Source organism: Trachurus japonicus, chromosome 3 (assembly GCF_045865225.1).
Source record: "Trachurus japonicus isolate A0001 chromosome 3, Traja_1.0".
In the NCBI taxonomy this organism is placed as follows: domain Eukaryota; kingdom Metazoa; phylum Chordata; class Actinopteri; order Carangiformes; family Carangidae; genus Trachurus; species Trachurus japonicus.
In genome coordinates, this window is record NC_140909.1 from 13423586 (window position 1) to 13567764 (window position 144179).

General features: G+C 41.9%; 1 protein-coding gene across 1 annotated transcript; it reads right to left on the bottom strand.

The window, feature by feature from the left end:
* Nucleotides 1-26986: 26986 nt before the first annotated feature.
* On the bottom strand, nucleotides 26987-106751 carry mafa (MAF bZIP transcription factor a). Its single transcript, XM_085762807.1, has 3 exons — nucleotides 105375-106751; nucleotides 96912-96977; nucleotides 26987-36147 (listed from the first exon to the last, which is right to left on the bottom strand). The coding sequence occupies exons 1-2, from the start codon at nucleotides 106340-106342 to the stop codon at nucleotides 96950-96952; spliced, it is 996 nt and encodes a 331-aa protein (XP_085618933.1). The 5' UTR covers nucleotides 106343-106751; the 3' UTR covers nucleotides 26987-36147; nucleotides 96912-96949.
* Between the last annotated feature and the right edge of the window lie 37428 nt (nucleotides 106752-144179).

Here is a 144179-nt window from a genome sequence, read left to right on the forward strand (position 1 = left end):
TTTATGTCTGTAAGGGACTTCTACTGTCGCAGAGGTCCATAGCTGGATTTTCAGACATTGATAGACTCTTGGTGACAGCAACCCAAAGAGCTATCCATTATGAATGAAGCAGCCAGAAAGAGGACTGAATTGAGTGAAACTGAAGAAGACCAGGCAGAGTGCCTCACATCATTGCACACTTGACTGAGACCAGAGACAGGATTGCTTTAGTAATGTTGTACAAAGAACAATGAATGTCTACACTTTCCCCTTATGCGGTGGATGGTGATGGGGTCAGACAGCACTGGTTCCTGTTGCACCACTGCCTTCCAGGTTTCCTTGTCATGTTTAAATGCTAAAAGATCTGAACATGTAGGACGACCAAATTGCTGTTTTAGTCATTCTAGTTTTATTGGATTGTTTGGGAATGATTGTGGAAAGGAAGTGAAAAGCGTGGGCAGAATGACCTGCAACAAAGACCCTAGTCTGAACTTGAAAGAGCGTCAACAATATGCAGTTTATAATGGAGACAGTGTCTCAGGAACTAGACAAACCTTTTATTTAGGTATTTTCATAGTTATCATAATCAGTAAGTCACTGTGTGTGTGTGTGTGTACTGCAGCAAACTTTACACAGTGCGAAAAGACATAGTAAGTGGCATGGGGAGAGAGAGAGACCAAGAAGTGCATTGTTGCAGCTAAGTACCCTCACTAACCATATTATCAGTGTGTGTGCAGGACCCGAGTGGTTCCTGGCTTTCTCCTCTTCAAATGTGATAACCTGTCCCAACCCCCTGTGATAACTCCAAGGTCCAAGGGGTTCTGCCAGTACTGCATCCTCAAAAAAAAAATAGGAGGGGGGGGGACTGCACCACAGGCATCCTGAAGACTGTCTTTATGGAGGGGAAACACAAGCGAACAAACAAAGGGGTCTGCAGCCAGGAAGCCTTAATCACTGCCACTACCATTAGAGTAATGAGGCCTGATGGACGCACAGTCTAGTGAGAGATGAGGGAAGGGGGGGGGGGGGAGCTTTCCTCACAGATGAGGGCTGATAACCCCCCTCTCATTCTTCTGCTACTGCCACCGTACTCTCAGGGGCATATTAATGAAACAACAGTGCCCTCCTCTCTTTCTTGTGAGGGTTTCTTTTTCTTCCTGAGATTAGCAGTGTATTGTTTGAAAGAGGGCCTGTGTTGTTTTAAATGAGACCCTGCTGAGACATGTCAATGCAGAGTTTGAGTAAAAAGGTTTCAACTGTAATAAAAAGAAAAATCAAGATAACTATCAAAACCACTGCGGTGATCTTAACAGTGAATATCAGAAATGATGCTTAACTGTAATAAAATTTGACCACAGAGCTTTGCGAAATGTGTTGTGACCATCGCTATCCTGGGATTGTCTCTGGCATACTCTCCTGTTTATGGATCTCATAGCTCTTTACAAGGCATCACCCCAGAGTCCCATACAAGTCTCTGGCATGTATCTGCTGACCTGCTCTGGCCAAGCTCACAGTCACACTATGATGCAGCCACCAGTCAGAAATCTGCTGCAACACATAAACAGAAAAAAATACAGAAACAATACAAAAAACAACAACAAAAAAAGAAATTATATGAACTACATAGCAATTAAATCACTCCTGAGGAGAATTAATAACACGCTCACACACTGGTGTAATGTCACACAGCAGAGCCGACACTGATGGCTTGTCACAACACTTTTTTTTTGCTAATGCCGCTTGCTGCTGGACCTCCTGTCTGCCCGTGTTGCCTAATATTTCCAGCAGGTTTCAGTTTTAAAGCTCTCAGGTGGGCCCTTAAACGGTTGCTCAGACGACGGTGAAGGCCTCCCTCTGATTTTCCATCTCTCTCCCCTCCTGTCCACTGTCCTTTTCAATGGCTGATTTATGGCCCACATAAGTGTGCAAGAGATGCCGAGATTTCAGAGGAAGTCATAAATAGAACAAAACCAAGGAAGAGGAGAGGAAAGAGGAAACAGACTGAAGAGGTGACAGGGACATGCAGAGTGAAAGCGAGAGCATGAGAGAGAGAAAGTCAGAGAGAGAGAGAGAGAGAGGGAGAATCTTTGAATGATGATTTCAGTCGGTTTTACTGTAGAGAGAAGGCTTTTCTCTGCCGCTGTGTCTACTGTATTTGCTGTCTGTCTGTCTGGCTGCCTTTTTTCTTTCCTTCCTGTCAGCTGACCTTTGAACTCATGATGGTGGGTATGCCTCCCTGTGGTTTGTTCTCCTAATTGGAGTCAGGATGCAGATGCTCTGGCAGCTTGAGAGCGGCATATACATACACCTTCTTTTTGAGACTGAACCAACACAGAGGAGGGAGGACGAACTGAGGGAAGTCAGTGTAGGAGGGAAAGTAAAAGAAGATGTGAAGATTGAAGGGTGGGATATGTCAGTTTGTTTACATTAGCAGGGATTTCCCTATGCAGATAACACTGCTTTTTTTTGAGTGCCACTGGCTTTCTAAGAAATTGAACCAAAGATTTTATCATGAAAAATATAACCGTCTGTGGCACAAATAGCTCTACTGCAAATCAGTTAAGTAAATTTGAGTTCATAGTTTTTGTGTGTGCCAGAGGAAACCAGTTCACCTTGAACAACCCTTCAAAATGGGCTAAGCCTGGTAATGATCCCCTTTTTCTGGGCTCATAGAAACAGTTGGCTCCCTATCACCACAGTGAAAAAGGGTTTCACCATCAGATAACCTCTTTATCATAATGATGAGGAGGCTACTGCTCCTATGTGTCCAATAAAGCCATAACTAGCCTACCTATCATCTGTCCCACTTAGGCCCTAATCTAGGGTGGTGTTTAACAGAGTAGCTGGTAATCAGACACACAAGCTCTGTGTTTGTCCCTGTAAAATAGGCTTGTGCATTAAAGTGTATTTGTTTTCCTTAACAGATTTAATGTTTTGTCAGTGTAAACACATGCTTACAACTTATCTTATAAAAACACTTTGTACTGCATTTCAAACAAAGTTAAATTATTAATAATTTTCTGTATAAATAGAATTCAGGGCATTTTTCGATTTAAATCTTGCAGTATATTCAGGGTTAGGGTTTTGTACAGTTGAACATTTCTCTTACTGTAATAGTGTAACGTCTGACTAATTACAAATTGGAAAATGTGTAATCTGCGATTTTCAGAACAACACTGCAGCAAAATTCTGTCCCTTTAATACTGATTTATTTGTGCCTTGAAAGCAAAACCACCTGTGCAAATCAAGATAGAGAGCGACACCAACACCTTGCTTATGAATGTGGGAGCTGGTAGGTCACAGTGACCTTTTAATGACCTTTTTATGATAAAAAGCTTTATTCTGCTCGAGTGGAAACTGTTCTTCCTTTTCTTGTCTGGTTCGTTTGTAGCTGTAGCTTGGTCAAAACTGGTGCAGAGATCTCTCGGTCTCTCTCATGTAGAGATATTGTCATAACCATGCCTACCAGTGCGTGCATGTGTTGTGTTGTGAACTCTGTGCTGAATGCATGTATGGATTTATGCTTGCATTGTGTGAATGTCTCTAGCATCTTGATTTATGGCTTTACACTCAAATCAACAGCATCCCCCGCAGACAACTTTTTTGAAAACTATAAATACGAGTGCTCTGAGCAACAACGTTGTCAAAGTGATTATTGTAAGATCAAGCAAAATTCTAATCTCCCTCACAGTATCAAACATCAGGCAGTGTATTTCATTTATATTTGGTAATTAAAGGAGGCAAAGAGAAAAAAGCAGACAGTTTCTGTAGGTTGATCTGTGAGGTATACAAGGTACTGTTTTTTGTTGTTTGTGCTTTACTGTTTTTGTGTCTTTGTGTGTATGTCTGTGTGTGTGTGTGGTGCGCAGACGGCCCATACATCATGTCCTCTTTACAGTGTTTCCCTGTGAGTCATTTGCATGTCATTACAGCTTTGTTTTATAAGTGAGTGGCTATTAAGGAAGCTGCTCCATAAAACGCCTGTTAAAATGGAGGAAGGCAGCAATACGGATCTTAAAAAGCCAAGAGCATTCTCCATTTTCTCACCTTACGTAGTTGATGAAAAGTGTGTGTGTATGTGAGAAAGGGAGAGAGAGAACCCAGATGTCTTTCCTTTGGGAGTCACACATCTGTCGGGGTTTTTAATGACAGCAAAATTCATGCATACCCATTTCTCTTCCCACTTTCTCTACCCTCCCTCCTGCTGCAGTCCCTCTGTTCTTCCTCTTTTCACACATCTGGACTTTGCTGTGTGAGCCCTGGTGTGGTCCCCATCTGTGAAGGACGACACAACTGTTGGCAGGATTCTTACGAGCTGTGCCCAGGATTGGATGGGGCATCTAGGGAGTCTGTGCATTCAAACTGTTCCTCCTTGACAATTTAGTTGTGCATCTACATCAATATGACTGTCTACCGTTCCCGTATTGAAGAACATATTGTTTTTGTTCTTTTCTGTTTGAGTTTTCGTGTTCTGTGGAAACATCCATAGCAGAATGATTCCACATTACATTTATTTATTCCATAACAAAACTCAGGAGTACAAGCAGGGAAAGACTGCGTGTTTTCTGCACGTTTGTCTTGTTGTGAAAGGTGAAACCCGTCTGCTAATGAAACACCAGTGACTGGAGTGTGAGACCTGATTCCAATTGTCAGAGGTTCGGCGGTTTTGGGTGTAGTAGGCAAACCTCACTTTGGGATTGGAAGCATGTGGCTCACATCTGGATCTGCTTACAGTGTCAAGGAGGGCGCCTTCGTGACAGCCAGGCACGTGGCAACAAAGTAGAACCTTTGCAGAGAAAATGTCCCTGTAACTCACTCGTGAAAGAAATGTTAGTGTGGCGAGCAATCTTGACAAGCTTAGCGTTGTATTTATAACAGACATAAGAGGAGAGGTTGCGCAAAGTTTAACAACTTTTGGCACGAGGAGGCCAGCTCTCCACAACCAATACAGAGATATGAGGTGTCATTTATGATTTCCATAACATACTCTATTTCTATCACACTTCAATCCAGCACACTAATTAGAATGGGCTTACTCTGAAACCCCTGTATAAATCTTTGCATATATATATAAGTATTGCAATTAATTGCAACCGTATTACTGAGCAACAAAGCACAGAGTGTATGAATAATTATGTACAACCACTTGCCTTCTAGCCAGTACATGTTGTAAATACGTAACAACAAATCCTTTGAACTTGAAACCATGCTCTCCATGATTAAACATGTGTTACCAAGTATACATGGCTGTCACTTGAATGTTGCAAAGTGTTGTTTCTGTGCCTTAATGGGCCAATAGACTTCCCTCTTCTTCCTAATTCCTGTCTTGTCAAACAGTTAGCAGGAGAGCTGTGGTCAGAACAACTGGTTCTCATTTGTAAGCACAAAGACTGGCCTGTTTGCAAGGGGTGTGTTTGTGAGATTACATTCCTTTCCATCTTTACATGCATATGGTCTATCAAAAGAGGGATTTTAAAAGGTTAGTTACCCCTACACTGCTTTTTCCTCCCTCAACCATGTGTAAAAAGTAGTTTGCCATTCTGTTACGCTGCTCTATGCACCACATAGTATTCAAATGTCTAGTCTACACTATGTCCTTTAATGACTGTTCTTCACCAGCACTTTCTCCTCCTCCTTCCTCTCCTTCCAACTCCTCTGTCCTTCTCTCAGTCCACTCTCTCTGAACACCGTTTCTCACAGCTATTTCCCTCCCTCTCCCTCTGCCCCACTAGCTCTCATGGACATGACAGTGTGGGGGGATAAGGGAAGAGTAATTATGGTTCAGTGAGGCTGCCAGGTGTGATAAATGACTAATAAGGGGAGCGGAGCCCTGGGTCCTCTAAGGAGGGCTATTACAGTCTTATCAGCACAGGGCTGCAGCTCACAGCCTGGCCTGGGACAGAGGCCCTTGTAGCTGTGCTCGCTCCTCTCCTAACCCCTTCACCTCAGTCATCCTCCACAGCCAGCATCAGTCCAGCCCACCCCAGAGACGAGCTCCAGCTTCAACGCCGTACCTGCTGGTTCTGAAAAGGCTTCTGAAAGTGCACATGCATTCCTTATCAATGAGTTTTCATCCCACATACATTTTAGTTGTAGCAAATTAAAATGAGGCAACACCATGTGCTGTTGATCATGAACAAAAAAAATGCAGGTCAACTAAAGTTCTGGCTACGGTTGGTATGAAATTATGGCTAACTGTTTCTAAAAGTGTCAGTCAAGCACTGAGAAAAAAAAAAAACCTTCAATTGCTGTGTATGTGAGTTTTTTTTTTTAAAATAGGGAAGTGTGGAGTAGTTAGTGTTTTCCACAACACCATAGATACTACTGGTACTTTTGATAAATAGAAAGTCCGCCCTCTGTAGCAAAAGCACCTCCAACGAAGCATTGCTAACGTTTTTTTTATTGGCATTTTAAAAGCTTAGTTTCCTTGCAAATATGTAAAGTGTAATCTACAGTACCAGTGACTGTTGCTTATGAGTGACCTATTTTTTCCACTGGGTGGTTATCATGCATCTCCGGCAATTACTACATGGAATAGCATTCATTTTCCATCACTTTGGTAAATTAAATTATATCTCTATTTATAACTGTAGAGAGCCTTGCAGCTCATAGCCCATAAAGGAGATTTTTTAGGACTGAGTTGAATAGCAATTGAGTAGACGATAGAACCAACTCAGGCTGTGGAAAGTGTCCCTACAATGACCTACTCCATGCAGCCAAAGTATGGAATACCTTCACATTCAGCCAAATTGCAAAAGCTGATACATTTGTATCAGACGTTTCCTGTTCATGCCAGTCAAATTTTAATCTCATTTTATGGTAAACAGCGTGGAGAAATTTTGTTTTCCCTCATACCTCTGATACAACTAAGCCATACAAGTTCCCCATGCAAAATGTTCATGAAGGGACTGCTGCACAGGGCACACAATGTGTACATTCTTTGGCGGCCGAATGATATCACGTCTGGTTTAAATTGCCTTGCAGCTGGTTTTATCTGATGGTAGCGTGGCTTTCTCTGTGCATAACAACAGAAAGATGGTGTTAAAACATGATAAGGATTTACTAAAACGCCTTTCAGTGTGACCAGTTGTGCTGTATATTCATCTGTGTGTCTCCTCCCTCCAGTCCTCACAATAGAGAAGTTCTTACATTAACCAGTACGTGCTTTTACCAGCCGAAAATGGCAGGATCGTTCCTAAATGATGTAATTTCCTCTCTCATTAGCCTTGCACTACCCCAGGAATATCATGTATCATAACTTAAGCAGAGGCTCCAGTATAAACACCTACATACAGCTTACATTTACTTACCACAAGCACATCTTTCAGCATCCCTATAAGCCTTAATAAGACATTTTCACAGATCATAGAACAGCTTTTTTTTTTTAAAACATCTTATCCTTGTTGTATTTTTTTGTCTTTTTATTTCTTCATTACCTGACATAATTTAGAAAATAGCAAAGCGAGCCAGTGAAACAGTGAAGTGTTTGTAAGAATAAGCAGGAGGGAGACTGAATCCGTTCTTGGGAGATCCCAGGAAGAGCTGGAATAATCCCCCCCCGCCCCTCGTCTGGGTCTGTCCTTGGGTTGACACCCAGTATGATGTCCGCAGAATACCTCCACAGGGAGGTGTCTTCAAGTCATCTTGATCATGTCTTTATCACCTCAGCCATGTCCTCTTTTGAGTGAACTGCAGGAGCATGCCGAGATGTAGGAGAAACATTATGGCCACTCACACCTGCAGTTTGATTTGTTCAGTTCAGTCACGCAAAGCTTCAACTCGTGCCGCTGTATTTACTACGTCACCTAACTTCCTCCTGTGCTCCCGTCATAATTACTACGGCTGCCAGAGGTCGCCTAACAATAAAATGTAACTATGGGTCGTAATAAGCTGCTTGCACAGACAACCTATGGTCTTGTTTTTTACTGGAGAGTCTCAAAATTTATGCATAAACATATAAAAGGTCTAACACTGATTGAAAAGAATGTACTGAAGAAAAGGGTTGACTGTGGTGGTCTGTTCAGTTGTTATGTAGTGCTTAAGTATCTCTCAGATACTGTTGCGTTGTGGTCATCCTGTCTGACTATTTCTGCAAAAGAAAATTGGGGAAAAAAAGGTGACAGAAATGTGCATTATACCCTCCACTACTTCCCTGATTGCAAGTGCCATCAAGGGCCTCTGCCTTCTCCTTTGGCCATACGTTTAAAAGCATAAAGTTGCTTATAGCATCCTCTCTGGACTGATGTTTTCAGGAGGAATGAACGACAAATGAGTTAAACATGCACTCGATCCTTTAACCCTCCATCTAAAACTCACGGCTAATTCATAGCCCCGTTGATTACCCAGGGGAATTCTTTTATCTCCCCCATTTCATTGCCGAAGCGCTCGGCGGACATTTTAATGGCTGCACTTTCATCGTCTGTCAGATATTTAAATGGAGAAGTGCGTGTGTGTGGTGAGGAGTGAGGCAGTGTGAGGGCCCTCTCAGATTCTGCATGTCAATCTTTAATGCCCAGAGATATGGGCGAGCTCTGACCTCTCACTCTGTCATTCTACCTCTCCCTTGCATAAATTGACCTCCTGATAATCATTTCCTGCTCCTATCTGCTGTAACGAGTGTTCCAGAGCACTCGGCAGTCACATGACCCAAAGTGCCATTAGGGTTGAGAGATTGACCCCTCTGCAATGGGTATAGGCCATAGAGCTTCCCTCTGACATATGGACTACACTAAGGCTGTCATGGCAAGTGAATTTCACGCCGCCTGTTATGACCATGAACATCGCAGAATGACATGTAATAGAAGGAGGAACCATTGGTATAATGGAACCACATGAGCGAGTCATTCGCCATCACTGCTATCTGTAGGTAGTTAGAGCTCAAGCAATGTGGAGGTAAGGAAACAGTGAGAGGGTGAGTGTGTCATTTGATGAATATTTAGTCAAAATTGCACTCGCATCCATATTGGTGGTACCAAATTTCTATTCCTGGGGTATTCACCAATATTTTTCCCTGAGCTCCACATGCCTGTTTTGAAATTGGCCCCTGTTGATGCCACCTATTGAGGACTTGGTTTAGCACCAGTTTAATGAGGCCCTAGTTTCCTGTCTTTCTCCATCTTCGGCCACACTGCTACAGCCGTGTGCATATGGTTACACACCTGCTCCACAGCAGTGGCTGTTTACAGATGACCAGGCACGTCCAAGGCCAACAGAGCCAGTGTTAGCACTGTATTCTTTCTTTCTTTTTTATATCTCAACTAATATGCCTTTCTCTTTCGTTCCCAAAGATACCCTCTACCTCTCACATCCCCCTTATCCATAAGGGTGTCAGTGGGGCAAATATCTAAACCAATGTGCCTTTTATGACTAAAGCATAAAGGTTTCAGCATATAATCTACATACCTCAAGGTTTTATTTCAGATATGGAGGCAATTTGTATTTGACCTCTGGTGACCTTGAGAGGTCGTTGACCTCAGCACTGCATTCTTCCAATATTCACCCATCACTTACCATATATCTTTGTCAAAATGACATTTTTGCTTTATAAAAGATGCTTGTTTACTGCCATGGCTGTATAACTTAATTCTGCATAGAGTATCAGTTTGGCTAATGATTATGACACCTTCTTCTGCTGTTCTCTGGATAGACGTCACTATGTGTTATTGTTGAACTTCATCTGTGATATCAGGTAAAGATCCTCTCTCTCTCTCACACACACACACACACACACACACACACACACACACACACCACTCCAGGTGGCTTTCAGCACATGTTGGTGACATGATGGTCCTCAGATCGCATAGTGTGCATAGTTCTGAAATGTTCATTTAGCATAAAACAAACAGTAGGTAGTAGACCATGACCACTGTGAACTACCATGCTCCTGTGTTTTTCTCATTAAAATGGAGTTAATAGCAGTTCTGTACAATCTGTGTGCAACAAGAGCATACAAATAAAACATAATTCAGATATGCCACTGTTATGTTAAAAGTGGAATAAATAAAATTTGTCAGGGCTTGAAATTTGTTCATCCTCTGCCTAGTCCCAGAGGTCAGATCAGAAATGCTTGCATATCCAAATAAACACTTCATGGTTTTAAAGAAACCCTGTTAAACGTTTTGTGTTTAAGTCATAAAATGCACAATAGCTTCCAGATATAAACTTATGTGGTGCTCAGTTTGTCATTTTTGTGCTCCAGCCATGACCCTTAAGTCTGTGTCTCTGGCTATGAGACCACATTTTAAAAGCAACACAATTTTATTCCATCTGAGTGGTAAGATGGAAGAAAAAACAAAACCCTGACCCTTTGGATCCCTCCAAATGTTGAAATTTATACAGCCAATTAGCTCCAGATGCAAATTCTGCTTAATTAGTTTACCTAATCCTTTCAAGAATGATGGCCACACACTGGTGGTCCTCAAATGAACATTTAATCCTTTTGGGGGCACCTCTAATCTTTTCATATTAAAAGCTTAATAGTCAAATGTGAGTATCGATCTAATTACACATGGATTGCTCCTGAGAGTGCTGAAAATTAAATGTGTTCCACATGTAGCACCTAGATCATGTTGATATGCCAGGCTGTTGGAAAAAGTGGAGCAATACTGAGCAAGACTGCACAGTTGGTGTTGACTCAAATGTTGGTGCTGTTGCTAGCCAAAATATTTAATTGATTGATTAATTCATTTGTTAACGCATCAAGAATTAACTGTATATTCTGTATATGACGTGTCTGAATTGCTACGTTTTAGTTATGATTAAAAACATGCACAAAAGCCAGTCATACAATCTACTGGAAGAAATACTGGCTTTTTGTGGCCTGATAACCATCCTGATGACAGAGATCTAGGAAATCATTCGGGTTCATAAAGAAATGAAATTGACATTATAAAAAGAAAAAATGTAATAAAAGTATTTTGAATTCATTTAATGATATACCCAAACGTCAGATACACCCACAAATATGTTTTTTTCTTCTCCATCTTTTCCTCAAACATTCCAGTGTGTTTTCTTTAGTGGTGTCGTTATTCAATTTTTTTTTTTTGCACATTTGTAGATCTTACAAAACTTTGTGAACTGAATGATGACATGTTGTGATTTGAGGTGATGTTGTATAAGAGATGGGCAACACACAGGCATTTCTATTTTGGCCATCTCATTTACATTATGTAGGAGGTGCAACTTAAGGTCCAGCTCATGGCATGCACAACATTGCTGGCCTCATCTGTCTTTCAAAACGATGGCTTTTTGTCATTTAGATATGGCTGTCCTTTACATTCCTCTTGGCTTAGTCATAAGTGTGAAGGATACTCGCTCCCTTTTCTCACAATGAATCTTTTGACTCATTTTCATGTTATTAGAGAGCGAGTGCTGCTGCCTATTTTATCAGTCTAGAAGTGTGCAAGCATAAAATGACAGGACCTTAAGTCAGGACGTTTAATTGTGTGTCCACATAGCATTAAGCATTTTGCTGGATACGTTTACTCATCCATGCAGTTGGCATGAAAGGAAATGGTATTGAGAGAGTGCTGGACAGATTTATTACTGTGGCTGTATGATATTTTTCTTTCAACCCCTTTTGCCTTCTGTCTCACCACAAGTTTTTATAGACTGATCTGATGTGACCAAAATCTCGATCTCCATAACAACTCAAAATCAGCTCTTTTATAGTGTTTCATAGTTTATGAAACATGATGCTCTGTGCACATTTTTACTTTGTGTTGTTGCAATGTTAACTTTGATCTGATGGCATTTAGTTCTGACTGGTGTGGTGTTGTAGGTGGTGCTTTCTAGCACATACTGTATCAGATTGTCGTTGTAACTTCTAAGAAGAAATTGCTTGGCTGCTTCTTCAGACATGAAGCCAAAATCAGACTGACTTCACTGGGTGCATGTCTCAAATTGGCTTAATGTGTCATGCACTAGTGTGCAAGCACAAATTCAAATGGCCACATCTTGAAAATAACATCAGGATTTTTTTTTGGTTTTTTCTTTCTGTGGAACATTTTTTGCATAGCTAAAGGACACATGTTTTGTACCCTTGGTAGTAAGGGTGGTGCACTGGACTGGAAATGTAATTGCTTTTGTTTATTTTGTTAGGAAATGCAGTTTTGTGCTTATGTAAGTGAATAATTTTTAGACAAATATATACCTCAACTTGGCTGGCTCATAGGAATACCACAGCTGTGGTGTTGAAAAATAGCTGGTTGATATAATCGCTGAGCAAGAATAATGTGTTGAAGCAAAACTCAAAATATTTTTAACAACTGTGTTTGTTCTTACCAAGAGGGGGCAAACATTTACAGATCAGGTGAATGATAGCAGTGTTTTGAAAGAACATTTGGTTTTCTAATTCAGTTTCGCCCCGATCTGATAAGTATTTCCTGTTATTTGATCATATAAATATGTTTTCACTTGTGATTTCCTCTGTTGTAAAATAATGTGCCACCAGGACTTACTGTATGTATATCATAAGACTTTTTTTCTTATCAACACTTGTGTCGAGACACAGGTGCCAGAGTATTCTTTATCGCCTGTAGGAAGCCAGTCCTACAGTCAAGGATGCATGTTTCAATTCAGCTATTTGGATCATCATCGATGATCATGGTAGTTTTGAATCCTGTTGTTTTCATATATTCCTGCATAGTTTGACAATCAATAAGCAAATTCTTAAACCCTGCTTCAAGAGAAAATTACATGTGGGTGATTCCTTCTCTGGTCTGAGATCTCAATCCATGAAAATGCAATTTATCTACTAGTATAGTGTATCCTGGAGTATAGGTTTATTGGAGAATTCTTCAGTGTGTAACCTCATAGCAATAATTTAAAGGCACAGTCAGTAGGTTTGTTTGTTGCAGTTTGTAAACACAACATTCTATTTTGTTATCTCAAGGAGATTTAAATCGAATGCAACTGGACTTGGTTATTTGTTATTTCAATTTTGGCCCCTCCTCTCGGGCTCAACTGTTCACACCTCTGCAGACACAGTCACCACCACACATGAGTGGAAGCCCATAGGTGATGATTAAGCCGAATTACTTTTGCATAAATTGATATTTAATTTTTTAGGGAAATCCTGCAGATCCCATATTATACTGTTTTTCCAGCATTTCACATAGGTCTAAATGGTCCAACCACATTGTATTTGAAGTGTATTGCCCCCAAATCGATCTGCGGTTCTAAATCTCAGCAATGTAAAAGTAGCTCTCAAGAGCTCCATCTCCTGAGAACGAGCCGTTTCTGTGTCTGCACCTTGAAATGCAAATAAGATGTGTAAACCACGTCTACTCCACACCCGTCACGGGAAGAGGGTGTGGTTTTGACTCTTGACGCTGCTCTTCCAACTGGCCCGTTTGGGCCCACAATCTCAAAATAGTGACGCAATCAATTAAGGGAGTGGACATACAGTACTTTTTTCACCTCCAGGCCACGGGTACATACAGTAACTGCTACAAAAACAGTATAAAGTGGATTTTGCATAATATGGGCCCTTTAACTTTGAGAAAGACAAAATCAGACTTGATGTTTTTTGTGATGGAATACGCAGCTCTCTGCCAGTTCATTTTCATACCATACAATAATTAATGGAAAGCAATAGATGCCTGTAGTAGAATAAAAACATATTTAGTTCTTTAGCAGAGAGCAGGGCAGTTTGCAAAACTGATTCACTGTGTTGTGAAGTATATGTGAATTGTAGCAAATGGACTGTGACATGCAAAACCACTGGTATTGTCCCGTAAAGAAACCAACCCTGTGATGCTGATGAGGTCTGAAGGGAGTTCTGAGAAGTCTGCAGCTTTAAACTGTTGATTCCTGCAGCCCATGAGAGCTCCCAGCCTGCCGGTGTTATCTCCTTCTCCCTGGTGGGTGGAGACATACTCTATGGGAAGGGCTATCACCATGGGCTGGTGTGAAATCAGATTCTCCTATCACAGCCCCTGACCTCACTGTTATATGATAGAATGTGAAAGTTAACCTGGACCAGTGCCTGGGGACAGTGTCTGCCTTTGTTGAGGGAATATGATGTTTCACTGAGTTCTAAGACTTTTGTATCCTCACACTGTTCGGGCTCGTGTTTGCGTGTGTGTCTGTGCGCGCACACAAAATGTTTGGCGAAGGTAGACCAGCCTGAAGAGTAGGTTTCTGAGTCATTGCAGGCTCTTCTGTGCATTTCTATTTGTCAAGTCACTTTTTTGTTTTACTCACCAAAGGATACCTCGGTGGTGGAAACATTTGTTTCGGTAGGCAGCGATTTCCTTAGAGTAGTGATTCAGATTTAAAAATATTCATATTTGGTTCTCTAAACACCTACACACCTTTCTTACTTTTTCTTTTCTACTTTGGGGAACAAATCATTTCCACAAAAAGGGACTGTGGCTGTGTGTGAGTGATACTTTAATATTATTTTGGGCCAAGAGCCAAAACTGAGTGTCGAAGTATGCTACAGTAAATGCAGCTGTGGCTTTCAGCGGTCGGATGGGAGGACTGGCGGCTTCTAATCTGCTGGGAGGATCTGTACATGCACTGTTCTAGGTAAAGGTTAATGAAATTAAGCAGGGAGTCGGCACCACTGCAGCAGGTGTCGTCTCGCACATGGGCACACTTAACAGAGACAGTGAAAACAGAGCAGAGTTCCTCGCTCGCAAATTATCTCTGTACACTTACATTTCCAGACTGCAAAATGTGCACAAGCAGTGGTTTATACAAGCAGCACAGTGGACCAGGCCGAGAGGAGTTTGGCTGCAGCTGGTGTTTTAGACACAATAACTTTGACTATTCCCATGATGCTTTTATGACTGCAGAAATTGTGCAAGTGGTTCATTGTTTCCCTTTAGATTTAGCTTTCTCTTTCTCTTTGTCTCTCCTGTTGACCTTTCAGACCTTTTCATTGAGAGTGTGTGTAGGCGTTTGTGTGTGTGAATGTGCATGTGTGTGTACTTGACTCATCAGTGTCATGTTCACAGTCACAGGTCTTTTGCAGTGTTAACTCACAACTACAGTAGGAACTTCTTGCAGAGTAGTTGTAGTACTGTACGTCAGAGTTCCACTCACAAAAAAGTCAGTGATTCACTTCATCAAAAATATATTTGAACTGTAAGACGAACATGATGTTGATGGCATGGGGAAGTCGCTTTTTAAATTTTTTTTTATTACAATTACAGGCCAGGTGTTTCATGACGTTTCTCTGTGCCTTGGTGCTCTGTGGCAGGTCAAAGGTCACATAGCGATGACTGCATCTGTGTCCTAGTGGGCAAGAGTGAGCCAAGGATTAGAAGAAGCCAAGATATGAAAATGACAGCAGGACAAAGATATTTAGTTTCACTGTCTTCAGTCTGTTCTCTATTCTTAAAGCTGTTTACAACTATGTCTGATCCCGGGGAACAGATGGCAGGCTCCCCCTCTGTGTTTTTCTTTTTTCATGTATGTCACCATTTGCTCATGCATGTTCAAATGTTCATGTGACTTTGTGGAGCTTGTATTTGTTACCAAATAACTGCAATAAACACACTGAATATGTTACAGCATATTAAGTGTATTTATTGTTTCCTGGGTGATTTTGAAATGATCTGAGATCGTTGTTACACTGTTTCCACCTTGTAACTTTCATGTTAATGCATTTCAAAGTTGAGCTTACGTCAAGTTTATGAGCAAGATAAAAGAGCAGAGCCAGGCTTAGGCATTAGACGAAGGCTTCAGGAACAAAAGTAACATTCAGGAAAAATAACATGCAAGTGAATTTACCAAGAAAGACAAGACTTCGGAAGTACAGGATGATATTGCTGATGTTGATTTGAAGATAAAACAGATTTCATGGTATTGCAAGGAAAAGGAGAGGGATTCCCAAAAGTGAAAAAAAAAGACAGAGGGTGGTGAAAGTGAAAACAAATGAGATAGAGTTGCATAGAGAGATCGGGTTAGAGACAGGAAGAGCTAGAGGGATACAGGCAGTGTTCTAATGACTTCACACCCCATTAGCCACTTAGTCTGATGCGTCACACCTCATTATGCTGCTGGAGCAGCAGTGCATGAACGCGTGAAACCGTCCACTCAGCCAGACCTGTCCACCCGCTCCAAACGCTCACTCACTTACAGCAATTAGAGTGTGTGTGTGTGTGTTTGTGTTTCTGTTGTTTGCATGTTTGCACGTCTCAGTGTGTGTGTGTGTGTGTGTGTGTGTGTGTTTTCAGGTAAAATCCAACTGGTCTGAAAACAGATGGTTAAAATTGATTGTTTAAAGTCCAATGAAGACCTTCTCAACAGAGATGTAGCTGCTCCCTCTATGTGGCATTTCAACACAAGTTCACTATGGCTACCTCACAGCTCAAGCTGGAAATGCTGTGAGCAGGCCAGAGCAGCGCTTTCTTTGTCAGCCTACATAAGAGAGGAGGGCCGAGTAGCGTGCTCCAGAGGGCTCTCCTTAATCACTCTCCTTTAAACACGCGAGTGCACATGCACACACTATTTCACAGTGAGACGTGCACACACACACACACATACACACAGGGCTAAGGAGATGGGAGAAAAAGAGAGGGCTCCCCATGCCATTCCCTGCACGGGCAGCCCCAGTTGGCAGAGTGTGAAGTGGTCCTCTCCAGGACAAGGCCTGCTAACTCAAATCCCTGGCTAGCAGCCACACTCCTCTCCATTACAAACACTGGGCCCATTTATCCCAGTGCGTCCCCCCACCCCCACCCCCCCTCCTCTCCAGTCGCACTGCCACCCGAGGGGGAATGCCACATAATGGCTCTGTAGCCACTGTAACTGACATCTCTATTCAGCTAATGTTTATTGTTTTGCTCTGCTTGGTGTGTTGATATTCAACAACAAAAAAAATGATGAAAAATCAAAATGAGTAAATAATTGTGTAATTGTGCCAAGCTCTGTATAATTCATGGATCAGAGACAAATATTTCATATTTAATCTGTTTCGTCTCCTAATTCCAGCCAAGTTGGACTGTGTTAGTACCCAGGAGATGAGGGACCTACTGTATTATGCCATTTACCTCTGACTGACATTTCACTGTGAGGTTGAACTTGTGGATTATCTTTTATTGCCGGAGCCTGATCTGTTCTCCCCCCCTTGATATTCAAATGTCCACCTTGATTGTTTTTATCCCCATGCCAAAATTTGGATGGTGGTCTCACATGGTTTACTCTATGGATTTCATTCATGTGCCAATTTGATGATATTTAAGCGTTGTTTGCCTGATCTCAGCAGCCTTTGCTTGCGTAGCCCATGCTGTGAGCAGGATCCTTCTCAGTCAGACGCCTCCCAAGGTGACTTTTACAGGTTTTTTTTGGAAATTAGGTTTTGTGTGATTCCCATCTTCCCCCTTATTCATTCCTTTGTTCTAATTGATTGTCCAGATTTCTGGTGTCTTTTTTGCATGTATTGTTCCTTGATATACGAACGCACTTTACTTGATGTATCCCCTCATCAACCGGCCTTAAAAGCAGGTTGGATTGCAGTGCAGCGGTGCATCAAAGCAGATGCACACACAACATGGAAACAGCAATTTAAAAAAGTGGTTGCTATTCAAACTGTGCACAGACTCCGCGGTGTACACTCACAGTATACAGCTCTGTCATGTTGGCTATGACTGCGTGTGATTGCAGTGAAGTGCTTGTTAGACGAATGCGACAGACTTTCTATATCTGATGATTCCAGGAGATTTAGATATTGTCATATACAAAACCGAAAAATGTAACATTTCTGTACAAGATAGTAATTTAAAGTACGAGAATTAGATCAAAACCGAAAGCCTTTTCTGAGAATTTCAGTCTTTCGGTGAAGTGTTTGGCTTCGTTCAGTGACTGGGGCTCTCCCCTGACCTTCACCAGCACACCGAGATAATGTAATCATGGTCAGGGAGTCGCTGCTGTCAAACACATCTCCTCTTTGTGATGAACGCATGCTGTGTGAGCATGTCAAACATCACACACCTGAACACCTGTCTGTTTCTGTCTCCAGCCCCGCCTCTCCCCCCATCGCACAGGACGAGTGAGGGAAAGGACAAAACCGGGGGAGGGGCTGCTCAAAAACACAATGAAAGAGGAGAAATCCTCTTGTGTGCTCAAAGCCAAAAGGGGCGCACAGCAGATTACAACTCACAATGATTGCATTGTTAATTTGCTGAAATGAAGGTTTAATTAAAGAGGCTGTATCAGTGTGTGGTTCACATGCTGGGGTACATAAGTATCATCATTTGTCAGCTATCAAACCTGGCTGACTGGCAGCTGTGACAGTGGGCACAGCTTGGAGTGTGTTGGCCCCTGCAGTGGCCTGTTACTGGGTCACCGAGGCCTTGCTGCAACGCACACTGTTGCAGACAGGGGGTGGCCTTTAGTGTCAGAGTCTTGTGTGACCTCCCCCTTGCATCCTCCCCTCCCTTCACCTTCTTCGTCTCTGCCTACTGTCCTCGGGGATAAAACAGGGGCAACTCATATCAGCTGGAGGAACTGGCATGCAAAACATGTCTCACATTTCACGCTGGGATAACAGTTTAGAGGGAGTGAATTGATTGCAGAGCGTGCGCATGGATGCATGTCTATTGTTGTGTGTGAGAGTGTGTTGTATTGTGAGTGTAAAAGGATAACGGTGAATAAGCGCTATCACACTCTGTCATCTCCAGATATCCTGAACACGGGCAGGCTGTGACTTCTCAACCTTTGAACTTAACCGTCGCTGCTGGGAGCAACCAGCATCAACAGACATGTGATGAACATGCCCTTGCCAAGTCCAGATGTCCACAGAATAAATAACACACTTTATTTTGAAGACATGGGTGAGTGGGGGAAGGGTGATAACGTACTATGGCCAAATATTCTCATTATCCCTCTCAGTTCATTATTCCCTCCACTGCCTCCATTCAACGACCCCAAGCCTGCTCTGTCTCCCGCTCTCTTCCTCCCTCTCCTTTCACTCTCTCTTACTACCTCTTCTCTTTTGGACAGAGGTATGGGTGAGATCATAATTATGTTTTAACACATGGCGTTAGCCCCTAGAGCGCTTGGATTTTAACTCAAAGTGGGAGTTGTCAGTGCGACAGCCCTTACTGCTCTTAATTGGAGGGGAGGACCAGGAGGCCCGCCCACAGACCAGGGTGGCAGTTTTAATGAGGTTATGTTTGTACAGGAAGTCAGAGTTATGACAGGAGGAAACTGTCATTGGCCCGTTAAAGAGAGCGGCTGACATCTCAAAGCCTACTGTGTTTGCCAGCGAGAGGGGAAAACCTCTCCACTCCTCTCTCTACAGGTGGAAGCAGGCAATTAAAACAGAAATGAGTAACTAAAAAAGACTCAGGGCAGCCACACCAACTTGAGTGCATTGCCAGTAAACAGCAATCAGAGGAGGAAAAGCTGCTGATAGAATAATAATTGCTAAATGAAATACTTATTAACCTCCTTTGCCTCACTTCAATAGAACTCGGTTGAAAAGAAGCAATAATTACCCCGACTAAATGGCAATTAACACAAATCAGCAGGCTATGTGAGTGTTTCTGCCTTTGCCCTATGTGAGCGCTCATATGCATGCAGTGTCCATCTTAGTTTGTTCACGCATTCTGTGATTTAATATCTCCATAGGTACGCACATGGTGTGTGTGAATGTGCAGTCGAGGGACCTTGCGCCAATGTTTTTCAGCCTTTGCTTCAGTCTCAGAAACGGGGGGGAGAAGGTGTTGAAAGCCAAGCTGCAGACGACTTCTACGGCTTAAACACTGGCCTCAGTGTTCTCCAGGTGCGCCCTGTTGAGAAAGGGTGCTGTTGCCAGAGTTTTGTAGCTGTTGGTGTTCTGCCCTAACAAATAGGCAGTGCGTAACCTTTGATCTGCGCCACCCTCAAAGTGAGAATCCCCCTGAGCTCCCGCTTCTACGAAAAATCCATTTACAAAATGTCTTTCTCCCAGTAATAACCAAAGCCAAAATATTGTCCCAACATTTCATTTCAAACAGACATTTATTTGGAATGGGAGCTGTGTTTATTTTCCTAAGTAGTTTTTGAACAGGTTTGAGTTTCACCGATGCTTTTAAGCACACACACGATGTGTGCGAGTGTCCAACCAAAATCATCAGAGACCAGAGATCATAGCCATTTCCTCTTGGCGTGTCCCTCCACAGACCTCTGCATGTTTCAGGCACACCAGTTTGTTTTGAAGACGAGACTAACTTTGCAGGCCAGGAATTCTGCGGGATGTAGAAAAGTGTTTTTGAAAAGAGGGAGAGAGAAAAAAAGATGATTTAAGTTTCACGCTATTGTTGCTTTGTTGGGTGTAGCACAACTTGTGGGTTATTTTAGAGAGAGAGTGTTTCCTTTGTGCTTCCTCCTTAGCCACGAGAAAAAAAAATTGTTGTGTCAGTGGAGAAATTTGAAGGCAAATGTGTGAGGCACATATCTCTAAAGTACACGCAGACACAGAGCGGCTCTGTTTTGACGTGTTAGTCTGGTTTGCTTCACCTGGACCCTATATCATGAACTTAATAGGCTCTCTTTGTCCACCATGACAATATGTGGCTTCACACAATTAGAGAGGCCTCCTTCCTGCCATATTATAGATAAGCATCACCTGCTGGCTGTATAGATTGGAACAGGCTCTTCAAGGTTGTCTGGAGGTCTTTCTGTGTTCAGCTCCACACTCACACAAACACCACAGAGCTTTCTTCTCTTGCGGAGATGGAAAGGACCAAGGGAGGATGTGCCATGACCTTGTGCTGTATGGGGTCATGAGGAGAAAGATGGGGACGAGGTAAAACACTTGGTCCCGGGGACAAGGTCGCTGGGCTGGAGGAGGTTGTTAAGTTAGTTGACATGGACAATGGCAAATGGGGCTTATCGGGAGATGTGGACACCAAGGTGAGAAGGGGCAAAGTCCTATTTAAATCCAATCTGAATTTTAACGCCATAGTGAACATGATTCTTTCACCATGTTGCACATCAGAGCCTTCTGTGAGTGTTTCTGCTGTGATCTGATCTGAAAAACAAGTGAGCAAGGTGCCTTTTATTAGTGACTTCATCAGGACACAGGATTTCTAAGATCTAATAAGTCAGTAGAGTAGCTGCTACTGCTCTGCTGCTGGCCTGTAGTCTGTGAGAACTAAGTAATGTAGAACGTGTTATCTCACCTCCAACAGTTCATTGAGATCAGGGCTGCTATCTTACCACAAGTAGGACTCACTCCTCTCCCACTCATTCATGCCCAGAACATTGTCAAGAGTTTCAGTAGAGAGCACTGTGACCTCCCTGAGAAAATATACGACTGCGCTGCTCTTTGTGAGAGCTGCTGCTAGATCGCGACAACTGACATGCCAACGCAGTTGTGCTGCACTTCCTCTGTGTGTCAAAGACGGAAACAAATGTGGTAGAAAAATTAACATTCGCCACTATTATAAAGTTCTGAGCTTTCGCTTTATGACAGGTCAGAAAAAAGTTGCTCAGGTTTCTCGCATGTGTTTTAAAGTTGTTTGACATGATCAGGAAACAGTTAAAAGGTCAACACTCTGCAGTCACTGCTGAAAAACATGAGACATCACTAAATGTCAAGGTTTCCTTTTTCTGTTCTATTTTTCTTTTTTCACCCAAACTTATGGTTGAATCATTGCAGATTCATTAGTCTGATGTATTCCAACAAATCCTTCTGTCTCGCTGTTGTACAATCATGTTGTACAGAACAGACTTTGTGAGTCTCTACAGTGATCACCTCTGGTTAAACCAAGAATCCGTAATGCTCTGAGGTCCACTTAGCCCGGCTTCTCTAACATTAATAATGCAGAACATTTTCCTAATGAAGGAACATATTTTTTCTTTTCCATTTTTCTCTCAACATGTTGGATAACTGTGTTAATCAAGGCTTTACTTTCAGATTTCCTCTCTAATGGCATATCCAGTGGAGGGAAAAGGTCATGGTGGTAATAGACTGATCTGTAGTCCTCGGGGAGATCCTCTCTCTCTCTCTTTCTCTCTTCCACTCTCTCTCCTTCTCTTCCTTTTCTCCCGCATATGTCTCTCGCTCTTTTTGCTCATTCCCAGACAGACAGTCTCCCTCCCAGACATCCTCATCTGCCTCCCACTGCGCTCAGCCCAGCTCGCCAGGATTTCAATCACAGGGCCAAATGAAATTATTAAGAGGTGTTAAACTTATTAATCATTAAATTAGCTAAATGATTCTCCAAGTACAACCCAGATGAATGACATGTCATTCACTAATGCAATTTGCCTCTCTAGCAGGTGAAGGTCAGGAGAGGGCCCACAGCATGGCAGTTGATGGCTTCTTTCTTTCTTTCTTTCTTTTTTCATATTCACTCCGACACGCTCTCTGATGTATGAAAGAAGACTGAGAGCAAGTTCAAAACACAATATGCCTTGAAAGCAAAAAGAAACAATATGTAATGTGGTAACAAATGAGCACAAACATGCGAATTTGATGAAGGAAAATTAATTTCATGAATTAGCCAACTTGACGCTTCCTGTCATCATTTCCCTTTTGATAACACACACGTACTAAACTAGCTCTTTCAGTTTCCTTCTTATCTTGATTTGATTGGTGGGAAAGTAGGTAAGCATATGTGAAACACTCCTCCTACATAACACCTACTTTAGGTTTTCTGTGTTTTGTATCCGGTTACATTCTCTCTATATCAAAAATGTATATACATACATAAACATCCCATGAGAACTAGAATACAGATACTATTGAACTGCTGTCAGCTACCCCCTGATGGCTGATTCACCTTTCAGGAGCTCCCAAGTGTCATCCGTGAAATGATGTAGGTTCACATGGTTTTCATACAAATAGGCAATATTCAAAGATTTTTGCATTATGCTGTTTTCCTTTCAGCACTCAGCACATATTCCATTTTTGGTTTATCTTCAGTGTTACATAGCAGAGCCGTTCAAAATACGACAGCACCAAGCAATCAGTGACATTATTACAGAATTTATAGAAGGCTAACAAACCGTACCTCTGGTCCACTAGTTACAGCTGCAGTTAAGGTCAGTGCTGTGGATGAGCAGGCTGAGTGGATGAGGGGGGTTTGAGGAGGGATACACAAGGTCAAACCAACCACAACATTAAAGGCTTTGTACTAGAGAGCTCTGTACAATTAGGAATTTTAACTTCAAAATCAGAGGAACAAATCATGACAGCATTATACTGTATATAAAATAATAAAGCTAGAGTCTGGCTGTTTCAAATATTTAATTTATTTTTTTGCCTGATGTTTTTTAACTGAAGACATAGCCCCATAAATGTCCTTGCTTATTCTCACTAGTCACATGAACATTTCTGCTTACCTGCATATTACACATCTTGCCTCCACGATCTGTACAGTGCTTGTTGGCATATACCTGCGTGTGTGTGTGTGACATACACAGCAGTAGTGCAGATTACAGTCTTGAGGGATTTAAATATCATTTTAATTAATCTGCTCACCTGAATTTAATGAGACATGTCCAACGGGCTACATGCACGTGTGAATATAGGCATGTGTGTCCATACATGAATGTGAGAACTGTATGTACATGTCTATCTGCATGTTCATGTGTGCATGCCTGTGACTAATGAACTTCATTGCCTGACTTTAAATGGCCTCTTTCATTTGGTCTTTTCAAAATATCCAGTATGTATAACCTGTATCTTAGCCAGATGGATGAAAGTGGGATCAATAACCAGGAAGCTTTTTGCGTTAACATGGGAATGAGAGCTCCTCCACAAGGCAAACAACACTACTTTTATTTAACAGAGGAGTATATAGAAATGAGTTCCATCTGATATTAATACTAGTATGATTACATAGTTAGTCTGTGATCAATAGGACATCGCTTCCAATGCAAACAAGGGATTAGAGCTTGCTGTGTTCTCTGGACAGTTCAGCAGACATGATGTGGACATGTTCGACAGGCTGACCAGCTGGCCTGTACAACCTTGACCAAGTTTACATCAATACCTGATTGAACAGAACACAGAGGTTATGGGAAAATATAGAGTTAGAAGTTACCAAAAGCAAATGCATTTTAACATCATGTCAATACGTGTTCAGAGTGTGGCATGATCATGTAAAATTTACTGATTGCATAGTTCATGATAGCACAGACTCTGCGGAAATAGTCATAACAAGTGAGAAAGTTTCAGTACAGATCTTTGCTAGTATCTGCATGTGTCAGCCAACACAGGTTTTTTTTTTTTCATTATTATTGTAGCACTTTGGTAAAAAGTAAAAAAAACAAAACAAAAAATAACTGTGAAATCTGGAGTTCTACCTCATATTTCCATAAAAAGGTGCTTGTGGAGGAAGCCGGAGAGAAGAAAAGGAGTTCAGTTGCACACAAGATAGTGACACTTGTTAAAGATATCTATTTGAGAAAAGTAATGGAAATAACCTGATCAATGAACTTTACTCATAGATGTGTATTAATGTGTATGATTTGGTCTTATTTCCAGGCTTGTAACATTACTCTGTGTGTGTGTTTGTGTGTGTGCGCAAGTGTGTGCTTCTGTTTTTGTTGAATGTGGCTGTTGTCAGTGTGAAAGACGACAACAAACATGCGAGCACGTTGCCAGAGATTACACAATAGGCACACACCAACCCACCCTCCCCTCTGTGACAATTGCCTGTTTCTCTCTGTTCTGCTTTTGTTTTGACGGGCCTCATTTGTGATGGTATTTATGTTGGTAAAGGATACAAAAGGAAAACTCCCTCTTGTCTGAAAGAGGAGTCATTTACAATCATTTACATTAACAAAAAACTGTATTTTACCATTACAATAACCACAAACAATAGCACATATCCCGCCTCGTTCATTTTGTGCAACACATGAACAGGGGTACACACGCTTCCATTGTTCTGCGTAAAATGCGCCAGGGACGCAATCATCTCCCTTTGCACTTTGTGTATTAGATAATGAGGAGATGCTGATAAGTTCCTCAATACGATCGGCTCCCCACTGGCTAATCCACATCATTCAGCATTGTGAGGATCACAATGATGGTTTATTATTGCTCATTCAGAGCTCAACAGTGATTTAAACATTTACAATATGGGAGCAAACACACTGTCTCAGATCACTCATCCATTTAAGTGGATGCCAATTCTGCTTAGTAGCAGCTGTATCTTGCTTGGAGGGTGCAGATGATTGTTTAGTCTCAAAGCTCTCCACCAGATCCCTATCACTGAAAAGCTGCACGATCAACCAAGATAATGTTTTATAAAAAGAAATTAGTTAAGCAGGCCTGACATCTTGTAGGTGTGCTTGTGACTAGAGGAGTACAAGCAAACTTAATTACACACTTGAATACATATAGATTTACAGTGAGACAGAGAAAATAAATTGAGAATGGAAACTTGGACCTGATGTGGCCACTGTAAATGTTCCCATTTCCCCAGGATCTTATAAAGAGAGAACATCTTCTGTTTAGCTCATCTGTCCCTCCTCGCTCAGGCACCTGGGGTATTGAATTTCACTGACACTCAGGCCCTTAATGAGAAGCAGAACGACACCTTCATATTATAGCTTGTGCCCTACCTCTCTCCATTTCTATGACTTGCTTTAATAAATTACTGTCCAATAAGAACTTTTATGATCTTGGCATATGTTGCCTTTTATAGGTGAAAATAATTGCGTTCCCAGATCACCCTGCCCATTCTGAACATGAGAATGAGACTAGCGGAGCCTACAAAATGAGATAGTTTCACAGTGTCTGCACAAGTCCTTCTCATTTGGGTTGTTACACCTCCCCCTCCTTTTTTCTCAGTTTCCTGGCATACCTTCACAAGCACCAACCCCCCCCTTCGCCACTCTCAACTCCACTCATGCCTAGAGAGGCCTACGCTTGCATGCCAACAGGCACTCCTAAACCCACACCACCATCCCCCAATCGACTTTACATACACACACACACACACACACACACACACATACACACACACAGTCTTGTTTTTGAGTTCCCACTGAAGTGTGACAGAAGCCACTTGACAGGTGACACACACACTTGATGTTATCGGGTCAGGGCCAGAGATTCAGCCTCTTGAGTGATGAGAGACTGTCACTCGCATTGTTTATCTATGCTAGAGGAGGAGAGAGAAGCGAATGACAGAGAGAAAGCAAGTGCTTCTTTCTTTCTTTGCCATATATCACTCAAGGGGAAAGAAGGGGGGGGGGGGGCACGAAGAAAAAGACCGAACCATGCTCCCCGCAGACCCCAGAGTCTACATGAGGAATTTCTCAAGCAACTTTTGAACTATAAAATCTGAAAAGATTCTCATGATGATTTTCTGCTGAAAAGCCACAGCAAACAGTGAGTCACGGGAGCTAAATAGAAGTGCTCTTCAATCATTTAGAGAAATGTGCCGGAGTCGGCTCACAAATTGATGCAGCTTTGTTATCGGCATTGTCAATTGATTACAACGAGGGCGTTAATGAAATAACTAATTGAATGTGTCCTCTTGTAAACAATTTGTTGAAACGTGCAAAACACAAACAGCCGTGTTGTGTCTTGCCTCTCATTGTTGAGAGTGCGATTGGCTTTTAATTAATTGAAGACCGAGTCTGATAACCTTCACTGAACTATTAGCCGTGCCTTTAGGTGCAGGCGAGGAGTGTACACACCACAAAAAACCCTGTTTGTGTCTGGCAGATAATCCACTACGTGCTGTCACGTTTGGTGGTCGAGCAGCATGGGTGAGATATAATATCCATCATAGTGTGTTTGGGGAAGGCGAAGTGAAACCTTTTTACTCCATCTTACACAGTGGGGAGCCGGGGTTCAAAGGTCATTGTGTATGAGACTGTGGGTTTCTTTGTATTTCAGAATGTTTATAATGAGTGAAGAGAGCACTTTACCAGGACATAAATGTAACTAAAGGCCTTTTAGAGCGAAACTCTTTAGACCTCTTTCATTTCTCTTTGTATATCTGTCATATCGTCAGCAATGTTATCCATTTCAGCGCTCTCCAATAGCATCATGGGTAATATGTAGAAGCTCAGAGGATGAATCAGAACACGGTACAACATGTTTTCTTGTTACAATAATTATTTATTAAATTTAAAATATCTTTAGCACAGGTTAAAAATTAGACACTTCGATCTACCATGAGCGCCTTGGGATTTAACATGGTTCTAACATGGTTGAAAATAAACACTCTTAGAAACCAAAAAGATTTTTCTTCTTACTTCTTCCATCTCTGTCTTCATAAAATGTCACATTGGAGATGCTAGGGCAGAGGCAAATTTGGCATATAGATAATCGCTTTCACTGGACATAGTATTACAAATGAGACGAAAAGAAAAACTGTTTTCAAAAATCTCTCCCTTGCGCCATGATTTGGAGAATTTGGAATGAGTCAAAATTGCTTGTTCCAGCTTCATAGTTTATTTAATGGTTTTGCATTCACTTTATCAGAAACAAATGTATGCCATTTCAAAATAACAGCACACTTTAAAGCTGGTGATACGTATTTTTGGTGAGATAACTCAAATGGCAGCCCACTGTCTACTGCTTTTAAGCTAAACGGTTTTGCAATGGCATTTCATTGGCTGTGTTAGACACTAAGGATATGTAATTAATTATTAAGTGTGTGCATGTGAACGTGCAGCGTCAATGGAAAAAATTACAAAGAGCATGGTCAGACTGCCGTTCTTCCCCTCATCATCTTATTCCCCAACCTGACTTTTCCACAAACCAGTGATTTATGGTCCTTTTTGCCTCAGCCCTACCTTAAGAAACATAAAAAAGATAACAAGTAACATGAGCAGAGCACTGTAGTAAATGGCAGGCCAATGCATTAGTCATCAGTAAGAAAACATTAACAGCAAAGACATATATTTTCCAGTTTTGAAGTTGTTTACAAACCATATCTGTGTTCACAATTTATTATGTTTTTCCATGTTTGCTTTTTTTTTTTCATTATTACATGCCATATGAGAAGTCTGGATTACAAAAGTACCTGAACAAATTGCTTGTATATTAGCATGCATAGCTGTTTGGTATTTACATCCTATTTACAGACTTGGAACTAAGAAGAGGAAGGATCTACAATACATTTTCTTTGATGTGTTTCATTTACACTTCTAGGATGGAGAACAAAAAGCAGCCTCATACCGATTTGCAGAGTACACAGGACATGCACATGAAATAAAAATGTTTTGCTTGTCTGAAGAAAGTTTGTTGTTTTATTCCTTATCAATGGAAACGGAATAGCTCAATTCTGTAACAGGCTCCATCTCTGACCAGTGCTACTGCATTGCATAACACAGATCTGGTTTTTTTTTGTTGTTTTTTTTGCTTTGTCTATACTGCGCACCAGTCTCTGAGCACAGGGGACTTGAAAAGGTTAATTTACGATGTTAACCATGCCGTGAAGGGAAAAGCAAATAGGAAAGCGCATGCACAGCACCAGAGAAGGACATTAAGCTGCGGCTACATCTTTTTCTTTCTCGCTCTCTCTATCTGGCCAGTGACAACAGTAGGGCCCCCCGATGTGTACAAAGACACGGGGCTATCACCATCCATCACTGCAGACATACTGAAAGGATCTTTCACCAGTGATCAGACTGTAAGCAGGCAAACACGACTGACACTTTTCCTTAGCTTTCTCTCATTCATAGCCACAGGAAAATGCCTCTATTAATGTAACCCATGAAAAAAACAACATAGTATTAAGTTAATTGAATCAGTGTAACACAAATAGCATGACAAATAAAGATATAAAAATTACATCATACAGTGGTGCATATATGATTAAAAAAAAAAGAGCCTCCAAAATATAATGTTATATCTATATGTTGTTTTTGTGTTATGCTAATGCCTGTTTTGTTTTTTTTGTTTTTTGTAGAAAACATGGAAGACATGGATATATTTAGACTGTAGACAGTATTTGTAATCCTGGAACTATAACCTGCTCATGGGGTATTGCAGTCATTAAAGATATTGCTCATTTAGTGAGAGTAACATCAGTATCGCATCCTCAGTTATCCCCACTACTACAGGTCCTTTGTCCACCTCCAGCTCATTTACACTCAACCTCTAATACAGGCAATCAGCAGCACTATACCCTCACTGGGGGTCCATAAACACTTGATTTCATAGAACTGCCGTTGATAAAGGAGGGAGGTGACTGCCAGAGCATGTTAATGTGCTTTCCCATAAAGCTTATCTCTGACTGGGGTCATGGAGGCCAAGTGGCAAGGGGCTGATCGCCATAGCAATAAGACCCTAGAAGCCGTTACTGCAGCTTACGACCCCTCTGACAATAACGGAGCCAACCGTGGCCTACCTTTGGATAATCAAACCCCTCATCCAGGCCCATGTGGGAAATAATGTGGACATTTACTACAGTACAATTGAAATGAGGGGCGAGCACAAATTAACCTCTGGTAACAGAAGGGGCTCATTGTGATAAGAATCATAAATTTTTAATTGTCCACCAGCAGCAGTATTTTAAAAGCATGTAAATACAAAATCATGAACTGACCCACACTGTTGGGACATGGCCACAGTTTAAACAAAGTTTAATCCAAGTTATTTCTGGGATAAATAGAAATGTCCCTTCAATGTTCAAAGGCAACACTTTTCTTAAAACATATTTCAACTGTTTTTTTGTGTCTTTGTGTGTTTGTACATTGAGCTGCATAATTACGTTTTTTCTATTTTTGTCAGGTATATGTGATGATACTGTATAATTTAGTGGACTAAAGATGGGAGCTTTGAAGAACACTTTGATAACATATGGTTATCCCCTGCTGCTTCTCACTCTCTGCTCTGTAGGGGGCCCAGAAGGGATGTATGCGTAACTTTCTGGACTCCACAAACTTTTCACTTCGCTAAAACTGAAGGATTACACCCTGTTCACAGCAGGGAGAACAGCATGTATCCCAGCATCTCCCCTTGAGCCACTTTAATCTCAATTTTACACCCTAAAGACAAACTCTACTGTCCCCATGAACAGAACCAGGCTCAGATGGCAGGATACGGGTGAAACACATCAGTGCCGTTATCTTTCTGACTGTGCCCTGCACCTGACCCTGAATCAGTGTGTGCAGTCGTTGTGTGATCACGATAACCTTGGTATAGCCACCAAAAAAGGCCATTCTGTACATCAGCTTCACCATTGTGTTTCAAAGCAGGCAAATTGGAATCTATTTAAGCTATTTTTTTTCCTGCCGTTAATTTTCTCTCTTTTCTGGCTCAGGTGCAGGAGACTAAATCAAGCTGTCAGAAACCAGACTGCACAGCTAAATGGTGCAGGCTGAAATGCCACCTGTCCACAGCTTCTGGCAATTTATTATTTCGCCATTTATTTATTTCTATAATGGCAACTTGGGTATTTGTAAAAGTCCCTACTGCTTATAACAAACACTGCTTGTATGTGTTTTGATACATCGACTAACAAGCCTTAAGTGAAGGTTGGGGCTATCTCACCACAGCTAATGGTTGCTAAAAGGATATGTTTTCTTCCTCTACTTAATAAGATGCTAAAGATTTGGTTTACAGCATTTATCAATGGCATTACACTGGGTCAGCCCAGAACATTTATTCCAATTGAGGCATTTTGGTTAATCCGATTCTCTCTATCCCCCCCAAATCTTCTTGGGAGCCCATCTCATCTCTGCAAGAGGTTTGATGGCTAGCTGCTCATGTAGTGCTCAGGCTTATGCAGGCCAGAATGAGGTGGGAGTAAGGGCTTTAAAGGCTCTATTATTCATCCCTGTCATTAGCTCTGTGACATAAGGAGGTCTGCTCTGTCTTTGCTGCTGTCTGGCTATTAGATCAACCCTCATCTAATGTCTCCACATCAGAATCCACATTACATCATATGCTCCGTTTTTTCATTCAAGTCCTGTCTTAGTTAAAAAGCACAAACAAGAGAGTACTGTTAGTAACATGGTGATGTAGACACACCAAGTTCAACTCACGCATGTCAATCTTTTTTTTTTTCCAGAGTCTCGGGTCGCCATCGAGGTCAGGATTATAGACCAGACCAGTTGACATGGGTTGCCTCACTGTAATCCTTTCACCTTTGGCCCCACTCCCACCACCCCGACGACGTCTGGCTTAAGGTCAGTGGTAATCATGACACCCCACTAGACACAGACACAGACAGGAGCAGTGTGTGTTTGTGTGTGTGTGAGACATACAGAGAAGGGAAAGATAAATGTATGTGAGTGTTTCAAAGTGGGAGGAGCTACTTGTTTGGGAGCTCCTTGTTTGGCAAGTGTTTTTTCCCATGATGCTCTGCCATCTCAGTTTGGCATGATGGACTTCTCTGAATGTTACAATACCCGTGAGCCTCCCAAGGAGCCAGTCAGAGGTGTCAAACAAGAGCACTCAAAGCGCTGTTGTTGTTGCTGCTAGTAAATCAAAGCACAATAGATGCTGAATTAAAAATTTACCCAGAATCCAAAAGCTGTAAAATGTATCACCAGCTCTCTGACATTATTTCATGAGAAAAGATGACACTATCTAACACAGATGTTTATCTTTTGTACTGATGATTCAACAAGAGTTTCATGTCCATTCAAGCTGCAGCAGCGCTCCAGTTGTCAGTCAGACTGTGGGGAAAAAATGACACTTGCTTCCAAAATCAAAGAAACATGTCCTCCCACTTTGCAACTTTAATACACAATGTGAAGTGAATCAGCCAGAATATATGATCCACACTTCTCATGGCTGCTTTTCACCTTGTCAAAATGACGTTCTTTGACAAGTTGAATCAGAATAAAATAGTTACTTGCAAGCTTGGTTGATATTCAGTAGCTGTTTGCTTGGACTATTTGGTGTGTCCTTGTGGCCGTGTTTTAGTCTTTCAAGATTGTGTCTACATACGTATAGGTTGCCCTTGCAATTTAAACCAAATAGACAGAGGGTTGTGACTTTTGCTGTCATCTTCAGACTGACCACCTTTGTACCTATTGTCTGTCTTGGAGGTTGTTTTTCTCCCTAGTGTTCTGCCTCTGTGTTTACTCAATCCCCGGGGCCCAAAGTGTATCTGCTTCAGTGGTCCACAGACGTATGCAGTACACACACAAGCTAGCCAGTGATGACACTAATGGAGTGTTTAGTCAGGAAGACATGGACTTATTAACCAGTTGAGAGAATGGGCTAGATGGTAATCAAATAAAGCAGAGATAAGTTAATAAGCTGTATGTGCAGTGGAGTAAGCTACGCAGGATTTATCCTGACTGACACGGCACTTGCGCGCTGCTACTCATTGAGAAGAACAAGCATGCTGCTCTAAGCACGGTACTTTCAGTGTGGTTAAGTAGAGTGTAGGATCATCTCTATCAACTATGTAGCTCTTCTATTTATCACGTTGTTCATAGAAATATAAAGGTTTATTTGAATGTCATGATGCTACAAAAGGTTCAATGTGCCAGGCATGGATAAAGCACCTCAATGGCCCAATATAATTCAACCCCTTCTTTACTTAATCCAGAAACAAGATTGTTGAGCTGCTTTATCCTGCAACCACAATGACCAGGGAACTTTGTCGAATGAGATTATATCTATCCAGGACAAGAGGGAAATTGGTGGAGGATGGAGGGAATGAAGCTACAAAAAGGCAAGACTGTGGTATTAGAGGGGATACCTGATTTAAAAAAAAGAGGGAGGAAACCTGTATCTAAGAAAGAGGTGGGCAAACTGAGGGAGGCGCGAGAAGAGAAGGAGGAAGGCTGATTAAATGGGACCGACATGAGGGAGGTGGAGGAGAGAAAGGCAGCGGACGGGGCCCAACAGGGGGTAAATCTGAATGGGTAGAGCTCTATATCCTTCATATCCCTGCCCCCTCCTCTCTCCCACATATCCATCATGTTAATATACCTACAGCGTGGCCCTCTGGGTAATATATCTTTGACCTGTGATTACGCTAACAGCTTATTGTTTGCACACTGAACAATCCCATTATGTCGACGATCTGTTTACATACAGCCTTGCTGTTTAGATTAGCATGGTGTGTGTATGTGTGTGTGTATATGTGTGTGAGAGAGAGAGAGCAAGGATGTGTCTCTATGCGTTTGTGTCAACTTTCACACATTTTGTATACGAGCATGTGCATCTGTGCATGTTGACGTACATGTCCTAGTCCTGGTCAGGGTCACTGCCAGATAAAGACTCACTCACTGCCTGACTGCCAGGGCAGAACAACTTGTATTTAAAGGCGTACAAAAACAGATCAGCCCGCCACAGATCGCCCGCAGCTGCACAGAAACAGAGCTTTGTTTCACTTCTAAGAAAGTGTAAAGCCTCAAGGCTCAGAGAAGATCAACACTTGCTCAATGTCTCGTTTCTCACCACATTGCGGCATTTAATTTTTGAGTGACATCTTCATCCGTCCTGTATTTTAAATCTTCTTTTACTAATCACCTGTAAGTCATAAGTCTTAATTTCAAGTTTGTTTACATGTTGACTGTAAATACACTCATGTGATGCTGTGTACTTTGACAGTATTTGATTTAAGACAGTTTGTCCGTATGCTGCGTGGTCTTAAAGAACAGGTAATATGGTATAGGTATTCTGCTAGAATTACTGCTTTTCTAGGTAAATTGTGTGCACTGATGGGATTTCAATGCAATTGTAATTATTTCAAGTTAAAAAATGACACATACCTGTTGTAAAGAGTGTAAAGTTAATATTTCTCTCAACATTATTTCCCACTTGGTGAAGTTGTGAGTGTAGCTGTCTCCAGGAAGAGTGCAGCTGTAGTGGGCAGGCGTCTAGGAATCAGTGGGCTCGAGGGCTAACAGGTATTTAACCACAAGGCTGAACATCTGGTTGAGCTGAGGGCCGTGCTCATTAACTCAAAGTTAACCTCAGACAGGACGTGAGGTCATGACAGCCTAGAGAGTTGCATGATGGTGTAACAGTTTGAGGTCAAAAGGTCATTGAGGTCCTCAAGGAAAAAAATATTCTATATGTGGACTGACCAGGGGAATACTTGAACATAAGCTCACTACCTTAACTTTTGGGTGAAAATCTGCTCTCCCTCTTTCCCATCCCTTCTCCTGAGCCTTTCCTGCTCTCCTCTCCTCTGCTCTCAGACTTCTCTGGCAGTGTGTAGACTCATTGAGATGTGAAAATCCCTTTGACATAGGATGAATGGACAGTTGCTGGCAGGATGCCCCATGCCACTTTGTGCGCTGCCACTTAATTGGAGCGCCCCAGTTTGCCTTCCATCTTCTCTTCTCCTACCCACGCTCACTGTGGCCAGGTTCTGTCTGACATCAAAGCCGAGGTTATGTGTCCCTTCAAAGAGTTTAAAACCCCATCAGCAATGCTGTTTGGCCGCCAAGGGCCTTTCACAAGAGGATCGGGAGCGGTTAAACTATTTCAGCTACGTTAGTATACATTTTCTGAAAACAAAGGAAGAAGATGTAGAGTTGACAAAGAGCTTGCATTGGTTTAGAGAGGCAATCCACTGACTAGGCCTACCTGCACAATCTCCTCTATGAGTAATGGTCACGTTCCATCTACGAGTCAACATGCAAAGTACAGCATCTGGGACTATACATAGTGGATACACTGTACATATATACAGCAACTTATTCGAGTGGCGCTGTGTATGATTGTGCATCTGCAGGCATGCGCTTGTATGAGTGAGTCAAAGTGTTTGTTTTTGTCTTCCCCATTGCCACGTGCGTCCGTCAGGAGCATTGGATGCTGAGCGACACTCTCCTATGTGACCCCTGTACTGCACGGACAGTAGAGGGGTCACTGAAAAGTCACGGATTCCTCGATGCACAATAAACACTGAGAGGTAGAGGATGCACAATGATAGACATGAGGTGTTCAACAAGCTAGTATTTTCCCTGTTGTCCATGCAATGATTTTTCTGTCTTCACCAGTAAGGGGGGGAGGGGGGTGGGGGTAGCCTTTTGAGGTTGTCTGTTCATTGGCTTGGCATTTTATCAGTCCATTTGGTTGTCTTCATAGTCCACAGAAAACAAGAGGTGAGAGTCCTCATGTCTACATTGCAATCAATGAGGTGTTCTTTTTCCCCATGTGTAGGCTCAGGATCAGAGCACCATTTCAAACTATTTAAAGAAAAAAAAAAGGCTCTGTCAGGCTGACAGCTTCAGCAGTTCCAACCCAAACATGGAGAGCGGGAGGGAAATATTTCAATGGGAAAGAATAAGAAGATAGATATTGTGAGGGAAAAAAGATAAATATTATCAATTACAATTTTTTAAAAGTGCCAAGGTGGACTCAAGGCAACTTATTGTAGGTGAATTGCCTGCTTTTCCTCTTCAGTTTGACCATTTGTTTCCTGTTGGAACAGATTGATGACACCAAAAGAATTGCTGCCTTATAATCCTTGCAAGGTCGTCAAATAATAACATTACCTATAGCTACTGCCTTTATGCATCTATTCAAATACATAGGAAAATGTCCAGATACCTGGGACTATGTCTTTAACTATCAGAAAACAAGTTTGTATTTAAACTTTTAAAAAGGTTGTCTGAAATATCCTCATACTGAAATCTGTGATCTATTAGGGGAGTGGTAAATATACACTATAGTCTGTTCCATGCTGTTGTCTTCATTCATCTCTATTTACATGTACTAGTGCGGATATGGGAGAGGAAGACTAGGCCATTTTGTAAAGAGAATAAGAAGAATAGGAAGTACAATTTTTACAGTCCAACTAACTCCAAAGAGTAGAGAAATGATATGGGAAATGATAATTACATGGTGTCTGAGGAGGTAAGAAGGATTCTGACTTTATATGGAAAATATTGAGCCATGAGTACTCTATCCACAGTCATGAAGGTTAATGAAGTTGGTGAGAGCAACTTGGTATGCTTCCTATATTAGGAATAAGAATAGGGTTTTATTATGATGTATTTACAGAAGCATGCATCAGCGATCTTCCCACCAAAGAGAAAATAGTCCTTCAGTTTCTGGCGTTGTCAACCATCTCATTAGTATGAGTCTGTTTTTTCTTTCTTTTTTTTTCTTTTTTGTTTTTTTTGTAGAAAAAAGCTGGAGGTAAAATATCGGGGAGGGAAACAGGAGTAGTAAGAGGCTTTCAAGAATTTCACTGTGGGGGTTCAGAGGGATTTTAGCAGGTCTTGTCTTTTGTTCTTCAGTGAAGTCATTTTTGAATGTTGTGCTTTGTAGGTGCCTTCGTGCGATTGGTTTGCCGCTCTGATGTCATCACCGGTCAACCGCTAGGTTATCTGTTGACAGAAAGAGGAAGACATGGGGAGGAGAAGAGGGGGAGTGGGTCCACAGGAAGGGAGAAAAAGAAAAAAGAAAGTCATGAAAGTTAGAGTCAGGTCACAATCTTTCACTCACTTCATGCATGCATACACACAAATAACGTGCACTATTAGACAGTGAGTGAAGTCCACATTGTGAGTTATACAGGGCCCTTGTGTCTGTACCCTTCCATCCAGGGTTTATGGTGACACACAGTGAGTCACAGTTACAGTATTTGGGGGTGGGGAGGCTTCTGCTGTCACTGTTGCCAGTGTAAAAACAAAGGCAGAGTGACCACCCTGTGAGTGTACGTGGCAAGCCCACTTGGCTGAGATTCAGAGTGACAGTGGCGTCAGCATGGGGGGTGACTCTTTAATCAGCTTCAATTAAGGCCAAGGAGAGACAAGCAAATTCACAAACAGTGTGGGAGGGTCTCCTCCTCGTCTCCATCTCTTCACGCTAATCAATCTTTTCATGTTTTACCCCATAAAGGCACGAAAATACTGTTCTTTTTCTACGTCTTGTGTCTTGAAATACTCAAAGTTTGGTGAGGCGCCATAGCGGCTCGTGCATTGAGTACGAATGAGTCATGTTGCCAGAAGGAGCACTTTGTGGGGCGTTAGACACAATGTACAGTGAAAACCAGCTACGGTCTACTGGAGATCCAGTTGCATGGCCCGGCTAGCCTGCACCCATTATAAATCACCATAAACAAAGCGAGTATTGATGTTGCATTGCATCTCGTAAAAGCTCCACTCACACCTGTAAAAATCTAAAATTATTATCTTAGTCTCATGTGGATGTTTTATTCATGTGTTTACTTACTGCATTGGTTGCTAGCCCCAGTACAGTACTTAAATCTTCATCATCACCACCTGCTATGTTATAAATAAATAGATTTTTTTTTTTACATGTCTAACACTATTAGATTAAGTGGATATTTTATTTTGTTTTGAGATTTTGTTGAATATAACATACAATTAAATTTTCATTTAGGCTCCTACCACCTCATTTTAACAATTTCTAGCCACGTATTTGACCCCTGCTTGCTAAATAGTTTTTAATTGGGTATTGATGTGTTACAATTGACTAAAGTTGAGCATGTCCTGTGACTTTCTTAAACAGTGTATCACTAATCACTAATGAAGAAAACACTAAAGCAACACAAAGTCTAAAAGAGTCTAAAAACAAAAAAAAAGAAAGAACCCAAAAATATATATTAATATATTAAAAATATGTAGATATGTACAGTAGATTTTTTGGACAAATCATAATTTATATTTTTCTCATGTTAAAATGCAGTCAGGAATATTATTAGATTTTTTGTGGTTTGATTATACGCACATAGACACACACACACACACAAACACACACACACACACACGTGATCCATACAGTGTCGGTGGACCCTCTCCATCTGTGTTTGGCTCCACTACTTACAAATCACTGCGAGCAATACGTCCCTCTGTTTGGTCCACCTTTTGTGCAGTGAGCCATGTTCTGTGAGCTAATATTCTTACAACTGAGATCACAGCCATTGCCCCGGGGGCACGCTACATCCACTCCCAGACAACAGCAACAGTCAAGACTCCAAGCCTTCAAGCCCGAATGTGGTCCCAGAGTGTGTGATAACAGAGTATGTGATGGGAATGCAGGGCCATTTGGACCTCCAAAGCCAGGTGTTAGCACTTCAGATCACTGCCTCATCAATAATTGACAGAGGCAAACCAATCAGAACAATTTGCTCCCCACAGCGAAGTGCTAGAGCAGCCTAACACCAGTGAATCATTAATGAGGCAATTAGATGAAATGGTTAGACGGTTAGCCCTCACTGACAGCGCTCCTGTGACGCTACTGCAACACGGGCCGTATACAGGAGCGTCGCATGATGGAGTGTGTGCGGGCCAAAGCCAGCTGAGGGAGAGAGAGAGAGAGAAAGAGAGAGAGAGAGAGAGGAATTGCACAACAACACCTGGAGGTAGAGCCGAGCCTCCTTAAGGTTGGAGTGTAACTTGTGTCAGCGATGCCAGCTCTCCATCTGTTGACCACAGCTCAGAGGGCCAATAATGGGAACAAACCCAATTGGCCATTACCACGGGAGATTGACCTTTATTGGTTGTTGTTACCATTGCGCAGACCAACAGAAGCCATGATTCAAGTGATTCAAGTGTGGGAGAGCCTTTATGGACATGGATAAAATCGACCTCAGTGACATCACTCAAACATGGGGGAAACAACAACAACAATAACAGCAAAGATGGAGTCTGCCTTTGAAGAGCAGAGATCCTGGATTGTTGTTTGAGAGGAAAATCAAAGCCCCGAGGGAGCTGCTCACAAAGCCTCATCGATTGGCCATATTGGAACCATTTCATAGTTTATCGATGCTCCTCTGCCTCCGCTCTCAGCCCTGGGTCCAGTGTAGGCTCAATTAAACCAGCAACCTTGATCTCGGGAACAAACCATGCAAACACTACATACTGCATGGATTATTCCCAAACACACACACACACACACACTCCTCCACACTTGTATCTTAAGTAAATATTTTACACACTGTAGATTTTGTTTCAGCCAGATCGATCAAAATTATGTTGTTTACTGTTCCTCATTTACAGCTCTCCCCTGCAAAAAAAGAAAAAAAAAGACACTATTTAATTTTTTAGCTCCCCAATTATCCTAATGCATTCTCAGTTTCAATATATCTTTGTGATGGAAAGATTTAGAATGAGAGTGAGAAAGCAAGGGAGAGGGAGGGGGAGACTGAACGAGAGGAGGGGGAGAATTTCATGCTGAACTCTTCAGGTTCATTGCTGTAGTATAACCTCAGCTGTGTGCTGCAGAATCAGGCTTCAGTTTTGTATAATTATATACTGCCACTGATGGTATGAAAGAAATCAAAGTACAACATTTTGTACCGACGACGTATTAGAAATGTACAGATAGAATATATTATTATTATCATTATTAACTGGTATTCCAAGCTGTTTCAGTTTGTGTACCAACTTTATCAGCTGTTTTGTTGCTTTTGTTGTGTGAACATATACAAAATACTAGAGTTTAATGTAAAATAGGATGAGAAGTCAGTGACCAGTCAAACCTCCATAGCTTCAAAAAGAGAGGGATCTCTATTTACTGGTTACTCAAAAAGACTTGTGTGAATATATTCCGGAAAACATTTTGTCATTAGTAACCAAATTCAAGAGTAAGTCAAGTGTATGATCCATTATCAATACAGTAGTGTCAAATTAGTTGTGATGACATGTTCTTCTGCCAGTGGCAGGTAACGCAATCTGCAGGGAGAAGAAAATAGCTCCAACGATGTGCTTCATTATTTATCCTCATTTTAACACCCCTGGGCTCCATTTCCTGCAAAGTCTGAAAAATTCCCTCCGGCGCACTGGTACGTTTCATCTCACAAAGTAATCAGTTTGGCAAATAATTTCTTAAGGTGATAGCAGGGAGTTCACAAGAGCTATTTGTAAATGGTGGTTATCTCAATTCACTGGACAGTCACACATTTTTTAAATGTTTCATCAGCCTGTCAATTTAGGACCCAGGTGTTCACTTCAGCCTTAGATTGCAGCGTACGAAAGGAGATCATAAGATACACATATACTGTATATATAAACCTATTGGCCCCAACCCACTGATGAAGTCTTGGCTTCATCCAGATACTGAAACATTTGGCATCAAATCAGCCAGAATTATTAAAATGTTTTAAAACATCACTTTTTCCCATGTATTTCTTGATGTGATAATTTGTTGTTAACAAGGACCAGGAATCAGTTTTAAGTTGGCTAAACAGAGAAAAACTCAGACCATCTGTAAAGTTACATCACTTTTCAAAGAAATTAAAAATTGATTTAGTACTATTTTCAGGTGGCGCCTTTAAATGACACAGCAGTGTTTTGTTATGCCACATGTGTGTCTTTTAACTCAACATGTTTGTTCATAATTCTTTAATTTTGTGTGTTTGTCTAGATAATGACGGCCTTTGTGGGGCAGAAGTAATTGATTAGTGGCTGGGTCAACCTGTGTTGCTGATATTGACACTTGTGCAGATATTGTAGACAGCTAGTCTTTGTTTAATGATTGCTATTCACTTTTATAGCCCTCTCAGGATGTCATCCTCAATAAATATTTGCAAACAGGAAATTTGCAGTATGACTTGAGAGAGCCATAACCCTGGCACCAATGTGTTTTGAGATTAACATGTAATTAAAATAGTAAATCAATATTTATTAAGCAGTAGTACAAAACAAATGGGAATTGTATCGAGGTCATATAATGAGGCGCTGGACATTCTGAGGATGAGAGATGAGATTTACACATAACGATACGGGAACTTAAATATCTACAAAATGGCAGTGCATGCACGCAGTCGCAGACACGTGCATGCACTGCACACTCACGAATGCAGGTATAGAAACCTCACCTCACCCAGAGACCCCCTTCCTCTCCAAACCACACTGTTTTAAATGTGGAGTCTACACCTTTTCTCTTACTCACCACATCCATCCCACAGTTATGATGTTAAGACTTTCATGCTTATACAAGTGTTGTGAGGACACCTAAAAACACCCCCACCCCCACACCTCCCCACCTCTCACACTACCGAGTACAAAGCACATAGAGAGCAGGTCTCGCTGCCCGTACTATCTAGCATCTATTGGAGTGTGAGAGAGGATGTTAAAAGCTTAATGGACTGCTCCTCTTATTGTTTAAAAATTGCTCGACATATAACTGGCTGAAGGAAACATTGGTTGGCCTCAATTATGCATTGAAAATAAAGTTATGAGCTAGTGGCTGAATTATTGATGCTGGCACTGGGAACAAGAGCATGTTGGCAATGTGTCACAGCTTTTTTGCTGATGCTTCATCTTGTATTGATAATTTTTCATCTAAAAAGCCCATGAAGTCTTGATCTGTGAAAGATGGAAAAACACACCATGAATATTGGAAATCTAATGCAACGTTACTGGAAGAGGAAAACAGATAACATCACATAACGTCACGGAAAATATAAAAAGAAAGGTGTAGCATTGAGGCAGGGCTTAAATTGAGCCTGTTTGAGCAACGTTACCTCACAGAAAAGTTATACTTTTTTTTTTTTTTTTTTTTCCATTTACACAACCGAGACGATACGCTCTCTAACCTCCTCATTCTATGCCTCACACAGGTGTTACATTAATATCAGTACATCTCAACAGCATGTCCGTAATACCGCATGTGTCTATATATAAAATAGGGCATAAAAGCACAAAAGCTCCTAGCCTTGGGACAGTCCCGTATGTTCTGACACATTTGAGATGCAAATGCTTGTGGTTCATGTGCCGATAGCCGCTCTCTTTTCTATTTGTCTCCCTGACTCTGTCTCTCAGTTAACTATGCACACACACATGTGCGCACACACACACACAAAGGCAGACTACATACATGCACGCAAGCATGTGCAGAGCAAGAGAAAAATTAGCACGTGAATTTTTTTGCAGATAGAAACTGTTGCTGTTATTTCCATTTGAACGCAGCTTTGATCCACACCAGCATACATGATACACGCAGTCAGATGATAATACTTGTATCTTCTCATTTTTCGCTTACTTTTCTGACTGAGCTGGTTCATTAAGCAGATGATTTGATGTGTGGAAAATTCCAGATGCGCTTCCTCTGATCTTTTTGCTGAATAAGAGACGGAGTTGTAGAGCGCAGAGTTTACACAAACATGGATACATGAATGATTGTACTATTAATGTCCCCAATGACTGAGAAAGGTTAACAAAAAAGTCTCCGTATCTTGGACGCGGATCGCACAGTTTTGCTTTGCATGAGGTCAAAGTGTGACCCACACTGCAGGGAGCAGCGTGCTGTAGCTCACTCACTCTCTGTTCGTCATCATTCTCAGGTCACCGTGTCTCTTTTCACCTTAAAGTGAAGCTCATGACCCAAAATATCAGTCACTGGTGGAGATAAGTATTAGTTATCATGATGGACTTTAGAAAGACACCTTTACAACTGCTGGAAATTCCCTATTAATAAACTGACTGAAGGAGCATTCTCTCTTATCTCAGTGGATGTTTTTGAGAGGTTTTTCTGGAGGGCTCTCTCCCCAGTTCATCAGGGTAAATTTACTGTTTAAGAGACCATAGTGGAGACACAGATTACCCAATCAGATCCTGTGTTTATAGACTAAGCCACAATGAGAGCGGCACTGCGCTCATTTAGTGTTTCACAATCTGCTGCCATTTAACAGCGTCTGCACAGCCAAAATACGTTTTGTCCTTTTTGTGGTTGTGCTTTAATGTTTCTTTTTTATTTCGTCACAAACTGAGCTACATTTCCCTTATTTTCATTTTATTCCTATGTCATAACATAAAAGCAACGTTTAATTAAATTTCACACATACTTTTCAAGTTGTGATGAAACACTGTGAATGAAAAAAAATGCCTTCTTTTTTTTTTTTTTTTTTTTTTTTTTACATTTATTCCCCTCCTTTGAGTTCAATTAAGAAAATCTTCAGCTCGATTATGGAAATGAATCTGCTGTTCAAAAAAAAGTTGTGATTCTATTTCTTTGCAAATTGCAAAACATTAACATTTTTCTTTGTTTTATTGTACAATGCATTCAGAAAGTTTTCAGACCCCTCCACTCATTGAAAAAAAATCACAGTAAATGTATTATAAAACTAAAACCAAAGAGTAGACAGATTGACACACGATTTCTGACCCTGGCACTTGATTTAGCTCGGGGGCCTTTTTCTTGCTTATCTTTGACACGTCCTGTGGTAAATTTAACTAATTGAAAATGATTTTTCTATTCTGGCAGACATTCCTCCTGATCCATTACAGATTAATTTTCATTAAAACTGAAGTAGTTTTTCATAATTGTTTCATTGAGTTTGAGTGAAATTATTAAATGTAGATGTATTTTCTAAAAACACTTTAAGATCATATAATCATATATATTGATGTAAGATGTAAGTGCATATATTTAAAAAGTAAACAGAGGTTTGCCATGTGAAAGACAAGAGGCAGGTACAACTGTGTGGCAGCTGACATTTTCAGTTGACATCAGAAAAAGCTCAATGAATCACCTGTCACAGTTTAAAACACAGAAAGGTTGGGGGTGGTTGACGAAGACAAGGAGATCAAGAGAAACACAGAAGTGAGACTGAGCTGTAAGGCAAGTGCCTGTGGTATTTCTCACGCTGCATTATGACTGGGCTCAGTCAGCGGCCGAGTTCGGGCGATCTCCTCGCATGATTCACTCGGCACTCGCGGTTGATGTGGTGCTACAGGGAAGACGGTGTTGTAGTGGATGTCTGAGTCAAACAACCACAGGTCACATCTTCATGTCAGTTGTACATGCCCATATCTCTCCAGCCCACTCATGTGTGACTCTGGATGTGCATGTGGATATCTTTTTTTTTTTTTTTTTTGCTCTGTGTCAGTTTCAGGCCGCCATGACTCAACGTCTTGCTTCGGTTTTTCATCTCCCTAACAGTGACTGCTGAGATACTCTTTACTTTTATTTCCGATAAATGACTGAATTTATGTTTAACTGGCAGTTAGAGGCCACTGTTAACCTTTCCACACCTCCGCAACAGAGTGTTTTTTCACCTCATTTGTGAGGTGTGAGATGTTTGCTGGTGGAGAGCCGCCCACTCTCTTCCCTTCCAGGATCCCATAATGGTACCTTGTGGAGGAGCCACTGAGGAGATCAATAACCATCAGAATGGTAAAATAAATACATTTATCACCCCCTGATACTTGCTGCACCGTGCTGCTACAGCATGTTACACCTGATGCGGAGGCAGAGATAGAAGCTACCAGACTCAGACTCGGCTCTGCTGTCACTTAACACATGGATTGTCATATTCTATGGCTCTGAACAAGAAGATGACAGGCTTATTTCTCACTTCAACTAAAAAAAGAACAATACTTGTGACTGTGTGCTTCATCTTTTGCTGTGGGTTGAGCAAGCAAGCTGGGTTTTAAAATCTCATCTGAAGAAAATGTTCCTTCTGTCCTCCCTCTGCTGCAGATAAAGAACAGGCGTTTGAGTAATTATGGTGCATTATCGCCAAGGAACGTTTCATTGCTACATTTTAAGCTGTGTAGTGAGCGGTGACAAACGAACGACCATTTTAATTTCTATCAGGAGGAAAAACACATGGCTGGAGCCAATGAAGTCAGCTCTCTCATTCTGCCACTGACTGAGACCATCTGGACCAAATAAAGTTTTTCCCTTTGAATCAACAGCTGTTGGAAATTACACAGGAACACTCCTTCTCAATATATCAATCTTTTTTTTTTCATTCTTTGCACCCCTTTGAAAACCAACCATGTATATTTTCATGGTTTTAGTTTAATGCCAGATTTGTTCAATGCTCACAGTAACAAACAAAAGGATTTTGTAAATGCACCTGTTTCCACACATTCTCTCTCTCTCTATTTCTCTCTCTCTCTACATCCATGCATGTGTTTCATTCTGTATCTTTCCCCCCCGCGCCCTCTCTGCGGTGGTGATCGAAGGGCTGACCATGTCTGTCAATCTGTCAGTGGCTGACAGTTTTACAACACATGCACTACATTGATGGGTACCATCACTCACGTAACGATTGCCCTCCACTGTGAAACCAAAAGACAAGCGAGCGAGAGGGTTGGAGTGGATTGCAGAAACGGAAGTTAAGGCAGCTGTATAAAAATAATTTTTGTGTGTGAAAGGGAGAATAACAGTGTAAGCAAAAAGAGTCACGTTTATCTCAGTTTCATCTATGAAACTGTATAGTGTGTGTTTTTTTTTTCATAAGGTTTTGAACTCAGAGGTAGATTTTCCCCTCTGGAATCAATGTAGTTTCTCTTTCCACTGGCCTGAGAAGAATTTGTTCCAGTCTGCTGGCAGATATTATTTTTAACACTTCATTTCATCCTGGATTATCATAATAAAAACAAGTCATTAAAATATTTTTTGTCAATACCCTGTTATATCTTATATCAATATCATCTATATTTAAAATGAAAATATTATCTTATTGAAATCCTGGTTTACTCTGTAAAAATGAACAGAAATGCCGTGGATAACATCTGCTCACACATACAGTAAATGCAGAAGCTTATACAGACCTCTCCTTCATAACATTACAATCATTCTGTCTGCATATTCACATTTAAGCAGTTATTTTTAATGGCATTTTTTTCCACCTGCTGGTTTACAGCAGACAGTGACGGGAATAGGTTCCTGGTCAAACCTGACGGCAAATGTCCTAGACGGCGCGGTCAGCAGGAAGCCACAAGTATGCACATCTGAGCCTGGTGTTTTACTTACATTTTAGCAAGTTTGAGGATAGAAATGACTTGATGGTTTTTGGGAAATATAGTTAGAATTGCCAAAACCTGAAAAACATTTTTTTATACAGTAGCAAGACAAAGTGAAGCCTTTGGGATAATCTGCATTATTGTACAAATTTGTCAAACAATATGGTCAGAGGTAACACGTCCTTATATTGTTTTTATTCATCTCCTATTGAAAATATCATTCAGACTCACAGCACTGGTTGGAAAAAGTGTGTGAACCCCTCGGCTAATGGCATTAACAACTGCAGTGAGGAGTTATCAAACCTGGAATCCAATCTATGAAACCAGATTGGAGGTGTGGGTTACAGCTATTTAAACATAAAGGAGGAGGGGGTATAAGAGCTAAAGGCTGAAAGGAAACATTGCGACTGATTAATATCCCTGTTCATGAGTCTACCATACCAGAGAACACAGCGTCCTGCCACGAACACTGCAGAGGAAGCTGCTGCTCTAAAACAACACCACTGGGAAGATGTTTTATGGACTGATAAAACTAAGGTTCAATTGGTTGAGAAGGACATGCAGCTCGAGGTATGGTGTGAAAAGGGAACTGCATACCACCATGAAGACTTCTTCCCAAAGGATGAGCCTCATGATTTGGGCCTTGCTGTTTCTGGGCTTGGGCCATCATTCAGGGGGAAATGAATTGCCAAATTCATCAAGGGATGATGAAGGATATTGTCAACATCACACAGACATCCAAGTGAATGGATCTAATACAGAGTAACTTCAGACCAAGAAAATCCAACTTTGAGAGTGGATCAGTAAAAGCCATAGCCAGACCTTATTGTTCACTGTGGACATCCTAAAAATAAGCCTGTGCTAAAGCCGCTCTGCAATAAGAACGATCCACACTTCCTCCTCAACATTGTGCACGTCTGACAAGCTTGTTCGAGGTTATTGCTGCCAAAGGAGGTTTGACCAGTTATTAAATCCAAGGGTTCACTTACTTTTTCCACCATCACTGTGAATGTTTAATGGATATGTTCAACAAAGACACAAGAGGGTAGAGTTGTTTGTGTATTTTTACCTTCAGCACTTTGAGTTTTACTGTACTTGTGACTTAAATGAAGATCAGATCACACTTTCTGACCAGTCAGTGCAGAAAACCAGGTCATTGCAAAGGACTCGCATACTTTTTCTTACCACTTTATGTTATAGAATATTTAAAAAAAAAATCTATATTAGCATTTAGACTGTATGAATAGCCATATTTACTGTAGTTTTTTTTTTCTTCCACCAACATCAACATCCAACTACCTGGAAACATGTACATATTGTGGACTCAAACACCAAGTCAGTGTCTCTGAGCAGTGTTCTGGGATAAATTTACATTTTTTAAAATTATTTTTAAAAAAATGTAAACCGTCCAGTTCTTAGTGGGATCAGTTCAAGTTTGAATTAAAGCTATTTACAGACTAAAGAGAGGAAACAAAAGAGATCGGCATTGAAAATTGGTTTGACATTTGACAGTGGCTAATTAAAAGAAGCCATGCTAGAAATTGAAATACGGCACAAGCCGGAGTCTCTCCAGAGAGCCACGGGGGGAAAATCCTAAGCGTTCCCCAGAAAGCAGGAGACAAAATCTGCCCGGAGGACAGGGGCACACGAGCCAATCTGTTTGTCTGTTTATGGAGAACGGCAGCAGAAGCATCCTGCCACCCCGCGCTGTCATATGGGAGCCAGGCTCCCACAAACACATGCTTAATGACTCGATTTATTCACCCCGTCACTATCCCTTCATCTTTGCCTCTCTGTTTTCTCTAATGGTTTTGCCCATATGTACTTGCAGTTTTCTCTTCCCTATTGGTCTGTTCAAGTTATGCGTACGGGGTGAACATCTTACCTAGTTTCTATAGAGTGTGGAGGAGGTCTGAATATAAAAACTGTGCCGTGTCCCACTACAAACTTAGGTCAGGGGTTTCTAGTAGTTCCCAGTCATGCGGTCACGCAGGGGTTTGGTTGTGAGCGGCCGTGTGATGTGTGTCAGTGACATCTGGGCCAACATTGCCAGGGCATCGATCAGACTGTAGCTCTGGAAGGTCTCTCAAAAGCTTTATTCTTAAATCTATGCTGACAGGCGATGACATGATGGAGACGGGGCTGCTGAATTGATTGTGTCCTCTCTCTCCTTTCACTCTCCCGCTCACACTCCCACTTCCCTCAGCCTCGCTCTTCTCCCTCGTCTCTTTGTCCCATCACTCTTTGCCTTCTATCTCTTCTTCTTCTCCCGCCCGCCTCCTTTTCTTCCCTCCCTCCTTCTCTCCTCATCGCTTGGATGTGTCGAGCACAAGATGTCAGATTATTTCCCAGCAGACACTGCGCTGTGTGACAGAGGACTGGAGCTGTATATCACTAGATGACACTTCCTCTGCCTCTCCCCCTCTCTCCGCAGACAACATCAAATATCGCCAGGCCTTTTTGATCACTTAAAAGGCTTGTATTAGGAGAGGAGCCGGTGCTTAAACAAAAGCAAACAAAGCGTTTCATCTGTCATGTTTGTCAGTGGGCCATATGTGCAGCGTAACAGCTTTTCTATCAGAGAGGTGGTAAACCACACGGTATCACACATTATGAGACTTCCAAAAGCAACTCTGCTCAGACATTCTGACATGTCAAAAGACGCAACAGCTTCTCTTTAGGAAGTTATATTTTTGCTAATCTTCAAGTGTTTTCAAAAACTATCCGAAGCAGGCAAATCTTTTGGAAAAACTAAATTTAAACTTAACTTGTGGCGATAAAACATATAAAATCCCTTCAGCCTTCAGGTTTTTTATGTTCACTAAAACTGGGCTTCAGTCCATACCTTGTAATTCTAATTGAATGCACTGAGGGCTTTGGCACGGGTGGGGTCGGCCCAGTATCCAGGCCAACCGCTTAGCATATTGTTTCTATGGCACCTGTCCCCCCAGATTAATAACTCCAAGGTCTGCGCTGGCAAAGCATGCATGGATACCCGAAATTACAATACTAATTCAGCACTAGGGATTTATACACCAGCCTCTCCTAGGATTTATGACAAAGTGAGCAAGAGATCGGGGGGGAGAGTGCGAGAGGGAGAGAGAGAGAGAGAAAGAGAGGAAGAGAGACTAATAATGGTAGCGAAAGTGATTAGCTCAATGGGAGAAATTGTGCGTTTGTAGTCCTGCGATTATTATTGTGTTTCTCATCACATAATGAGTTTGAACAATGCAGTTAATGGTATTATTGGCGGGCCACCAGAAACGGGGTGTATATAAGCTTGATAGCACTTTTTCATCAATAAATCACTCCAGTGCACATGGCAATATTTAAATCTATGTTATTAAAATTGTTGGAACAACACTATCAGATTTATGTTGTGTTATTTTATTATGGATTGATTATCATCATCACGGGCATATCTGATTTGCGTGGAGGCAGCTGGAGCGTGGTGGTTGGTTTAATCCATTTTGATTGCTCTGCAGAGGAATGGCACTGCTCTGCTTGAATGGACAGCCACTTGCCGTGTACCTCCGATGATTGGCTGAGACTGAGAGAAATAAAATAAAGCAAAGTGCTTTTCTTTCTTTTCTTCTTGCTCCCACATGTTTGTATGCTTTACTACAACAAACAGAAGTCATGGCATTGTTTTTAAATATTGAAATATCTCCATAAATCCAAACTAGATTACAAATGACTAAAACAGTGTACTGAGAACAGTGCATCTGCTATTATTACCGCCTCTGTACTGTAGGTCATTTATCTTGGTAAGAGTTGAGACAGAGGGAGTCTTTGTAATCATTATTAGTTTGATGAAAGCATTATAAATCATTAAAAAAAATCCAAAAGCCAATTGTATTCAGCAGAAGAAGACAAATGAAAAGTAGTTGCAGGAGGCACGCTGGATTGTCAAAGTAATTTCAGTTGCATGGAAATGAAAAAAAGACGATGAGAGGAAAATGTGTTGAACCGGAGAAACAAAATAGAAGGAGCATTGTATAGATGCTTACTCTGCCCTCTGTTTACAAAGTAGTCTGTTGCGAATCTATTTATAATCAGTTTGTTTATTCTGATTCGAGATGAATGTATAAAAGAAGGTAGTCTGGACAACGAGAGAAGAGATCAGTCTCGGCACGGAGAGGCATTCGAGTGCGTCCGCTCACTGATACGGCAGCAGAATTACCAGCTCTCAGAACTGTGACAGCCTTGAAATTACAATTGAGTTTCACTCTTTCCTGCTTTCACACCTTCCTCCTTCTCCCTTCCTTGTTCTCCCTTCCTCTCACAACGCTTTCTTTCTCATTCCCCCTCTCTCTGTCTCTCTCTCTCTCTCTCTGACGGCTCAATAACAGGTGCCATGCTAAGAGAGCTGTTACAGCCGTCCCTGAGTGGTTGTGTCAGCAGCAATGTTGGGGTTGAGCTTTCCAACCTGCTCACCATGCAGGAAAAAGGAAGGAGAGAAGGAAGAAAAAAAACATCTCTCTGGTCCCCAAATGATGCCCGCTGGGAGCCATTGTGCGCTAAATTTCGCCGGGTGGTTCTCCCCTGTTTTCTGTCTCGTGGCCCCCGGACTCCGATTTACAGACAGAGCCATATTGAGCTTTTCTGCATGGTAGGGCCCAAGCAGCTGTGTTCAGCAGAAAAAAAATGACAACAACAAAATAAAGAAATAAATAAACAAATCAAGAAACACATAAGAAACGCTTATTTCTTTGCAAATGCTCGAATAAGGAGTTTTTGTGTGCCATCTGCAGAAAATGAACCGTGGAGTCGGACCTTGATTGCAGTTAGACAGGTTTGGCCTGACTATTCAAAAAAGCCCTAACTGTTGTGGAAAATCCACTTAAGTGTTGGAAATCCTCCCATCTGCATCAAAACAAATTCATAAAAGTTTTTGTGTGCCTTCCGCCGTACTTGAAGAGCCAATTTACTGCGTGCGACTCAGCCGATACTGATATTTCCTGCCTTTAACACAAACAAGGCGATCTGTCGTCATGATTGCTCATCTTTACCTCCTCTTTAAGCACACTCCTTAAGATTTGAGAGGTTCTTGGCGAAATCTATGCAAATGAAGCTGCTTTGTGAAAAGACGCATCACAGTGCATGAAGCCTGGAGCGGGCAATAATCACAGGCGGATCATGTGCAAACAAGAGATGCTAAGCACCTCAAACCTCTGCAAGCGACAGAAACACACAGACAGAGACACACCACTGGGTGAAAGAGATAAGTCAAACTGTTAGGTGATTGCTCTCTGCTTTTTTTTTTTTTTCCGCTGATGAGCAACAAAACATAATTTTCACATAATGTTTACCTTTAAAACTTTCTGGTTCTGAAAGGTGCATGACTTTAAGGTAAACAATTTATGTATAGCTTAACACTGTGACAGGTAATAAAAGGAAAGGACAGAGTCAAAGATCAGGCTTTTGATATTACCTGCTACAAGCACTAACATATGGACTCAGCATCTCAGCATAATTCATAAAGATTTTTTTTTTTTTTTTTTGGAGGGAGGAGGGGTAGAGATATGTTAGCATATAGGTACTCTAAATTTAGCTTCCATACCATCATGGGGCGTTTCATTTTACGCACACAAAAAAAATGATAAATTTCAAAGGTGACCTGATGGGTTTCATTACAGCTGATTGATCGGCTTATGTGAGGGTGTCACGAAATGGACAGGGCAGACATAGTACACCTTCAGGATCCTACATAGGACATATAGGCCATCTGACAATGGCACCTATATACTGTAAGCCACGGTACATCTGAACGAGACACCCTAATACTTGACTTGAGTAGAAGCGCCTCACATTTTCTATTTGAAGAGTTTCATTTAAAGTTTTATTGCTATCATCATATTTTACTGTTATCAAGTCTCACAAGTAAAACATTTAAACAACTTTAACAATAAGATAGGGGCTTCAGAATCAATTATTTCAATGTATTTTACTTAAAGGTATATTTTTCTTTTAAAGACACTCACAAAAGAAGCACAGTTGTTTAAGAAAGATGTATCATTTCTAATTTCATAGCTAACTAATATCTTTCTAATCCCAGCTGATGGAGTAACTGCCCTCATAGGAAAACATTTCTGCTTTTACAATTAGGAACAACAGTGAAAACTCGACACAGTTATTTTTAAGGATGTCTCATTCTTTGTGAGTGTTTGGGAACAAAGCAGCGATCTGTGCATCTCTCCTATGAACTAGTGGATAACCCCTGCAATTCATCATAAAAACAAGAAGGAAATGTCAAGGGCACAGGATTCCTGTTTTTTTTTTTTTTTTGTCGAGGTCACACACACACAAAACACAAACATGCAAAAACATGCACACACATTAACATGCTGCATTGTGACCACACTGTGCTACATACAAGTTGAGGCATTGACAAATCACTGAGACCTGAAAGTGGGGCCGAGGTGGGACTAATTGAAATGAACTTTAGAAAAGGGGGGACACCTAATTAAAAATGAACTTTTCTATCCTGTGTTTGTGTTGACATCATGGGGCCTAAATTTCAGCTCATCTTTGCTTGGCCAAACCTGGTGATGCAGGCAAAAGAAACTATATGAACATGAAGAAGGAATAAGGTCATTGCTTCTCCTCAGTGAAAACATATTTCTCCGTGTCTCAAATCACATGCGACACTTTTCTGGAGAGTGTGAGGGGCCCATTCATTATTTAACGCTACCTATCTTTCCTCAGAGAGACCTTAGCACATATGGTACCATGTGTTGTGTGTGTTTACTTGTTTATCCGTGCCGGTTTGAGACGGATATTGTGTGCGTTGAGCTTATTGGCATACCTGCAGCATGTACTGTATGAGTGTGTGCGGGTTGAGGATGAATGTGTCTATGTGTGTGTGAATGTGTGCATTTGTTTGTTGCTGTTTATCGCCCTGTTCTATTTTGTGTACTACTTGGTTGGGGACACGGCCCAGTGCAGGAGCTGTGAAGTTTCCCAGTTACAGGCTAATTCCTCAGTGGCTGTTTAGAGTGTCTCCAGCAGTGCTAAGTGTTCTCCTCTCTGTGCCTAATCAGAAAACAGGACCACTTTAGTCAGTTTGTTTAAGGTCCCCTGAGAAGGCTCTCATATCCTCCCTCTACTCACCCCTTCCTTTTCCCTGCTCAGTCTCTCTAGCTCTCTCTCTCTCACACACACACACAACCACACTTGCAGTGCTACTTTCACGTGCCCTGACTTCCAGTGCAAATTCAACTCACTTGGCTCTCTTAATGTGTGCAAATGATCGGTTGATCAGTTGGGTTCATATTGTAGAATTAGCCTCATTTCCCCCCATTTTATATTCACCTTTATTTAAACTAGGAAGTGAGAAGGATAAGACCTTGATTTTAATTAAAGCTTTAGTCGTTTCACTGGAAAGCATAAATACAGATGGTGCTGCACCAACATTAATATTAATTCAGATGTGTAATGTGCATTTTGAAAAATTAAGTACTTTTGAGTTTGTGTGTGTTGGTGAAAATTAGAAATCTCAGTGTAAGGTTTTGAACAGACTGCAGCTATAATTTATGCTGAGGATAAATGTTTATGTGGGGTATATTAAACAATACAACAACACATAAAACAAAACATAAACATCGTTTTACTCAGTAAATTATCCTCAACAGGTGTTTCTTTGTCATAAATTTAGAGTCAAAACTGGTAACTACTGATGAAGTCTGTTTAATGATTTTTCTCTGTTTCTGCTTTCGCTACAATTTGGAGCCCGATCGCTGCGAAACTTCACAGTAACAGCAACATTAAGACAGAGAATATGAGACATATGTTGCATGTACTGTAGCCATGATAGTGGCCTTTCATCCCCCACAACCTGTGTGAGGATCTGACTCATGAGTGTGCAAGGATTATTATTGGAAAATAGTTCACATCAGGACATAATGAATGTCATCAAGGTGAGAAAGGTGCTGTTGAAGTAGGTTTAATGAACTTCATGCTTATACTTCACTTCTTCACCTTAATTAATTACATAGAGGTGTGTATGTGCGTGCGTGAGTGTGTGCACTTACATGTACATGACAACCATTTCACCTGTCTCCATATGTAATATAATAACCTCATTACAGCCGTCCTATTCTTGCACATGCACACAAATGTATTAACTCATAAAATAATTACAGGTGACTTAGACACACCTCCATTACACTAGAATCATTTTTTATTCAAATTATTTGTGATGTCTGTAATGCATACTGTACTTATTAAATAAAATACATGTTATAGATTGGCAGCTAAGACTTTAAAAACGTGGAGTGTTTGAGTATAAATTCTTCCATAGCAACTACAGCTCAGAATAGGATACATTTGCAAGTGAAATTCTATGCATGGAGAATTTATCCCACAACATGAAGACATATTCTCTCTGTTTTCTATGGTCTGGCCTGTTCTTCTATCCTTGTAAAGGTGAAGTTTCCTCACAAGAGCTGACAAGTGTGAAATTACGATAGGAAGTGCTTCATACCCTGCCATTTACCTTCATTCATTACCAAGCTGTACACATACACGCACCCATACCTACACGCTCCCCACAGTCCACAGCTGACTGGTTGATATGGCAGTCATTTCTTTAACCAGGAGTCCAGGAAAATACCATACACATTATGCAGGACGGCTTCGCCCTCAGATTCCCTCAAACTTTGGTGGAGTTCTCAAAGGCGTCTGCTTGCCTTTGGAGTGGTATTGAATATAGAGGTACAAAGGTATTGGAAAGAGGTTGGAAGTAGAGATACACCTCCATGGATCATAGCTCATCTATACATCTATACCACTAGTCTCCAGCCTGGGAACTAGATCCATAGGATGTTCAAAGGAGCACTGGACCACAGAGATTTTCTACCCCGAGATGAGGCAGGTCACAGGGCATGACATTGTCCTTTGAGGGAACTCTCTCTCACACTTTGTCTTTCAGTTCTATTGAAATTCAAGTTGATAAATTAGAAGAAGACAAAGAGATTTGATGTAAAGTGCAATAGTTCACAACTAAATAAGAGAATGTCTGCTGTTTATAGTGCCATTAGTGTTAATGGCAGTGTAATAAACCACAGTTTTGTGCTTACAGCTCGAAACGTGGCGTTTTTTCCTAAAAATTGAAGCAACTTTCTCAGAATCAGAGTAAATTAGAAATTGTCAGTCTGTGTCTTTCCCCTCCCCTGTATGTTGTTGTCTGAAGGTTACCCAGCTGACTCTGTGGCCAGAGGAACTGAGGAGACGCTGGGCGGTCATAAGTCTTTGTCTTTGAAGACTGCACGCTGTGTCCGTATCGCTGTTGCAGCGTAATTGATACAGGCTCACGCTGTTGAGCTTAACGGAGCCCCATCATGGCCTTACACTCAGATCTCTCACAGCTGTAGGGCTCAGACTACTGAGCTCTCACAAAATCACACAAGCGTGTGTGTGCTCTCTCTCTCACACACACATACACACACATATAACACCCAGCTGGCTTCTGGCGAGATCACAGCTAAAGAGATCCAGAGCGGAGCTGGTTACACTAACACTAATGGAGATGAGCTGCCTGGTTAGCTCAATGGAAAATTGAGCAGCGTTGATGCTTATTTCATCACAGCAGTAGTCTGATCCCCAGGGAATACACAGTCAACTTACACTGATTTTAAATCTTTCTGAAACAAAGGGAAACGTACTTTGCTGTGTTTGTAAGGGAGCTGGTCGGCCCACTACAGAGCATGCTTCATAGTCTGAAGTGTTAGAGTGTATGGAAACACATGTGATGGATGATTTTCCTCTAAGTAGTAAGCACAGAGGATACATTTGTGAGGGCACGCCGTGCTCAATCAGTGTTCCTCCCTTTTGACAAGGAGCTCTTCTCACTTGGCTCTTTAGTAGAAAGTGTATTAAATCATGTCACCAGCCGGTCCGGTGAAATCTGGGCCACACCTGAGTGCATATGTCCTGCCCGGCAGCACTGTAGCATAGTAAAAACAACTGAGGATCACTGGCAAGCAGGAGGAGGTTCTCTGCTTTTATCCCTCCACCTGACATTCTGTGACATTTAAGAAGTCGTTAAAGGTATGAGCATGTGGAGTGGGAGAGCGTAGATCCTCAGGCAGAGAAAGACCCTCAGCGCTGTCACCAAATAAAACCTTGTTGGATGAATTGATTATGCTGTCCGAAAAATCACAGCATCGCACTCTCCTGCAAAGATATATTTAATGTGTTGACAAATCATTTACGGTGGCGTGCGCTGTAAAAAATGACTAGATGCCTGTGGCAGTGTAGTATTATAATTCAGCCTTGTAACCTATGTTAGAGGATGCACTGCAATTATCAGATTGAGCGCAGGGCCGTCTCAGGAGCTGGACTCTTCTGGTTGTGTTTCATTGTGGTCAGTGTTGGCTGTGATACAAACACACAGGGTCCGCAGAAGATAAGAGTCTCCACTTTTATGAGCCTCTTCCTCTCCACCAACAAACAGCTATTAAAGTGCGGCCAGATCTGGCTCCTGCTGGTGCTGCTGACAGCTAATGTCCTGCTATTTGTCCATCTCTGGCATCTGTCTCCATAAAGGGCTTGCTGTAAAAAGCCCTGCTGACCTACATCGTTAGGGGCCGACCCTGTCTTTACAGCAGTAAATGTTTGTTTAGGGGCAGTTCCCTGTTCTGAAGTAGCGATTAGCCTCTGGTAGCGAGAGAAGCCCTCAGGTTCAAAGCCCTTCCTCCACTGAGAGGCTGTCAGCTCCAATACAAACAGAAAACATGGACAGAGAAATGCAGAGACAGGACAGTGATTACAAAGCCTCAGCTCTCTGCTCTCGGCCTTGTACTGCTTCTCTGGAGGAAATAAAAAGAAAAAACACACACACACTAACCTCCACAACCCAGTGAACTGACAACTGGATGTGTAGAGGCGCTGTAGCGGGGTAATGGAAAGATTATCTCTATCAAGGAGCGTAGCTTTACATGATTTATCCAAGCAGGACACCAAAACACACAAAACCAGGTGTTGTACATGTGACTGCCAAATGTGCTGTTGAGTATCTGTAATAATGTCATTAAAAAGAGCAAAGAGCACATCAAATGATAATCCATTAAACCTAAAACATGATACTCTTGCAAGTTACAGTAAGTCAATGTAATGTCCATATTTAATGTAGTCTTTCTGATGCCATCTAAGTCTCTCTAAGCTACAGTCCTTTGATCCCACCTCAAAGTGATCTGTCATCGCTAACAAACATTATCACAACTCTTTAATGTGACATGTAACATGTACAGTGGAATCCTGTTATGGAAATATAGAAATGTTATATGCTATATGATTGGTATTGAAGTGTTTAGAGTTATTCCAACCTGTAATGTAAATTAACATAGAATTGCAACTAGGTTGCCCTGCACTCCCCCCCAAAAAAATATTTTGTTTTGTTTTGTCTTGTCACATGTAAATGGTTTTATCCTGTGTTGTTGTGTGTGTATGAATGTAACAGTACTTTTCTACCATAAAAGAGTGAGGCTTATTCGTCTTAAAATAAATCCTCTTAATTTCCATCAGACTATTTAATGTCAGACGCCACAGTTTTGCGTCTTGTTTCCTTAGGGTAATCTTTCCCTCATCTCCTGGGCACATTATAAGACACCGTGCTCATTTAAAGAAAGTTCAGGAACCTTGAGCTCATAAATCAGTTATCTAAACCTCCCCCCCCTTCTCCACAGGATTCATCCAGGGACCGCATGCTCCTCTCCCATAATGCACAAAGCCCCACGCCTGTACCATGTAAATCTGTCTGCGTGCTAAGAGTGAAAGTCGGCCAGGTCACGGTTACACCTCTGCCCATCAATCTGAGACACATGCTCTCCACGCGGGGAGGTCCTGACACTCTAACAATACACACAGAGGTAATGGAGTCCCACAGATGCCTGAGGGGACATAAGTCACAGAGAAAAGAGATGGTGACAGTGACAAAAGCTCGCTACAGTTGGATGCCTCTGCAGCCTCAGGTGTAGGCCAAACGCGGTGCCTCCACTCCCAATTGCTCTGTGGTATCAGGCTCAGGTCTGTCTGGAGCCACATCTGTCATCACATGGAGAGGAGAGGAGGGCTTTATGATAGATGTTAAAAAGTTGATGGCTATAGGTTTGGGGAGTTAAATAGGGAGCAGATCTCCATTATCCTGCGTGACCTCTCAACTGCTACCGTATACATTTAAATCCTCTAGCTTCTCTTCCCCACAAGACGTACGTTTCACAGAAACCCAAGGTCGTTCTTCATCCACACGTAAACATCCTCCACTACCTATATGTGAACAGATTTAATAGCATCTTTGTACATTATAAGCAGCTATGCACTGCTGTACATTGAGCAACCGCAGCATGCAGACATAGTGGCAACAGCAGCGAGCCCTTATCTGCTTGCAGAGGACTGTATACATTCACATTATGCATTTAGCTCGGCATCAACAAACCAATGCAGCGATGTCTTTTACAATAAACACATTTAGTCACTACAGTAAAGAACATTAATACATGGAATACAGCCATATGAGAGCTCCCTTGGCTTTATGGCCACTTTTGATGAATAATTCAAGTAGCACTTTAAATTATTTACATAAAGGTTATAGTGTAATGTTATGCAAGAAAATCTAGCTTGTCTGTTAGTGTACCACTGTCTTGAAGTTATGTGGTGATTTTCAAACCCACCATGACGACGTGCTCTCCTACACACTCTTGTTGTTATGCTGTGGTTTCTATTACCGTAGCAATCAGCACCTGGGAACAGCAGGGCTTCTAACAGAAAGAGAAACACACATCCGAAAAACATCAGTTCTGTTCCTTTTTTGAAACTCACCAACTCACTCTGACCTGAACCCCGTCTGGGCTAAAGCCAAACCTAAACACACAGACATCTGGTCCTTGTAATCCTCTTACAACTGCCCCCCACACATACAGTGGTCCCCAATGGCAAGTCTGTGGTGTCTGTGACATTGTGACATGGCAATTAACTTTAACTTATGTCGATTGATTATCCAAAAGCAGCTTATCCTAGCAAGGGTCAAGGAGTAGACTAAGACTCTAAGCATTGAACAAGACATGAGAACACAGGTCAAGGGGCAGTCACACCCATCTGACCATGAGTGTGTGTCTGTGTTGTGTAAATGTTTGTTTTCCATTTGGATATCTGAAAACATCTCAAAGCACTGTCCAAAAACTGCTGTTTCAGACAATGAAGAGCATGAGTGTGTCAAAGTAATTAAAAACACAATCGAAAATATATATGTGTATATATTAATACGTGTGTGTGTGTGTGTGTGTGTGTGTGTGTGTGTGTGTGTGAGTGAGTGTGTGAGTGCGTGCGTGCGTGCGTGTGGTATTTGCGGTATTTGCTGCAACAAAATTACAAGTTTATAGTTGCATGCATTTAAAGGTAGAAAACAAGACAATATTTATAATCCTTAAATTAACAGACAAAAAATATTTTGTGTGTCTAAAATGAAGATGTTGCCAAAATACTATAATCCTCATATTTTTCAACAGACCTCTGTCATGCTTCTATTTGCAGAGGGAGACGAGTCTTTGCCTCTTTCACTTTCTCTCTCTTTCTCTATTGCAAATACAATATTTTAATGAGTGTGCAGCCCTTTGTGCAGTGGCCTGTAAAACCTGCATCTTGATGAAAGTTACTCACCAGACACATGCAAAACACCATGGGCTTTCTGTACTTTTTGTTTCTCCCTGCTCACACATATGGATGACTATAGAGCGACATGTCGTAACTGCCTTGAAAACTTTATTGGCATTTTTGTCTTAATTCTTGTTTCAATGACTTGTTACATTTTCTTCATGGCCTTACAGGTACTAACTTTGTGATGCTTGCACATGTCAAAAGGTCCTCGGACTATGTCAAGAAGTTGTACAGCCCAGCTTTGTTCCAGCTGATTTGTAGCAGCCAGTTGCTATAGTCTAAGCATTTATTATGTTTTGTGTGGATAGTATTTTCAAGAGAGAACAAAATGACCCTCACTGCAATAATGCATCTATATCCCCCCAATATCTCTAAGGCAAAGGTTCTGTTCTTTCCAGTAAAGAGAAGAAAAGAGAAGGAAGAAGCTTGAAAGCAACAGGAAAGCTCGAGTGAGGGCTTTGAGATAGCAAAGAGGAAACTGTGTGTCCCTGCCACGGTATACAACCCTGCCGTCATCACTCACAGGAACATCCTCAATCATCCAAGTTTGCATCTCGTTGTTCCTAATTTATTACATGTTCCACATGTTCAGTGTGCGAACCTCCGGGGTGCAATTTTAGCAGTGGCAAACTATCAACAAATCTTTGTTTCTCCCCTGGCAGAGCGCTTAGTACCAGTGATAAAAGCTTTTTGAGAGAAACAGACTGGAACAATGGTGGAGGCTATACTCTAAGCGGCTTCCTGTTGCGCTGCAGCGCAAGATTGAGCACTGCTTCAGAAGAGCAGAGAGAGAGAGAGAGAGAGGCGTTTCATATCATGGGCACACAGAGCGAAGCAAGGGATACACAGAATGAATGAAAGTGAGAGAGACACTTTAAAACAGTTTATTGACTCTGCCGGGGGAAAGCTTGCGTGTGAAGTGAGAACAGTGCAAAGATCCATGTGTGTTTACAGAGGCATGTCTTTAGTCTTCTACACAAGCCTCTCCCAGTCCTCTCAGCCACTTAGCACCCTGCCCGAGGGAACTCAAGTGGCTGTTGTTGCAGCGTCTCAGGGGTAAAAGTACTAAAGAGCCAGACACTGTGGAAATACACAACACATCTCTGCGTTTGATGTCTCTGTATTCTTAAGTCATAAAAGACGATGCCTTTTTTTTTTTTTTTTACCCAATAGTGCGTCATAATGAAGCATTTACCAGTGCAGAGTAATTTCATATATTCATATTGTGACTCTGCCCTTGGATGAAAAGATCAGAGGCAGAATCCAATGATCAGAAGATCGGCTTAGAAGATATGCAAACATTGTTTTCAAAGAAGAGCAGCGTTTGTTTCCTGTTTTTTATAACTAATTTCAAATCTCAGGATTCACATTGGACCTCTGGGTTTACACTTCTCTGTCTGTGCTTTTTCAGATTTGCCTCCGTGTCACCCATACAGGTCATACTAAACAGATGCTGGCTGGATTTAGTGTTAATCAATCTGACAAAATCTCACTTAACCATTTTTAACAATGTCTTCATCCGTAGATAAAAATGAGTTGAAATCTTAGGGTAAGGTTAGGGTTAGAAAATGTGAATGAATAAATTATGAGATGCATGAAGAATGTGACTTAAATGTCCACTAAATCTTTTTATACTAATTTACATTAAGTTAGAGGATGGAAATACACCTGATTTTGTTTAACACTTGTATGGACCGATACATTGAGTTAAAATGCATGCTTTATTTAGACAGAAACGTCTTTCTCTACATTAATCTTCTCCTGGCAACAGAAACATTTGTCATTTGTAAATTCTCATGCAGTGTTTTTTGTTTAGGGTGAAGTAAACATCTTCATTCCAATCAACCAAAATAAATGCTGACGACATAGACAACAAGAGACATGTCGACATATTCAAAATTTATGCAAAATACAGGATGTGAGTGCCATCCGCTGTGTGTCTGAAAACCCATCCTAACCTCCTTTATAACTTTTGTACAGAGCAAGGATGTCACAGTCACATGTCAGTCAACAACATACAAGTGCAAATGTACGCAATTTAGGAATGCGAGCGACAAATAAATGTATTTTGTATCAGATAGGGTTGAGATTTCACATGTATGGCATGTAGAGGGACTAAGCTGTGACAGATTTAGCAGTGTAGACTCATGTAGTTACACAGTGCTCCTCCTAATTATAGATGGCATCAGTTAATGACTGAAGAAGTGATACAGTATATTCTAACCCTCCTCTCTCATCCAAAACTGGCAGAGAGTCCCCAAGTGGGTACCCATTGCCTTGAATCAGAATTCTTGACAGGGCCTCATCTATACAGGGTGCTCCTTATTAGCACAGAGCCCAAGATAGGACCGTGAAGGCTGGATAGGTGAGAACTCCCTCAGGGGAAATAGGAGGGATAGATGACACTTTGGCTTTGGCACAGACCTCTTCACATTTAGTAGCACTTTGTCACTGTCTTGACTCGCACAAATAAAAATGCAGCTGCCGTGTGGACTCTATGCACATCTGGTGAAGCCGAAAAGAGCATGCATACACCAAGTGAAAAAGAAGAAAAGAAAATATCGATGTAACTTTAATCAGATCCAGACCTATAAATGTAACTCTGAGCTGTGGTAATGGTAATCAGAAACAGAGTGGTCCCGTCAGGAGCCAATCCACTCTCTGTTTTTCATTAAAATGCTGGCCACTACTTCTCACATCTCTGTGTGCATTTAAATAGTTAATGGACTGCCCATCCGCTCGGCTACTGTAAGTTGGTCGGGCCGGAGGAGGCGGGGTGGCGCTCTTCAAAAGTTTCTCCTCCAGATCAGAAAGAGTGACTTTACAATCTTGCAATATTCATGATGTGTTTAGGAACTCTATACCCTCTCCTGGCTTTGAAGTTAAAGTAATACCAGATTTCATCCGTTTCCCGAAAACTCTCCTCGTCCTTTGACTGATCAGTAATTGGGCACCAACATAAATACATACAGTATATAACTTCTTTCTTTACATCTCTTCTTGTTTTTCTTCATGCGTTCTGAGAAAGGTGGACTTTCATGTGCTAATGCCAGTTTTTTTTTTTGCTCAATCTGAGAAACCAGTAACAGTGAGAAATCTGCTTGTTGGGATGCTCACAGTGCCAACTTGACAAGAACTTTTTTAATATCCCGGCCTCTCCTTGTGTTTCTTCATCAAATACAGCTAAGACAAAACAAAAAAAAGTTTCTTCATTCGCCACTAACTGTGTTTTAGTATATTTCTGCTCATGCATTCAGGTGAACTGCACAGTCACTGTTACTTAGAGAGATACATTAAAGTGTGTGAGGAAGGAGATCAGTAAAGGAGAGAGAGGAAACTCTATACAGGTCCAGGATACCTGGTAGGAAGTCTGAATTCTTGCACCGAACCCACACTGAGACTTTAGTACAGATGACAGGGCCTCTTTGAAGGAAACCATAAAATATTAAGGGGAAGTGGATACCTCACTTGACTTAATGCAGACATGAGTCAGGCCACACACAGGCTCATAAGATAAATCCTCTTTTTCTCTCTTTATGTTTCTCTTGCTTATTCACTCCCTCCCTCTCCCTCTGGGTTTCACTCTCAGTCTGGGCGCTAAGAAAACGCTCATGGAGCTTTGAGCTACATGAACTTCAGGCTTCTCTCGCTTTTGTTACGGGCAGGGGGTGAAGTTTCCGAGCCACTCCACCCTGCAAACATCAGCCCCACTCATGGTTCATTATTTTTATCTTATCCTGATTTTAGAGGAAGTAAATTAATATTGTGCTGTTTTAGGTAACTAATAAATTAAGTTCATTTTTATCTTTCAATTTCCATGAATTAAAATAATAATGATAAAGATTATGTATTTTCAGTCAATGTGAGAAAAATGTTAATTATCCAAGAGATATTATAATGCTACACACAATTCACTGTCAACACTTCTATGCTTCTACATCATCTGAATACCTCTGGGTTTGAACTGTGGGCTAGACGAAAATGAGCAAAGTCAAGATGTCACCAATTAATCAACAGTTAATCAAGAAAATAAGGTTAAATGATTAATCAATAAGAACAATAATCATCCGTTGCAGCCCTAAAACTGCAGATAGCACCTACACCGTTTGACTTGCCAATGAATCTTGACATAAAAGGGAGTAAAAGATTGTGCCGACAGAGTGCCAGTTTCAAAACTCATCAGTTTACTCTCTCAGCAGAGTAAAAGAGAAGGATGGAACGGGAGAGACAGACAGACAGAGAGGAGAGAGAGCACTATACAAAATACATCCATCAAATTGGTGCCACTGAGCTCTGGCTGCTTTTAACCCTACAGCTATCTCCCCCTCTGTCTCCATCCATCCATCTCCCCTCCGCCTCCCTCTTGCAGGACTGCTCAAAGTTACTGATACACAGTATGCCAAGCCAGATGGTCAGCCGCACGGTCGAAGCATGTACCACTCGGTTTCAACACTCCTCTAACAAACCCTCCTCCCAACTCCAGATGGCATGCCATGCCTGGTTCTAGTGCCACAGGGGGACTGCGATGGTATCGGTGTGACTCAAACCCCTTGGGGCATGGTCCGTGTGCAAGTGTGTGTGTGTGTGTGTGTGTGTATACGTGTTTCGGTATTCGCCGTGTGCTTGTCCCTTACGTGCTCTTGTTTGGTTGTGTGTTTTAGAGAGTCCCAACAATCAGACGCCTGTGTTTCATGGGCTGCTGATTTCTCCCCTTTGGCCAAATTTGGCTGCTGTGGTTCAATATGGAGTTCCCTTCACTAATAATCCTCCCCACTGAGCCTCTCTGTTTAAGTAAGTGATTTCAAAGGGGGGGAAATCGGGCCTGTGAAAACTTCACCACTATATATTTTATGGTGCTGAATAAAAAGAACATTTTCCCTTTTGTATAATTCCTCTCACGCTAGTATGTCTAACAAAGAAATAACCAGAATGGCAACTGCAAATAGCATCGATGACTGGAGAGATTTCTTTTCATTGCATGTGGAACGGCTCTAAATCTAAAAGAATCAGCTCGCGTTAACACAGAGAGAGGAAGCTCTAAATCTCATGAAGCATAACTAAACTTGTTATCACACCTACCCACAATATTATGTTTTAAACAACCAGTCTGTCTGCAGCTATGGCTTTAGTACATTTATACAGTACTATGTATGGCAGAATTATTGACCAAACTCCCCTAAGCAGCCAGAAGCCCTAAAGGGGCCCCCACAGTCTCAGTGTTAATCAGCAAAGCGTTGCGTTCATCCATACAGAACAGTGAAGTCATGTCTCACTCATCTGTTTATGTTTTACCGTCACCAGCTCATTGACACGTCAGTTGACTGGCAACGTCCAGTAACAAATAAAGAAAAAACTGTGCCTGAATTTGCAAAGTTTTCATAGTTCCATAAGCCACTGCTTGGTTGGCCTTACAGGGGCATGATATGTTTTTGTCTCTTGTCACCATAGGGTTTAATTCAGCTTCGTGTGCAGCATACACATTATGCAGACACATGATCTTTAGCATTACACAAAAAGGAAACATACCAGAGGAGCCCTATGTCGTGTTTGTGTTTAATGTTAAAATAACAGGGACTGCTCTCTTCAGCTGTGTTTATCCTCCTGCTTCACCCTGAATGTCAAAGGGCTTTGAAAAGCAGTGAAAGGGGAAACCAGAGGAGGGACTTTGCCTGTGATCTGGGGGAATATTTCTGCTGATCACCCTTCTAAATTAAAAAGCAGTTATGAATAATCCTCGCTGGAGACTCTACTTAAATTAATGCCTCAATTAGATTGGGAACATTAAAGGTAGTAATGATTCCACTCCTCTGTATTGTAATTTAAGGCCTGCTTGCTCTTCCCAGGGAAAGCAGCTCTTTGCAGTGAATGTATTAGAGTAGATTAATGAGGGAGGATATGGAGGTGGCTAGCAGTAAGAGCCAGACCACTCCGCATCCACTCTTCTCACACACCCTCAATGGCGTGAAAAGAGGAGCTTTATCAGTCATGCAGTCCGTGTCAATCACAGATCGCCGGATAAATTTGCCAAGAGTTTTGTACATAACTTTTAAATGGAACTTATTGTAAACTGTGCCAAATGCCAACTTAGCCAAAGAACTGTACTAGAAAAAAGGAAAAAAAAAAAAAAAAGTTTTAACTGCTGCTTGGGCAAGGGCACAGTTCAGTCAGGACCATCACCTCTCTGTGCTGTGAGTCACTCCATGGCTCCACCTGAGCGCTGGGGTGGGGTTGTAACGATCGCTGCGTGTAAGTGATCCATCCCTAATCGATCCAGACTGTCAGCATGGACTAGACATTCACCTCTGCCTGTTATCTCTATCTGTAAGGAAGCCTGCCTCAGTCACGGCACTGACCACAGCCTAACCTAGCTGGTCAGCTCCAGTCACAACCGACTGTAGTGGAGATGAGTCACCTATATGACTCCCTTCCCGGTTCCTGTGTTGTCTGGGTCTGGGTCTAAAGACAGTTTTAACTTTGGTGAAATGAACAGCAGAGGGATGTCGGCTGTCTTATATTGCATTAATAGGTTAAATCTATGGTGACCTTATTTTTGGTGAAGCGGCGTGATAATTGGAAGTCCTGCACAACATTGGGGATTACCATGTTTATCCTCCTATAATCCCCATGAACATTAAGACACAACGAGCTACATGCTGATTAGCTTCAGGCAGGAGCAATCAATCAGAGAGAGATAAATAACCCCCTAGCTTTCTATCCACATGAAAGAAGGGTAAGTAAAAAGCTAATATCTTTCTGCCCAGGACTTTCTGTGGCTTTGCCATCTCTATAGACACCATGTGAACCGAGTGCAAACCCCCTCAATAGTTAGCATCTACAACAGAGCCACATAACAATAAATCTTCATCATACTGCATTTTTCGGTAATATTTCGGATGAGGCTTGTAACTTTAAATTAAAGTGGATTTTATTTTTTATATATTGGTAATTCAAATAAATAGTCAATTCTTTCCGTAACTCCTAGTTGACAATCAAAAGTGTAAACATTTATCACATGCCCCAGGCCTGTGGGTAGGATGGCTCCTTTGGCAGACAGGGGGCCATTTTGCCATGCTGCATATTTGCCTATTCAGACGGGGAATGGGCAGAACCCCTCAAGCAGAACATATTCAGGAGGTGCGTTTTGAGGACTTCATGTTTGCAAATGACTTGCAGGTACACACATAAAACCCTCTACCTGCTCTCGATAAAGAGACTTGTTGAAACCCAGACAAGCGCGGCTGCACAGCGACTCTAACCAGATGCAGGATGGAGGAGACAGGTTGTGTGGTGAGATGGAAGAGGGAAGGAAAGGGGAGTGTGTGTGTGTGTGTGTGTGTGTGTAGGGGGTGGGGGGAGGGCAGGCAGGCATACGCTCTTTCCTTGTCCATGTGACGCCATGATAAGGAGACACTAGAGCTTGTTTACATGCGGCAATGGGAAAACAAATTGAAAATTCCTGCCGGGACGCAGATGCATATCAAAACAGGATTATTTTAGAAATAATCGCCCATGCCACAAACTGTCACCAGCTAATCTCCACTTTGTTAGAATTCAAATTACTTTCCCATGTTTACATTGCCATTACTGCAAGGGCAGGGACCAGGGACTCTATGGGGGCCTATTTGCACAAGAGTAGCAATAAAAAAAACAGATAAAATAAACTTTCCATAAATATTCCAGACTAGAGAGAATGCTTGGGTCCTGTTGGTGCAATAGGAATGTTGAATAGGGGAAGCTTTTGGAATAATGGAGACTGAAAGTCCCAGATTTAAGGCAGAGGCAACAGACAGATTGAAATGGTGATGGGCTGTCTGTGTGGCAGTGATATAGACTGGTAAAGGAAAGAGCCAATCAGAAGCCGCCAAAAAATAAACTGCTGGAATAGCCTCCTTTGACCTCCACCTGGCCAGGCCATGTCAGGCTCAGCAGGGTTGAGCCAAGCAGATCTGGACTTGGCGAAGAAGAATAGAAGTGCATTAGGTTTGAACTCTGTCGAAGGCAGAGGCGTCTCTTGTCTCTGGATCAGGTTGCCGGTGTTTATCACTTCTAGCTGTGCTGGCACTGAGGGCAGACACACTATCCCTTATCCAGGGCTGTCAGTCAGTCGGCCGAACTGTCTCACACGTTGCAGCTCGGAGCATCAGTCTGCTTCAGCACTGGAGGGAGCCATGGAAAAACACACAAGGCTTATTGCCCCATATCCAACCGATCAATGGGGCTTGTCCTTAAGTGAGAACGGAAGTACAAACCCGTGCGAAACAGTTCTCATGTATCAGGAGCCATGCCGTGCCATTACGGTGTTAATTGTGAATATGCAAGAAGAAGAAGAATAAAAAAACACCACAAAATGTAAATCGAGTTCAAAAACTAAATAAATCTGATTTAAAAAGACACACTTTAAATCTCTGTTGATGCAGGGACGAGCACTCCTTAAGGAGCAGATCCCATCAGTCTGCGTGTTTCTCCTTCTCGTGGGCCGACACTCTTCGCCAGTCTATTTGTTGCTTTGCCGTGCTTTCGTAGAGGTTGGCCTTATGGTTCCCAGAAGAATAGGGGATGTGTCTTGTGGTGAAAACCACACTATGTGACAGACACAGAGGAGACATGAGGAAGGCAGTTTTCATCCATGTTCACTGAAGCAGTGGTCACATCAAAGACCATTAACTACTTTGCCTTTTGTTCTCCGGAGGCTCCGACATTCTTGCTCTAAAAAATTCTCAGCAAATAAATTTGTTTAAAAATCACACATGCACAGTGTACTTGGAAAAGAAAAAACAACAACTCCGTTTTTGGGGGTCTAAATATATCGATCGATGACCGAACACTAAGGGTGTTAACCACGGGTGTTCAGTTGGTCGTGCAGGCCTGTTCCTGTGAAGAAAAGCGTGCAGTCTGAGAGGAGACACTGTGGTGGTGACTCGAATCTGCGGCTCTGCTGTGACTTTGCTCTTATGTTCCCAGCCCTTGCCTGAGGCAGCAAATGGCTTTCCTCACTAAGGGAGAGAGGAGAGGGGGTGGTATGGGATGGGAGAGGAGAGCAGACAGAGGTAGGTTAGATTAGGTTTGACAGGGTAATGCTTTGAAAAGGGGCCTGTTAGATGATTTATTCTCAAACACCACTCCATAATGGGCCGGTGCGTGTTTCTATTAAGACTGATGGAGACTGTGCAATGCTCATTTTCTTAGACACACAGTGGTCTTCTGTGCTGCATGTCCCTCCTTCATATCTTCCCTCTCTTCATCTTTTCATATCTCAACCTCTCTCCTTCATGCACTCCCACAGAGATGCACAGATGCAAGTTCTCGCCACTCCTCCCCCTCCCCCTCCTTTCTTTCTTAAACATTATTCAGTCATCAAAGATTCCCAGCAGATATTTTGTCAGCTCGTTGAACTTTGGATCTTAAAGGCAGAGCAGACACATAACAACATAACTCAGGAGACAGAGCTTTGCAGGAGCTCACGTCTTCTGTCCACAGACTCAGCGTGAAACTTAGCGCCTACTAGCTGCGTGTGACTGCTCCTGTAACTAAGCCAGAGGAGGCCTGTCTTTTTAAATTTTTTACTTGTCGTGTTACCCTTCAGCTGCGCCGCTCAGTGTGGGAGTGTACAGTGGTTTAGACCAGAAATGGAGGAGGATGGAGGAGACTGTCAAACAGAAAACATCTCTGAAAGCGTGAATGAAAGATGCTTATACCACAGATAGACTCCAGAGGCAACCGAAACCTTAAGATGTTTGTTTAATCTAAATGGGAAGAGGACTACAATACAATAGAACCAGAGTCATACGGGGCAACATGAATTATATATAGCCCAGAGAAAACCAATGCCAATTTGTCTTCATATATCATTTCACTTTATGTCTCTTTTTTATTTTAGTTTTTTTTTCTTAAAAGATCTTTCTTTGTTTTTCTATTCTCTTTTCACTATTGCATCAACACTAACAGAACTAAAGTGCATGCATGCACTACAACAAGGCCTCCTCCATTTCTAGTATTTACAAAGTGTCTGTGTTACATGCTCTTGCTCAGAATATCTTCTTATTTCACTCTGTTCACCTGCTTTCGTAATCATCTCTGAGGCCATGAGTTCAGAGCACAACTTCCTGTGACTGGGGCAAACCAGGCTGATAGCAGTGGTTTCAGTTAGGTTGGGTCAAAGTTGACATAGGAACATTAGAGCAGCCAATAAGAGAGAACTGGTACTGGTTGGACAAACCAAACAGGATGCAGCGTTTCTCTCTGCGAGGCTGACAGAGATACGGGTCTAAGAGAGAACTACGATGGGGTTATGGTAAGATATGGATGCCTGCTCTCGAAGCCATGGCAGGAAGGAGCAGAAATAGATATCATTCTTTCCGCGATGCTGGGAAGGTGCATCGGGCAATCACATTACAGAGGAAAACAAACACAACTGTAAGACAAGAAATTAGACATTCAAGGGTACATTCTAGTTTCACAGGGAGTAAGTAATCCTAATAGCCCTTTAAATAAAAACTGGATATAAATACACTACTGTTAAGGGTTTCTCTGCATCTGTGACAGATCCAGCAGCAGCAGACTGCAGTCTATATTGACCATCTGCTGTGATCTGAGGATTGAGGAAACACAGTAAAGCACATCCTCTAGTCATATTTTATTTTAGTAATAAAATCCATGATTTTTCTTTCTTTCTTTAGAGAGTTTATGTTTTATTTTGCAGCCACTTGGCCAGTCTTCACTGTATCGATTGTTTTTACCTCACTTCTGCTTTTATTTACCCACAGTTGTGCAACCCCTAATCTCATACACTTCTAAAAAACACACATTTCTACAAAGGTTGACTTAACAATGCTTGGATAAATTGGATGTTTTATTTTCATTTGTGCACAAGGCAAGAGGAGTGGTTTGTTCGCTTATGTGCGTCATGAAAACAGAAGGTGCCAAAACCAACCGTGTTATTCTGCCCACAACTTCTACACTCCATCCTAATTCTCATGTATCAACATTTGTTTATGGGCCTGAGAACGGTATCTCCAAGGCAATTCAATACACCCGTTTCACGAATAATACATTTTTAGAAATGTCAAACAATATAACCATAAATAAAACACCTTTCCACAACACACAAATGCACATGACTACAAAGGCAGCACACCTTCATAACTGGATGCATTAGTGTTTTGTCTCTAACAGCAGAAAGCCTGGGTCACTATGTACCATCGCAATAAATCCACTTAATTCATTGTCAAGACAGTTTGCTGAAAACCAACATTCATTATGTAAGCTCGCTCAGTGGAACATGTCAGCGGGCATTTTAGATGTTTGGAGTTTGTTAGTGTTTTTGTGTTGTTTGCACAGCAGCGGTGTAGTAGCTGCAGTTTCCCATTCCAGTGACTTTTGAGGTGCTGAGAAATGATACATTATCTGTGGCAACAGAAACTTCATTACCTCCCCTCTCTCTCTCTCTCTCTCTCTTTTCTCGGCCCCCCACGGATGTTGGTTTTCTGCAGGCGCACACGAGCGCACATACACAAACCCCTTTACCACAGGTTATCTTTGGACCTCCCACTCCCCACTACACCTTCTGGCCTCGAAGGGGACTGGAGGAGCTGTGGTTGCTGTGAAATGTAAAATACGAACTTTGGAGACCACTCATCAGTGCTCCATGTGGTCAATATGATTTGCACTTCTAGTATGCAGGCGGTTAGAGAGGACACTGTCTTTAATGCTGCTGTGTTAAAGTATAGGGAGCTGATGAAAAACTGTACCAAGAAAGTAGGGGGGGGAGGAGGACAACATGTGTCTTCTTGGTTGGCTCAGACATTACTAGAAAACAAGGCTGGAGCGGTCACAACCCCCGTACCGAGGGAGGCAGAGTGTGATGATGATGAAACAACTGATGATTCACACTTTACTGTCAGAGGTTGTAAAGGGAACACTTGCTCACACGCCTAGAAAAACAGCGTGCGGATTGCACCATCGTGGCTGGCATTGAATCACATCTCCTCCACCATGTCGCACAGCCAGTTGCATTTTAGTCATGACAACGGGGACGTACAGCGTTCTTGTTTTGAGACCAACAACGCTGCAAGCTGTTCTTATTACAAAATGTCTTCCAGTTCAGTTTTAACCTACATTTGCACTATATGACTGTGCATATAAAACAGATGTAAATGTGTGAATCTAACTGTGAGTGTCTAAAGTGCACCTGAGTGCGTGTGCATGTGTATCTCGGTGCCTTAGAGCTGCAGATGGTGTAGTCTCTGCTCTCCATCAGTGGGATCTCAGTCGAAACAGATGCCCATGCAGGCCTGTGTGTGTGTGTTCCCATTGTGTCTAAACCTTTCTGTGCTCCTCGCCTTGTCTCTGTCTCCTCCTCAACCTGGTCCCATTAACTCCTCACCGTGAGGAGGTTGGGACTGGGAGGATTACTCTATAAAACACTGTTAAACTTCCTCCCAAGTGGGCCACCTCCAGTCACTATGAAAGCTCGGCAAACAAGGGCAACTCACACAGGAAAAAAAAAAAAAAAAGGAAAATCATTGGCCATCTTTAAAACAGTCCTCTGCCCCATGCCAACGAAATGAGCAGGGTTTCCAGCAGCCCATGCAAGTAAGAAGCGATGCGTAATACAGACTAATATGAAAAATAATGTTGCTGCTTAAACTGACTGAAATGGCACAGTAAAACATTTTTCTATTCTCAAATCATCTGCCCTTACTAATTGACTGTGATACGTTTCGGCACAGAATCCAAGAGTACAAGAGAGTTTTTTTTTTTTTTCTTTTTGGACTGGGGATAGCATGTGTCCTCTCTCAGGCCCAGTAGTATCTGTCTAAACACTGATACAGCTCTACCAGAGCTTCCTCCTGTCATCCAAAGACCTGGCAGCTAAAACAAACACTGACCCATCCATCTGCGAGAGTAATGCCACAGGTATGTGAAAAGCAGGAAATTATCTTTTCTTCCAGCGTGTTCTTGATGGCCACTTGTCATGCATTAAATCTGGCATCGTCTCAATTTCATAATCTGAGTTTGAGAGCAGAATTGCTCCAATATAATGTACGCAACAGTCATTGCATTGACAAATCCTATCCTTAGTGTGTCATCGGACTAAGCCTCTTTTGCTCTTTCTGCTGTGAATGGGATGACACTGCTCAGATAAGAATGAACTCCAACCAAACAGGCATCCTGTCCCTGTCCCCCGTGCTTTTCTAACCTTAACCCAGGGAGCAGCTGATGGCCTGGAGGCCTGTGTCTTTATGATCCCCCTGGGCTCATAAAGCTGCCAGGCCCAGGATGCAGCACACTCTCACTCCACCAACCATGTCACTCCCTGCTCCCTCCACATCAGTAGTGTCTGCTTATGTCAAGCGTGGAGCTGGGTGTTTGATGGTTGTCTCTTGCATGCCACTGGGTGTTAAGATAACAAAAGCAGGTAGTTCCTCATCCCCCCCCACTCTTCAGCACCCGTCTAGTAAGTCATTTACTATCAGTCATTTCTGCGACACAGAGAGGTAGGAGTGGAAAGGATGAGGAGGCAGAGTAAACAGGATCATAAAAAGTTTTAAAAGTTGGCAGACAACTAAAGGGTAATGTCTTTCTTAAATGTCTTTCAATTTCTTATACGCAGGTCCTCCAGTGCATGCCTTCTACTGGCAATGACTCCAGTTTCCTTTTAAGCCTGTCTTTGTGTCCTAAAGCTTGACTGTTTGTATTTTAACTTTCTTCAGGATGACAGAGGAAAAAGTTTGGTCTGCGTGAGGCTTTGGGAACTATCTCAGAGTGTGTTGGCCTTGTGCAGTGCTCAAAAGCCCCTCACGAACTCCTCCTCAGATGAAGTGCTGAATGCTTGAAGGCCACGAGAGTAGAGCCAAGAGCCCAAAACAGACTCCCATGGACCAGGTTAAGTTACAGCACAACTTAGGACAGACAGACCTATACGCTTCCATCACACACACACACACACACACACACACACACACACACAAACACATGCAGCGATGAATCACACGCAAGCCTTACGACCGCAAACCAAATACTTGGGTTTAGTTTTAATGAGTGTACCAGGTTCAGGCTTAAGCTGGAATGCTGTTGACTGACCAACTGAGTGGAGGATCCTATTGATAGAGACCTGGGTTGGGTTGCTCTCTGATTAGCAAGCAGGTACTGTGTGTTTCCAGACTCTTGCCAGGTTATTAAAGAGATAATATACACTTGGCATTTTATGTTACAGGCGCTTGTAGAACATGAATTTGATTGTGTACATTTCATTAATTCAGATGCAGTTAAATTAAAAAAAAAAAACATATTCAAAAGCACACGTCGTGTACCTTTATCTAAGAATCTAGGTGACTCACAGAGAGAGAAAAAAGAGATCACAGAACAGGCACACACATGCCACAGGTTCATGTAAGGGTCAGTGCCAAGTATTAATCTACTGTTTATCATATGCGGCGTATATGTTATTGAGACGCGTGAGTGTAATTAACCCACACACAAATTCACCACATGATTAGTACTTGTGTATTGAAAACACAGAATACAACACAGACAGAATGCAACGCTGAAGAAGTCAAAGTGCCGCAAGGGAAAGAGGGAAAGAAAAGCCGAAGGCTGAAGAAAGTGGGAAAGCCTGTATTTCTGCATCGGTGCTTGGCAGCGCCTGTGATCAATATAAATAGAACCAAACAGGCTCTTATAAAGTTGTTGAGCGTTGTAAATGATCCTGAAAGACAAAACTGAAATATAAAAAGGACTCAAACTATCATGCACAAGCAAAGACATGCAGCCAAACGTATATTTCCAGTATGTACCGCCTTCCACCCCCACCATCACTTTCACACTCAAACACCCACACAAAGCTGATTTCTGATTGGCTGAGCAATCAGAATTACTATTACTGACTTCTGCATGCAAAAAGAGAGAAAGTAAACTCAACAAAATATGCCTTTCTTAAGCAAATTACTTTTTTTTTTCCAAGCAAAAAATACTTGGCAGGCACACACCCAAGTGAACATGTATTTTTAAGAAAGCATGCATGCACACACCACTGCTTAAAGCTGACCTAAGGCAATACTTTTCCTTCAATAATGCAAACAAACATCTTTATTGCTTTGTTTGGTGGATGGCATGATTTATGAGAAAAACTTCCGATCAGCAGTATTTCAGTTGCTGTATACCAGGGGACAGTGAAAGGGCTGACTGTGGGGGAGAGGAGAAGGAGACACTGCAGCCTGGTACCTGAGACAGACGTCCTGTACACACTGTCCCTTGTGGTGATAAGTAGTATATTCAACTGGAAAACCCATTAAACGTAACAGCGTTTTTAGTTTTGTTTGTTTTATACAGCTTCATTTTAGGTTTGCATCATTTTGTTTTTCCCTTTTTCCTCTGCCTTCCTGTTTAAACCCATTCATTTATCCCAGGTAAGTCGAGAGAAGGAGATCCAATGATTATAGGACTTATTGTATTATAACTCAGCCAAAGATTAAAGGGAGGAACGGGGGTGGAAGGATGAGGGAAAGCTAAAGTGCTGTGCTGGCATTTTATACACACAAAGACTTTTTAATGCATATGCATCCCCCCAATTCTTCTTCACAAATGGGTGCACCTTGAGCGAATATATTCCAAGATATCTTCCCAACTAACTTTTGAGGTAAAACAAAAAAGAGAAAAAAAAATGAAGAAGAAAAGAGCCAGAGTTGGATTTGGATTCCGGCTGACAACAGAGGAGCGTGTGCGTAACCACTGGATGCACTCACTTCACCACAGTGCTCCCGGTGACGTTTGCTAACGGTAGCCGTGAATCGGCGGATATCACACAGACTGGCTAATGAGCATTAGCATTATAGCTAAGAGACGCACAGGTAAAAACACAGAGAAAGGAACCTCCTGAGGATATGTCTAACTTCTTAAATCCTCCTTTTTTCCCTCTCCTTTATTTTCCCCCTACGGACCATTAGCCAGTAGATCCCTCCCACCTCCCCACTCCGCCTCCCTCCCTTTTTTCTTTCTTTCAGCACGGTGCAATTAGCGCTCTCATTGAATATTGAAGGTATGAAGAAGAATGGGGCTTTTTAGCCGTTTCTCTTCCGCTAAGACCATAGCTCCGCTGAGGGATGGCTGAAGGCTTCGACTAAATCAGGATGCTGAGCTACAGCAACAGCACTTAGAGCCAAACAATCACTGATCATTTATTTAGTCAGCCTTATTTATTCATCCCGTTTGCTGTTGCTCAGAGCTGTGATTATTTCACTTAGGATTATTCTCATGCGATTCTCTCTTCTTGAAGCAGACAACTGGTCTGAGCGCCTCAAATTAATGAGAATCCTTCAGCCTAATTTGGCCAGTTCAGATGATTTTATCAAATCATATTGTTGTGGGTAGAAAAATCTGACACGGATTGTATCAAGCGAGGGGAACATTTTATTGCAATCATTACCTTTTGATCAGCTCTGTATTGGCTGCATTTATCATCATAATCTTAGTTTTTGTGTGTTGCTCATGCATGCAGGATGTATCATATCTCTGCTTTGTGTCGAGAATAGCTCCACTGTACTCAGCTGTGTTGCATGGAAGTTTGCCTTAGGGCTGTGTAGCAGGTTACTGACAAAGGGGCCAGTGCAGATCTGCCTGCAGACTTTCTCAGGACATAACGCACCTGTCTGTCAGTGCAAAACAGTAGCAAACCTTCAATACCCATTCCAACTTGATGCTGATTAACACAAAACACCCATGCACACTGCCCACACACACACGAATGCACACACATAAACAAAAAGACATGCACACGTGCTTTCTCCTAGACCTCATACATTCACACGCACAAATACCAGACATCGATTCTCACACATGCTAGATTACATCGTCTCATTCTCTCACAGTCTTATACCCATATCCAGCTCATGTTGCACTCTATAAATACATTTAGAGTCCTAACAGACGGAGTATCAGGTCTGGTATGTCGCTGAACTCCACCACTTGTTGGTTGTGGGGCAGATCTCTCAGGGCAGGGCTCTGCAGAGGAAGAACTGGTGAGGCTGGGTGGAGGCAACTAAATCCCTCTTAGATGTGTTAGTGTTTGGACTTGTCACTCTGAGCTATACTGCTGGTCTGTTCATTATATTATTATTTTTTTTAGTTTTTTATTATTATTTTGTGCATCCCTTGAGAAAATTTAATTAATCTAATTTGGAACTCCCTATGTTACACTTCTTGCCAATCTATTTTCAAACCAGCGATTACATTACATGAATGTCTTATTGCATTTTAATGAAGCCGACATGTCTCTACACGTTGAGAAAATAAAGTCACAGCAAGGTGTTAATATCATGATCTGATGTTATGCAGCAGTACAGGAACATGCACACATACACACATATACACACACACACACACACACACACACACACACTGATAGAGCAAGGAAGGTATCGCCGTCTTGTCTCCTACCACTTCCTTTTGTATAGCCGTGCTCTGTGGTAAAAAGTCATAATGCACAACATAAATGCACCACACATAGACAGTGATGCGAATACAGGAATCAAATACACACACAGAGTCATTTCCAGGAAGTCGCGTCTCAATGCTGTGCAAGTGGCCACAGGCAGAAGCAGACACTTCATCACTCTCATTTCTTCAGATCGACGTGCCTCCATACACTGAGCAGCACTTGCTGCAGACAGCTTCATTCAACCTCACGCAAATAACCACAGTGGTAGCAAAGATATAAATTGTAAAAGGAGGGAAAGAAGTTGAAAAGAGACAGGTTACAGCCAATGAAGAGACTTGCTATAGGCAATGGCCAGACCACAGTAGGAGACAGGCTCCAGCCTTCCCTTACAGCTCCATCAATGTTTAATGCAGTGGGGCAGAGAGGAGGCCGAGCCTGGCCAGCCAACCTCATAGAGGGGGTCAGTCCAGAGGAGACGACAGGCCGGGGGAAGACTACAGCGATTTTAAAGGGTGGTGACAGGAGACAGGGGTCTGTCACACAAGGCGTCTAGTGGGAGACACTCCATCTCAGAGGTCCCAGTCTTTTGTACAGCTATGTCTCAGCAGAGCGGTCCTGTCTCCTGGACAATATGTTGAGATTGAACTTTTTTTCAATTAGCAAATGTGTTTTGTAGGTCACACGTTACCCAGGAAAACATATATCACACTGCCAACATACTTTATTTGTTTTCCAAAGCTGAGAAAATCCTCTGACAACTATGACAAACTGTATCGTTGCAGTATGTTTCAGCAACTCAAACAGTTTGGTTATAGGACTGGAAGGTACTGGTTCAATAATGCTGATTTGATTTTTTATTTATTTTCATTTAGTGCAACAGAATTTATTTGGATTTTGGACGGTTTTTCTAGTCTTTTTGACAAGCTTAACAAGCTTCTATTTAGTGGACATGATGAGTAGCATCGATCTTTTAAGTCTCACAGCGAGCAAGTGTATTTCCCAAAATGTCAAACCACTGCTTTAAGTAAAACCACAGTCTTTCCATAATGAAATCTAATATTTTATCAGCTTAAAAGCAGGATGAAAACTATGATCTCAAGGTCTTGTGCTTTTTATTGTCCACTCTGGCCTTCCTGTGACCAAAGCTTAGATCGAAAAAAACACACACACACACCCATAGTGACAAAATCCAAACTCCTATTAGGTTTCCTCAAAACATTTTGAGAGGAGAATGTTATTTCATATGAAACAACGTAGAGCCGGATCAGTGGTCAAAACTGACTCAGAATCATATATTACTGCAGTGTATGTGTGTGTTTCCCATTCTTCTAAAGTGCAGTGATAACAGACACGGATATACAGTATTTACCTTCTAGCGAGAGAATGTAGAGGATAATACTGAGTGTGAGTTGGTAATAGAGGACAGCGAAGTTGGAGCCTGTTTGTGAGAGGACATCCTGTGATGATAAACACACGGCAGCCGCCTGTGGCCAGTCAGACACCTGGAAAAGGCCTGCTTTCTTCAGGTCCACTCCAACTCAGTGGGATACACTTCACAGTCATCTCCTCTCACAGTACGAAAAAGCCACACACACTCACAGAGGAAGCAACCTTTTAGAGCACAGACACCTACAAGCTGTGATTACCTGGACCGGAGTCTACACTTTCTGTCATTGGGGCCGTCGGCTGAAGGAGGGCATAAACACAGATACATAGTGACCTTGATCTGCTGTGCCCACGGAGAGGGCTGTGGCTGTAGGCTGAGACAGATACAAAGGACAGAGGAAGGAGACAATGACAGACAAGACTTGAGGTATAGATAGATGGATAAGCAGGAAGGAGTAGGCGCTGAAACACACCGAGTGCGGTTCGGATATCCCGAGTGAAGAAATACACTCAGGAGAATTAAACCGTCATGTGAAAAACATGATTTTGATGATAAAATAGTTTATTTGTCAGACTGGCATTGGCAGCGGCAGCGACACGCCCAAACTCTCTGTCAACACGCGAGCATCCTGCAATGTACATATTAGCTCAGGCATGTGTCCTGAAGGGATGTCAAACCTGCGGCATCTGTGGTTGGCAGGGTGGGAAGGGGAGGAGGGATGGAGAAAGGGAACGAGGGAAGAGGGAGGGAAAGTGCTGACTCCGACACCGTCTCTGTGTGCCGCTAACACAGGAACCAATTAGCTGGGAGCCAGCTTCCGTTGCCTGCGCTGTTATAGGACCTCCTCTCTGAGTCCCCAGGGCTGACTGCAGCTTCGGGGCTATGGTGGCACATATACCGTATACAGTAGACAAGCTATAGGAGGGACACAGATACTCGGCAGACACGCTTCAGACAGGGATGCGGTGTGGCCTTCCAGACGGAAAGGGGCAAACGGGAGAGCAGACGGAAGCGGCAGGTCAGAGAGGTAAAGGGCAGTGTGTAAAATAGCAGCGCTGGAGTGTAGTGGCTAACCCATGTTACCTTATGCTTACATAAAATGTTTTAACACATCTAAAAAACACCTCACAACCTCACATACCACACTCACTGCAGCATATTTCCGTTCACATGACAAATATGTTTCGCAATTTCCACATTGTCTCATGAAATTAAACCACCAACACTTCTTGTCAGCGCCACACCTCATCTTATTTAAATGTAGAAAACAGATGCAAACATGCTCACTCACACCATTGTCTCTTTGATGTCAGCTCACACAACTAAATCCTGCCCCCCCCAAAAAAAAAAAAAAAAAAAAAAAATCTTCTCTTACACATGTACACAAACATACACTACGCACACCTCTCTAACCTACACACACCACCTCGCTGTCCTGCACAAAGAGGGCACCGGGTGACGCAGTCTTTTTATGACAATTATTGATCCTCTGGAGCGCAGTAAAAACTATCCCCAGACAGACAACAAAAATAACTGTAACCATATAACAGCTTCCTGCCAGGGGAACAGATCCCACAGAGCAGCCACGTGACTGGACTATTCCTGGAGCATACTGTAGACCCCTAGCAGGCCCGGGGCACTGACCAGGCATACACTCACATGGAGGGAGGGAGAGGAGAGCAGAGGAGAGCAGAGGAGAAGGTTAGGGAGAAGTATATGTTCAGACTTTGTCAGTTCTTCTGGCTGAAAAATGAGCATTTCATGTATTTCGGTTCACTGAGAGGCTTTCAATTTGATTGTTTATGTGCAGCTTCTCTCCCTCACCATATGGTGCTGCTCACTTTTAATTATGATAATATCAAAGTCTTTGTCTTGCATAGTCCATTTGTGTAATAACATTTTCTCAATGCAGTACTCACAACATACACTCCCCCTCTCATACCCATGCCCACGCGCTCCGCACATTTTCCTCCAGCAGAGACATAACTTATCAGATCCATCCTCTTGAAAACCCTAAATAACTTGAACAAAACACAAAAAGGAGGGGATGCTGAATGCAAGCATTATTTCAAGTGTAAAAATGTGCTCTTGTATTCATTGCTCCGTGGTTGAATTTGTGCCACAGCGACAATGGACAAGAAAAGTCAGTATTTCTCCCTCAGAACAATTTGGCTGTCGCTAGGGAGGAATTACTGTTATAAAGCTGTCTTTGATTCTGCCACCCTGTCATTAATGGAGCCAGCTAAAACACAGCTCCTGGACAGACGGCGACTACCTGAGATGAATTAGACAATGACAGAGGGAGTGGAGGCCTAACAGAGGGATGTTAGTATTAGTATTGTGCACTGTGTGCTCTGTATAGAGTCCTATGACTCGAGGAGCCCTTCTTTGTACACCCTCCATAGGCAGACAGGCTTCGGGGAGTAACGCAAAAATATTTCACAGTTAAGAAACACAGCTAATGTGGTGGTTCTGTGGCTGCACAAGTGTTAGTGCTGCTGAAGTTGTTGATGTCTCGGCTTTGCTGCCATTTTCTTTTTTTTTTTGTTTTGTTTTGGTTTCCCAAGGTGTTTCGAGTGACTCAAGATGTTTGGAAACCAAGCTGTTTACCCGGCAGTCAGCCTGGCTTAGCCGGGAAATGAATATGTGAAAGTTAGAACGCCCATGATTTTAGAAGTGTGTGCAACCATTGTAGCAAACAGGCAGTAAAATGAGCAGTAATTATGACATAGACAACAGTTTTGGCACCGTTGTTAGTCAGTACTTACGATCTTTGATGTGTTGTGGAGACATTTTATAGCCCTTTAAGAGTCCGTCCATTGTTGATTCAGGAATTCTCACCCAATTTTCCTGATAATCACTTGAAATCATCAGATGTTTTCCTTTTCACCGTCCTGAACATTCAAGTTTGTTCATGGTGAAAGTCGAGGTCTGGTTTGGATCACTGTCCTTGTTGTGGAAGCAAGCCTCTTTTCACTTTAACTTTATTGACTGACTGCAGGATATTTGCATTAAGAATCTGCTGATATTAAGTGGAATCATTTCTTCCCTCAATCCGTGCAATGTTTTCTGAGTCGCTGGCTGCCAATCAACCCCAAGGCAGAATATTTCCACCCCCAATGCTTAACAGTTGGCACAGTGTTCTTTCCAAATGCTGCTCCATTTTTCTCTTGAAACACATTAAGTGATTGTGGGTAAAAAGGGCCCAGTTTTACCTTCATCTGTCCATAGCACTAGTTTTCAAAATCCTTAAACACTGACTTTTGTGATGCTGCTAAATTTTTCCCCCCTGTTTGTGAATCATGGCTGCACCATGCGCCACCACTCCAGGTGCTTCCCGTAGGCTCTGTAGCCTTTTGCTTTGCCTTTCTATCCAGCAGACCTGCAACGTGAAAGTATCCTTTGTCTTTCAGATCTTGTCTTGACTTCTACAGTTACTTTTTACAGCTATTTCTGCCATTTCAGACTGTGGAAATTTCAAACTGGAAGAGATTTCACATTTTTATGGCCTCCCCTGCCTTGTAGGCAGCTGTTCGCATCATTTTCAGTCAGTCAGTTGCTTGGATGAGCCCCCTGTTGTGGAGTGTTACCGCAAAGCTTGATCAGATCTGGAAATGTCACTAGCTTTCTGTTTCTAATGACAATACTTGACCTGCCTAACACATTCAGTCAATAAAATCCAAGTCTGTGAATTTGTGACTCAGAGAAGTAGAAGGCTGCCCAAAATGTAGCGTATGTGAAACTGTGTGTTTTGCCCCAGGGGTGCACAAACTTTTGCATGTGTCTACTAGTTTTTATCAAACTAGTTTTGGGACTCACTGGGTATTGGGATGGAAGGGAGTTGTAGAGAGTTGGACTGCAGCAATTAAAGTGCAGGCAATTGAAGGACAGATCTGAGGTAAAAACGTTAAAAGTCAATAGCTTTGCAAGACTTTATGTAAAGGTCTACACATATTTGGCCAAATGTGATTATGAGAGAAGAGAAGAGAAGAGAAGAGAAGAGAAGAGAAGAGAAGAGAAGAGAAGAGAAGAGAAGAGAAGAGAAGAGAAGAGAATTTTAAAAAAGCAGAAAAAAAGCAGTGAAGCTGAGTGGGTCTGGATATGATCTGGTCTCAGATACAGAGCAGTATACTGGCTGTCAGACAAACAGTGTTCAGTCTTGTCAAATCCTAACACTCCACAGTCCACATTAGGTTCTGGCTCTCAGCCAGCCCTGTGACAAAAACCTCTCATCAATGCCATTCCTCATCTGTCCTCAGAGTCCCATTGTCTGCAGTGTGGACTGCTTTAACTCTGCTCTAAGTCCAGACTAACATACAACAGGCACTAAAGTAGTGAAATCAGTAGTCATGCAGCGCCTCTGTCTTTCTTTGTAAAGTGTGATTAAATTAAATTTTCTATTTACATACAGCACATGTAGAATTTATTCTGAAAGATGCCATTAACAACTACACAGAAAAACGCACAGCAACGGCAAAGAAAAGTCACATAACTGATCTTAATTTTTTCCCTAATAACTAACCGTCTGTTGGTGTTATCACCTCGTTAGCGGTTGCGGCGCTGCCTCCACTAAATGAGACATCCACTGAGTGGGGCTTTGCAGCCCTCCTGCCCCTCGAGGGGAGCTTTCGAATAGGGAAGGTCTGTTTGATCTCAACACTTATCTGCTTCATTTCTGTTCTCTTATGTGGTACTCACCAGCCATCACTTTGATTTGTGGTCAGGCTCAAGTCAAGTGCATTAACCACCTAACACACAGATGTGCACATTTAGCTGCATAAACACACACACACACGCACACATGCACACAAATACACTCACCATCAAAAAGAAATGGTCTCTTTGCAAACCTCAGGCGGAGTGAAATGAATGTGCTTACTTGCAGGGCCTTTGATAGCATTTCAGAAAGTGTTTAGACTATATTCATATACTGCTGGTATCAGTGCTGTGTTACGTATTTCAACAGGTCCAGAGCTCTTTTTTTTTCTTCTGCTAGAGTGACTCATTTTGTTCAGTATTCACTCTCAGACAAATCTGTATATTGTTTCTTTTCGTGCATCCAAATGTCCAATCCCATAATTATTCCAAATTAGAGCAAAGTTATATACAAAAACAGAATGATTCACAGCTCTTTTAATGCCCCTTGAAGATTTAAAAATGAATCACTTTTGCCTAAACAGAGAACAGAGGCTGTAATCTGAGCATCAAAGGCAGTAATTGAGAGTTGGTCCTATAACACTGCACTAGACAGGGGTTTTTGTGTCACACTGTACACTGTTTATTCTTTCATGCTTGTGCTTGAAAAATGCATCCATAACCTCAAAATGGGGCAGGAAACCCTCATTTAAACAACCTACAGGAGCTGTTTGTGTTGTGTTGCATGTGGTGGTTTGCTAAAATAAAAATAAAACATTTGCAAAATCAAAAGAAAGAAGAGAAAAGGTGTGTAAAACTGGTGCCACAGTATTTCCTCTGGTGTTTTAACGCTGTATACTCTGCCTGTATAAACAGGCAAAGTCCTCAAAAGTAATCAATAATTAAAAGAAAAGAATTGCCTTTGAAAAAAGGCTGCCTCGATGCTGCTCTAAAACTTACCAGACAGTGAAGAAACACTCAGATAAATAGAATTAGACAGCGGATAACCATGGCAAAATACAAAAGCGGGTAAGTGAAATTGAAAACACACTTTTTCCCTGCTCTATATCCTATTCCCATACGCTAGCCCTGTGCATCTATATGTGAAATAGATTCCTATATGCCATCCAGAGTCCTTCACGCTGCTTGGTGGCGACGTCCCTAAATATAAGGAAGGTAAGTATGCATGTAGATTGGGTCGAGCACGGGAGACGCTCCCCTAGAAGGAGTTGGCTTGTTTTACTGGAGAAAAGTATTTTTTCTGTTGGAGGTAGAGAAACACTGCAGGGTAGGCTTTTCTGCAGTGTCTGCAATAACAGTGCTAATTTCTGGAGGTGTCTCCTTTCAATGGGGTTTGTTGTGAAAGACTGGGAGGTACGGAGAGGAGGTAGGAGGTTTTTGGGGATGCTGGGGGCCTCTAGTAGCAGGTTATCTGTTTAAATAAAGCCCTCCAAAGCTGTGTGATCGCGGAGGAAAAACACACATGCAGGAAAGAAAATGCTCTGAAGGTATCTGTGCAGACACACTCTCATGCTCATGCATAAAAAGAAATTTTAGAAGTTAACATGCAAGAGGTCGCATGCAGCAAAACACAAAGAGTATGCCTCTTTTTTGGATTCATCAATGACTGATCGTTTCCATCTTAGATGATGCGTTCGGTTTTCCTGTTGTGTAAAACATGTTTTATAGTTGAACAGTAAATGCCAGAGTTTCTGTGAGAGGAGGCAGAGGCTGCAGAAGGAAACACCATAATTTTTCTTTTGGTTTTGCTTCTGCATTTTATTTTATCTTTAACTACTGAACTGGGGCTGTAAGGCTGATTTTACCAATACAAATAAAATAGGGCCCTACAAGACTGAAATGCTTATTTCTCGGGATCAAAAAAAAGAAGAAAAAAAAAAGAAATCAAGGCTTCTACTGCGTGTCGATTTCTGTGTGTGTGAAAGGCCATGAAATAAATGTTTGTCTTTGCTTATTATCCACTCACTTATCTTAATGTCTGCAAGAAACGAAGCAAGAGGAAGAAACAGAGAGATAGTGCAAGAGAGAAAGAGAGGAAGAGGCACTGATAGACAGACAGAGAATGAGTGTGAAAGTACTGTAGATAAAGAGCGGAGATTTCAGATATAGCCGTTAGCAGTTTAGCCATGATGGTGGGTGAACACAGCTGTCAGACCCAGATGGTGAGTTGCTAATAACATTCAGAGTTTTGCAGCGCACCGTTTATTTTCTAATAATAAAACTGTTAGCGCTTGCTAATAGCAGAGCCACTGCCTGCCAAGCACACGTTCCGGCTGACACTCACACCACTCTGCTGCCATTTACGTGCCACACTGCCGAGCCGAATGGGTCCATAGTAGACCCTAATGCAGTAGACAAACACACACACACACACACTCTGACCGAACGAGCTGTTAGGTGTGATCAAGCAGAACAGAGCAAAATGACCCAGTGTAATGAACAAGTAGATGTGCACTGTTATAAACACAAAGAAATAAATATACACAACGTGGAAGTTAGTAAACACAGACACACACACGTTGTCATCATGATCATATTTGAGAAAACTTGTTCTATAGAATGTGATGTTTAAAATTAATTAAAGGGATATAATCTGTTTGTCAGACAGTTAGGCTTGTGATCAGATGTGGGTGTATGTTTGCGTCCTCTCATTTCCACTGTTATCCATTCTTACACAAATGCCACCAAAGCCACAGCAATAATTTACTGTCCCAGACTCTGACTGTAGATGTGTGAAGATGGTGTTTTGTGAGCTCTTAAACACTTGCATTTTCAAAGTAACTTATTTCATTAAAGTTTATTACATAAAATAAGAAACCAGAAATGAGGGAGCAGTAACCTTAATGTAGGTGCAAACTGAGTGAGATCACTTGAATATGTTCAGAATAAGGGAAAGAGTTTCTTTTTTTTTTAAAGAAACATCAAATCCATGAATGGGTTGTGTCTGGACAGTGGTTCTGGGCAGAACACCCAGTCTCCTAGGGACAAAAACAAAAGGTGCTATTCTGCAAAAGTGCTGAGTCATTATAGTGCATCCTACAATAGAGAGCTACTGTGGTGTGACACAGTTTGTCACTGGGCCTAAAAGACTGCTGTTTCCTTTTACAGACTTTTCTATTTTAGGGTAGCTCGATAGTCCACCCATATATTTATATTGACTTTTTGTCATATCTATATAAGGTTGAGATTGCATACGGACCTATGTATGTATGCAATTTGGAATCGTCTCTTAGCTGTTAATGAAAGCAGGCGCTGCAAGTGTGTTGATATGTAAAAAACAAAAAGAGCAACCTTCTCTTGTCAGTATCATACAGGGTTGTTTCAACACACAACTTATATATTAAATATTTCAACAGGAGCCAATTTCCCGTTAAGTGTCATTACAGTGTTTCTGCACACACGTACGGCTGCAAAGTGCCACAATTAATTGGACTTCATTTCCGGGAGATAATTTCCGACTGTTAGGCAGGCTGTAGAGGCACATCACCATGCACATAATTACATAGGAAGGCAGGAGCAGCAGAATTTATCTTCCACCCTAAATATGAGAGGCTGGTGAGTGGGTCTCTGCTTTAGCCTTTGAAGAGGCGTTTGTGTCTGTATGCCAACGGTCTGTAAATGAGCTACAGTAGCACTGTCACATTACTGAGATGGCGGCTTCATTTAGGTTTACACTCACTGAGTCGGGGCTTCCGTATCTCTGGCTCCTTCAAAAATATTTAGCGAATGAATAAATTACAAAGATGCTAAATTAAATTACATCACCCAGGTGGACAGATGAAACAGAAAAAAAAAAAGCACTACAGCACAGAAACAATAAACCAGAATAGCAAAAAAAAAAAAAAAAAAACCCAACATGAATTAACTCCAAATTAACTCTGCATACTGCGCCAGGTCTCCAGCTGTCTCATGTAGATGAAAGCAGAAACCTGTGTCTTGGGTAATTGAGCTCCCCTCTGCCAGAGTTATCATTTTGCTTATTATGCAGGGATATGTAACACAATGAAGTAGCTAGACTCTCTTTAGTGAAACCACCCCTTTACTGCAAGGTTTGAAATGTGTAACACTTGAGACAAGATGTGGGACGTGTGGAGGACAGGGGACCGCCAAGTGACACAGCAGGGGGCTTTTGTTAAAGCTCGTTCCAGTCAGAGTGTGTGGAAAACTGGAAGAGAACAGAGGGATGAGGGGAGTGTTGACTTAAAAAGGAAATTAAATGATTCGTGGAAGTCTATGAGGTGGATGAAGCACTGGTGAGTTGTTAACATGGAAAAATCCAGTCTGTTTGTGTGTGTGTGTGTGTGTGTGTGTGTGTATGTGTGTACCTGTATGTGTATGTGTGTGTGGGTGTGTGCGCACATATGCACGTGTGTGTGTGAGACAGAAGGTTCTGGGGCTGCTGTGTGCAGTACCGGCTGGCAGGGTGGCTGTCAGAATGGCCCTGTTTCCTGTGTCAGCTCTAAAATAGGTCCAAACACAGCAGAGATGCACGACACACTCTGGCTATTTACAGCACTCACACAGTGTGTGTGCGGGATGCTGCCAAGTGTATGGAACCAGACGCATTCAGCGTTGTACTGTATCTACTCAAAGACTGAGGGGGGAAAAAAAGCACTCACTTTAAATAACATGACGAGGCAAAGAAATGTCGCAATAAATAATAGTTTTTTAAAAAGAGTGGATTATAGAGACGGTTAAAAGTCCTTTCATCTATCACAAAGAAATGAGTGTGTGTGTGTGTGAGTCAGTGTGTGTGCGCCCTTGACCCCTCCATATGTAGGTGTTGTGAGAGTATCGTGTATGCTGAGGGCACTGCGCCCTGCTTATGTCACTGCACCCACCTCCTGTTCATCGGAACGCCGCCCTCTGTGTGTCCGTGACAATCGGCAAACCTCCCAAATGACGCAGACATGCTGCTACCTTGCTTCCTTGCTTGGTGCATGCACAAGGAAGCTTTCCATGTGTACACACACAGTTAAAGAGATACTCTACATTGTAAAATACTCACAAGAGCAGGTTATTTTCATACATACAAGGTTACAGTTTTTCATCTTCGTTTGATTATATCGATTTTTAACCAGAAACCTGACTGTCTCATTAGCCCACACACACAAGCTCATCCATAACTACTGTTTCCTGCCACAATTGTTTATGTAAAGTAGCCGAAAGTCTCTAATCAGTTGTCACATCACATCAGTGACGAACAGTGTCAACAGTTGCACCGCGATCCCACTAAAGACTCTACATGAAGAAATGATGAATTATCTCATCTGTGTCTGAAGGGGAACATTATCGCTATAATGTTTTTAGCTGCTCGCTACCTAAAAGACCATACTTGTTAAGGGAGGAAACGATTAACAAACTAGAATGACTCAAGTCAGTTTATGTTAAATTGTTAAATTGTCAGGATATCTTTGACGGCGCCGAGCTCCGACCGCCCCCGCCGTTCCCACACAGCGCAGCCATGACTTGATCAACTCCCGCCCGTATAAAACATGTTTTAACATTTGCTGGCTGCTCCACCTGCTGAACCTGGTCCATTTACACTTCAGCAGTTGTTTGTGCTGCCCGCTACCTGAGTGTTGTGGGTTTTATCTGCACCTGGCTATATTTAGTTTAACCCCGGACTGTGTATCAAGACAAGATAACATAAAGTTTCAGTCCCCGTTTAGGTGTGCTTTGCCGCTCGCCCACACTTTCTCAAGTGTGTGCTCATTCTTCTCAGTGTTTCTTTTTCTCTTTGTATTTCAAGCACAATTTCCATTCCTACTTTCAATTAGGAAGCCAAATGCTCAACGATTATTTCTCAGGTGGGGTGAGAAATGGAGAAAAAATACACCTGAAAAACCAACACATGCATGATTTATTTTTTTTTAAAAGCACTCACTGCATAAAGACAAAGGCTTTTTGCAGATATACTATCTCCCAAAAATGCAATGAGAAACGCACAAGAAACATGATGAGCTCACATTTAGACGTGACTGCCAGTTCTTCAGATTCTTGCTGCCTGTCAGCTGACCTCTGTGTTTCTCTCTGTATGTGTGTGTGTGTGTGTGTATGTGAGTGTGTGTGTGTGTTTAGCATCTGTAAGTGCTTGTGAGCTGCAAATGAGAGGAATTGAGTGGAGAGGAGGCAGCCATATGGTAGCAGCTACCGGTGTATACGATGTCAGTTATCAGTCATGGTGGCCTCTCATGCATTGAGGAAGAGGAGGAGGAGGAGGAGGAGGAGGAGGAGGAGGAGACTGATAAGACAGCTAAGACCATTTTCAAATTCTACTGAAATTATTTTAATTGCAAGTGAGAGCAGCCAAGCTTTGAATTTTATCTCCCAGTCTCTTTGTCTCTCACTATCCTGCCCCATGTGCTTCCCCTTCCCTCCTGACTCGCTTCACCTCATTGTCTATCAAGTTTTTTTCCCCAGAAAATATATTTTTAAACACACAAAGTAACTGCCACCCCCCTACCCCCCCATCTGGGGCTGCTGAGCTGGGAGTGTGAGTGCTTCTTTCCGTCAGTGTTTAATGTGTGTGTACCTGTATCTGCTCGGAGCATGTTAATACAGAGAGCTCAAAGGGCTGGTGTTAAACACCCAGGCACAATATGACCACACTTTGAACCAGAAAAGTGAACTGAGAAATCTTGTCTCAGTCGATTTGTGTATGCGTGTGTGTGCCTGTGTGTGTGTGTAGACGTGTGTGGGTGCATGCATGTCCTGTGTGCACTTGTGCTCCATGAACCATAGAGCTTGGGTCAGATGCCTCCAGTGTTGGGCTTAAAGCTGCTTTGAATGGGCCAGGCTGTGCTCATCTTCTGTCTAATCTTCCTGCTCTGGTGAGTGTAGGGCGGAGGAGAAAAAATCCATAGTCTTTTCATCCTCCTGTGACCACTGTGCCTGTGAGACAGCAGCCGTGGGAATGGAGATGGATACAGGCAGCCCTGCCTCTGACCTCCCTCTACTCCAACACAAGGGTGGAGATAAACAGGGCCACAAGGATCGCTAACATCTTTCTTTCTCAGGCACACACACAGATGCAGGCACACATGCACACACAACGGCACAGACATCTCATTAAAGCAGTAGCAGGTGAATGTTGCAACAGCAGTGTGCCACTGGGAGAGAGGTCTATTAGGGATACTATCAAGAGACGGGCCAAGGAAATGAGAGTCAGTGTACTGGTCCTGTGTGCATCCAACGCTGCCATGACACACGTGTTTGATGTATGTCTAATTTTGACCCGGGAGATCCAGCCACAGAGCCAGTATTAATACTTATTGACTGAATCATTATGATAATGTAGCGACTAGAGGGTTGGTAAAGAACCCCCCCCCCCACACACACACACACACACACACACACACAATAAATCTATTACCCAAAGTCTGAGTGTGTGAGTTCGCATGCGGGTCTGTGTGAGTGTCCAAAAGTGCGAAACACAATAAAAACAGACGTCGCATAAACCCGGCACTTCATTCTTAATTACTCTTCCCTCCTCTCTGCTTCCTGGAGATTTTGGAGTGATACTCCCCTCCTGCTCCCTCGCTCCCTCAGCTGTCAAAACCCGTCACCACAACTATTCCACTTCAGCCACAGGGACGGAGAGAAAGCTTTGTCCCTCTCCATCACCCTCCTTTCACATCCCTCTCACTAATAGCAGTTGTGGCATACTCGGTTGTATATTGAGAATGCATTTCCTCGTGTCTTTTCTTTTTTCTTTTTTTTTTCTTTTAAACCATGACCTATTGGTTTAAGGACACGTCGGGAAACTAATAATGTTTTAGAATTTGCTAACAAGAGTTTCATACTGCAGAATGTCAAACAGCCATTCCCTTGGTCATGGCTTGTATCCATAGAGATGCATGTGTCTTATTATGGTTTGTCAGGGGTCATTAGTGTAATCCAAGCAGACAGAAGTTTATACTGAGAAAAGTGCACCATAGTATTCTCTTTCTGTTTGTGTGTGTGTGTGTCTGTGTGTGTTTTTTTTAAGCATCTATATGCAGCCACTTCCGATAATGTCATCCTACACTGCTCTCCGCTGCTCGCAACCAGAGACTATCAGCTGTGAACTCATCGCTCTCCTTTAATGGCCAGATCTCTTCGAAGAAAAAAAAAGAAGAGACAAAACTAAGAGCATCGCAGAGCGGTGAAGATGTTGTGCATGTTCAGTCGAGAGGCTGCCCAAGTGTGTGTGAGGGTGAAGAGACGGTTTCCTTACTTCTGAGAAAGAGTGAGCCAACCAGGGCTGTGGGTCTCTCTTGATTTCAGTTTTTTCCGTCTCTGCCACAACATTCTTTCCCAAGGGTCTCACACCCTTCAAGAAAAAAAAAAACCTCGACCAGTGGAGTTCACAGCTTGGTCTGGCCTGGCATGCCTGTGTTACACTTCAGAGACTAACCTCACGACACATGGCCATTAACCGAACATGCCACTTTGGTCCAGCGGTGTCATGCAGAAGTGTGTCTCTGCTCGGCCTCCACACTTTAAAGGGCCAGTCCCACATTGTCTCTACCAACCCCTCCTATGTCAGGTCTCTGAGGCCATGTGCTCTCCGAGGGTGACACTACCCAAACTCTGTAATTATAGAACGCAAAAAGCATTCTTCAGCCTGGTTAACCAGAACTATGAGAGAGAGGGACAAATATTTACTCCCCCCACCCGCTCCCTCTGTTCCTCCTCCTTTAACGTGCCCCCACCCCAATAATTTAACAGTAAGAGCAACTCAGCCTTGTAAACACAATAGTTATGTCTGCGCTCACAGAGCCATGAAGCAGACATACAGGCTCCACTACCCCACTACCCCTGCAGCTACTACTAATACTGGCTCCTCTCCTCTCCTCTCCTCTCCTCTCCTCTCCTCTCCTCTCCTCTCCTCTCCTGTAGAACTAAATAACTCTAGAAATATAGCCATGTTTTTTATTTTTCTTTCCCCATTATTATTCATCCTCACATGCTGTATATTCAGTCCATATAGGTTGTAACAGACCCTCCGGGAATCCATTGACTGCCAAAGTTGTCAAATGATAACAGTTGTCACAAATAATAGTACAGACACTGAGATGAAGTACAGTGAAGGACAAAATATTGTTGTTGGGTCCTACACACTTGTCTCTATGAAGTTATTCAATCTTGTCTGCACAAACTAAAGTTCCAGTTGAAGAACAAAAAACGTTGTCTGTTACATGCAAAATCACCCATGTTAAATTCCTCTCACCAAAACTGTTTCACAATAACGCATTTGTGCTGCACACTGACTCACTCGGAACGTCCTCTGAAGATGAAATCAATAATAAGTGAGGTGTCTGCGGTACATAAGCAAATTAAAGAGGTGTTGGCCCTAATAAAATCAGCATGTTTATTAATATGATACTAAATATTGTTTTAATTGTCAGAGCCAAGGAGAACATAAGCCCAGTATCATATGTATGTGTCTCAGACATGTATTAATAGGATACTCCAGACTGTTTGTCTTTACACTTTGTAAACAGTGTGATGATATCTCGGGCTTTACTTTCTGTGCCTGTGCATGCATTATGGTGATCCTGTTTCATTGATTAAATACCCTAATTCATTTTCATTTTAACTAAATACTTTAAATAGATAACACCAACTTCTGGTGCAACCTTTCCTGTCTGACAGCAAAATAAAAAAAAGAGAGAATAGCATCATCTTAAAGGCCATCCATGTATTTTTGTTTGATGTTAACATGCAAGCACAATGCATTAAGCCTGGAATGTAAGTAATGTGCACTTAGACATAGAGTGCCAGCCACGCTGTGTGGACAGCATCGTTTAACATGCAGCAATAACTCTGTTAAGCTGCTGCATCTCCTTGCCTCTCTTTCACCCTGCATCTTCTCTAATCTCTCTTCCCTTTGTCACTCGCTGTATACATTTCTTAAATGGCACACTAGCATGAAAGATAAAAGATGAGAGAGCACGCTGCAGGTCTCTTCAGAGCTATTTAGTTTGTAGCGTTCTGTCTCCCTCTGGTCTTGTTTGTCTGAGTGAAGCAAGATAGTGAAAATACTCCAGAAACATTTGATATGATGCAGCGGTACTGCACGACTTTTACTGTTGCTTTGAAAAATACCGAAACACGTTGCGATTGGAGAGTGGAGCTGAACTCTATCAGTACAAATGCAGGCCTGGCCTCCACAGAGGACCCGCACCCTGGGTGAATGACTGTGAGAGACGCTGTATGGCAGGATGAAGTGTGTTCATTTCCTTATTTATTGACTCACTTGCTTTTCTCTGAGTGTTTGAAATTAATAACAGCCAGCAGAAATCAGACAGAGGGATGAAAATCAGCACTTTCCCCGCAGTGAAGCCATTCATCAAGCTAACGAGGGGGAGAATAGGAGTGGAGGAGGCGAGGGGGGGAAAAGTGACGTTTGGAGAGGGAGCGAAGAGCGAGAGAGAGAGAGAGCGAGCAGGAGGGAAGCAGGTGCAGTGTGAGGCGGAGGGAGGGAGGGAGGGAGGGAGGGAAAGTGACGTTGGGAACAGAGGCAAAAGGAAGAAAGCTAAGTTTGTTTGTGGGGAGAAGGAGGAGAGTCATTTGGAGAATAGCAGGGCAGGCGGAGGAGGAGCTGCATCCCTCTAAAAGGAGGAGGAGATAGACATAAAGACAAGTTTGACATTGGATTATAAATAGAGAGTGAGGAGAGACGGAGACTGTTTCCTCTGGACTGAATGACTGGCACGGAAATCAAGGCTGCACAGACACAGATGACGTTGTGTTTATACATTTTAAAGCTTGTGTCTTCACTTATATCTGATGAGTGGCTTAATAACATCTACGTCCACTATGACCAGGTCCTTCAGGCCTCGGCAAGTAGCATCTGGTCTCCACATTTAGAAAACCACCAGCTCTAGCAGCAGCGTTGCCCTCTGACGATGACAATTGAGGAAGATACAAGACAGAGCTCCTGTAGGCTCGTGTCCCCGACAGTGGTGTTTTCCTCGCCTTCTTCCTCACTGATGGGTGATGATGGGCCTGCCCTCTCCTGAAAGCCTTCGCCCTTGCGATGACTTGGTCTCTTGTTGCTCCGCCCCCCCGACAGTCCACCAGAGACCCAACAGTATCTCACACCCAGCGTCGGGCTGACTAAGCACTTACTGCTGAGCCTCTCTTCTCAGAGCGAGAGAGGTGTGCCACGCTGAGAACTCTGCCACAGGAAAATAATTAGCAAAGTGGAGCTCTGCCCAAACACACTGGGCTAAATCTAGTACCACTTCACATACAAATGCAGCCATAAATCTTTCTTTCTTTCTTTCTTTCTTTCTTTCTTTCTTTCTTTCTTTCTTTCTTTCTTTCTTTCTTTCTTCCTTCCTCACAATCTGGTGTAAAATTCTACTTTCTTGTTTAGGCTTTATGTTTCTGTTCACATACTGGCACATAAACAACTGTGGCACTAACGCAGGATAAATTTAGGATACTTCCTATGAATGTTGGCCCAGTAAATACAGTATGCAGTCTTCTATGATGGAGTTAAAACACCCAGCGGACACCACAAGCTGCTTTACGCTCTCTCCTCAGTTTGAGTCGGTCCAAGCTGAGAAACTTGTGCTCGGTGTGTTGTAGTGACGCAAATTGTGCCCATCTCACTGTACATGGATATCTGTATTTTTAACTTTAAAGTTAGACCACGGTGTCTTTGGTAACGAAAAGCTAAATATAGCCAGCTCCTCCTGAGCAGTCTCCAGTTTCTCACTCCTTTCCGAGAGGCAGGTGGAGCAGAGCGGGGGGAGGGGGGGAAGGCGGGATAACACCCAGTCTTGAATAAATCATCCCTCGACTTTTGACCCATATGAAGCAGGAGGTTGTTTTTGTACTTCTGCACTCCCCCCCCTCTCTGGCCTCTGCACCCCTCCTCTGTCTCATTCATTTTCTCCTCCACATGACAGGTCAATCTGGATCGATTTCATCTGCCCTCAACCACTGAGACCAACATCCTGGCACCCAGAAATAGAGCTCTGTGTGATAGAGGAGCCTCCGACCAAGCGTTACCGTTAGCGCGCCGCTCTTAGAAGAAATGAGTGAGAAAGGATGATGGAACAAAACTATTTTGAAAACATTCAATTTACTGCACAGATGAACTGCACTGATAAAGGCAGCAAAACACAGCGGTGAGGATGGGAGCGCGATGGAGATGACTAGTTGTGGTGTGTGGGTGACAATTTTTCAGCAGGTTTCACCCAAACCACCCGACTGTGTACCTGTCACATGCTTGGTGGCCTTTGGATACCTGTCACTTTATGCTCATGAGATCGCATGCACATGTGCACACGCAGTCAAAAAGCACACGCAAACACCATGCTTCCTGAACCTTGCAGGTCCCGCTCGTTCTCACAGAATCTTTTGCACATTTACAGTGCATATACACACACCTGGTGTTTTATCTTTGTCAGCATATTCAGGGTGCTCCGACTCCCTGCTGGGCTCTGAACTCCGGTGTGTCTTTGCATGGCAAACCCCTGAGGTGTGCCTGCCTTCGTAACACACACACACACACACACCAGTCGCAGGTGAGACACACTACCAGTCTGATACAGTGTTAACCTCTCTTTATTTCCTTTGCCAGCTCCACATCTCATAGAGTAAATACATTTGTGTCTGGAAAATGTTTTTCTTTTGCATCAGCGAGGTAGTATAGCAGTAACGCTGTGTCCTGGTGGCGGCTGAGCTGTCCAGGCCGGAGTCAGGACACTCTTTCCCCAGGCAAGGACATGGAGACCTGGCTCTCCGTCTCCATCACTCAGCCTGTCCTCCCGGAGCTACGTGGCCAGACTGCTCATCACCCATCCAACCCCCCACCACCAACTCCAACCCCTCCTCATATGCATGGATTTGCATAAAACAAAGACATGGCTCTGCCTGCAACGTCTGCCATGGCTGAAGCCGCTAAGAACAAGATCGACCAGACCACACCACACGCAGCCGCTCCAAGCTCGGCTGGCAGGTTGTCAGAGCGCAACATCACTGTAACACGGCAGCATGGCAAGAGAACTGAGATTTACGAGGCTGACTAAGATAGACACCCTCATGGTTTTCCACTTTCATTCGTTTAACATCCGTTCCCCTTGGCATTGTTTATATTCTACACCCCTTAGCAGTGAGCAGAGGGCACCTAATTCACAGTGATGACGTGGGAGGAGAATCAGAGCACTTAAAACACTTCATCTAAAGATGATTTGTCCTTGTCTTCCCTGATGGCTTTTGTCCTGCTTCCCCTCCTGAAGTTAAGTGGAGCTGGAGAAAGGCCAGCCCCTGATCCCACACCCCCACTTAGATACAATCAAGTAAATAACACCGGATACTAATACATGTACTGTACACACGAACACACACACACACATACACTTATTCTACTCTACCAAGGTGGGAAGTCATGAATACAAGCTCAAACTCTCTCATTCTCATGTCGTCATGTCCAACCACATAATGGAGGTTTGCGATGGAACAGTCACTGAAATCATTACAAGAACAATTGGGTTTGCAATATACTTTATGTTTGCACCTGTTCCTCTCAGTCTCCTTGAGTTGATTTCAGGACTAGAAGCTTGTTCTTTCACTCTGCCTCTCCCTTGTTGTCCGAGACACTCAGACACATTTTCTCTCTCTCTGCTTTTTCTTCACACAAAATCTGAGCATGTAATTTACATTTGAATGAGGGGTTATAATCGGCTGGTTGTGCTGTTGATCCAGGATGACTGAGAATGTTTGTGTGTTTCTTCTTTATGGAGTGCATACAGTGCTTGGAAAAGTTATGGCGTTGCAGGTTATTGTGTGACATTGTATTGTTTGTGTGTGTGTGTGTGTGTGTGTGTGTGTGTGTGTGTGTGTGAGTGAGAGAGAGAGAGAGAGAGAGAGAAAGAGACAGAGATTGTCAGAATAAAGTGTGGGCTTTATAGCACATCAATAAGAATTGACACTTGGTGCATTATGTATCTATTATGCCTTGCACAATATGCTATAAAACACAAATACTCTTTGTTGTGACTATATCAACTCTCTGTTTAATATGGGAGTCTGATGAATAATTAATTAATAATAAATATGAGTTTCATTGTGTAGTGATATAATAGGAAAATAGGCACAACATGATCACTAACAATCCTTTTTATATTATTGTTCTTGTTTTATGTACCGCTGTAGTAGTTTTTCTAAAGGATTGATATTTTGTGAACTTGTTTTACAAGTCTGACTTCACTCACTGTTTTGAAGTTGAGGTTACAGTGGAAAGCAAAACAAAAAGACCTAAAGAGATCAAGTAAGATATGTATTTTTTTTGTTTACCTCAGGAAGCCAAGGGCACGGAGGAATGGGGCTTGAAATCACAGATGGAGGAATTTTCTCGATGACCTAAAGGAGCAGATGAGATTGGACAAAACATATCAGAATGGATAAACGAATATCAAGGTAAATGCACAGTGTCTTCAGCACTCCCCCTTCTGCTTCTCCTACTGTGCGTCACTCTCTGCCACCCTGTCAGACGCACACACACACACACACACACAGACGTACAGACGCACCCAAACAATCACACAGACGCAAGTAGATTCATTCTGACGAGATTCACTCTCACCTTGTCTGTCTGGTGAAATACAGTACATGTATCACAGTAAGTGTTTGATGCGGAGGGAAATGTAAAAATTTGCATGCAAATAGATTTTACAGGCAGAACCCATGCATCAAAACACTGTAACCACAAGAGACAAAACTAAAATATCTAAGCACACAGTGTGCCGCTGCACACAAAAGGCAGAATAGTTTTATGCCCTTTATTCCTGCACATTTCATTAAATTGCATAATTAATTGCTCTAAAAGGGAGGGAATTCGTCGTGCAGACAAATAAACAGTGGAGGATGGCACTGCTTGCTTACTCTACTGCCTCATGAGCGACACTTTCATGAGCTCCCTTCAAAAACACACATAAGTAAGCATGTTGCTCCGGGCAGGTCCTCGAGTTATTCATATTCCCTATACACGTTGCTACACAAGTGAAAACATTAACTCTGCTTTTAGCCTCCTGTGCATAGATGCCAAGCCATGGTCCCTTTAAAACGCTGTGGAAAATGAATTGTGGAAATACTTTGCCCTACACTGCAGTAAAGGAAATTTTAAATCATTGGATTTTCAAATAAATGCCACATAACTCAGCTCTACAGAGTATATAGAACTGCAGGAAAAGAGAGGTGATGCAGCATGATGATATTGGTACTGCAGCAGGAAAAAAAAAGTAATTGCATCTGCAACACAAAGTATAAGCTTTCATCGTGGTGACATATCTCGGTTTTGAGGAAAATCTTAAATGGGTGTTAACTGTTCTGGAAAAGTGAGAGCTGGTGTTGAGGAAGGAGAAAGTTGCCTAGCGAGCACGAGCAGACATGTTGGTGCAGGTCACCTGTTAGAAAATGTATGCAAATATATCAATTACATTGTGAGGGATGATATATATTCTCTCTTACAGTTATGTCATTCTGTAACACTCATTATATAGAGAAAGTGCTGTAGGTGCTGGAGACAGAAACTTCTAACTACTCCATGTAAAAAAGACATAGCTGAATAATGATTATTGTTCTTCTCTAAATGACTAAATCCTCATTGGATTGGACTGTCATGCGCATTTCTTTGCTGGAGCTCTTCATTTAATGAAAAGCATGCTCTCAAAGCTACAACTGTGGAAAAAAATGACTTGCAGTGCTCCTAAAATCCCAGTGAGTGAAAATGTGATATTTGGTCATCAATATTAGGTTTTTTTAATTTGTGGGAATTTAAAAACTGTACGCCATTGTGAAAGACAATAATCCCTTTTAGATTTTTTTTTAAATCTAATCTGTCACCTTTTATGCAATGGGACTGCTGAGAGATGGGGTTGCATTTATTTAAGTCACAGGCTCTTGGTTTGGGTCCATTTACAGACATATAAAATTACCCTAGCAAGTCCTGACCACCTCATTACCAACATAACCTGCAGCCAGTCTTTCAAGGACAACTCTCTAATGACACCACGCGTATCCGCTTAATGTCTATTTGAAGCACATAGTGACTTTCTGCCACAAAGGAAGAAAGGAATTTAAAGAAAGAGCAACGCGCACTCTGATAAAATAAGCATCCTAATTGATCCCTAATGTCCATTTAATTCTGAAGAAGTTGGTGTTTCTGTGCAGTGCCTCTCACATACACTACGAAGTGAGAGGAGGGCTTTTTTTGTCTCTCTGCTGTGAATCTGGACACACCGTCTGCAGATGTGGCTGCCACCTGGTTGTGCTGAGACACCTGACTACTCTCTGCATATCCAGTATATCCTCCATCAGCATTGCTGCTGCTCACATCCAAACCCATACATGTATAATATATAGTCAAAAGTTTTGTACCGTGAGAAAAATAAGATGGCTAAATTCAAACTGTATGAGATGCTTATACTGTACTAAAAGTAAATTACGAAGAACTTGCAGCATTATTCAGATTATAACCAAATGAAAGGCATGAAAAAGGAAAAAAAATAACAGAAGGAAAGAATCAAATAAGCTTCATGCAAAAATTAAATTAAAAGAGCCACTTTTCATCATGGATGTATACTGCTGTGACTGTTACAAAGTTGTAGTAATTATAATGCAATAAATCTGTCCGACTTCTTGTTTTAAGTACAGGAAGACGCAAATAAAAAAGGATGAGGTCAGAGAACATTTTTTCCTATGTTTTACTCATTTTGCATTCACCGTGTCACTCGAGAGATGATGAATTCATTTTCTTCCCAAATAGATTGGTAGTTGCTCAAACTTTTTTTTTCTTCTTAATCTTAATTGAAGAGTAAACTCAGGGCTGACTCTGAAAATCCCAGTTTGACACACCCAGTCTGACTCATGGCATGTTTTGTTGTGTCTTTGCAACACCCACACTATAATCCTTACATAATGTGGGTGTGAAAATAAAATTAACTGCCACAAACACTACCGGACAATCCCCATTATAGTTCTGTGATTAGTTAAAATAAGGCTGCCTTATTTTTATCACCCCCATTTCCACTTGACAGTGTCTCAGTGGCTTTTTTTTTTCCTGTTGAGCTACCGTACATCGCATGGAAAAAGAAAGAAAAATGTTTGGCAGCATTAAACTAAACCTGCCAGGCTTCGGCCAAGTGCCACGTCTGCCCAGTTCTACACAATTTAAGGTAACAGTTGTGCTGCATACATAAACACCTTCTGTGTATTACCATATGTGAGTCATCCACTAGGAGATAAATCGAGTTAACACATTAAATAATTATATATTTTTGCAACTTCAACATATAAAATATCGAAAGACACTTCTCCTAAAACTTGTCTTTGCCTTAAACTAATTACGCTCTGTTCAAATTCTGAAAAAAAAAGCTATAAAAGAAAAAAGTATACTACAAGAATGTTACTTAGACAGTGATGAAATACAGGAAATGAATTTTTTAAAAAAAGAATTGGTAGTGAGTGGTCTTAAATTTACTGTGTGCTGTACCATGTCGGATGTGCATGTACATCTCATTCAGGAGGTTCTGAGCAGAGGAAATGAGCATGAGCTCCCCAGGGCAGGGATTACTCTAATGACTTTGAGAGCAGCCTTGTGCGCTGTAACTTTTGACCTCTGCTCATCCTCTTCTCCAAAAGAAGACAAGACACACATACATGTGCATGCACAGACACATAACTCGCACTTTTGGACACATGAGCATGCGTTTTATCTACATAAAGACACTAATCCACCTCTCGCACAAGCCGTTGTGAGTTAAGAGATGCACAATCACACACAAACGGCAACACAATAGATCCTCTGCAGCCTTCCCTCTGGCACTGTCAAAAAGCCTGTAAAGATTGTGACCCCCCCCCCCAGCTCTTATTTTTGGGTCTGTCGACTGGTGTGCTGCTACTTGAGTGAACATCGTGCTGTATCTCATGCTGTCAGCCTGCGTAGCTCAAACGTTCCATACGAGTGCATCATTGGGAGATCGATAGATTTATCACTCACATAAGCATTGTGCACTGGTGCCACAGATATAAGGAGAAACATCTTTTGCAAATTAAATCCGTCTTTTACGCATGTGTCATTTAGCTCGTAGATTGAATGTGTTGGAGTCATGTAAATGACAAAATACAGAAAAACATGAGGAATATCATGCTGTGGAACAAGAAGGCAAGGCCTGTTTACTGTTGTTCAGTGCATTTGTGTTTCTGCTGTTCTGTGTAGGCTGGCAAGTGTGTTTTCATTTCTTTCTGTCTTTGTGGTTAGTGTGTTTTCAGTTCTAGTGCATGGGCATCAGAGGTTGAACTGATCTCTCACAATAAGGAAACAATCAGAATAAACAAGCCAACAAGTCTAACAAAGACGCCTCATACAGAAACCAAATTTTCATTTTTTACATACCACTCAAAACACATCAAAAAAACCCACCACGCAAATGCACGGCCCGTAGAGAAGCAAAACCTAACTTCCAAGTAAAGAAATGATTTTCTCTTTGAAATGGCAAGCACAGAAATATATTCTTTAAAGGGGTGGTGGGGGGGAGCAAACAGTTATCCTCTGTGAAGTCATTTAATGCATTGTTGTGGTTAATGTGAAATATCAAAATATAGCAGCACTACTGCTTAGATCAAATAGATGTAATTAGATAAATTGAGGAAGAAGGAGAGCGGCTTGGTTGTAAATTGCATGGTGTGTGCATGCTAAGACCCAACACTGGCACAGCTGCACGGAGCTGCACTCACGATTTATCATCTCTACATCGCAGGAGCCAGTGGCCCACACCACTATTAATCATCAGCAAAATCATTTAATTCAGCCCAAGCCCGCCTATTGTCTCAGTTTCTCCCCTCACTCTGGGCAAATCAGCCACCACAGCAGCAGCACGCACCTCAGAGGAAATCACACAAAACAGAGTGGGATACAAGTGTTGGGTTAAAACTGTTTTTTTTTGTGTGTTTTTTGTGACTGGCTATGTAGCACATTATCACTACCAGATGGTGCAGAGGGTTGCTTTTTTTTTGTAAATTATAAATAAATGATATAAAAATATATATAAAAATGTGCAACTGTAAATGCTGCTGTACTTGGTATAGCAGCTGATCACTCAGTGCTTTGTCAACACAGTGACAGTGTGGTAAATTTTTATGAAAGGTGCCCTTTATGTGTGTGTCCTTTTGCTCGTAGCAGTGCACACAAACTGTGGCTAAGTTGCAAAAAAAAAAAAAGCCAGCGAATCCAGACAGAATCTGTCCTCAGAAACCTTAGTGTTTCTTCAAAGTGTATTTTGGCACATTGGTCTTCCTGTTTCAACAAACAAATTGTTCTGGAACAGTGAAACAAGATGCCCACACGGCTATTCCTTGTCCCAGAACTTACAAAAGAACTTTTCCTCTTGTGTTTCAGAAAAGTGGCCCTTTCAGTTAGCGCTCCAGCACAGTGAAGGAGTTATGTTGAAAGACGTCAGAATGAGATGTCTAAACACTGGCTGAAATGCAAGGTTGGGTACAGTAGCGCTGAGCCTCCTTTGCTCACCGCAGAGGCTGACTTACATTGGCACCTTCTCCAGCGCCCCCTCACATGCCTGACATGACTGTGCCCTCACTGCACCCCCACCCTCCCCTCTCTCTCAGAGAGCATGTCTGCTCCAGGCCAAAGTCCAGGCCCACTGACAAACAGGATAAAGTGGGGTGAAATTGGGAAAAGCCAAACGATGACATGCTAATGACAGTGAGCACACAGTGTCCGAAAAATACAGACGCAGACAGCGGGTAGCACCACACACACACACACATACATACACACACAGATCAGGAAGCATGCAGTCGACACGAATAAGGGGGCAAATGGAGGGTGAAAATACGAAAACATGCACAGTCAGAGGAAATTCACATAGATGCCATCCTCTCATACTGACATTCAAGGAAAAACACACACACACACAGGTGAACTCACACAAGGACACAAAAACACAGAGAGAAGGACTCACACATTTAAAGAGAGATACACACACACACACACACTACACACACGCATGCACGCACAGAGACACACACATTCACTAATCACAGATCACATTTTACAGTAAAAAGAACAGGATGTCAGTATAATATAAGAAACCACACTGGGTTTCCACCATCAAACATGAGGATGTATATCATGGAGCAAAATCTGTTCAATAGAAAATGAAAATATAATGTCTCATCACACACAGTATTTTGATTGTATGGATGGTTTTAGGGTGGACATGGAGCTGAGATGATGAAATAAAAATATGGAGACAAAAAGGACTTCAGTTTTGGGATCACTGAGGGCTACTGGTGAAAAAAGATTTTTCATTCATAGTTAATTTGCAGATTTTGAAGGGGGAAAAAAATCTGTAACCTTTATCAGACAGTCGAGTGTCAGAGTGCATCTATATAGGCCACTACGTGTCTACATCTTTGTTTGTGGTCTCATCTGTAATATCCGACTTGGACCTCCTCATTTTCACATGCAGCTCTCATGTCCTAAAAATTACCAAGTGTCTCACCCTGAATTGCTCTGTAATTTTTTCCCCTCCTTTATTGTTTGGCGTAAATTTACGGTTAACTTTGGTGACCCGTCATTTAATGAGTGTTGGAAGTAAATACGCTAAAAAAGGCGAGGAAAGAGCCAATATAAAGAGTCAAGTGAAGTGCAGTCATCTCCAGTCACTTCTGATTCTAGCTTCACTTACAAAAGAGTAAAAATCTCAGCACAAGTCAAAAGAAAAGAAAGGGGAGAAACTTATTGAAGACAATTACATACATTTATTGCATATCATTTAATTGTATGAAATGAAAAAAACGAGCACATAATCATCACATATGGTTAGTGAGTGAAATAATTTTGCACAGCAAAATATATATATATTTATATTCTATATATAAGATGAAAGATTAATTAACATATTTTCAAGATTTATTGGCGAATGGTACTCCCTCATTTTTTACATGCAGGGTGTCAATCCCTGACGATCTAACAATGTCCAGACATTATTGATTATAATAATTGTTATTGCTTTGCGAATATTGAGTTCGCTTAAGACAAAACCAGTCTCTCCTGAACTGATAATAAAGTATCAAAATGTTACGATTAAGTTTTAACAGAATGCCAAAGTTGAGATGTGGAGAATACTAACTCTTCCTTCACTTCTACATGATAACAGGCGACATTTTATTTTATTTTCTTTAATTTATTCCAGTCCCAAATTTGACAGTTCGTTGAAGAAACACATTTTCCAAAACAAGAAAAAAAAGAAATGAAAAAAAAGAAAAGCATGGCATTTTACCTTGACTTCGGCTATGAGGATTAACTCCTGCAATAATACTTCTTTTTTTTCTGACATACAGTGAGGAAACGTGTGGCGGAGACCAATAGAGCCCTCACACTTGTGTTTGAAGCACATGCTGCAAAAGCGCTGTTTATGCACTGCACAATACTGCTCTTTTTTTTTGGAGCCGAGCCAATTCCTCTCAACCAATGTTAAAGAATACTTTTGTGCAGCAATCAGCTCAATAATGATCCTAGTCATCAATACTCTGCAACCTGTAGCACATGTTACCGTTTGCAACTTAGATTATAAAACTTTATACTTAAATTACGCTTTTAAAAAAAAATATTCAAAGGTTGACAAATGCACAGTGGGATATCTTTAAATAACAATATAGGCTTTAAGCAACAGTCTAAACTTCCAGGGCAGGGTATGGTGGTTTCCTTTAACAGTGAAGTCTTTTCTCTTTTTTTCCCCCTCGCACCGGGATCCCCGCTGATCAACTTCCACCAGGAATATAGCGCATTCACTGCAGCCTAATGACAGCCGATGGTGGTGCACTTCAACACAGCTGAAATGCACTTGAATAGATTACAAGGGGGTGGGAAGTCCTGTCACTTTTTTGTTGCTTGTCCCAAAAAAGTGAGGAGGCCATAAATGAAGTATGAATGCCATGCTGGAGTCATCCGACAAAAAGGACATCTTCAAGCACAGAAAAAAAAACCATACATGTCCAGCATGCAGGGCAGTTCAATAACACATCTCTTTAAAAACAATGAATAGTTTGTAATGAATACAGTCTGTTGTTGCTCAACACAATAACAAGCAAAACGCATGAGATGAGGTGGCGTCAAAACGGCAGGCTCTCAATCCTCCAAGTTTGGCAGACAAAAAAAAAAGAAAGGAAGAAAAGACCAAAAACATATTGTCGATGGATGCAGTTTTGACAGGAGTCTGTACACTGAGTCAAAAGTAAAATGATGAAAAAAGGGCAAGTTGATGAACTTCATGAGAGTAGTATACTTAGTGCTTGCATGCACACTTCGTATACTGCGGCGTAAAGTTGGATCAACTTTCAAAAAAAAAAAAATCATATTGAACACTGCAAATCTAATGAACAACGATGAAAAATCTTGACAAACAGGCTATGCATAATATAGGCCTATAGTACTGAGCACGACAGCAAAAAGTAGGCTAAATGAAAGTTTTCTGAATAAGCCTCTCCAAAATTAAACACGGATAACAGAGCGTTCCAAATCTAAAAACAGCCGCAGACTTGAGCAAACTCTCGTTTTCAAAAAAATGTATAAAATGAAAAAAAAAAAAAAAAGCAAAAAAGTTGACAAATTAGTTCTTGGTCTAGTGGGCTTTGCGCCAAATGAAAAAAACAAATGGTTCATAATGAAAACTTTTATTAAGCGGGGGTGAGTAACTCATCTGATATTTCTTTTCTCACGATAATGTCGAAACTCACATGAAAAACTCCGGGGATGAAGGGTTGTTGTCACTGCTGGATCCATTTTCTCTGAAGCCGTTGCTGATGAGCTTCTCATACTTTTCTTTGTACGCGTCCCTCTCCCGGACCAGCCTGGAGATCTCCTGCTTTAGGTGGTCGACCTGCTGCATGAGTTGCGTCTTCTCTCCCTCCAGGACGTGCCGCTGCTGGACCCGCTTGAACCGGCAGGACTGAGCGTAGCCTCTGTTCTTTAGGGTCCTCCTCTTCTGTTTCAATCTGATCACTTCTTCCTTGCTGACCCCCCGTAGCTGCCGGTTGAGCTCCCGCACTGACATGGTCACCAGCTGGTCGTCTGAAAACCGGTCATCCAAGCGCATGTGTGGGTGATTTGTCCCAGAAGTGCCGTTGTTCTGGACGCCAGGTGCCTGGTGGTGGCTGCCGCTGTGGTGGTGATGGTGGTGGTGATGGTGTTGCCCTCCGTTCTGAGCGGCTGCCGCAGCGATAACTGCCGAAACCACCGCCGCGGCAGACCCCATCTCTTCCCCGGCCATGGTGCCTCCTGTCCCGGCTGCGCCAGCAAACTGCTGGCTCCTGGCGTAGCCATCGAATGACTGGAGCTGGTGACTGCTGTTGATCAGCGCCTCGACTGCGTCTTCGGGGCTGAAGCCCAGCGCCTCTGGATTCAACTGCTGTTGATAACCGGACATCCAGTAGAAATCCTCTATGTGTGTCTTCTGCTCGCTCCCCGAGCCCGGACTGGGCGCCGAGAAGCTTGGGGAAGGGGGCACCGAGCTGCAAGGCGTGCTCATCGGGGTGGAAGACAAGGATCCCCCGGCGATAAGGCGACTGCACTGGCTGATGTTGCGATCGGGCTCCACCGGCTCCTTTTTCACTTCAAACTTCATCAGATCGAAGTCATTAACATATTCCATGGCCAGGGGACTGGTGGGCAGGTCGGAGTTGCTCATTGCCAGCTCTGATGCCATCCTCTTGCTGCCGACAGTCCTCCAAACGGGGTGAAGAGCAGCTGTCAAACTGGGTTGGTTGGGAAGAACGTGAGCCAGCTTGATTTTAAGCGTTTGTCTTGAAACTGAAAAAAAAAAAAAGAAAATAGATTTTCAGCGTCCCTTTTGCAGCCACGGACTTGCAGGCGTGTGAGAGGAGTTTTTCTTTGCAGAGTCTATTGCACAGACACATGTGCCGCGCGCACGAGTAGCGGAGTCCTTTTTCAGCATGTGAAATTCGGCGGTTTAGTATTTCAAACATTTAACACTTTACGGTTTCTTCATGAATACATTGCGCAGGCGGAGAGGGGGAGAAGCCGAGAGTAAGGGAGTACACGCAGCCTCGCACGTTACAAGCCGCTGACTGGTGGGGCGATTTTTTGGATCACACAGCAGATGAGTTTAAGCATTATAGCTGACGTCAGGCTGGAAATGACTCGGACTAAGAGCCAATAGGGTCGCACACCCCGAGAGCTAATTAACATATTAGTAACCTGGAGAACCAAAACTTTTCTCAACTGTCAAAGGCCATCAGCTGACTGTCAGCTGGGACACAACCTCTTAACTCTTTGACGACTATGACCGTAAATGTAATCACCGCTTTTTATGAAGAAACCATTTTCGTCAGTTTCATTCTTTATTTGGAGTTCGCAGAAATGGACAGGCGCGTGTTGTACATTTATGCACAAGAGAGTTCTAACGCAAAACATTTAAAATAAAATAAAATAAAATAAAATAAAATAAAATATAATAAAATAAAATAAATAAATGATAGATAGATAGATAGATAGATAGATAGATAGATAGATAGATAGATAGATAGATAGATGCATTGCATACAGTCCTAGAACAGATACAGATAGATCTCTCTAAAAGAAAGTGTATCATAACCATTTGCCCTTTATCACTTCTTCATTTTATATTCTATAATATTTTTGATATTCTGAATTCAGTCGTATTGTTTAGTTTCCCCTCTATAAAACCTAATCAACTCATAAAAGACAATATCTGCTATTGATGTTATGTTGCTGCACAAACAACTATATAAAACATATAGGCGATGTTGAACAGTAACTTTAGAGACAATCGACCAAATATAGGCGATGAAAGGTGGATTGAAGAGATTTGTCATGCCCCGTGCACCATTATAAAACTCAACACTGCCACCTTTTGGACGTGCCAGTGCATGGGATTCCCCTCTTAGTCGCTGTAAAAGGCACACAAACAAAAGAAAGAAGAACATAAGTAACTTCAGGGAGATGAAAAAAAATCATGCTGTTTGCAAAACACATACACATAAGGTATATCTTCTTTTCTTCATTTTAATAAGGACACAACCCACCCAAAAACTCTTTTAATTTCAAAGGTGTTATGTAAGAAAATCAAATCTATACGGTGCGAAAGAAATCTTGTTATTGGAAGTGAATGCCAGTGAACCCAGTGTTCCTTCCAAACTGATATTATGTTGTAGAGCCATAAAAATCACTTTATCTAAGCACTGGCCCAGGCGTTGCAGTGCAGTCATATAAAGCACTCTTGTACTTTGCACTTTATCTCAGTTCAAACCTCAGTTCAGTGCAACAATGACATAAGGCAGTCTGGGTATTCCTGCTTTCCATGTGTGTCCTGTCAAGTTAGTTGCTGAATATTTCATTTGATCAGGGGGAGCACAGGGACAAGTATGATGCTTTTTTTTGTTGTTGTTGTTGTTAATTATGTTCTTATACTCTTCTCATTGCTGGTGTGGAGCGATACAGTACAGTTTCAGCAGACTGGTTTGTGAGTGTAACTATATTAATTTCAGTATGGAACCTTTTAATCCTGATAATATTCAGCATGACTCCAATCCACTAACCTGCATTTATCAACAAGGTTGTATTTAGTATGGGACTCTTAACGTTGAATTCTCCACGTTATCTTCATTAATGTCAGAATGCAATTAACCATCAATAACATTACAATGTGGAAGGAGAGCAACTTAAGCTATAAGGCCTGGTCTCGCTAGCAAGTTCGAGTGTTGATTTCTTGTGGCCTCTTTTGACATGGTGCTGACAAATAACCATTTCTTTCCTGTGACAAAAGCCTATAATCATAGTCTCTCTCTCTCAGTCTCTCTCTCTCTCTTTCTTTCCAAATGTATGATCTCATCGTTGCAACGACGTGTATTTTTAGATTCCTGGGTGCACACTGTTTAATGATAGGGCCAAATCAGTCACATCCCCGCTGCCAAAAACGATAGAAGATGATCCTGACAATCTGCCAGATATTTTCATAACCATAAGGAGTTTAACACGTCCCTATGGTTGTCCAAAACTGTTGCTGAGATTGGGTTGTTCAGTTTCCACGGACTGAAAATGAGTGGAAATACTCTGTTTAGAGCATCTATGTGATGTCACAGTGCAGATTCTGCTGGTGAAAAACACACAAATGAAATTAACCCAACGCACATGTATCACTGGCAGTTACTAAATGTTCTAGTGAAGGGATAAATGATGCATCTGCTTGCAAGTTAACGCAGCACTATGCGTGTGGCTCATGCAAACTTGGGTAGAACCCTATTGTTTCTATTTCCATTCTGTTGCCTTGTCATCTGTTTGGGCTTACCTGTTCATGGGAAAGCACAGCAGTGTCCCGTTCCCTGGGGTACGGCCACAGCAGAGCGAGACTAATACACAAACGAAGAGAGAGCTCATTAGTCATGACAGAAGAAAGTGGCGGACCTAATTTAGCTGCTTTTGTGCCTTTGAAGTTATTGATGATGCAGAGCTGAGGCAGATCTACATGGAGAGAGATCGGGCCGCTGTGAAGAGAACTTATCAAAACAGGGAAGGAAGAAGTTCATGTGAGGAGGTGGAAGTGTAATGTAGGTGTCACCATCATTAAAGTGGTCAATCCAAATGCTTTTTATATGCTTTTAAGTAATTTGTAAACCCAAAGGAATCATTAAACCACAGCAGCCACATGAAACAGGTAGTCCTGAAGCAAATGTGGTGTTCTCCTCTCATTAAGTCAAAGTTAACAAAACCTTTGGATGACATCACATACATTTTTGGCATATTTAAATCCTCTAATATTGGATTTACAAATGACAAATTATCAAATCTAAAATAAAAACATCCCAAGAGAAAGAAAGAAATAGGCCATTAACCCCTCAGAGATTAGAGCATTTCTTTGCAGTGTAATGTTACATTTTGACACAATAAGATGACTTTTGGTTTTGTGTTGGAATGCTATATCAGTCGGGTGTTGGTGCCAGAGTCAAAGCCCTCTCTTAACAGCCTCTTGTCAATTTTCATGACATAAATAATATACTGCAGGTAGAGCAGAGTTAAGGTATTTTCTTTTAAAGTAATCAAGGCCAACCTTTAATATCCCTCCTGATGCACCTAACAACACAAACTCTGATATACTCTTCTGGTTGGGAGCTCAGGGTTGTCTGACTGTGAAACTGGAAAGTGTTTGATGGCTCTCTGACTGGCTTTTTGAGCCCCCTATGTGCTCATCAAGTCTGCAAATCAGACTTTTCTGGAAAAACAAACAACAAAGAAGACGCAACACATAGCAGTAAGGCATTATATTGGCAAAGGCAGTGCAACTGTACATGAAAAATCAGGAAAATAAACAAAACATGGAAAGAGCGGGCAAGATTATATTTCCTTTTGAATGTAAACAAGTATGTGGTGTGGACCAGCACTATGCATGTGCACATGTTTCTATTATGATGGCAGGATGGTGGTTTTCATATGCAACTTCCATTGCTGTGGCAGCTCATCTATTACAACAACTTAATTCAAATTTGTCGAGATATACAAGGCAAGACATCTGTCAGTATCTTGAAATAATCATCTCAAAATACTTTTAATATAAACAAATTATATCCTCAAACAACAAGAGTGTAGTTTAAATCAGTGTGTATTATTAGTAGACTGTGAGTGTGTGTGTGTGTGTGTGTGGTGGTGGTGGTGGTGGTGGTGGTAGTTTGCTCAGTTCCAGACAGGGCTTGATAAGGCCATCTAATCAGCCTCTCTGCATTCCAACACTTTTGTAAACTGCCCCTATCCTGGGCCTATTACTGTATCCATGTCAGCATTGGCGAATACCTGAAAGCTGATAGCACCTGTAAACACACAGGCGACGTAGGTGAACCAGTGGAGTCACACAGCTTTTAATATGACAGAAACACTATGTTCGAACAACGCTTTTTTAAGTTTAAAATGAAGAAGACAACAACACCACCCGTGCTTTACATCTCTACTAACCTGAAGAGCTGGTACTGCTCCGGGGCAATGCAATTTCATCAACAGTTCAGTGAGAACAACAAAGCTGGAATATCAATTTTCACCCCACCAGCAGAATGTGGGCACAGCCATGTCATAATTACCTTAATCCATTAGTCAGAAGGAGGGTGAGGCTGAGAAGGGTGCGACAGAGGACATAGCAGACAAAACAAGGTCAGGAAGAGAGCAGATCTGTAGTCTGAGGTGGATCTTGGATGGCCTCACTGACACTGGTGGAAAGTATTTGGTAGCCTACAGCTAGTGGGCTTTGTGTGACTGGAGAACTCTGGCATATGACCCCGAGCGAGTATCAGTTCTTCGGCTCGATGGCGAGGCGCAGGCAGTAAACCAGTGAATGTGTTACTGTGCTGCTAACAGCAGAGTCACACATGTTTTCTAGACTGTCTCAGTGTCACGTGGTGCAGGGTGACACAGAGGTTTGAGGTTTAATCTGTCATATTCAATCCCCTCTCTCCCTCCAGCTGAATATTTGTCAAGTTTAAAAACATGGTTGCTAATTAATACTGTGTGGGCCATAAGTGTAGGCTGCTCTGTTCACTGCATGTAGGGTAATCGAAGAAGACTGGTCAATATTGTGCAAGTGTTGGCACAGTGGCTTGCATATTAGCCACAATTACATTCACATGATCATAATGTATTGGTTTACTGTCATGTGTAAGGTTAATATGTAGAGCAAATTATTGATGTATTAACTGTTAAATAGCTTTCTGGGGTCATCTTCACCAACTACAATGTTTTCACATGACTCAGACTTTCATCTTTAACTGGATGTGTTTATGCATGCACGAGTGTCTGGAAGGGGATACGGGTATTTGTTAAAGCAAAAATACTCTCAATGACAACACAAAATGAAGCATACTTTACTTTAAATTTAGTTCAGTTCTGAAAAACCACATTCATTCTAAGAGGCAATTTCTGTAACCATTAATGTGAGAATTACATTTATTTTTTATTCATATATTTTTATCATAGTTTGCACTGTCTTAGAAGTAAGAGAGATCGCATATGCATTCATAATGTTGCATACACCTCCTTAAAGTTATCTATACAGGGCCGGTGGGAATTGCAGCACTCTTTGCAGGAGTTGTCACCTCCTGCTCAAGTGTCTGGCCCCCACCCCCAGCTGCTCCCATGCCCTTGAGCTACTGTAGCCTGCCTGGAACTGACACTAACAATAAAGTATAATTTTCACAATTACAGAGGGTTTGCCAGATAATTTGAGCAGAGATCCAGCAGAAATATCAGAACACAAGACCTCTCACTAGCTGAAATGTAACACTCTTTGTCTAGTTGAGAAGATGATGGTGGTCTTGGTGAAGGGCCACCTTATGTTAAATATTATTTCTAACCGCAAGCACCCATGTAAATAATCAGGCAGTCACGCTTGCTTAATGATTTGTTTTGTTGTTCTTTTACTCATGGATATCAACTTTATCTGTGGTGTTTTCCCATTCATTCATCATCTGTTGCATGGTCATTACACTGAACTTAATGAGACCATCTTTCCATTGTGTTCAACACAGTGTTTGTCAAATATGCCAATTCAGACTATTGACTTAGTGAGGATATACAGGAGCAGCGGCTGTCTGCCTGCCCCAAACCACAGTTTGATAAGAGCCAAAGAATTTCTAACACAATCTGCAGTGGAGCCTCAAGTCTCGTTCCTTTTCTCATGCATCAGAAAACTTAGAATAATGACTTTACTTTTTTTCAGTTTGTCAGAGAGAAAACTGCTCAATGATGGAAAATGGATGGATATTTGTGTATGGATGATCAGAATGCTGTTTGCCCCACCTCTTTCATGTTCATCTGATCCAATCACAACTAACATGCACCTCGCCCCCACACAGAGTGAATAGAAACACACAAGTAGTCACAATGACACAAACCCATTCCCAAATGCATGCATGCTTACACAAATGCACAAAGGGAGACACATTTGCGCATGCTCATAGCCTAATGAGAAATTTTCTGACCTTTCTTCATGTACCCCAGGAGAATATTGATGAATCCCCTTTTAAAAATAACTCTCGCCTTGTAGGGTCATTAAATGATTTACAGTTATTTCAGCAACACATAATTATTACATTTATTATGTTGGACTGTACAGGCTTGGGCCATTGTGGTAGAGGGTGCACTTTTTTTTAACACACAATAGAGCCGATTAAAAGTTCCTTTTTTCTTGAATACAATCTACTTTAAGTTCCACTCTGAAGTTAACATCACAAGAAACAGTTTATAGCTTTTAGAGTACTGCATTAGCCGCTATAAAACTAAACCTGTAGCATTTACGGTGCATTGTCTGATGAGCGAAAGCAAACCTATTAGTGGGGTAGGAGAGAGCACAAAGTTTTAGTATGGGCTGGGAATAATCATATTTAACTTTCCCACAATGTCCCGCTGTTCTAAAACTCTGGTCCAGAAATTCAACCATTTCTAACCGTGGGATTAGTAATGACATTTAAGTCTTTTATTAACATACAGTCTAAAGCTTTATGAAGAAAACCTTTGTCACAATGAAACGTGAGTGGATGAATTTTGTCCCCCCTTAGATCGTTCCTATTACCCATGTCAAATCAGACATAATCTAACTCAGTGAGCTAAGTAATCACACTTAATGTCACATTTGCTCTTATGGCAAAAAGACTAATCGCCACGTTCAAATTGCAAGGTTATGGAATTATCTCAATCGGTGCTGTCTCTGACCTGCAAAAGTGCATCACTTGCTTCACTGTTCTACCAGTATCTGTTCCAATATTATTAGGGCCTTTCTGTTTTTGAATCCTGTAGTCTGGATCTGTCCCTAATAACAATATCTTCTCAAATGTTACACTGCTAAGCTGGTTAAAATGTCATCTGACTGTGATTGTGAGCGCGGCCCTTCAAACACTCCCACTGGGTGAGGCGCTTAATGTTTATGTGAGCCTCACACGTTCAGCACCCGGCATTAAAAACCCGACTGAAGCCCAAATGAAGATGATTTAAATGAACTCATTTGAGGAACATTTAATTACCATTGGAGCGTAATTGAATGTTTCTCTGAAGTGCTGAGTGATTCCTAATGAAATGAGAAAGACTGGGGAGATACTGACGAGGCTGAGCACAGGAGCTGATAGTCAGGCCTCTGCTAAGCCTACAGGATAGATAAAAAAAAGGATGAGAGAAGCATCTGTTGGACAAATAAATCCATCACTGCTAAATTATCCTCAAAATCACACAAAAAACAGGTTTACTGAATCCCCAAAGCGAGATATTAGATGTTTAGTTTTAACAAAGATGTTAGTATGTGACATAGAGATGAGTGAGGCGGAGTCGCAAAGTATAACAGAGGAAGAGATGACTAAGGGCTGAAGCAGCATTTACAGGGCAGGTGTGCTGCTTGGCCAGTAAAAGCCCCTTCCTCTTGGACACTTGTTGTTAAGCCAGGGCTACTATTGGCCCTGCCATTGTAGCATGCATATTTCATGGCTTTTGGAAATTCCCACATCTCAACATCCTCACACCTGCACCATCTATTACAGGGAATGTCATTCTCCCACTCCTCCCTGAGTGTGTACTTACGCATGTGTTTGAGAGGAAGAGAGAGACAGTGAGTGCCTCCACATGTGTATGCAAGTAAATATGTGTCAGTGTTTACGAGTGGCAGAGGCAGCAGCTGCTCTCCCCGTGGCCCTCTCACTGTCTGGAAGTGCAACGGCCTCAAGGCAGAAGATGCCAAACAAATCTACCTTTTAGCTTCTTGTAAGCTTGAAGCAAACTGTCAAAACAAAGATACAGATCGAGTATTTCATGTTCTGTTGCCTCCTCACTTCCTTTCCCGTCTCTGTTGAACTTTTCTGAGAGCCGAGCTAGTCTTCATCTGTCAAAGTCCATTTTGTATTTGTAACGGGGCTTCAACATAAAGCAAACGGAAGCTGGTTGGTTAAATGGTGGTGACGCTATTATAAGGTTAAATCTAGAGTATACAAGCCTGCAGTCTGTATGGTGAGAGCATTTCCTGCGGAACAATGAGTCTCCGAGCTTGTCTGACAGAGACAAAGACACAGAGGGAGATAGGGGAGAGAGTGGATGAGCGAGAGAGAAACAGCAAGAGAGAGAGAGATCACCATTACACAATGTGTGCATTTGCATCCATACTGCTAAGCTACTAACCTGATAGAGTTCTTTTTTTGCAATTGCAAACGTAACACATGGTGATCACTATTAGTCATTATGGTGACAAATATTTCATTAACTCTTGATAACCTTTGATCCTATATATATGTGTACATCCGGTAAACTTCAGCTTAGAATGATGTCATAATACATGATAAAAAGAGGGCGTTCAGGTTTAAAAAGATTTTTCTAGACTTTAACCACAAGCTCGCGTCACCAACTTAGACACAGATCTATGAACAGTTTGCCAGTGCTCACTTTCTGCTATATGACACATACTGTATGTGCAGTCATGGAAAATGATGAAACTTAACATGAACTACCAGCCGCATCTTTCCAAGGTTTTGCCAGCTTGAGTAAAAAAGCTTGTCACACAGGTTAGATAAACTCACCAGGTCCATCTCTTACCTCAGTACCCCCCCCCCCTTCAAAAAAAAAGAAAAAAGAAAAGAGTAAATGGAAGAAGTACTGAACAGCTGTTGAAACTCAAATCAAGATTTTTAAAGGTCAAAAAAGTCTGAACACCACACTGTATTTACACACACATTTGCCACCTGTACTTTAAACAAGTTAATCAGAGACACACTGTGTGGCAAAATTTAAGGCACTCAAAAAAGAAAGAAAAAAAATAAAAATGTGGATTTTTGGAAAGTTTAATATGTTATATTAGTACATAGAGTGTACAATTAAATGTAAATGCAAGCATCTTCAGTGAACACTACGTTATGTTATGACTTGACTCCAAATCTAATTTGATTATCTCAAGTCGAAAACCATGACACATTTGTTGTGTGTTAGGCTCATTTTAGCCAGTTCAGCTAAAAAGAATCTGTTTTTCTTTGTACACAAGTATGAAGAATAGTTACGGACTTGTTTTGGTCTGAAACATGGGAAAAATGTGTACTATCACCCTTACAGCCTGGACTCTGGCCAACCATTGATCCACAGTAGCCTCCAGTTACTCTACGCAGAGAAAAATATGAAAGAAGGAATATTGAGAGTATGTCATCCACAGTCATAACAATATTAACAGCAGTGGTGTGTACAAAGGTTTGATTCACCTTTTGTAAATTACAGCTTGATAGGTGAATGGCCAAATGAAGGACATTTAACTCTAAAGCCAACTACTAGTATTATTTCTGTCTAAAGCCCCAGTATAAGGTGTATCACGTCTGCAAGTCTTGTCAGCACACACGTGAATTACCCACACACATACATACACGCACATATGTTTAAATGGGTGAACACAAGACATGGGTATACTATGCATTTTACTACAAGAATTAGCTTAATTCTCAAGATAGACATCACATGGTTGTTGTACATTCAGACCAGTCTGTCCAGTCTATCAAATGACTCCCTGTGCTGGATGTGCTGTTCTGCTCTTCCCATGGAGACAAAGAGACTAAATTGGCTAATAAAAGCTCATAATCTAAATTGTGGTTCGTGACTCCAGAGTTCTGGCGTTGGAGTGCACACTGACAATGACAGCCAGTAGTCAGAGCACATCCTCAAACCAGGCTGACATTCCAAACAGCAATTACAGCACCGGGCCCACCAATCCAGACCAAAACACCTACTCACAAAAACAATGGGTATCTCTGTTCGCACACAAGGGCAACCCTCTTTGGACCCTCTTCATTCCTCCGTCCCCTCTCCCCCTCTTCTCTTGGTCCAATCTTGTTATTAATCTTAACTCATTCATTAGAAAAAAAATTCTCAGTCATTGCATGTTCTCACATTAATGTAATGACCATGACAACAAGCCAGGTCCTGGCAGTTCATTCGCTGTCAGAGAAGGCTCAATATGAATGGATGTGAATGAATTACATAGAGAAAGTTACTCTATCATAGCTTACAGCTCCATCCATGATTGGTTTTGTTTGCCTTTGGTTTTCTAAGTTCCAACAGAGATAACAGAAGGCACATCTGTTAAGTCGTAGTAGCATCTGTCAGAGGTTCTATTTCATATAAGTACTACGTCTGTGGTAATATATCAAATATCTGTGTGTGTGTGTGTGTGTGTGTGTGTGTGTGTGTGGATGGGGGTGGGGGAATAATGTGAAGAAGACAAGGCATTTCAATTTTTTTGTCAAAACACATTTCACAGTTCACATGTCTTTGGACCTTGTGTACCTTTCCTGACAAATCCCAGATATATTCCGTTATTTTTCTCAGTTTCTTTAAGACACATAAAACTGAAAAAGTCAGTGATGTCCAAACGCTTGTATTTCATACACACGGCCATTATTCACACCACATAATTATGTGTTAATGGCCTGCGCTGCAATTTTGCGAGCAAAAATCTGGTTTGTAATTCAGTGTGAGATGAAATATCCCAGACGTAATGGAAATAGCATTAGTCCCACTGAAGCCTTTAGAAATGTTTTTATACCTTTTCTCTGAAAACAGTGCATGTTGACCAGCCACTCTTCCACTAGCAGCGATTCTTATAGCTACTAATTTCACTAGGTGTAGATTTATTCCAAATGAATATGTATAACATGTAAAGCCCACAGAGAACCCTTACAGCTCCTCCAATTGACCGTCGGGTGATGATGTTGAAATAATGAGACTAATTAGATCACTATTAACTGGGCAATGTCTAAGCTGCTCTGATCAATAAAGATCACTGAGTAAAATGATTTGGCAAGTGCTCGGCCACAAACAAAGTGAAAAATGCAATAAAGCAAACACGTATCCCACTCTTCAAGTTGCATTGCATCACAAAAATTGATGAAATAAGTCTTGTTTGCCATTTGCGTGTCTGTTGGTGGCTGCTTTTCAAACCATCTGCAGCAAAGCTAGCTCACTGCTGGGCCGTGCAAGAACCAAGTCTTGTGCAACGCTCCCTCAAAAGAACATTTGTTCACCATCTGTGACTGCTGCTCCCACTCCATGCAGAGCTCAAGCAAAGATGCAGCGCCGCTCACTTTCTTACAATGCAGAACATGTTACCACTGGATTTTCAAACCTTCTCCCTCCCACAAAAAAAAAAAAGAAAAATCATAAAACCAAAACTCTAAATCAACTCTTTCAATGATAATGAATCACCACCCTTCTTGGGGATCATGAAATCATAATCACTGCATAATTTAAACCCTTTCTTTTTATCACCAAGAGTCCTGGCCAGTAGAGTATGTTTTGATGACAGCTATGTGTTTCCTGTTGTGCCCCATTCAGGCTGCAGCTGGCTGTTAAAGGCATTAGTCCAGGCTGGAAGTATTGCATGGGTGCCAGGTAGACTCACATGCTCGCACACAGATCACAGACAAACCTCAGCTACAGAATAGCAGGAGAAAAGATCCATTAGAGATGACTAATTTTATTTAATATACATACAGTATGACTGATTGAATTAGAGATTTAATACCCAGTGTAATACAGAAATAATTTTGTTACAACATTAAAAACAAAAGGACAGACTACAGTACTGTAGGTCCTTAATTGTGAACCATATTCAATATACAAAAAAAAAATTGCCCTTTCTGCAGACTTTATCAAGACTCCTCACAGAAGACTTCACAGTGTAATGTTATTGTGAAGGCAAGTTGTTAGAAAAAAAAATGGCTCAGACTGGAGGACCTGATCATGACTCAGACTTGTATGACCTTGCAGGAACATCAACACAGAGGGCTAATACAGGCATTCCTCTTCTCTGTCAGCACACTCACACATGTCCAATCTACACTGTGTCATTGTCCAGCGCTGTGGAATCTCTCAGCTCATTTCTGTCTCTCCTCTTTTGTTTGGTTAAGCGGGGGCCAGAGGTTTGGCCTCGTCTATGTAGGTGGAGTTTAGAGAAATCGGATTGGTTTAAACTGCCTAGAGACAATTTGCTGTACACCACTTGGAGGCTGTGCCTGGATGAGGCACATAACTTTTGGGCCCGTTGGACGTACAGTGCATTCAGAACGTTTTCTGACACCTTCACTTTCTTGTTATGGTGTAGCTGAATTAATTTTAATAAATTTTCCCTCGTTAATGTACAATTAATACCACACAATGTGAAAACTTGAATGTAGAATTTATTGAAAAAATAAAAAAGAAGTGAAATATCCCGCTGACATACTATGTCTTCAAACACTTGAATGTGACACCTCAAATTTAGTGGCTCCTATTTCTCTTGATCATCTTTGAGGTGTGTCTACGCCTTGATCAGAGTTCATCTGGGGTAAATTCAATATATATTGGACATGTTTTGGAAAAGCTCACTCACGTCTATAAACAACGTCTCACTGCTGAAACTAAGTCATTGCGTGACAGGAACTGCCTCCTGAGCAGAGACATGATTGTGTACGCAAAGATCTGGTGAAAGCTACAAATAACTCTGTTGCACTGAGGCTTCTCAAGGGCGCAATAGCCACAATTCTTAAATAAAAGAAGTTTGGATCAACCAGGACTCTTCCAGAACTGGCTGGACAACCGAACTATAAGCAGTCAGGGCAGAAGGACCTTGGTAAGAGAAATGATCCTTTGTGGAGAGCGGAGAAACTTCGACCGGGACAACCATCACCATAGCACTCCACTGTTCTGTTTTATGGCCAAGTGAGCCCAACAGAAGCCTTTCTCTCGTAAAAGACACATGAAAGCAGCTTGGAGTTTGCAACAGAGCACCTAAGGCACCTTCAGAAGATGAGAGACAGGGTTCTCTAGTTGGATAAATCCAATACTGAACAGACACATCAGAATATTATACTGACGGTGAGGTTTGGTGGTTATAGCATCATGCTGTGGGGTTGTTTTTCAGGGGCTGGGACAGAGAGGTCAGGGTTGAAGAAAAGACGAATAGATCAAAGTACAGAGATATCCTCAATGAACACCTGGCCCTGAGAGCTCAGGACTTCAGACTGTGCCGAGGGTTCACCTTCCAACATGACAATGATGCCCAGCCAGAACCCTGACTTGTAGCCAATCAAGCATCTCCAGAGAGACCTGAAAATAGCTGTCCACCGATGAGTCACAGCCAACCTGACAGAGCCTGAGAGGAGAGGAAAGTCCCCAAACCCATGTGTGCAAAGTTTGTTCTGTCATAATGACTTGAGGCTTTAATCACTGCCAAAGGTGCTTGTGTCACTACCGAGTATTAACTGTGGCCTGATGAGGGAAGCATTAATTGAAATGACTTTAGCATATGGCTCCAACATAACAAAAAGTGAAAAATGTGAAAGGATCTAAATGCTTTCTAAATGCACTGTACTGTATATGCCAGAAAGTATAATCCTGACTGAGTGTGTAGGATGTCAGCTTGTCTGTCAGTGCCACACTACTGTAATACCACAGGGAGTGTATATGTAGTTTCTGTCTGTGGGTTGTACAAGAATAGTACTAAACAATTGGAATAGCAGTCAGGCATGCTGATAGCGGAATTAGCAAAGCACACAACCAAAGTTCAGTGATACTGCATATTGATTCATGTTTCGAGTTTAGTTACATTGTTTATTTAGAGGGGGAAAAGTCACATTCCTCTTGACTTGTAGTTTTAAACTCACTGGTGTGGATGTGTGAATTTCTGGCCACCAAGCAGACTCCATGAAAATCCCACTTTGCTCCGGTAGAGATGTTGACACATCTGAGTTTCCTCAGTCAAAAGAATCTTTTCCCCCTCTCATTACTCACAATTCCTGTTAATTTCCCGTAATTCCTCTTCATTACTTAGCCTGTGGATGATGAGCTCAATTAACCGTGGCTGAAGCTAAATCACCCTGTGTCAATCAGAATTTACTGAAAGAGGAGCCGCAGACACGAAAAGGAGAGGCAATGGCGCCTTCTTTCATTGTCAGGGCTAAAAGTCTTCACAGGTTCAAAATTTCAGACTGAACTAAATGGGCCATAGAAACCCCACCCGAACCAATTCATGAATTGACCAAAAGACCAGACACCTAATGCGAGCGGGACTTTTCAACAGTCAAATAAGAGTATGTTGACCTGAATAGACTCACATAAAGTACATTGATCAGAAATAATAGCAATACATTTCATCTTTCCTTCATTTCAATTTTAATTATACGTATATGTATAGTTATAGTATAATGGACGTATTAAACTGGGATTATACTTTTTAAAATCTTTCATTTTCAAATGCTATGAACCTCATGAGTCATAAACATGCAGTGTACTGACTGACATGTTCTGTATATACTGTGTCATGTGGAGTTTTGCTCAAGGGCAGGGTTACAGTCAAAGGCAACAGAGTCTGAAATTTGGGCCAGAGGAGAAGGGAAAGGCTAGGAAAGGAAACCAAAGCTGCTTTAATGAGAGGTCAAAGGTCATTCTGGGTCAAGTAGCCTGCTCTGCGACTACATGTTAAACACACTCCCCAGGGAAAAAGAGGGACAACACAGTGTCTGACAAGATCAACAATGCTGGCCTAATTAGAACAAACACAGACGCCAGGGACCAACCATATCTCAGAAGAACAAAAGGAACAAAGAGAATCTCCTTGTGCGTTGTTATTGTTTTGAAATAAACTTATTTCCTTGAATTATTCTTTCCTTTCCAGTTAGTGCAGTAGTCTTCACCACCAACAAGGATTTACCGTCTGGAGTGTAATTTGGAGAGGCTCCTTGAGGAAACAGCCTCCTCGGGGGGAAAGACAATTAGTCCTTCAACAAACAGCACGGATCAGTCGCTTTAATTAAACACCCTCCCCCATCATTGCCTCATCCCTCTTCCCTCCCATTCCCTCCCCTCCCTTTCATCTCTACTTTTTCTCCCCTCGTCTTATGTGAAGGAGTCTGGATTTTAATCCTAGGCCAGATGACACCCTAATAATTTGTTGTGTGGCTTGGTGAGCTCCTAACCAGTGGATTAGATGGATATTGGTCGGTGGGTTAGTTTGTGGAGTTAGCGCTAACAGGATTTACTATCTACTGAGTATATCAAAGGCAGAGTCCTGCGCTAAGCACCGAGCACTTCACCAAATTAAAAAGTGACCCACAGGTGGGCTCTCTGCACTGTTTGTGCCGATGGGCCATGACGCTAATTGCTTTCTAACTCTGTTACGAGTGCCATCAAATTACACTCGTCAATTAGAGTGAAGAGGGGTGTATGGAAGGTCTGAGAGCTTATCCCACTGATCACTGCTGCGTGCTTTACTTCTGTCATTATTGCACACTGGGCATTGAGTCAGATTCAGACAAAGCAAAACTCGTCTCTCGCTCTTTCTCTCTCTCTCTTTCTCTTTCTCTCTCTCTTTCTCGCACTCACTCTCTGGATTAAGAGTTCCATTTTTCTATTTCTAACTCAATTTTGCAGTGTGCTTTAAAGAGGCGTTTTAATTTTATTCACACGTTCTGTCATCCTTTTTTATTACGATGTAGGCCAATTAGGAAAAGCCCTGCTAAGCAGTAGTTGAACTTTTTTTCAGATAAATGCTGAATAGAGGTCATGGTGTACAGTATTCATGTTACATTCGAGAACATCAGAATCAGGTCAAAGAGGTTAAGTAGCAAACACAGCAAAGAAAAAAAGCCTAGAAAGTAGGTGAAGTACAGTGGCAAAGAAAACAAAACTGAAACACCACAGGAAACTACTCAGTTCATCCTTTGTGTGGGAATCTGCTCAAGTAAGTCTTTGTTGGTGTGTTTGCCGAAGTGTGTGCTTGCACACGCTTCATTGTGATGTGGTAAAGCAGTGAGAGGAAGGCAGGATGTGATGCCGTATGTTCATATATAACATCCTGTGTGATGTTGGGGAAACCCACTGCTGTCTTTCACCTATACTGAGTGGTAGAACACTACATTACTTCCTGTGGTGTTGTAACAATCATTTTTTGAGCAGGAGTCGCCGAAAAAACGTTTTGATACCTTCAGTAGTACAGCATTCACTCTTCAAAGTGGCTCCAAACAACACTGAACAATAAATCTCACTGTATCAGTGAGTTGCAAAGGAGGGAAATAAAAAGATGCATTTCCATAAAAAACATACAACCTTTCTTTTTTTTTTTTTGAACAACTCAGTGCTCGTCTGGTTTGGCATATGTGCTCTGTGCGCTTCGATGAAACTGATGTTTTCTTGTAACTCACTGAACCCATAACCTCAGTTTAGTGAGTGACATGAGCTGGGTCGACGGATGGGGGTGTGACATCCGTGCACGGTGCTTTACTGGCAGCGCAAAGGCGTAACTTTCCTGGAGAGGTAACAAAATAATGGGGGAAGAGAACAAAGGGAGAAGTGACTCCTTCAGACAACCAGATCAGACAACACACCCATAGCAGGAGATGAGCGTGTCAAGTGGCGTGGTCAGGGTAGTAATTCCACCTGTACTCTACCCCTGTGGGCACAAAATCAACTCTGACAGCTTTCAGCAGGGAAAAGCAATGAGTCAGAGATATAAATACACAGATATATCATAGATGGGGTGACAGATTTCGCAGGTGAAAAACCATCATCCATTTCAAAGTCCTTCACATTGATATGCACAGATTTACTGTGTTGTAGGAAAGACAGCCACCCCTTCTCAGTTTTCTCAGTTTCACTCCAGCAAGGCGTATGCACAGCAGCTGTTTCTCTCTGCTGCTTTCAAGTGTTGTGATTTTAATTTACTTGATTGCTTCAGGGCACCGCACCTCTAGCGTGGCATACCGCACGTCTGGCATAGCTGGCCTTAAATAAACAAAAGGCCCCTGTTATACACCATGCAACACATCGTTCAAGTTTGGAAAGTGGAGGAGTGAGGGAGCAAGGGGGAGAAATTAATCTGTTGCCTAAATTAGTGGATTACTGGAACTAAACATCAGTTGTCAGTCAGGGAGGGTGCGGATGCATGACCAGGGACACACTGGGCAGTAGCCGATTATTTGTGCAATTTGTCACTGGGCTATATAAATAAAAACGGACTAGACTTGGCTCTGACTTGCTGCGCCACACTGTCTCCTTTCTAATTCTACATTAAATACACAAGATACAATGTGCTGGTCTGGCAACTTAAGGCAAAGATAGTCTCAGTAATGGACTAATGATGTAACAAGTAATGTTTTAAAGTAATTACTAAAGTAATGCAGTTGTGTTGTTTTTTTTGATGATCAAATTGATTCCATTTTATAATATCTTCTCCAGCAGTGTGGGTGTATGCTGACACTAGCATTTGATCCTGAAAGAAAAATTCAATGAGGCCAGTTCCTTAACACTTATTTGACTGAAATAGAACAAAGACAGCGAACCAGCCCACTTCAACCCTTTATCTAATAATGACAACACTACAGCATCTTATTTTCTTACTTCTTGACATTTAGAGTAGCTTCTCCAGTTTCTAGTTTCACGTTATGGTTTGCAGTGTGACACGCTGCGTCCGTACCTCAAATTGGATATAAGGTGATGAGTCACACTAATGCTGTTATTTTATCATCTTGAAATCTGAGAAAAGGCAAGCAAGAGAGCGGATTTGTGAAGGTGTTTTTGCTTGTACAGTGTTGCAAAGTGTGTGCGGCTGTGTATGTGTACGTGCGTGGCTGCTTCTTTCGTGTGTGTGTATTACAATGCTCCTACACAGATGTTTCGCAGTCCACACATCTACATGTAGAGGCATGTCCTAGTCTGGGATTGCTGCCAAGACAGGAAATCTCTGTGTTAACCCTTTGTGTTCTGGATGCACTAAGAGGGGAGATACATCCAATAGGTCTTCAATGAAGAAGGGTCAGGGGAATGATATTTCCAGTGGGAATGGGAAGGGTTAATTTTACAGTAACTGCTGCATCCACTGAACTGATAGTTCTTTGCTTTATGCAGCTGGTGCCAAGGACCTGCCCCAACTCTAGAAGACAATGAGGACTATGCACATGTTGCATTCAAAATATATAGTGGATATGATGGTGTTAACATTTGGATATAGAGCTGCAAAAGCAGTATAATACATGTAGAGTGCGAAAAAAAACACACTACTGTATCTTGTACACAAATGTTTTCACCAACAAAAATAAACAACACTGGCTGACAACTCCCTACAGCAGTCACCACGACAAAGTATTCGAGATGGGATGGGCTGAGAATAAGTAGTTACTTATTTTTCTACTGATACAAATAGAAGCAAGTGAGTTGTTAACCTAGTAAACAGCTGTTTTCTTTACACTGCACATTTAAACTAAACTAATCCAAATAGCAGACACACCGACACATCACTGATCTCTGTATTTTACTGATATCCAGTTCATAAACACATCTCTTATCAGTCACATCACCAAAAATGAGCACTGAAGACCAATTCCTGGACAGACATGGTTCCAACCTTCCTGCTTTGCTGCTGATGACTTTCCACACTCTCAGCCATAGATTCATTTTTTTCTCTCCCTTTTCCTCCACACACTTTAAATTCTTCTACCTGTGCCTGCTCTCAAGAACGAACCTTGAAAGAACGCTGCTGAGAACAACCTTTATTGATTTTCTTCCTTCTACCTTGTTAAGTCACCAAATCTGTATCTAGACCTTGTCTGAGACACTCTGAAAGTCATCTCCTGCACCTTCCCAAGATGCTTCTCTTTTCACATTGAAGACAGTGGTGTATAGCAGTAGCTGGCCTTGTGATACCTCTCTGCCATGTCTGAAATCAATCAGGTCTACAAGGTCTCCTTCTGCTCCCTCCAGCTGCCATAATAACAGGTACAATTGTGTTCTGGCCACTGACCTAACGAGTTCTAAGTAAAAGGAAAAAATCAACATTGCTTTAAAGATCTGAGGTCACCATGAGCTGCAATGGAGCCAGAATGACGACTGTTAAGTGTGACCTTATCTGTGTTTTCCATTATTGCTCATAAATGATGAAGGCTGCATTATATAAAGAGAGGTGGTTTTGATACTGAACGTTGATACTAAGATATCCAATCATGAATGGATAAAAAATGAACAAATGAAGGAAATGAGACAAATTAAGTGACAGATGCATGATCATATGAATGTCAGTGTCCCACAGTGCCAGAGCACATGTGTATGTCAGTTGACTAATTGGGTCTGGTCAGGTCGGTGAATAAAGAGACTGACAGGGCTGGTCAAAACTTTATGGATTTTTTTTTTGATACAGAGATGTGGGGACCCACTGGGATTTATCCTGATACGTCCAGTGGTCAGCCCAACCTGCTCCACCTGCTCCCACCACAGACAGGAAAACAACAATACAGAGTAAAGCCCCGTAAAGGTTAGAGGATGTTTGCTTTTCATAACTTGGCAAAGCATGTTAATCTGTCTGAAATCAAACTTCAAACTTCTGTAACCCAAAACGTGGAAGAGTAACAGTCATAAACACTGCACTTCTAAACACATGCTCAAAAGCGGTATTAAATTATGTATAGTGAAATTCACAATATACAGACACATCAGTATACCTCTGTTCCATGAGGCACCGTGTTCTGCCTACCAAGAAAGAAGTGTGTCTAATTGAAAAAGACATGGTGTTTGTCCTCACGATTTGGGCCAGGGCCAAATGCTGAGCATCAGGGGGGAGGGCCCCTCCAGGCCATGGAGGCTCTAAGATTACCTCCTTCTGCTAGCTCACATCTTCACTAGCTTTGCAGGCACTCTCCCTGCCTCCCTTTTTTCTCTCTCTCTCTCTACATGAGGCCAATTTGTTGTGGCAGGCGTGCGACTCAGGGTCCAGATCGTGTTACACAAATTTGGGTTTTGCTGGAGGATTTTGGACTAGGTCCAGACCAGATAGACGAGGCAGCGTGTATCTCTAAGGAGTGCCAGGCAGAGAAGACATGATATGGGCTGTTATGTTTGATGAGATTTAATAGGGTGGCCTTGTGTGGTGTACAAACAGCATAATCTGTAGGCTATAATGTTACAAATCACTTACTAAGTGCCATCTGAAGAGCATTATTCTGCCGTTTTCCAGTTCTTGGATCAAATAACCAAAAAAGCTCTAATAATTGTGCACAAAATTACACATAATAGGCAAAACATGAAAATTATCAATCTAAATTAATAGTTATTCATGTTGTCATTTCAGCTGCTGTTCATTTCAGCTCTTTTCACGACAGTCCCACGGTGCTCCTCTGCATCACAGTCGGGCTCATCCCACCAAGACCGCAGAACCAGGATTAGCTATGAGAATACTCATCCTTTCCTGGATGAAATCCTGCTGCAATCTTTGACACGGGAAGCGGTGGCCATGGGTTTTGTGCTCAAGAGGAAGAGACGCTGCTGTGGTTTACACAGCGCTGCTTTTATCTCTCCCTATTGTTGTTGTAGGGATTGGTTGGTTGATGAGGTTGAGCTGGGGTTGAAGTGTTGAACAGGGATGTCCGGCAGTGATAACCATCTCCAGGCAGCAAATTGAAAAGTTTGATGATGGTACAGAGGTCATTATAGATTAGATAACTCCTCTTTCATGGTGCAGCAGTTTGTTTTGATCTGAACTTTTAAAACAATAGATGTAAAGATTAAAACATTTTGTGAAGTTTTAAAGAATTAGATTATGCATGAATGCCCACACAAATATCACACTGTGTTAAGGTAAAGCTCTAAATCTAAAAGCACTTTGATGAAAATAAGTGCTTTTTCAACATTTTTAAAAGTTGTTACATTAATGTTGCTGGAAACTGCACAGATAACCATTCATATATTATTTTTTCCATGTTGGTACATGTGCAAGTGGTTTTCAGGTCCAGTATTTGATCAGGGAGTCCTGGACATGTGCTTCCGAAACACAGCAAATCTATATACTGCATCATAGGCTTTCGTGTCATTGGGAAGTTCAGCAGCTATTCCAGTCTCCATTCCTAACCTACAGAACAGTGGGCAGGCAGGCTGAGAACAGAGGGCAGAGAGAGCCCTTTAGAAAGTAAACAGACACAGAATTGAAGAAATAAGGAAGAAGGAGGCATCTGAAACATGTGGGCATTATGGGAATGTCAGATTGGATGGACAAAGGCGAACTGTGATGGCTGGAAAGTGTGGAATTGTCCCCCCCTGTTTGCTAAAGATTACACAATTATGACCCCAGTCATTTTCCCACAGACTTTAGGTAAAGCATTGTGAGTGCATTTCACTGACAGACCTCTCAGTATACAAGCAGATAGTAGGAAGACATGTTGATAAAGTGGGTGTCCATTGTGAATGAGCTTGCTGTCTGAATAGTAATCAGTTTACCGTCATTAAAACACTTCTTCTTTCACTTTTTGGGCGTCTTCATGCCATATCAGATTTATTCGTGTAAATTCAGCCTTTGGCCTGACACAGCCATTAATGCAGCGTCATGTAAGCTGTGTAAGAAACAGCTGAGGACTGTGCTGGGACGCAGACAAAAGAAGCATGAAAGTCTGCTGAAAAAGTGACATATTACTGTCATTAACAGCATCGTCATGCTGGACTATAGTTATAATGCTGTTACACTGGCTGACAAGCAGAGGATTTAAAGAGAGCTGTATTTCTCTGCCAGACTCTTAAACATCTCATTTTCCATTAACATGAGACCTAGAGCAGCATGTGTCACAGAGGGACATAAATCTCCAGTTTGCCTTCCCCCTCCCTGGCCCCCGCACAGTGTGGAGGAAGAGAATACAATCCAGCCGGAGCAGCTCTCTGCTTAACCCTGAAGTGTGCTGCTGAGCAAGAAACAGTCGCTACAACTTCAAGATCTCATCCATTCACAGAGCCACTGACAAAAACATACTTCTTGCCCCCTCCTGTTTGAAGATGTTCTGCATTTAGCCCAAGTTTCCGTCACACAGTCAAAATCATGTCCAGTCCCCAAATCTCAGTCTTTACCCCAAGAGAAGGCCCAGACGTACCCCGGTGCTACACCCCCAGCCCGAGCAGAGCAGTCATTAGCTGCTCATCCCCTTGCGAAAGGGCCTCACAAAAGCGATGATGGATGACTCCTCTCAGTCGTCTCTCCTGTGGCAGAGGGGAGCATGCTGCTCCACCAAAGACCCTGCTGCCTGCTGTCTAATCTGCTCCAGAAATGACACGCAATCAGCTAGGAAAGAGCCCATTTAAAGCTCTATCCTGTGCTCTTAAAGGGGTATCGGAGACTGGCAAATGGGCGTCCGGGGCCTTTTTAATGGGTGTCTAGTTCTGTGCTCTCATGGGGACACCAACCACATTCAACCATACTAGAAGGAGATTCCTGGGGGTCTATTTAAGTTCTGGTCAAATACTGACTTCCATGTTTCCAATTTTAAACAGAACTAAAGAGATCCTCTGGGGATGAGCTAAAGATTGCGCAGTGATGGAGTGGGAGACTGAGATCAGAGAGTGATATCCTGCACCCCAGTAACCCCTTGCTCCCCCACAATCACATTTACAGACCTTTTAGTTCACTTTTCAGTATCTTTTGTGTTTCAAAGTTAAGTAAAGATAAATTTTTTTTTTTTTTCTTTTCTTATTGTCTTCTAGTACATGTCTATCTTTAAACCTTTCTGTGAAGCCCCATGGACTTCTGGAAAAAATGTTTTCGAGCTAAATTTTAACTTGTACATGTTGGCAGCACCTGTTCCCACACCAGATGCTCTGTGCTGTTCTCAAGACAATAGGCTACTAAACACCTGTTATATAGCATATAAAGCTATCAGCTTCACATGATCTATTTGATGTTAACATAGATATTTTAAATCCATACTATTGTGTGGCCAGCCTTTAAAGGTAGAGTCTGGAGGTTTGTTCAGTTTGTAAACAAAACATTCAAACTGGGCCCCTCCTCTCAGGCTCAACTGTGCAGCCTCCTGCCCCTGACAGCAGCAGCAGCAGCAGCAGCACCAGTTGTCAGGACCGCAAAGAAAACAAAATACAGTCCGAGTGAAGCGCTGGAGCAGCAGACTGATACCCGTCTGTCAGCAGCAATGGGAGCCCTGAGTGTTGTGCTGTAACAAGTAGGAGGGCTGTTGTGTTGAGCTGGGAAGTGGGTGCTAGTGGTGGATGCTAGCCACCCCCGCTAGCGGAGTTAGCGAGTTAACAGGTCTTACCAGATGGCGGATAGCATCCACCGCTAGCACTCGCAGCCCTTCTACTCTGCTGCACGGACCTTCACCTGAGCTCTGTCATTGGCTGGAAAGAAAACACGACTCTCCACCCAGAAACTTCACCGTGCACATGAAAACAAAGTACCAGACCAAAATACAGGCGGGGGGACGGGGCTCTGCTGACACAGTCACCACCACACAGGACTAGAAGCTTTTTTTTGAGCAAAAACCTCCAAACTCTACCTTTAAGTTGTGGATGACCAGCGTGTGAAGGCACCACACATGAAGAAAGCAGGTGGTTCTATGTTGTGTATTTTATGTAACACTCCAAACTTCCAATATTTTCCAATTTATAGAAAATTAAATAAATTAAACCCAGTAGGATTTGGTTTTAGCTTTCATCTAGTTCCCTAGTAGTAACATTTAGAAAATAATGTAAGTTTCTCTCAAAACTGTTGAGATCTGCTGTCCCCATTATTGTGATCATGTCAGCTTTTGTCCAAGTACAACTAGGCTACATGATTAAAGTTCAGAGAAGATCATTATGGCAAAGGAAAGAGAAAGTTCACTGTCACAATCCATTCTCCTCTGGTTGCAAACTATTATGCCACATGTCAAGTCACCACCCATTCATCTCCAGTCAGCACTGTGAAAGGACAGTAGAGCAACATCAAACTACTAGAGAGTGGCGTGAGTGATTTCTTAGCTAGTTGTAATGGCTGACATCCTCAAAGAGACTGCGAATAGGAGGCCCCCTTGAGACTCAAACCACAACTGTAATTAGATTTCAATACTATATTTTTTTGAAAAATGGCCCATTTTCATGATTTGTTACATTTTCCATTTTGTATCCCTCTAATGTGACAATTCATATATGCGTGTGCAATCATTAAACATTTTTTAATCAGTTTCGCCATTCCTCCCAACTCATTCATTCCCCTTGAGATGTTTCAGTCATAGCGCTAAAGATGATCCATCATTGTGAACGAAAAGCCAACAAACACACTCTGTAGCTGCTTGTGTTGTTTGTCTGTTCAATCCCTGTTGTCAAACGTTGTTCTTGCTAACAAAGTTTATTCTATCAAAACTACAGATGTGGTTGAAAGTCATTCAGCAATACCTGATATTTTTCAAAAGCTGCTTTTCACCTGATAGGTAATTTTGTATAGTTTATTTTCCCAAACTTCTTGCCCATCCGGTCCAAGCTTTATGTAGCCTAGCCCCCAACCTTACTGACACGCTGACCTACGAATGCAGACACACACACGCAGACATTATTTGGTCGTTAAGCGTATTCTCATTAGTGGTGAATGGGTCTTGATTAGGGGCAAGTTCACACAATCCATCTGATGACTATCCACAGGGACTGGGGGAGGATAGAGGGAGGCATGAGAGCACCAGCCAGTCAATTAGATAGCCTTTAGAGTTGGATGGTTCTGCTGAGGGGGTCACATTTGGACACTTCTGCCTCCCATTGCAGATTTCTTCCCTCCCACAGGCACACATATCCTTCACTCTCAGAGCATAAGCACCTACATTTCAACAATCCTCTGTGGCACATTCTGTACTGTGGCAGAAAACATCTAGTGTGCTAGTCAGGGAAGTCAGGAGTCATTAGATGGCGGTGACACCTGTATGTTCCTGCACTGCCTGTATGGGTACGAATAGAGTGTAGTACTAGATCTAGTTCTTCAGACATGAATTGCATGAGTTGGGATCGCAGTAAGTAAGTTCCCTTCCAGTGAAAACACAAAACAAAACACAAAATTCAGTGACATAAATAATATGAAAGCCCTTAAAATAAAAATGTGTTTAGATATACAGTATCACAATGTCACTTCTTTTAAAGCCAGATTTGAGTCTAAACTCCATGCCTGTCTCAAGTATTATTCTCGTATGACTTAAGCGTAAGGAAAAGCACAAATATAAGAAAAACACTTTTTATAATGTATAAAATAAACACCATAAAGTCTAGTGTAAATAAAAGCCAGGGTCAAAACTTATATGAGGTGTTGGTGGGATGGAAACAAGACAGCGACGTAGCAATGCCGTCGAAAACAGAGCAAAAGGTTCGGAAAATGTGCAGCTGACTTCAGCTTATCCTGAGGTGACACCAGACTCAAACGGCATTCTCATATGTCTGGACTGGACGTGAGGCTTGGGGCCCAGCCAGTACCCATCACCAGACACTACTGCTGGACATGAAGCGAGAGGCTCCACTCTGAACTCTTAGACGGCTATAAGCAGACTAGTTTTAGTGTCTGCCAACTAAGCCTGTCCAGTGAAAGGAGTGGCATGGAATGGATGACGGAAAAAATAAAGGAGTTTGTAGGGGTGCAGGTATAAGTTTCAGAAAACAGATTAACATCAGTGATTGAACAGGAGCATTGAAGCAGTAGCTGTGTTGGTGTGGTTGGCAAGTACGAAACTCAACTCCTAGGTATGCCAGCAGTTATTTTACTATAAATAAAGAAAGGGAAAGGCAAACTCTAGGCTGGAATAAGCCAAACATGAAACATGACAAGCCTTGGCCAATCCAAAGTGAAATGAAGAGAGGCAAAGTGGGCGAGTGAGCTGAAAAAGAGACATAGTGAGACATACAGTAGACATAGTGGAGAAAAAAAGAGGCTGAGAGCGACAGGGCGCTGGCTAGGCCATGTCCCACTGAGAAATCTCCAAACCACTGCGTCTCCAGAGGAAAATGTTTTCACCATTCTCTAAGTGCCCATTAGCTGTCTATTCCCATTCCAGCCGCGCTCCGCACAGTGCTCCGGCACAGTGGGAGCTGTGGCCGGAGCCGCCCACGATATTCCAGGGAGGCCAGGCCGAGCTGAGAGCTGAGGGAGGCTGAGGAGTGTAGAAAGCTGTGCAGGCTTCCTGGTGCTTAAAGACATGTAGGTCAGTCCTCCTGCACATAATGTACAGAGAGAAATTGGGAGATCCGGCACTTACAGTACATGGATCTAATAAACAGATGGTGTACCCCAGCCAATGTTCCCCTGTGCTTTGTACGTTTTTAAATTAGGATGTTTTTGGATTCATCAGCTATTCATTCTATCTTTCCATTATTTCCCTCTCCTCTAAAAATAATAGATGAATGGAAATTATAGGGCATTGCTATGGGTGGCAGGGCAAGTTGCCAGAACTATTTACAAGTATTATTAGCTTATTTACTTTCTGCCATTTCCATCATAGATTTGAAGATCTGAGGGTGAGAGAGACTGCACCCCAATTAGGTTCTGATAACTAATCAATAGCTGCATATTCTGCGAGCAGGAAGTAAACAATTAGGCCCCTGGGACGAGCAGTTCAAATTACACTGTTGTCAGTGTGGAGAGGGGAGAGAGGAAGACAGAGGGAGGAGCACAAGAGTAGTTAGGGCAAAAAGATACAAAACAAAGATTACTTAAGTACCTAAGATTGGCTGTGTTACTGCCACTCTTCTGCTCATATTAAAAACATCTCAGAACTTCATGACCCAAACTCTCCCCCATCAGAAATAAAGGAGAGAAAGACAAGTAGTGGAGGAAATGAGTAACGTCTTGTCACTAGTTTGCTAAAGGGGGGTGAGCTGTACCTCCCAGGCTGAATTATGTGGTGCACAGAGTGAATAACTGGTAGAAGGAGGCTGCTCCTACAACAGCCAGCACAGCCAGAAGCAGACCACGGACAAGGACACCACAAGTGGAAACAGGAAGAACCACTGCAACCTCTCCAACCCCACTCCTTTATTTATGTATTTACTGTGCCACGCTGAAACCACAAATATGAAGGAAAACATGTAAACTGATGCCAATATAGGTCTATTTTTAAGTGCCTTCCTTTACCATTAGTGTTGTGCTTTCTTAAATTTATTCATATCTATATTTTCTGCGCACAGAATCACTTTATCTTTGGCATCTAAATTGGCAAATTCTCTTAGGGCTTGATTACTTTTAGCCTATACACAACAAAAGCTTCAGATTTGTAATCAAATATATTTCCATGGAAATAAAAGCAAATAATGATATTCAAATGGGAATGAATCTTCGAGGAAACAAAAGGGAAATTCCTTCCCTTTAAAGTATTATGAGTAGTAATCCCTTGATTTTATCTTTCTCTTTTGTCTTTTTTTCTTCTGTCGAATGTCATCTCCAAGCCAATCAATAGTTTAAGGAATCATTCAAAGCCTTCTTATCAAAGCGTGGTGCTCTGGAGCATTGTGCATGGTGAAGTGCGGAAAGGCTATGTGTGGATAGATTAGTCCTGTCTTCTTTGGCTCTCAATCAAACTGCTGAGATGGATCAAAGGGGAACATTTCAAAGTGTCTTTTTAAGAACAATGTTGAAATGTTTCTTTTGCTTTTTTCAAAGAAAAAACATTAGAAACATACAAGCATTAGATGACAAGCATTACAAAATTTAAAAAAGTATCCACAGCAACATATTGTCTGGTAAAATGCTGAATGTTTAAATGATGTAGACAATTACATTGTAGGAGACTGAAATGAATATGGACTGTAGAAATGTTGTTGAAAAGTTTTACTTTTGATGGAGGTAGGTACTTAGATTTAAAAAAAAAAAAATAAAAAAAAAAATCAATTGATTACAGTCTTGATCCTTTGATGCAACCTAATCCACATCTAATGTGTGGATGTTGGGAGCAAAGCATCTGCATATTGAGAAGTTTTGAGCTATGGGTGCTGCTTTTTGCTATAGCTATTCATTAAACTATTTTGCTACAGTATGAGAGTGAATGTGTACTGTATGTGTGTGCGTGCTCACACTGTATTCCCTACTCTGTGTGTGTGTGTGTGTGTGTGTGTGTGTGTGTGTGTGTGTGTGTGTGTGTGTGTGTGTGTGTGTGTGTGTGTGTGTGTGTGTGTGCGCCCCTTAAACCTCTGGCTCAGTCTCATGGTGGGTTTGAGTGACACCTATGGAGGAACTCTGTGAAAAGGAGCATTGTGTTGAGGGAGTGTTCTCCTGGTGGGTAAAGCTTGTAAGCCGCTCTCCTCCACATGAAGCCGGCAGTCGAGGCTCTGAGCTGTGGTCTGGATGGCACCAGAGACTGCTCCCTCGGAGACAATACCGGTAATAGTCGTGCTTGTTGCCCAGAGAGAAAATGAAGGACGCAGAAAATATGTGATACAAATTTGATACCAAAGAGAAAGACCTTTTCGAAAAAAAGAGACAGAGACAGAAAGAGTCTACATGTGAAAAAGGGTGAGAATGCCACCAGTGTTTATTTAATTTGAATCATTACACAGTTTGGGTGAGTTTAACCATGGAAAATAAATACTTTTTCTCTCATACTTATGTTACCGCCAGTGGTACTGTAAGAAAGAACGGTTTTCATCCTGTTTCTCTTCATGATTTGCTTTGAATAACTGATGCTGTTAGTGCAAAGGTCAGGTCATGTAAGGTCAAGTTGTTGTTGTTTTTCTCTCAAAACAGTTTGTCCTCACTCAGTTTTCTCTCTCACAATGTCACACAAAGAGAGAGTCAACATCACAATGAAAGCTACTGTGGATAGCTTTTAACTGCAGTTTAAGTTTACTATATCTGGACACAGTGTTATCTACTCATACATCATCTTGTCACAGCAGCAATCTAAATTGTATCCTTGCTCTGATCACAAGTCCCCCATACATAGCAACAGGACTGACAGGCGTGAGTTAGAGGAGGTAATGCATTGATATACTGTAGCTCTCTGCTAAGGTCAGATATAGTACACATGTATGAATGTGTATTGGGTTGTACCTGCGTGAAATTTTATTTCACACCACAACACTACATCCCAGTCTTTGCCACGTCTGTAGCTTGTATGATGATAAATTCAGTGCAGGTGTCACCCTGGTTACCGTAGGTGAGGATTGATGGTCTGCAGAGGCTGGCTATCCATCACCATCGCATCGGGATTTCAGGAATCTGTTCCTGATCACACCCCACGGCAGGGGCCATGTGGTAACGACCCCTCTCAGTGCGACACCACAGGAAATCGATACCAGGCACTCAAGGTCAATGTACTGTTGGAAAACTACTTAAGCCCTGACGGATAGAGGGCCCGCCTGCAGATGAGACAAGCTATTGACAGCTCCTCCTCCTCCCATACTCAAAAAATCTACACACACGCAGACATAAACAAATATGTTTGTCCTTTGAGGTTGACGGTTTCATTGTCCGCCTCCCTCTAGCTGACTCTGTCTGTCTTTGATCTGAACTAATCTTTTGTAGTTTGAGAAATCAAATCAAATCATGGTGGTCAACTAATGGGATGCTATTGAGATTAACCGTAGATGTAAATGCTTAAGAAAGTCAGTGGTGCTGTACAAGTTCTGTAACCAAAGGATTGTGGCAAATCTCATATTTGCAACAAGAGTTGTCAAAGCGTTCAGAGCTATATGTTTTGGATCTTTGATGTGTGACTTGCTATAGCTACAGTGCGTTTTAGTAGGGTTGATTTTTCTCATTAATGTGGTAGACATTTTCATCTTTAGTTGTTTGGCTTTGCTTTTCTTTCTGTGAATGTTACTGCATGCCACTATATTGATTCATTTTTTTTTTTAATACACATTTAGTTACTACTTAGTACTAGTACTACTATTTTGCATTTGAAAACCTTTAGGAAAAAACATTTTAAATTGTTTTGGACAGCATGTTGATGTTGGCAGTGGTGGTTATTTTGTTCTGATGACTTGTGGCAGTGGTACTACGTTTTAAAAGCAGTTTTACTGAAACCAATACTCAAATAGTAAAACCTCAGGTCATGTCTCCAAAAACACTAAACACATTTTCACCTTTGCACCCACATTGTAGTTCAACATGATGTTTTTTTGCACTGTGCATACAGTAGTTCCTTATGTAAAATACAGAACTCTAGCACAGAATCTTGTTTGCCATTTCAAAACACTGCTATTCAACCCATGGACGATTTAGCCAATGCACATACAACCGAATAATAATAATACGTACATGGTTAAATGTTGACTCATTAATCAGGATGTGAAGACTGTACACTATAAAAAGATTTTTTTATTTTATTTTTTTTACATTTTTACGACAAGAAGAGAAACAGCTGTGAGAGGAACCAATTCCATCAATCAGATTGTGTCCATCACTTCTTGGTCGCATTGTTCACAGGCAATGATCGATAGTGTCCTCCATTGTCTCAAACTGCTCAACATTGCGATACCACCAGACCAGATGGACAGTGCAGAGCAGAACATTATGTTGGGACAATGTTAGCTTCCAACATGCAGCCCTCATTCAAAACTGGTCTGTTGACCACAGTCTTTTGTACAGCAGCTTCCACCCTACTTTCTTTTTCTCAGCCCAGCTGAGATCTTCTCTGCATTACTGAGGGACATGTAGGACATGTAGCACAGCACTGAGTGCACATGGCTCTTCAGTAGGAAATGGAAAAGGCATGTGATTAATGTGGGTGAAGTCCAGGGCTGGATGTGTGTCTACCCTCGTTGATGTTGATGATGTCCTTTGTTTCTGAAGCTTTTTTCTTGTTCCTACAACCATAATGTAGGATGTGCTTTGTATTTGATTTATCAACTGACTACTTTAGTAAACAGTATCTGTGTTTCTGCTCTGGAGACTTGAACAATTTCTCTCAGTAGAATTCTTTTCACTGAGATCTATGACAACAAGGTGAAAGTAAAAGTTAAATTAAAATGAAGACATCAGAAGCCTCGCACAGTAAAATGTTTTGTCACATCTTACTTTTTCCTCTCATAAAATAATATGCAAAAACAGGTTAAGAATTATATGTTGAATCAAGTACTTGTCCATTCCATTAATAACCATCCACTTTTAAGTCCTGCAGGAACTGTGTTCCTACTCTGCAGAAGTCATATAACGGGATCTTCCATTGAGTGTCTTACCATATGTGCATCTGTGCGTGCATGTGTAAATTTCTTTCAGTTTATTTCTGTGTGGTGCAGCTATCTGTGAGAGATACCATGAATTAAGAGAGTAAAATTTGGGTGAATTGCTGGGTTTGTCTCAGCTTTGGCAGTTACCGTGCAGCCACAAACCCAGAAGTGGTGTAACTATCCTTTCTTTTTCCAAACTCCTCTTTAGGTTGCCCTCTTTTGCGTCATATTTGCATTAGATTTCCAGCCACTGGCGTAACACAACTCCATCATTGGGCCGTTCTCTACTACCAGAGCCAATGAGAAACCCATGCGCTCTTCAGTACAACTACATATATCATATTCATCTGAATTTCCAACATTTTTTTCAAACCGCAAATGATTACATCCCTCCACAATGGACAATATTTGTTTGTCATCAACAAAGCAACATCAAATTGCCTCGTTTGATTCTTGGAGGGTGTCCTAGTCCCTCCTTACACTACAGCATGCCAACTTAAATAAGCAGGGTGGCCTTTTGTGTACAGAGAGATGAAGCACACTGTGTCAGAAAGCACACACCCTCCTTGAGTGTTTCACTTTATTGGCAGGTTTATGAAAGACTATCTGCACCCCTTGGCTCTTTTGTGAGATTGATATTAATGTGCAGTGCATGCAAAGCACTTCTGAAATTACAACTGCCCAGAAAAAAACTATTTAATAATAATAAAATAAACATGGACAACCACTCCCACAATGTTCCTTGAGCTTTAGAAGACAACACTAGACATAATTTGAGTGTCACCCCAAACTATTACTGTATGGCAGAGCAACATGCAAGATTTACTCTTAACCACAGGGTACTTTCACAGATTTGTGTATAAGGTGAACGTGGAGATACCAAAGCCCTACATCCTGTATAGCAGTAACAACAGGCTTTCATTAGAAGACCTCAAGAAAAAAGTCCAGGTTCATTCAGAAGCTAAGAACTGGTCTGTGATCCTCACACAGGAAAGCCACAGACAGACATTTCGGGTAAAAGATGAAGGGCTTTTTACGTTGCAGTAGTTGACAGTTTTTCTGACACTACAAGTTGAGATGTATTTGTGCTGGATATGGTTTTTGTGTGTGTGAATGTTATCACATCTTTTGCGTACGATGCCTTATGAAGAATTTGATATGTCACTAATAGGAACCTCATAGCAGCAGATGACTGTTTCATTTTCTATTTGTTAGGAAACATGATACTGGATCTAATGGAAAAATACAGCATCTGTATGATAAAGCACATTTGCCAGCAATTAATTAATCGTAATTTTGGGGACATTTGTCTTCATCCCATTGATTTATACTGTATTGTGGTGCCTGTTAGCTTATTTAAACATTTATGGAGTAAAATGCAATAACTGATGATGATAAATATAAAGTGTAATTGGCAAACCATGTTCAGTCATTCAGTGACTCTCACACTGACCTGTCTTAACTTATCCTGTCACAGCAAATAAAGGTGTATTTTCTAAACACTTTATATTTGGGTGGCAAAACAAATCGGCAGCCCACACACGTGAACACAACAAAATGGTGTAAAGATGATCACTCACAATCATGAAGATAACAGAAAACAACATTTCCTTGGGCAACAGGATATACTTGGTACACTGTATATGCTATAACTCTACGGTGTGGATTTATGTTACTCCTTCTGTTAGTTTCACAAACCACTGCATGCACAAAGACATAAAGTGGAGAGTAATACACACGCACACACAGGAAATGAATCTAGACAGTTGTTTTGTGGACTTACTAAGAACTCACACAACACACACAATGAATATTGCCTTCATCTACATAATGTATTATGTGGGTCACCACAGAGGTGGTCTATTTTTCTTACTCCGGCTCATCTGTATTCCTTATTCTTTTTATACCTACAAATAATTAGTGCATCTAGACAACACAACACATTTGTGTTGGTGGCTCTATTCCCGCTAACCTATTTAAAGTCTGAAGTCACTTACACCTACTGTAGCCAACTCTGCATTAAACAATCAGTATGTACTACCTTCCAAAACCATATTCCCTTTTCTTTTCCATACTGCACTGGGATGAGAGAGTGCTACAGTCCTGGAAGTTAGTTATAGCATTGTTGCACTTCTGGTTCTCTTGTCCTCAAGACCATGAGAATTTTGCATGATTTCTGGGATAGGTCTTTGGTTAACACAATACATCATGGAAGTGGGGTTTAAAGTCTATGTTTTATCAAATGTTTGCCGCAGAGCTAATTTTCTTCAGTGAACTTAAAAGCCAGCCAGCGAAATAGTTGTTGAAGGTGATGCCGAGTTGGCCTAAGAAAAATATGTCATCCCACCAGCATTGTAGTGCTGCTAATACATTTAGGATGGTTGTCATTCAGCCTGTTGGATGAATGATTTGTGTGCAGCTTGTTGGAGTTGAACCGAGCCAACAGCAGTGTCACTAATGGAGAAGGAGTGGGAAGAGCCCAAGGAACAGGCCTGCAGAGGTAGGAGCAGCTGCTCTGTATAGGGAGCTCGGGTCAGAGGAAAATGTAAATAAAAGCTCTTTGGGGAACTAAAGCAAACAGGCAGGGATCTGGTTGTCAGATTACATTGACAAGGGTGAAGTGACCACAAGGAGAGAAAGCAGGATTGGAAATATTGTGGCTTTCTACTGCCTCAGAGCTGTTGAAGATGAGGTCAGAGCAGAGCTACAGACAGGATACATTGCATCACCCCAAAATGATGTGTTCATTGAAACACACAACTACCCATTTGTTCAGAAAACAATTCCAAAACTTTATGTCATCATGTCAGCCAAAGTTGCTATAATTTCAGTTGATAAAGGTTTGTCTTAGTTGTTTTCCTCTTAAAAAGTCTGCCTGTATTTATTATTAATTGCTAAGAGAAAAGGGGAAAAAAATCCCTAAGACTCAATTTTACATGTATCTCTCCAGCAAAACATACTGGAAGGGTCATAATACCTAACTCTCTATAAAGAAGTTGTTTGGAAAATGTGTCTGACATTTTTATATGATTTGGTAAATCTGTCACTGCCACAACTAAAGGCCGTCCTGCAGTTCCCGGTGTAGGTTTTGTAAAAGAGATCAGAGGCTCAGGTTGCCATGTTTTATGACCCCTGGAAGGCACTGACAAACCTTACATTAGCCCTTGTCTGGGCCTAGTAGTCAGCTGCCTGTTTGAACGTGAAAAATTAGCCAGGCCCTCAGACACTGGTCATTATGTGGTCGCCACTCGGCTTTTCCACCATAGCTGGGCCAAATGGGACGTGGTGCTGGGCCAAAGAGCCAACCTCCAAGGCTGGCTATTCATGGTAGAACCTCCCTGAGGAATGGTAACAGCACACAGGGAGCGGTGCAATTAATGGAAGGAAGCATGGAGGTGAGGGACATTTTGAGAGGACTGAAAGAAGGAGGAAAGCAGAGAAAAGAGAGGAGGAGGACAGAGAAAGACCAGTGATGCAAAGACAAAAAGAACAACAGGGGATGTGGAACAGAAGGTAGAGGGATGGAGCGAGTTGCTGTGTGAAAGCCATCTTAGTGTCTGGTGTGGAGGCCAGCTCAGTGTCTCATTCTGGGATCCGCTGGCAAGGAACAAGGAGAAGTCATAAAAGTGCAAACCAAAATTACCTTTGAGCAGTTTAAATACATTTAATGAATAAGTAAAACATTTAATTACAATGCCACTTAATTTTTTCCATTTAGCCATACCAGCCCTGACAGAATACTAATACGTACATCGTCAATCACAGTGTAATAATGAAATGTTAACATAAATGCCGGTATGTGAATTTTGGACTGTGTTGGGAAGAACATAAAGGCACACAGTTTGTAGTAATTTGAAAGAAATGTGCTTTCCTAATATCAACATTTTCTCATTGCACTTGAAGCAAAGGTAGAGAAGCATCTTGAACTTAATTCATGAGGCACAGTCAGTAACTACAATACCATTGATGGTATAGTGTTGTCAAATGCATGTTATGTAGTGTGTGGTTGTGTATGTGTGTATTTGTGTGTGTGTAATACTCTGGCCCTTAGAGATACAAATAAGTGCACATGGACACACAGATACAACACAGACATTATTTTAACCTACTTTAAAATATTTTTCTCTCCCTCTGATAGAATCAGCACTAACACTTACACTGGGGTTATCTAGGGGGAGCTGACCTGCTTTTAAAAGAAGAAATAAAGGAAAATAGAGCTATTTAGAATTTAATGTCAGTGTATTTGCAGAGGCTTGTATGAGGCCATTGTTTCCGAGCTACAATAACAGACAGCTTTGTCATAGTTGTTTTCTGTGAAGCTCATCTTTCACCTCAACCTCACATGGCCTCTGATGATAATGTACAGACTACCCAGAGCCTCAAGGGCTTCAGTGGGTGTTTCAGAGGAAGGAGACATTGAAAGACAAGAGAGACAGAGGAAGGAAAGAATATTAAGTAAGTAAGAGAAAACATAATGGGAAAAACAATAAGGAGAGTTGAATGAAGAGGACTGGAGACCAAGGGGCGTTGTTTGTGGCCTCCTCTTGTTACTGTAACCGCAATACTAAAATTCCTCATCATTGTGGTTTCCCTGTCATGACAGTGGTCAGAGGACATGGAAATGATGCCAGAAGAGACCTCCTCCATGGTGTCCATGCCAACCTTGGCCCACGCACTGTGAGGAACAATACAACACACACAAGCATCCAAAAACATACACATGGAGACAACTACACACACACACACACACACACACACACACACACACACACACACACACACACACACACACACACACACACACACACACAAAGGCACCAATAGATATGTACTGTAGCCTATAAATACTATTCACAAGTCTAGCATCTAAGTTGATATGGGGCACATGGGCATCATGCACATGTCGACAGATACACATTTTATATAGATTTGGGAAAGCAGACACTGTAGGCTTCTGCTGAAAATGTTTCAACTTGTAATGAGATAGATTTGTAACACTGCAGATGTACTGCATAGAAATTCACTCATTATCAGTGTAATATTTGATAATCAGGGTAAAACATTAAGCTCCCCTGGAAGTTGTCTGGATTGCAGGCGTGCAGCTAACGGTACTCACCCATGTTGAAATTCTTGTGGCTTAAGGCCGTTAGAGCTGCCAGAAGACCAAAGCACAGAAGCTCCTTCCTTATAGCTGTCCGACCCCACAGCTTCACACACCAGGGCGAATTTTATATCATTAAATAAAGCCTTTTAAAGCCATCTTTTACAACCCCACGTGACCTCACTTCATGAAGGATCTCCTTTGTTTTTGCGTCTAATCGCAGCCTCTTAAAGTTTTAATGGAAGCCAGTAAAATATCGATAACTAATATCAGCTGGAGGCTGGGCTGGGTTGTTGGCAGGTAGCTGGAGGCCCCCTTCTGAGCCGTGTCCGCCCAAACTGGCATGTGTCTAGCAGCTTGAAGGCACACAGATGTGCACAGGACCCTCATATCCTCCTTTACAGAAAAGAAACAGGGAGTGATGGCTTTGTGTTTTAAGTTTTTAAGTTTGTTTTTTAAGTTTGTTTATCATTGAGGCTCAGGTTTTGAACTGACAGGTGAAGTGAAGTAAAGTCCGTAGACCAGCAGTTTGCTTTCTGTCCTGTTAGGGTCAGTTACGTGACAAAGACACCATGCTGAGTCTGACAGCCCTGAGGCATTATCTACCTCCATACAGTGTACACTACACCGTCATGACAGGCGAGCACAGCACATTCACTGGCTTTTAGCCTGAAGGCGCACAAGCACAGGTCACTCCTCAGTTAGAATTACCCTCATTAAGTGTCACAACTGCAATGAGCTGCAGAATGCAACCATTATAAAATTAATAATAAAAAAAGACATAACCACGGCTGCAAATATGTAAAAACTATCTAGTCAATATTTGCGTGTCCATTTCTGCATCATTACACTAAACCCAGCAAAGTGGCACTCAAGTTAACTATTACAGGCAGTTCAACAGCATGGGAGGATGGGAAAGAGGATGGCTGTGACATCAAAATGTGTTAAACCATTTCAAAACGAAGAGACCTTGTACGGTGAAAAGAAAAGATAAAAAGGCTATGTTTACTCTCTTTGTAGATTCCAGGGAGATCTCTCATTTATCTCTCTCCTTAAACACAGTGGTTCACCCTGCTGCTAAAAGCCCACCTCAGCAGTTTCTCTCCCTCTCCTTACCCTTTAATATTGATGATTCTCACAGGATAAAATAAGTTAAGTGGAGATATGGTAATCCCTCCTCTGCTTGCTGAACTCGTTTGTTTACTCTGGGGTGACTCCAGTGATGTAGCTACGCCTTTCTAGTCGCATATAATTTCACGTTTAGCAAATGCTCCCCTCTTTAATGTGCCCACTATCAAGGTCATGAATAGCTAAATATTTCCAGCTCCTGGAATTAATTATTCACAGATAAAAAGCAAACGAGGGTTCTCTCTGAAACAGAGCAGCGCTTAATTTGTTGTCCAGAATAAATTTGACCACTTTCAAATGCCCCGAGTTTGGGTCACATAAATTTAGTTTTGTCTTGTGTGTATATTTTTTCCTCCATTGGTGGTGATTAAAGAAACTACAG

Coding starts and splice junctions, on each gene's coding strand:
- mafa (XM_085762807.1), bottom strand. CDS start 106,342: ATGGCATCAGAGCTGGCAATGAGCAACTCCGACCTGCCCACCAGTCCC. Junction 96,978..105,374: donor TCATCCCCGGAGTTTTTCAT/GTGAGTTTCGAC, acceptor CTGCTCCTTTAG/GTCATCGAGAAAATTCCTCC.